We start from the raw sequence: 144,179 nt of genomic DNA, 5'->3' as shown, positions 1-144,179 counted from the left end.
TCTCGACCTCTTTCTACTCTTTACAAATGTAGCCTTGATCGCTCTCAGAGTTTTGGAGCTGAAAGAGAACCCGACGTGTAAGAGTGGGAATGAGGGGGTTCAGGGTCCACTCACAACACATACAGAACCTCCCCTGTAAAAGGGTCCACACACCTACCTCGTGCAGAAGTCACAAAAGTCACACAAGACGCAAAAGTCACTTCTGCTGAGCACTGCCACTCAAGAACAAGCCAAGAGCTGCCGCAGAAAACAGCAACTGGGCCTGTGTTTTTCAAAGAGTGCAGTTATTGTGATGTCACCTGGGACCCTCGAGCCACTTGCCCTCTGTTCTGGAACCTTCTCGTGCTTAGAATCGGGCTTGGTTGCTAGAGATAGATCACAGAGATTGTGACATTGGCTTTGCTCTCTCCATGGAAATAGAGACAGATTTGCAAACATTGTTAGAAAGTTTCAATGTAAACAAGAATTGCAAAACCGACCTTGTTTTAGTTTGGGCTGTGTAGTGTCCAACACCTATAAGCTGAAAACTATTACTAGAGAGGAATGGCATATGAGGAGGGACACACAGCCTGTGGGTATTGTTTGGTTATGTGCCCACCCAATGACTGCCCATGGGCATACTAATCCCTATGGCCATTCCCACCTAGTGCCTGCCCCTCCCAACCAAAACACCTCTTCACAGGAACTCCTTGAGTCCGCTTTAACCAAGCCTTACCATCCAACTTTGCACTAGATGTGCCCGCCAGTGTTTTTCAAAGAATGAATCTCACAGTTAATGACTTAATTGTAGCTGTAAACCAGCTATTGGTGTAATAAAAATGTCTTATTAAGTCTGCCTTCAGCCACTCGATTTATAAGCACTCTGCATGAGCTTCACTGAAGTCCTGTTACAAACAACAATTGGCAAAGCCAACAGTTTTCACTTGTGTGTAAGTATTAGGCATTTGCCAGGCACTGCTATTAGATACCCAGGTACTTGCACCATTTTGCACCTGCTACCATCAGTGGGCAGTTAGCACCACTACGCCTGTGCCTGGCAAGTGCTTTCCCGTGCCTACACAAAACTGTTGGCATTGCCAGTGCTTGTTTTTTCATGAACTGGATAGGCATTTTCCAGATGGCACTGCTAAAACTGTACTACCTGACCATAATCTGGCAACAGTGGACACATGGTGTTAGTGCCTGTGCATATTAGGGCAGTAACCCCATTTAAGAGCCAAATGCTTGTCTACAGAGCTCTCAAGTTTCATGTGGCCATGTGTGAGAAGGCCACCCTGTCCTGTTTGTTTCCCCCTTTGGATTATGGGACTGGTATTTTTCTTCCCCATTCAAAATTTAGGAAAACTACAATTCCTGGAATTCAAAGCAAAAACAGGAATGGGAGGTCTTCTCACACATGGGCGTGAGAAACCTGAGAACTTATTATTTATTTATTTATTCGGATTTATTTAAAGCGCACGTCAGCCCGGGGGCATCTTGGCGCTGTTACATGAATGCATACATAGTCTGGTTACAATGGAAGGAAGATGGTTACAAAGCAATTTTCATTACAGGAAGCATTTCGTGTAGAACTCTTTGTCTATAACCTGAATTCAGTGGCAGGAACAGATGCAAGGATACACATATGGTTTATACATCAAGTGCCTCAAGGCACTCTTGGTTAGGACATTTGTATTACACATGAGCTGATTCTTAGCTGTAATTAAGCCATTACCTTTCCGAAGACTTCTTAGGGCCTGATTTATAAAATAAGCACCTAGACACCACAAAATACTCAGCATGTACAATAACTTTGCATGCAACTGCACGCAAAAGTCTTCTTCCATGACCCACGTATTTATGGAATCAAAAGTGCAAAGTAACCCGACTCGCAAAGCAAACTGAGCTGCGCTAGGAATGCCCACAACACGCCCCCATGCAAACCAAAACCATTGACAAAGACCAACCTATGCGCAAACCTTTGTGTCCACCTCTGGCCTACAATCCAGCACCCCAGCGAAACTGCACAGAGTCCCCTGATGAAACGGTGAGCGAACCCCCATAAATTACGACTTCATCCCTGCAAAACTGCACACTGTTCTCCGTAAGCAAGACTGCACCCCTGCGAAAGGACTTGCAGCACCCCGAAAGGGAAGGCTGCACCCCGTCGAAACCGTGGAAGGTCCCCCATAAGGAACGGATGCACCACTGCAAAACATAAGCAACGGCTACACCCCAGCGAAAGTACGCACAGCACCCCGTAAGTAACGGTTTGCACCCCTGCAAAACTGCATGCCATCCCATGTAAGTCACGGCTGCACCCCTGCGAAAGCACGCATGGTCCCCTGTAAGTAATGGCCCCCCAGCGAAACTGCCAACCGTCTCCCCTACACCCAACGCACACAAAATACTGTCATAAACCCCTAAGTCATAGCAGCCCTCTCAAGTCCTGACACCACCCACAAGCCCCCCTCACCCTGCCAATACATCAGGCAGCCCCCTCAAGTCCTGACACCACCCACCAGCCCCCCTCACCTCTGCCAATACCCCAGGCAGTCCCCTCAAGTCCTGAAACTAGCCTCCATCACCTCCACCGATACCCCAGGCAGCCCCCTCAAGTCCCAACACCACCAATCAGCACCCTCACCTCTGCCAATACCCCAGGCAGCCCCCTCAAGTCCCGACACCACCCATCAACCTCCCTCACCTCCGCCAATACCCCAGGCAGCCCCTTCAAGTCCTGACACCACCCGCCAGCCTCCCTCACCTCCACCAATACCCCAGCCAGCCCCTTCAAGTCCCAACACCACCCACCAGCCCCCCTCACCTCTGCCAATACCCCAGCCAGCCCCAAGTCCTGACACCACACACCAGCCCTTTCACCTCCAACAATACCCCAAGCATTCTCCTTGGGTCCCGACACCACCCACCAGCCCCCTCACCTCCGCCAATACCCCAGGCAGTCCCGTCATGTCGCGACACCACCCACCAGCCCCCTCACCTCCACCAATACCCCAAGCAGCCTCCTCAAGTCCTGACACCACGCACCAGCCCCCCTACCCTCCCCAATACCCCAGGCAGCCCCCTAAAGTCCAAACACCACCCACCAGACCTCCTCACCTCCGCCAATATCCCAGGCAGTCCCCTCATGTCCTGTCACCACTCACCAGCCCCCTGCCCCCACCTCTGCCAATACCCCAAGCAGCCCTCTCAAGTCCTGACACCACCCACTAGCCCTCTCACGTCTGCCAATAGCCGAGGCAGCCCCCTAACAGTCTGCCACCCTACCAATCCAATGTGTAGCTGCAACTTACCTTATCGCCATTGGTCTGCCGCCACCATGATGCAAACCTGCCACATGACCACCATCAACACAATCAACTGGTAGCACTGGTGTTGAACCCAAGACCAGAGCATCTCCTGTCACTCCCTGGCAGACCTGAATCTGCAGCACCACAAACTGGACAGCACACTATTGCACCACCTACACTGTGACCACCCCATTTACGTGTGACGTGTGACATGTGAATACAATGCAAAGTGGCATGTGCATATTGGTCATGTGTCATTGCAAAGGCCTCAAAGCACAGTAAGTGAATCCCTGTTGAGGACAGAAGCACAAAGAATCATAGATTGGGCATATCCATGAAGAATTATTGGGTGCATTACAGCCTGTGCATAAGTATCCTGGGTGGTAGGGGTGGCAAAACCCCTATCAGGGACGAACACATGACAGGCCTGTGCATGGGTGATGGGAAGCCAGTCAGAGAGTTTGTGACTCAGTGAGACAGGAAATGTGTGCTGCCACACAGAAACAGCAAACATGGGGCACAACTGCATTTTAGTGGAAGCGGTGATGCATGACATGAGAGCAGGCAGTGCATGACTGCAGGTGTCGGTGGGTGTGTAAGTGTCATGATCCCGGGGAGAACACAAGCACATACATTAGGACACAAGGCACACCCTCCTATGTCGGTGTAGGAAGAGGCTGGACGTGCAGGGCAGCTGGCGGGCGCAGGCGTTTATTAAGAGCTGCTTTGACCCACACCAACATGGCCGCAAAGACAGAACCTGTTGTGTAACTCAAGATGACCCCTGGCAGATCCAAAGATCTGACATCTCTGGTGGTCTAGTGTTAACAGGGCATGGCCTGGAGCTATAATCCACGCCCCGGGCCACACCCTGTGCTTAGCGTTTCTTCTGCTACCTGCCAGAACAGTGTAATGCTTACCGCTCCTGTCTTCACGTGCAGGGAGATTGTAGCTTACCGGTGCATACCTGAACTCACTTGCAGCCATACTTACCCGAAGACTTCATTGTTCGAGCCCTGCTTCAGCCTCTGTGTCGATACTCACTTGGAATTGGTGCCGGTCGGGATCCACAGCAACCACAGCTCCTGAAAAGGAGAAAACTACAGTAATAGGCTGAAGTTTACTGACAATTCCCACCCAAGTTTCCCATTTAGAACAAACTTAACCAAACAAGCGGTCAACCGCTTCACTCTTTCTTCGTGCTGCGGCCAATCCAGAACAGCATTTAGCTAGGCACCGCATCTGTGGAAAGGAAGAGAAAAGAGACTTGTTAAAGTGCACCGTGTCTCAAGAAGAGAGCGAACAATACGAAATAAGCTGCACTCTGCACCGCAAGCTGCTAAAGCCCCAGGAAGACAAAGCAGCGCTATACAAAGACTTACCTTCAGCATCCAGTGTGTCGCAGCTGGCCTGGACCACTACTCATAGTGAAGCATTCGGAGTCGGATGCTTACCTGACATCTCCAGCCCACCTTCTTCATCTAAACACGGTGAGCACAAGCGCCTGCGCGCCAACCAGCATACCTAAAGGAGACATAAAGGGGAGGTGGGGGGAAAGCTGGGAGACACATATTGAATACCTGCACATCCTACCAGAGGCTTCGAGTTTTACCGGGCTCCTCTCAACCTCACTGCTCACTGGGGCTTTAGTTCTTCAGCGAATCAGTGGGGGAAGGAGTGGCTTTGATATCCACCATAGCAAGGTCTTCCAGTGGGGGCAACGCTGCGAAACAGTCCGGACCAGGCACTCCTGCAGGGCGCCAGAGGTAAGCGTTACAGTAATCATGACATGGGAGTGACACAGCAATGAAATGTCAAATGCACAAGTGATGTGTCCAGGTCACCCATCCTCAGTGTACCCACTTCCCACCACATCACAGACAATGCTAAATACACACTACTGTGAACAGAGTGTGGGCACATAAACAATCCCAAGCAGGTGCAAATGGGACACACGAACAACAGTGGACCTGAAATGAAAACAATGCAAAAGAAACACCACCTGCAGTAGCAAATGTGCAGAGGCACTGCAGATGACACCAGATACTACACACAACGTAAACATGTGGAACGTGTGGAAATACACATTAACAAGTTGCAATACATCCCCAATGAGAGTCAACAAAAATAATCATAAGACATTCACACATCGCCACAACCATACCCGTATGTACATCATCACACACAAAACTGAAGCCTCCATGCCAACCACACTGACATACTGAGGCCAAACATGCAGTGACCCTGCACACGGAATGGAAAATGAAAATGATCCAGCGCACCCTCAAGCCGTCTGATATCCTCACCCCCACATGTTAAGCACATGGGCACCCCTCCAACCGCAAACATCACAGCATCAACATGACACACAGAGTCTGCCCACAATACATATGACCTGCAATGAACAGATGCACTGGGAGAATTATAAAAAATCAAATTCTTAACCAGACAAATGAACTGCAAAAAGCGCAGAGTTAAGTCATGGAAAACCTGTATCGAACATAACTATTTACATGAAAAACAGGGAAGGAATGTCTTTGAAGTTCGAGGAAAAAGAAAAAAAAGCAGAAATGAAACCTATCCCTAAATAACTATATACAAAGGCAGCGGGCTAGTCCTCACCAATCTCCGACAAGCGTTCCACCAGGGCTGAGTCACAGGCCACATCCTCCTCCCTCAGATGGGCCTCCGTTGTTGCCTGGAGGGCTTGCAGGGTGTCCACCATCTGTAGTTCTGCCTCCTCTGTTGACCTGCAATTTGCCTCCAGGATTGCAGCCTGCCTCTGTGCCCGAAGTCACGGCACCTCAGCCCTGGCCACCATCACTTGTGCCTCCCCTGCCCGCTGCCTCTCTGCTATCAGCTGCCTCTGGTATTGCCGGAACACCGAAGACAAAGCCTGCAAGGCCCCCCTATCTTCCTCCTGCCTCATAGGTGCCACCTACCTCCTCTCGGTGGTATGATCTGTCAGAGTCTGCCTCCTCATAGTTGTACTCTGGTGCTGCTGTGCCAAGTGCACGCTGTGTAGGTACTCCCTCCGACGTGATGACAGTTGTCGGGGGCGTAGGGCACCTGCACTGCTCCGAGATGCCTGCTGACCCTCCACTACCTGTGACTATGTCGGTGCCTGGGTAGGCACAGTGACCACCTCATCAGTCGTTGATTGGACTCCCACTTCGGGCAGGGAGGTTAGCTCCACCAGATGGGGTGTCGGTGGTGGGACCGGTTCACAGGGGGCTGTGCTCGAATGTGGCCCAAAAGGCACCCTGGAGGATGACTGGTGCACAGAGGAAGAAGCAGAGGAGGGGGTCGCAACAGAGAACAGCCCATAGAGCCCTCCCGAGAACATTGCTGTTGCCAGCAAGGCCACGAGGTGGCACAGCTCATTGTGATGATGCACAAGCATACCACGAGTAACCTGTGCATCATCATGGATGATCGCAGTCCGCCTCGTGAGGCCAGCCAGCAGGGGCAGCACATGATCCCGGATGGACACATCAGCTGGCATGGGGATTCTGGTCTGGGTGGAGGCATCCCGGAATGTGGGCACTGCTTCATCTGATGGCTAAGGGACAGGATTTTGAGCAGGCACCTCCACAGTGGCCTGCACAGCCTCATGCCCTTGGGGCATGGTTGCAACATGAACTCCCTCCTCAACACCCCACCTGACCCCATGGGCTGGGCTGCAATGGCCACTTCCTCCACCTCTGTCAACCTGAATGACTCCAGGGTGTCTTCCCTCATGGATGGCCCCTGTGTGGCATCACCATAGCCCACTGCTGCTGAGGAGTCCCCTGCTTCCTTCACCTCCTGCCCGATGGTCCTGGCGCTCCCTCAGCCTCATCGATCCCAGAAGATCAGCTGTCACAGGGGAGTGGCTGGGGTCTGTGCCTTGGTCTGGTGGCTTGGAACCCACTTTCACGCTCCACAGCACCGCTTCCACCCTCTTCTCCAGCTGCAGCAACTCTGGGAAAGGAGACATAGAACATTGACATCAGTCTACAATGTCAAACACAATATTCACAGTAACATAAAGTCGCCATGGGTCAATCAGCAACAGTAACACACACACACGCCCATGCAATTTCCATGAAAACAGACACACCAATCCAGTGTCAATGATGAGCACAGTCACCACACATTCACATGTAACCACAGCACAAGGACGGTGGTCCACAGACACATAGCAAGCAATATCACATGGCGCAATGCCAAAGCCAAGGTGACCCAACTGCAGCCTGCTGTGTTGCTATGGGAGTTATGGCACAGGGCACATGGGTGTGCAGGGGGTCAACTTGTAGGTTGGGCAAGCATGGAATGCATGGAAGCACAGATGGGCCCGAGGTACTGCTGGGTACACATTGGTGGCAAGACATACAGTGGAATGTTGGCTCTCACTAGACACTCATGCATGCACTACACACAGCATGGCCATGCAAACACCTGCTTGGGCATCTTTGCACACAATTACATCAAACAACATGCATCCCTGACAGCCTGGCCTATGAGCATGCAACACATACATGCACAAATTGCAGAGGCAAACGTGAGTATGCCGTAGCCCCAAGCCCATACACTTGGCATGATCACACATGAACTCAGACTACACATGCAGCAGCATGACAGATCACATCAAAGTCCCCAAAATCTCAATTCCACAACATGACACCACCAAACATCCATATGCATGTATCACCTGCAGACGTTGAGAGTGGATTTCCACACATTGCAATGGTCCACAGAGCATTATGACCATCATGCATGCCCTTCTTATGGGCACAACAGAATCATCTGGCACCCTTGCTTTCCAAGCGCGTCTAACCATCAAGTGACATTGTATGTGCACAGTTGGCGCAACTGCACAACCAAAAACACTGCAAATACCAGCGCATGTCCAATCAACAGATATCAGACTTCACACATGGTGAGCATTGTCTGGGGGCTGCATGTTGCTGTGGATCACTGAAACACACATGCCGCATACATAAGGGAGTAACTACAAACATGCAATGCAGGCCCATGCACAGCACACATCCATTGTAGAGCAGTTCACCACATGGCTACTCACCAGCCGCATCCAGACGCTGTTTCCACTGGCAGAACTGGGGATAAAGCTCCAGGTAGAACCTCATCAGGACCTGCATGTTAGTGGTGGAAAACATGCACCTGCCTGCATGGTGCACCTCCATGGTGGCACTGACCTTCAGGGCTCACAATGTCTTGTTGTGGGTCCTGGACTCGAGGTCCTCCCGTCGCTTGTGCATGCTCTTGGGGCACTGGACTGCCACCCCCTCCACGTTGATGGCAGCCATGATGTTCAACCAGATCTGCTTGCCTCCTTCAGTCCCCTGTTGCTTTGCTGGATCGAAGAGGTCATCATAATTCTCCAGGACTTGCTCCACCAGGATGCCAGCTTCTCTGGCGGTGAAGTTGCCAGCCCTCTGCCTCAATGCCATGGAGGTGCCGCTTGGTGAAGAGGATGATGGTGCAGACATGGCGACCCCGAGGCAGGTGTGGGTGGGCACACTGATCCTGGAAATGGGCTGTGCAGCAGTGGTGGTGGAATGGAGAGGTGGGAGTCTGACAATGCAGATGAGGTGGTCATAGGGCAAGACACAGGAGAAAGGCAATGGCAGGTCAACAGGCACTCCCAAGGCATTGCAAGTGGGCAGCAGGAACTCAATCTGGGCAAGCAGCAGGAGATGGCCAGGTGGGATGCATATAAACACATTGGAGAACTAGGAGTGGGTGTCAGTGCCCTGTACAGAATACCAAACACATTGTCACACAACATCTGCAAAGGTTAAGTCAACTGCTAATTTTGCATCATCTATATTTAATTTAATCTAATTGGCCCTCCAACCATACTACCTTAGCCCTCAAAGTGATTGCTGTCCCTAGGTGCCGGTGGTGTGCCACCTATCTAGGGTGAGGGGACAGAGAGAGGCTGACCTTATTGCTCAACTACGTTTAAAAAGAACAAAAGACACTCTGTGATGTGTCCATGTACCGAGTTCTAGCCCGACCCTCAATTACTCAAATCTAACCTGCTTTTTTTTTTAACTACAACTGTTTTAAAAACAAAATTCGTTTATAAAAATGTGGACCAAAATAGTAAACATATTTTTTAACATGGGGGTATGCCATTATTGCTAGGAAATTCCTAAATGGTGTTGGGCGAACGGTTTCAGTGGCTCATGTTGGTATGACCACTTTCTTCAGGACCTCAGATGCTTCTTTTCATATCAAGCATAAGTACATCTACTTCTGGATTGTTTAAATGTAATGGCAAGGGCTGCCCTTTGTGGCTCTGCATCTGTAGGGGAACAGGAGGGGAAACATCAAGTATGTATTTACTAATGGCATCCAGCCTCAGCTGTCTGGTAATTGTAATTCCCAAAATAACTGTGCTTACCCAAATTGCTGGACAATTCAGCGCTCAATCCAGGAGGAGGGTGGCCTATATGTTCAAGGTGCTAATGATTCCTGGACATAATCAAAAGAGTACTAAATGAGGTCTGGTACTGGGAGTGTTATGTATACTTATTTCTTTCATATAGCGTCCTTAGTCGCCAAATTCACATTTTGTCCACAGGGCAAGGTTCCACAGCGAAGCAGCGTTGTCTTCTGCATGCTGTGGACCAAGCCCTGCTGGTCTCTCTTAATTCTATGTCAAGACAGGAGGCTTCATATTATGCAAAACAATTTTTACTACTGACACATAGCAGCAAAGAATTTTTATTTGTAAAACAAAATAACTTTAACAAGGAAAACACGGAAAACCAGAGTATTCCATTAGAACCACAGGTGAGAAATTCCAGTCCAAGGTGGGGCTCAGGTCAAGCCCCTCAGTAACCAATCAGCAGAGACTCACCCCCATATAAGTCCGTTCCTCTAAAAGCACCTCCTCTTTCTTTGCTGCTGACGCATGAGCTAAGTACATTTGTTGTCATGCTTGTACTTCTTGCTAGTCAGTGTTTAGGCTGATACTTTGTTTCATTATACTTGTTTATTGTTGCGACTGCTGAGTTTAGTTTCCTTTCCTCTCAGCGTTCGTGTATTCTCAAACGCTGTTTCAGCATTCCATCTCAGTCAAGGCCTTCTGGCCTTCCCGCTCGCTGGCAGAAAGGTGTGAGGAGGCAGCTCTGCCTCCAGTCTGCCCAGCATGCAACACTGAACCTTTTCCCTCACACTCCCACCCCTTTCCCTCGTTAGCGCTCACCGGCTCAGCGAAGGCTTTGTTCTTTTTATGCGCCCACTGTTCATTTAGAGCACGCCTGCTCAGCGTTGACTCGGGCACATTCGCTGGTTTCTTTCTATCCCTCAACCTACGAATTTGCTCTCGCCTGGTCAGCAGAGCTAAGCTCTTAGAGTGACATTCCCTGCGCATTAAACAGTCACCTGATCGGCGAGTAAAAAACGTGTCAGTTTGTTGTGTTTTCCTCAGAGCAACAGTCTCTGCACATGAGAGTGTGTGGGGGGGGGAAGTAGCCCTCCCTTCACAATTTCACAGACATGCGTTGTCTTTTGCATTCCTGCTCGGTTTCCAGGCACAGACTGGTATTATTAAATTGTTTTATTGTGAAGTGTTTTGCTGTCTGCTTGGCCTGCAGGCTAAGCCTGCTTGTGTCCACATTTCAGTAATTGGTGGAAAGTTCTGTGCAAACACATTCTTTACCCATTAGTTAATTAATACATTTATTTATTTTGCTTATTCCCTCAGCCTGTCTGACTTCCAGGTGCTCCCTGGCATTGTGGGACACGCATCACTTTGGGGTTTGTTTTTTCCTTTTTCCTTTTACCCTTTATTTTGTAGAATATACGATTATGGTTGCATCCAAAGGGTCAGAGGGGGCCCCTTCGGCTGATGCTAGTACCCACGTTAGGCCTTCGAAGAAAACTGAGATGTCTGGGGAAGATTCTGGGATGAGGGATGCAGGTGAAAGTTCCCTAGCGAGCCCCCTGCAGTCACGAGGGCTATTCAGGATTCCCTTGACTGTGCCCTATCTAGTTTGAATTCAACACCAGCCTCGGCTTTTGATAGGTTGATTACTAAAATTGCTGGTTTACATCCCAGCTCTGCCCTAGGTCCCTCTTTCGCCCCTAGGAAGTGTACAGTGAAGTCTAAGCATTTAAGAGGACAACTCAGTCCTGTGTATAGTTCTCCCTCTCCTGCTAATTCCCCTGGTAGGGTCCTGAAACATAAACTCGGGGGGGGGGGGGGATCTCTCTCAGCCAATTGCTCCGGCTCATGCCACTTCCACTCCTTTATCCTCTCCAGATACTTCAGATGATTCTGATTCCCCGCCTGAGCGGCGTAAGAAGAAGGGGGCCCTGTTGGATTTGTCCCAAGGAGTTAAGGGGCCGTTGTTGGATGATAGCAGGTTTTTTGACCCCTCTCTCATCCTACATCCAAGATCTGCGGAATGGCATCCTTCGAAGGCAGTTTCTTCTTTCATACATCATTGGGTCAGGCGACCACTTCCCAAGGAAGACAGGAACAAATTATGTTCCGAATGCCGAAAGCCGGTTATTCTGGATAAAGTGTCCTGTGCCCCTGATATCGATCAATGCATGGTGTCCTTTTTGTCTCAAATGGGAAAGGATCCTAAAAAAGGGGTAGACAAGGCCCTTCGTAGTTGTCAGGATAAATTACTAGACATGTTGGGGCCCTTGACTAAAATATTTGAATTGGCGGAAGAGGCCGCACTCATCAATTCCCTAGTGGATGTTCAGGTACTCAGAGGTTGGGTACAGAGGATAGTGTGCCTGCTCAGCAACACCAATGCTAGCATTTCCAGGGAAAGGCGCAAATCCCTGTTAGGCAGAAACCTGTGCAGTTCCCTCTGGGACCACAGCAAAAAGTTTAAGTGTACAGGAGTTAGCAGTAAACCCAATTGGTAGCAGTCTGTACCACCCAGATTTACCTGGTAGCTGTGGCTGAGCAGTCAGACTTCTCTCAAGACGAGTTAGGCCGTATTTGGAGTATACAAGATAGGGCAATTTACACAGTAAAACAAGAAGACACGGATCAGAGCTTGGGTGTAAAGATATATAATTATTTATTTAAAAACACATCTATGGAAAACACACTGGCACTAATCTGGCAAACAACTTCAATCACAGTTACTATAAGTATATATCAATCCCATAACAATATTTCAACAAGTCTAGGTTCAACGGCACCACTTATTTGCAGACAGAGGTGAATGCTTTAACCTAGATGGCACTCTAGTATTCGTTAGAAAGGGAGAGAAAAAGGCAGGGTATGAAACCAATACCAACACTTTTACGAAACAAATGCAAGGCGAGCAAGGCAGGGTCTACTGTAAATCACAAAGTTCAGAGGCCAGGCCCACTCGGAAAGAGAGGCAAGGCTGTATGTCTCAAAAGTATCACAGTGGAAATGCACTTCAAGTCTTTGTAGCAAAATGTCACAGAAAGGTTGGACCAGTTTTAGAACAAAAAGTTAAGAAGGTCTGGAGGCGACCCAATGGAAAGGTAAGGATTTAAGACACCTCACGCTAACCGTCACAAGGGAAGCCAGGCAGACAGAGTACCTTGAGAGTGAAGAGACAGCTCCGGCAGGGGCAGTTGTTCCTGGTGGTGGATGCAAGTCGGGGCTTTGCCAGAAGATGAGAGGATCCCGTTGTCGAGGAAAAGTTGAAGATCGTTGCACCACCAGGGAAGAGACCGGCCGCGGAGTGCTCCGTCACAAGGCACCACCTTTTGGTCGCGGTACAGTGGTTAGTGGCTATCCGGTTGCCGGGGTGCTAAGCACGGGCAATTCGACCACTAGACGTCCTGGAAGCGAAGAAAAAGCAAGGGACTGGTTGTTCCCACCAGTCAGGGGAAGAAGACTCTCCAGCAGGGAGATCTCCTCTGTCGTTGGTAAGTGGTGAGTCGGTTCAGCAGGGCTCCACCGGAGGTGTCGTCGTTGCAGGTCAGCTCAGCTTTACCCTCGTCGGATTCTTAGGCCCTGTGGCGACTTCTGAAGTTCCAGTCCAAAAAGCCCTGCTTTTATGCAGAAAACCCCCATTCATTCAGCCTAGCTGTCAATCAAACATGCTAAATGGTGAGCGGGGCGGCTCACCACTCGGGCCAATCACACAAGATTGCGACCTGAGTTGGCAAGGCAACTCAGTCCAGGGTGCCTAAACCTCCTCCTACACCCCCTGTGGTACCCAGACAGAATGGCACCACTCTGGAGAGCTTCTGTGCAGAAGCCCGCCAAAAGTAGAACAAAGGGCTCAACCTTTGGTTCGGAGTTACAGAGGCGAACACATACGCCATTTTAAAAACCGAGTTCTGGCAGAAAATACCAACCGGTGGATTTATTTAAGACAAATAAACCGGCGGTATGTTAGAGACTAATGTGAAAAAAGTATTAGCCGCCAACAATGGGAAGAATCCCATAGGAATATATTTGCAGTCGAATATAAAAAGTAGTATCCACTGCCACCTGCCAAAACTCGACGAGGGGGATGTGACAGTGCCCCCTCGAACAACGGACCCAGGGGTAATCGAATTACCCCTACCATTACGTCCACAATAGGATGGTTTATACTAGTTCTGTTAGTACATTTAGGTCTAGTAAAGCCAATGGTGACTTTACATGCCCTGGGAGACAGTAGTCAGTCCCAGGGTATGGAGTCTATGGTGGGGATCCTCTAGGACACCCCAGTGTTACGGCACAGAGGGTGCGGTGTAACACACATAGCAAAACACATGAGGCCCTATGGAGTAAAAGACCCCATAGCCCATAGAACACATTGACATTCAAAGAAATCAACCACATTCATGTCCAAGAGTGGGAGGAAAAGAGGCTCACTCTTGGCAGGATGAAAAAAACAAACTCCAGAAATCCAGCAAAGCTGCTGGGGACTCACTAGGTTAGGAAATTCAGCCTAACAGAGAATTCTCCCTAACAATCCCTTCTCATGCGCATTGACTCTAAGCTGCAAGATATGTTAGAGGGTGAGGTAGGACCCAAGGTAACCTGTTTGGCGACAGGTTTATTAAAGATCTCTCTAGATATGTGCACACCTTCACAGCCCTTGATAAGGCCCAAACTAACATCAGGAAGGTTTTTGCCCCTAAGATTTTTGATAAGGCCGGACGAAGTAGAGCCCGCTCTTCCGGCCGTTTCTTCTGGGGTTCTACCCGCCCGCAACAATATGCCGCCAGAGGAGCACATCATTCTTCCTCAGCTAGAGGATCCCAAGCACCAGGTATTACCACATATTTTAAATGTTTCTTCCCACAGAGGTTTGGGGGCAGGCTGGCCAGGTTCTTCCATCGGTGGGAGGAGCTCACCTCAGACCCATCGGTGTTACAAACGGTTCAGGGATTTCAAATATAATTTTACTCCCCTCCCTGTCAACTCTCTCCTCCTCCTCCCCTCTTGTTCGACAAAGTCAAACAGAAGCTAGTGGATGCGGAAGTCCAGGATCTCATCTTCAAAGGTGCAGTGGTCCCTGTCACCTTCAGAGCCTCCCAATTCCTCAGCATGATTTTCCTGGTTCCAAAACCCGAGAAGGGTTTTCGTCCTGTCATAAAGAGCCCTCAACTCTTTTGTAGTCTACCAACATTTCAAGATGGAGGGCATTCACCATCTCAAGGATACCCTTCTCCAGGGGGATTGGATGGTCAAGATAGACCTCAAGGATGCATACCTTGTAGTTCCAGTTTTTCCACTTCATCAGGAATTTCTCCAGTTCCACTGGGGGGTCACCTATGGCAGTTTGCCTCTCTACCGTTCGGTCTCTGGTTGACCCTGTGGTGCTTCACCAAGTTAATGAAGCCAGTGATGGCCTGTCTCAGGGCAAAGGGGATTTGAATTATCATTTATCTGGGCGACATGCTCCTTCTGGCGCAGGATTTCCAGGTTCTCCTAGGACACCTACATTTGACAATATCCCTATTTCAAGACCTAGGCTTTGTAATAAATGTGAAAAAGTCAATTTTCCAGCCTACTCAATGCATCCAGCTTCTGGGCTTCAATATAGATTCCAGGCAATGCATCCTCCTTTTAACGGACAGCAGACTCTCAAGGATTTGGAAGGAAATCCGCCTCCTTCTAAAGAAAGGGATGGTGTCCCTCAGGCAGTTATCGAGGGTGGTGGGGATGCTATCCGCCTCCATTCAAGCCATCTTCCCAGCTCCCTTACAGTACAGAGCGCTACAGCGCCTGAATGGGAAACATCTTCGCAAGAATCTGTCATTTTCTCAAATGGTGGTGTTGTCCCCAGATGCCAGGTTAGAGCTCCTATGGTGGCTCAAGCATATGACCGCCTGGAATGGCAAGGCGATCTTTCGTCCATCTCCAGATGTAGTTTTAGAATCCAATGCCAGAAGGGCAGGTTGGGGAGCCAGGATAGGACAGGTTTCCACTGGAGGTAAATGGTCAGCTCAACAGAAGTTTCTTCATATAAATTGTCTGGAGTTACTGGCGGGTTCCTTTGCAGTCAAGAGTCTCCTCAAGAACCAAGGGAATTGCTGTGTCCTTCTTCAGATAGACAATGTGCCAGCAGTCCGGTATATAAACCACCTGGGGGGAACCCGCTCCAATGCCCTAGCAGATCTAGCAAGGGAGTGTTGGCCCTTTTGTCTAGACAGGAACATCCTCCTGAAGGCAGAATATCTTCCAGGGACCAGCAATGCTGTGACAGACTGGAAATCCAGTTACCTCCAAGACAGGAGCGATTGGATGCTGGCCAGGGCAGTCTTTGCCAAGATCTGGTCTCTCTGGGGTCCAATTCAAGTAGACCTGTTTGCCTCTCGTCTCAACTATCAAGTTCCTCTCTTTTACAGTTGGAGACCCGACCTCGTAGCTTTGGCGACCAACGCCTTTCTCCAAGATTGGATAGGGCCTCTGCCCTATGCCTTTCCTCCGTTCACCATGATTGCCAGAGTCCTGGTGCAAGAGTGCACGCTCTCCTGGAGTTATCAGTAGATATCCTGCGTCTTCTCCCACTCCACCCTCGGACCCTAACTGACCCGACGGGTCTACCTCACAACCTGGTCCTTCGAGTGCATCTCTCCCTTATGGCTTGGAAGATTTCAGCTCTTCCTGGTGCTTCCGAGGACTTTCGCAGGATTCTATCGGTGTCATCAAGGATTCCTGGGCAGCCTCCGCTAAGTCAGGCTATTCCTCAGCATGGAGCCGCTGGGTGCGCTGGTGTTTGGCTTGACACCTCGATCCCATTTCTGCTCCTCTTGTAGAGGTAGTTAATTTTTTTGTTGAACTGTTCAAGGAGGGCAAGGCTTACAGAACTGTTAATGGGTTCAGATCGGCCATTTCAGCTGGCCACGTACTAGTTAAAGGAGAACCAGTGGGCAGGCACTTCTTGGTGAGGAAGCCCCTTAAGTTGATCTGCATTAAAGTTCCCCCTAAAGCCAGGTATTCAGTTCTTTGGGATGTCAATAGGGTCCTGGATTTCTTTCACTCTTGGCCCCTTAATGACGATCTATCCTTGCAGCTGCTTTCTCAAAGTTAGCCATGCTGAAAAGAGTGTCGGATATTAGAGCTTTGGATGTTGACAATAAGGTTTTCTTCCCACAAGGGATGACTTTCTTTGTGTCTCGAAGAACTAAATGTATGATTTCTTCCATTTCGTATCCAGCATTTCCAGAAAACAGTAAACTGTGTGTTGCACAATGTTTAAAATGTTTCTAATTAAAGACGGAGGGGCTTAGACCCTCAGGTATCTCTCAGCTGCTCAGAACCTATAAACCAGTTTCTCCCGCCAATCTGGCAAGATGGATTTGTTGGGTAATGAAGGAAGCTGGGATTGATACTGCTTCCTTTGGCGCACATTCAGTCAGGGGGGCCATGGCTTCTAAAGCAGCCTTCCTGGGGGGAGGTCTTCAACACATTTTGAAAGCAGCTGACTCGTCGAGAGAGTCCACATTCAAGACATTTTTATCATAAGCGTATTGACCATGTGGCTCTTAATGGAATGCAAGGGCTTTAAACTTGCATAATATGAAGCCTCCTGTCTTGAGATAGAATGATTAATCCTCCTCACTAACGTGAGAGGGGGTTTAGATTCTATTAAAGACAAGGAGGTGGGTATTATCCCACCCACCTACCCTATTCTGTTTTGATTTATCTACAGCCACGGATTGAGGAGATCCAATTAAGGCAGTATCTCCAGAGCCCCTGGAGGGTAGGGCATGTAAAGATCCCGAAGCTGGTCATCCATTGAACTGTTCATGTTACTGTTTCTCTTAAGGATGGCATCAGAGTGCAGCTTCAGAAAAGGAGTTGTTTTTATAGGAAGGGACTTATATGGAGGTGGCTCTCTGTTGATTGGTTACTGGGGGGTTTAACCTGAGCCCCGTCTTGGACTGGGATTTCTCTCCTGTGGTTGTAATGGAATACTCTGGTTTTCCTTGTTAAAGTTATTTTGTTTTACAAAAAAAATGTATTTGCTTCTGTGTGGCAGTACTGGTAAAGACTGTTTTGCATAATACTCCCCTCCTTGTCTTTAATAGATTCTAAACCCCCTCTCACGTTAGTGAGGGACATTCATAATTGTTACATTCTTGATCCGACTAAGTGAGATAACAGGTTTGCACTGAGAGGCTGTCCAGACGCACGTTGTGTCCCCTGATCTCTCTAAATGGGTCGACAAAGCCTTGCTCCGTAGTGCGCACCTCCGTGCTTGTTCCAGTGCTCCCTTGCTCTAATTGGGAAGCCACATTGGATTGCAGTCTGTACCATGGTTTCTATGTGTGCTATCTACCTCTGCTTGTTCTAACCTCATGTTTAGATCTAAGACAGTCCTTATATGCTGAATTTTAAGTATTGTGGGGTCAGATTACGTGCCGACTCTAACTTGATAAAAATATGTTCGAAATATACCATTGCATCTACATTATGCCAGTCAAGAGGGGTATTTCGTTGCCAATGGGCTGTGTGGCATTATAAATGCCTTTATTTGTGTGCTTAAAGGGCTGTGGTGTGCTTGCACGGACAGTGATTGCCGTTCCCATGGCAACCGCTCTCTTTCTGAAGTAAACACTCATGTAAATGGCCGACTAGCAGGACGCACGTCCCCAATGTAGTTGTGTCTCACTTATGTGATCATCGCCATCGGATGCTGCCCACGGGCAAGTGGCAAATTCAGCCCTGCATTCTCATGTGTGTATTTGTATTTATTGTGTTTATGTAGCCTGTGTGAGGTGTCTGTAACTCACAGCAGTGCCCCACAAAAAAACGAGCCCTCAAACATATGCGTGTACTATCCAGCAGTGGTGGTCACTGCTCTCTAGTGCCCACGGATACACGCACAGTTTATGTATATAGTTGCAGTACATAGAAGGTTAGGTGAAGTAATGCCCTAGGTTTATAGATAGTCAAAACAAAAATAGTTTTATAAAATTAGATTTATTCAGCGTCCATCTAGAGTCATTAGTTATTGTTGTACAGTAACATTTAGGCCTATTAGAACTCAATATCTGAGCCAATATTAACCTGATGTTTCTCCCTTTATCAGGCTTTATCAAGGCGTTTACACAATAAAAAAAAATGTTATAAACGTAAGAATCTGTTGTCTTAGTTACAGTTTTATTTGTTACAGATGTCCTATCTAAGAATGTTGTAAAATGGTTACAGTACATCGACAAATTAACTACTTGGATCTATGTATCTATATTGAAGAAGGTGCAATACAAAAAAAAAGCAGACCGGAACAAGACGGAGGCCAATGCAACATTGCACACAGTGAGTTCACACCTAGAAAGCACCAGAGACAACATACCTATTGGAGAATTTACTAGAGCCCGGAGAAATTGTTGCACTGACTTGGCATACCAAGAGGAATGCGAGACTATCAAAAACAGATTCCTGAACAGAGGTTACTCAAAGCAATGAGTTACAAGAGCAAAAGAAAAGATCACAGCACGTAACAGATTGGAACTCCTGACACCTAAGAACAAAGCGCGTGAACCCAAAAAAGATATTGCTAGATTGATTACTAAATATTCTAATGATAACAACATAATTAGAAGCATTTGCTGAAAAAACTGCACATACTTGTGTTGTACCCTGATCTTAAACATCACATTACAGAGAAACCTAACATTGTGTATACTAGAGCTCTTACAATCGGAATGAAACTAAGTCCCAGTTATAGGGCAAATGAGAAGCAGGGAATGAAATCTAGCATCACAACAGGCAAGCCTAGGGATTCTACACATCCTCAAGCTGTAGCATGTGCAGACATGTAATCAACAATGTACAATCACACTCTATCAAACATGGCCAAGTGATAGATATCAATGACTTCATAAATTGTAGGACTACTAATGTGATATATAACATTGTATCTATTTGTGACAAACTGCACATGGGGAGCACCATAAGGGAACTAAGAATAAAGACAAGGGAACACCTGCATAGCCTGGCCTCACCTGAAAAGAAGACAGCACTGGTGGAACATTGGAACTCAGAACACTCTGGTGGAAAGAAGGACAAAGGACATTCTTCAGCATTAGACATGTCACAATAGACTCAAGACTGGGAGACCAAGAAAAAATCCTTCACCATGAACAAGCTAAGATGGTCTGTAATTTGAGGACCACTACCGAAGGCCTTAACACAGATAATGAAATGCATTACTTTCTATGGAATATCCAATGTAACATAGGACAAACCTACTGATTTGTATAGCACGGGAAATATGAATGAGAACCATATGGATACTAACCGAATGCATTAAATGTGTACATTTTGTTTTATGACACTATAAATACTATACCATGCAAATGTAAATACAAGTAACAGACTAGTTCTGTCAATCTACCACCAAACTATGCACAAGTTAGCACCTTCTAATGAGTTCAACCCTTGATTGATGTTTAAACTAAGCTCTTTATACACATCATGAACTTCTGCACCCTAACCAGATGCTCAGATTTTTTCTGGGAACTCAGTTACCCTCTCATCAAATATGGTACCTTCAAGGATAACAATCCCGACTTGGGGGCCTGCTTGCTCATTATCAGAGACAGTGCTTGTCAGCACCCAGATTCATCTACTGATCAATTCTTGGCAGCTGATTGCTGGTTTATTGACTCTGCCCATATTAGTTCAACAGGAACCACTAAGTACAGTTAATTAGGCAACATTAGCACTGGATCTAACCCACATGCACAAGACTGCATAGCCCATATTCTTAATCAACATCTAACTCCTAACTTTATTTTGTACCTTAATGTTAGACAACTGGGACCTCCTAGCTAATTCCTTTAATTTGTATCAAATTTTGTATCCGATTCATATTTTTAAACACTAAACTCATCCAGACCAGGTGATGACGCAGGCACATATGATTCCATTTTGGAACTCATGAGGGTATTTGAATACTTAACAGTAGTAGCGCGTCAACCTAATGGGAACATCCCCATTCCATGTTTCTAACTACGCAGCATACGCCACCGGTGTAATGTCATTTTTTGCTATCTGTCAGAAAATCCTATCGGTAGGAAAATCTGACAGCAATTGTAATGTCATTTTTTGCTACCCATCGGAAAACCCTACCGATAGCACTTTCTGACGATGTAGAAGGAAAGTGTGGCTACATTTCAATGGGTAGGCACTAGGCACAATTGACAGGCTATGCAGGCTATGCAGAGGTAGTAAAACTTGACAGAGTAGGAAAATCTGACAGCATGTAATGTCATTATTTGCTACCCGTCAGAAAATCCTACTGATAGCACATTTTGACCATGTAGAAGAAAAGTGTGGGTACAATTCAATGGGTAGGCAGCAGGCACATTTGACAGGCTACACAGAGGTAGGAAAATGTGACATGGTAGGAAAATCTGACAACATGTACTGTCATTTTTTGCTACCCATCAGAAAATCCTACCAATAGCCCTTTTTGACAGTTTAGAAGGAAAGTGTAGGTGCATTTCAAACTAGGCACATTTGACAATCTATGCAGAGGTAGGAAAATTTGACAGGGTAGGAAAATCTGACAGCATGTAATGTCATTTTTTACTAACCATCAGAAAATCCTACCAATAGCACATTTTGACTGTGTAGAAGGAAAGTTTGGGTACATTTCAATCGGTAGGCACTAGGTACCTTTGACAGCGTGTGCAGGGGTAGGGAAATGTCACAGGGTAGGAAAATCTGACAGCATGTAATGTCATTTCTGCTACCCGTCAGAAAATGCTACCGACAGCAGATTTTGACATTACATAGGTTAGAAATGATTGTAGCTGGTTGGTGCGACCCTATACATAGGGGCCTGCTCCACTGGGGATGCTAGGCCATTGGTCCCAGCTTCGTCTGCTCCTCTTCTTCCACATGGGGGTTTTCTTCATACATCATCAAGCGCAAAGCTCCTAATTCACAATTACTATAACAATTAAGCAGATCTCCTATATGTGGCCTAATGTGCACCTGGTACTGCAGACATGGGAGCAGAGGCTACTTTTGAGGTCACGATAATTCTAAACCCCTGCTTGATCCCAGACATGTCAGCGCTGTTCCAGTTCTTCCGATCCTGAACTTAAATGTCTTACTTTCCTCGCAGCACAAATCACAGGGACTTCAGGTGAGGTGAACTCTCCTTTCTGCTGTGATCCTTGTGGTGGATTAGCACGGTTTTATGGCCAGTGGTCTGAGGTTGACCGGTACACTGGAATGCTGGGGTCTTGGGATGAGGGCATCTGGGCACTATAACTTAGGGTTTGGACTGGTGAAGGTCGGAGGCTTGTGCCCTCTTTCTCGTGGAATAACTTCTCACAGGGAGCTCTGTGCCCCCATTTGGCCTTGCAGGGTGCATTTCTTCTGGGATATGAGTGCAGGTTTGGTCTTTCTCACTGCTGCCTAAGCTACACCAAATGCAATTAAAAGTTGTGTCTTGTAGCCCTGAAGGCTTTTGTGCAGTTGAGGTAATACTTTAAGGCCCTCTTAAGACTCTGCCGGAGAAGTAGCATTTTGGAGAAAGGAGGGAAATGTGATTGTTGCGTTCTTGTTATACTCAGTTGGTACTTTAGTTAATTTCTAGCCAATTGTTGCTGAAATAATGGGCCTCATTACGAGTTTGCCGGTAAAAAAAGTAAATTACTGGCATGCTGGTGCTACCATGTCCGTGTAGCACTGCTGCCGGAATCAAAAAGTAGATTCTGAGTCAGTGTGCACGCGCATTCCGGCATGCCGGAAACGGTGGTACCGGCATGCCGGTAACAGCTCCAAAACCCTGATAGCAGCATAGTCGATGCCGCAGACACTGGCCCTCATTACGACCCTGGCGGTAAGGGGTTTGCGCCAGCGTTAGCTGCGCCGACCCCTTACCGCCAACTACGAGTTCCCATAGCGCCATGGTCACTTTTCCGCCCGCTTTTTGCGGGCGTAAAAATCCATGGCGCTATGGGACCTTGGTGTTAATTACGCCACCGTAATGTACGGTGGCGTAATTAACGCCTTCCCCACTCCCATTGAGCCCTATGGGGCCGAAATGGGAATGGGGAAGGGTAAATGGGTCAATGGGGACTTACCGCCCCGCCGACCTCGGAATGGGGCGGTAAGTCCGCCATCCGCCATGGCGTAAACGGACTTTACGCCATGGCGGAAAAGTCCGCCGATGGCGGAAAAAATCCGCCAGGGTCGTAATGAGGGCCACTGACTCCGGCACCGACTGTACCGCAATCACCTTTGCCGGTATTACCGGCACCGGAAACAATGTCATCGCACCGGAACGGGAAATGCACCGATGTTAGGCCAAGTTTGTATGCAGTACCCTCTGGGACCACTACACACAACTCTGACTACGGTATAGGAAACCCAATCTTTGGCATAAGCTTGTGCTACACAGTTTTGGTAGCGTGTTGAGCAGCCAGGTTTACCTCAAGAGGGGTCAATGTAAGCTTTAGTGGAGTTACACAGAGGTTCACAGTTACAAGTATTCAAATAAACTCTTACACCCAAGTTCTCTTGCATAAACAATTACTAATTTATTTATCAGTCAGTTAGAATAAGGCTTCTTCAGACGGAAGCAATATAATAGTAACACACAAATACACTGCAATACTGTACACTCTTAGTTTCTAAATCAGTAAAGACCCTTTTGGGATGGCCCAGAGACACAACCTACACCCACAGGTGACTTCAATATCTAGGGTGCTGGGGACATTAATATCTTACTGTTGGCATTTAGAATACTCTTAGAAGTTGATAAAAGGCAAAGGTTATTAGAACAATAAGAGACCACAAATATTCTTAAGCAGGCAAATACTTTTGGATCCCTCAAGAAGAGTCATACAATTCAATAGGCTAAGCCAAAGTCAATGGGCAAAAGTCTGTACAGGATGAAGCACTTCTGGTAAGTAAATGGAAAAGTCTTTGCACAAGTTCTTAGGAGTCTATGATGAAAAGAAGAATCAAATGTAGGGCCACAAGCTGATTAGACTTGTGAGTTGTAGAAGTTACAAGCACTCTACAGTAAGAGGTAAGTTCTCTCCGACCTTTTACAGTACCTTAGAAATGAAGAAAAAGATGCAGCTGATGACTTCTGTTCCTGTGCAGCTCTGCAGATCTCGCTTTCAGTGGCTGTTCAGTGTTTCAGCTCTTCGCGTCTACCGCAAATAGCAACTCTGCGTTCCTGGCTGTCGAGATGGACTTTCCTTGCTTCTGGGGTCCCGCACTCTGTTGAGGGTGCTCAGGCTTGGTCAGTCCTGCTTCCTGGGAGTCCGGAGGATCTTCCTGAAGCTCTAGGCCAGCTTAAAAGCAACGCACACAATCTGGTGTTCCTCTCCCTGGCTTTACGGTTTCCAGTAGCAACTGTGTGGAAATTCAACCAGCTCCGAGATGGATGTTCAGGTGGCTTAATTTGGAGTTGATTGGTCCCACCAACTCAAGGGGAGAAGTCGTCCGTGCAGGGGCTTCTCTGTCGATGCAAACTTGGCGTTTTAACACTGCAGCAGGGCTTCACCGGGCAAACCAATGCTCCAGGAGTTGCAGCTGGCGTCCTCTTCAAGTTCTTCTTCGGTTGCTTCGTCCAGTGGTCGACTCTGCCTTCCAAGCCAAAAGACTTGCCTTTTATTCAGTTCTCTCCCATTCATTCCAGCCTAGCTGTCAGTCACCCAGCAGGGTGGCTGTCCTTGCCGGACAGTCAGCCGGCCAATCATTACAGAGTGCATTTGGGTCTCCTAGGAGACTAAGCACAGGGAGTTTCGGGCACCTCCCTCACTTCCAGCCTACCCCAGACACCCTGGAGCCAGAGGCGGGCTTCACTCGTGAATCCCGCCAAAGGCAAAATGAACAAAGAGACCAAACCTGGTTTGGCACGCAGAGTAAATCTCAAGAAGGACCTTTCCACAAATAAATGGAGAAAAAAAAAGACCAGGGCCATTTTGACAAAAATGGCACCCTTGGGTGCTTTACTGTAGCTGCGAATGCAGCCCGCGGTAAATGCACACCGTAGTAGTTGAAACGAAACCACTGCCACCAGCCTTTCAGTGAGAAAAGGGTAACCTAGAAAATGTTACATGAGAAGCTAGACAAAGGGGATACTAAGTAACCCCTCTAGCACTCTATTATAAGATAGTGGGAGCTGTGTCTAGAAAGTTACAATGGTAAGTAAAGTCAATTTCACTTTACTGCTCTTGGAAACAGGAGTTTATCCAAGATAAGGTATTTAAACCTTTGGCAAATCTGAAAGACTTCCCTGTGCCACTGCACTGAAGGTGCTGTGTGACACAATGTAAAAGATTATGCCTATGGAGTGTGTCCGACTCCACAACCAAAAGAAACACAGTGTTCAAAATCACAATAAAATACATGAGAGAGTGGGAAAAAGGGTCACACTCACTCCATGTTAAAAAAATCAAGTCCTCAAAATCCATCAAAGTTGCTGGGGGTCTCTAAGGTGGAGGGAATTCGCACATTTCTGAGAGTTCTCCCTAACAACCGGCGGGCCATCTTTAAAATCACAATCCATTGCAATCCTCATCCTACAGGAGTGCAGCTGCTAAACCAAGTGCACACGGACACTGAGGAGAATGACATCTACAAAAGGCATCGTCCGCCGAAGCAAACCTGATTCAGCGAGCAGGAGCTTAATATGCTGGCTGACACACTAGTGGAGCATGCCGATGTGGTGTTTGGAGCAGATCTGCAGCGCCCAGCACAGTTAAGGAAAAAGGCAATGTGGGAGGAAGTGGCCACCAAAGTGTTAGCTGTGGGTACAACACCCCGGACTGCCAGACACTGTCATAAGAGGTGGGACAACTTACGTCTCCCGGTCCGTAAACTCCTCGCCGCAGATCGCATCCAGGGGCTGGCCACAGGAGGTGGTGCGCCATCCCCCATAAAAGTCCAGCCATGGGGGGAGACCTGCAGCACCGTCCTCCACATGGAGACTATCGAGGGAGTAGGAAATGCGGAGATGGGAGCAGCGTCATTTGATGATGCCGGGGAGTGCCCGTAACTTAAATCCCAAAGTCACATCACACACATTACATCCCCAATGCCAATGGTGAAGTCCAAATGACAAGTCAGTGGCACCAGATCCTGCTTCCTTGTCACCCACCGACAGCCTCATTGCACACAAGTATGTACCTGACAGGAAGACAGGCAACAAACCCCCTGACACATCCCACATGTCCCCTGTAATGCACACACAAGTACCATCTGCATGCACAGACACACATCACTGTCCAACAGCTGCCATCACCGCCATGCCACCACATGGCCCAATCCACCTCATGGCAAGATGCACACATCAATGATACCAGTCGCACACCTGTCACTCACACCATGTCCCTTCCCGCAGACTCAACATCAATGCAGCAATGTCCACAAGTGGAACACCTCCATATTACAATCAAACTGTAAATGTCAAAGAGCCCCTGTTGCATGGTCACAACACCCAAGCCACTATACACCAGTACCCCAGCCAACAGACACTGTGCCCTCCATGGCCGCACTACAAATATGGCCCCACACTGCTTCTCCCACACAATCACGTGTGCACCATTCCATGGCCTACATCGTGACCATGACAATGCACATGACTATGAATGTACTAGCACTGATGTATGTCAGATGGATTCACACATATTACTAATGCCCTGCCTCACTGTCTCCCACAGGCACATCATCTGACAGCGAGGGTGAACTTGCCACCACTCCCAAGTCCAATGCAGCATGTCGCCAGCACACACAATCAACACCCACTAGCCAGGCACCACAGCGGCAAGACCTGAGCATGCCACTACATCTACTGCTCATCCCCCCGCCACCAGGAAACACCTGCTGGCCAGCAGCCTGTAAGTCCACAACACCTGTGGGCAAGGATCCCCGCAAGTCTACACCACCTGTCCCCAAGCTGGCTGAGCAGCCAAAAACACCTGTGGCCAAGCCGGCACATCAGCCGAAAACACTTCTGACAAAGGCAGCACATCACCAGGAAGAGCCGGATTTCCCAGTCCGGAGCCTTCTGGAAGATCCAGAATCCCCATTGCGGAGCCTGCCGGAAGATCTGGAATCCCCAGTGCGGAGCCTGCCCGAAGATCCGGATTCCCCCCCACACAGCCAGGCACACCACCCTGCAAGTCCAACGGATGGCACAGGAGCACACAGCACTGTTGAGGCCACTGTGCCAGACACACAGAGCGATGTGGCACATGATGAAGAACCTGTGTTCACTTCCCAAGGCCCTCGGAGCCCACCCCCTTTGCCACTACCAGGACTGCGCCACATTAGAGACATTGAGGGCCTCCTCAGTAGAATGGAGGAGTGTCAACAGGCTATGAATGCCCTGGTCAGCCAATACCTCACAGAGGCACAGCTGACACGCAGACAATGCAGGACACCACCCGCAACACTGCATGTATGCCCAGCAGGGCAACCGAGGGCGTGTACCAACTGGCAAGGCATGTGCGTGAAGGGAATGAAGTCATGTCATCTATGGCAGAGTCCATAAACATGCTGGGACTGCAATTGCCAAACAAAGGCACATCACCACCCCACTTGGGCCATCCACGAGCGCTACACCGGGCAGCTCCACCCAAATTAGTCCTGTGCATCGGTCTCAGCGACTGAATCGCCTGCAGGGGGCTCACCCTCATCCTCAAAAAAGGGGCGGAAAATAAGCCATGTAACCAGTGCATGTGTGGAAGGAGTAGTTGGGAAGGGGATGTGGGGGTTATGGGGGAGGGGGCAACGGGCGTGGGGGTGGTGGTTGTGGGTGTGTTGGGTGTGGGGGTGGTGGGGTACGGGGTAGTGGGGGAGGAGGGTGTGGGGGAGGGGGTGTTGGGGCATTGGGTGTTGGGGCATTGGGTATGGGGGTAGAGGGGGAGGGGGAGCGGGGTAAATTTAGGGGGATAGAAGTCTAAGGTTTAAAAAAGATAAAATGTACATAGTTCTTCACCATTCAATACACTGGGTGTGGCAAAACAAGAAAATTGGCTGGACATTGCTTCTTGAGTGTGTGTCAATTTAATCATGTACAGTGTCCAGCACCCAGTGTGACACATGCCCAGTGCCATGTCTTTGACATTCCATCAGAAGTAATTGTCAATTAATGCTTGCTGTGTATCATGTCCATCATGGCCGCGGTGGTGCTGAGGAATCCCAGCATCTTCTTCATCCTCATCCTCAGGTGGCATCATGTCCATGTCAGGGGGCAGGGGGACGTTGCGCTGGATGCACATGTTGTGCAGCATCGCGCATACTAGCACCATTTAGCCCACCTTCTCTGGACTGTATATGAGGGCTCCCCCGATCTGCTGAGGCAGCGGAACCGGGCCTTCAACAGGCCAAATGTCTGGTCGATGGTTACGCGAATGCGTGCATGTGCACGGTTGTAGGCCTCTTCGTGTCTGTTGTGTGGTTGCCTGATGGGGGTCAAGAGCCAGGCCATCAGGGGATACCCGGCATCACCTGCATGGGAGCAAAAGAAAGGGTACTCGTGATTAATTTGGTAATTCCATGTTACCACTGGCTGTACAGTGTTGTACACAAAAAGCACAGAAACACAGGATGACATGACAGCACATGGTAATTGACATTCTCTGTTGCCCGGTAACTGAATGTAGCACTAATCCTTGTGGGGGGTGGGGTAGGTGCAGTTGCTGCCATATGGCTCATTAAATGAGAACCTGCACATGCACAATTCATGTCCTACAGACCACTATGCACCCAGTTTTCATGATTGTGTTGCCAATGCTAAAGGAGTGTGCATATACAATAGCAAGTCACACATTAGCCTGCTATCATCAATGTGATACATGGGTATCCCCAGTATGCATACTACACACACAGGTCTCCATGTGCATATGCATTGACACATACCCCCATATGGCTAGGTCAGATGTGCATAGGTAGTATGTAGCACAGGTGAAGGGCGACGGTACTGTAATACGTCTGGGTGGGTGCTAGCATGGTGGTATGGCGCTACATTGGATGTGTCCCGCACCTCACTGCCATATCGTGGGTGTAGTGAATAATTGTGCATTTCTGTTTTCATATTAGAACCATTGTACTTGTAGGTATCCCTTAAGGTGACACGACAGGCATACTAATCTGCGGTATACCAATGGACTGAGTGCAGCGACAGAATTTGTAGGTGTGACTGATGGTTTTCTCTCTGGCGGAGCATCCAGACTCGTGATTTGCTTTGCACAGATCAGATTTCATGCATTGTCAGTACAGAGTGGTGCGTTGTGGTACAAGTGGTTCAGGTTTTCAGATGTTCCTAATACATGTGCTGGTGTGAGCTCTGCATCTGTTATTTGCATGTAGACACAGCTGTGAAGGCCTGCATATCTGCATGCAATAGCTGTGCTGCAAATTCTGGTACATTTACAAAACACATACTTCAGGGAACCTATTACACTGTGTGTGGTCTTTTTTTAATCAATGTGTGAGGCTTCATAGTGTGTATGTTGCTAATGCTGGGGTTGCTTGGTCTATTTCCACATCTGACTGAGCTTTCTATTGGCCTACCCACTCTCTCTGCACTTCATTGCATGCCTGGTTATGTTTACAGGTTTTGGCAGGAGTGATGATGCATTCATGCATGCAGTGTGCACTTGTGCTCCTAAGGAATGCAATCCTATGCTATGTTCCCACACCCCTCATGACCCACCCAGCATACAGGTTTCCTATGCTGTTAACTGCCCCCGCCCCTGCCCCATTCAACACCCCTCATGCCCCTGTGGTTAGACTCACCCAACAGCCATGTATGAGGTCCAGCATGTTGTGCCATGTAGCGGGTCAGCGTGGAGTTCCGCAGCACCATGGAGTCATGTGTGGAGCCAGGGAATCTTGCACAGCAATGCGTGATTATTTTGCGTGCCTCGCACACCATCTGTTCATTCAGGGAATGGTACAGCTTCCGGTACACTACCTCCACAGCATGCCAGACAACCAGTTCAACATGTGGACAATCGAGCGCACCTATGACGTTGTGCATGCCTGCAAGTGCATGGAATGCTACTTTGGTGGCGTTCACCTCCACTGCAATCCGTGGCAGGCTTATGGGGTTGTGTTCATGGGACAGGAGTGCATCTAGCACCTGGGTGAACACACGGGAGAAGCAGGGTTGGGAAATTCCATGTAGCTGCCCCACTGTGTGCTGATAAGTGCCTGTGGCCAGGAAGGGTAGCACACACACTACCTTCAGCAAGGGGGAGGGGGGTGGTTGTCCGGATATTGATTACGTTCACCAGGTCATCATGTATGAGGTCCACTACTGTGGTGATGGTGTCCCTGTCCAGCCGGTAAAGGGTGTGGGTCTGGGCAGGGGTTAGATTGAATGGGCTGGCCCTTAGGCGAGGGATTGGTGGCTGCCTGCGGGGTACAACTGCCTGCACATTGGGTATGTTCTGGGCCATTCTCGCCCTCCTTCTCCTCCTGAGCATACGCTGAATGCTCTGGCTCACTGGCTCCTCAAAGAGTATCTGTGGAGGCATGTCCTCCAGCTCCAGTACTGCTATTGCTAATGGTAGCATTGTGGCTTTGTGAGGGGTGTGGTGTGAGAGAGTGCTCCTTTTCTGCTGTGCCAGACTCCATTGCCTGGACCTGTGCTGATTGTGGGCACCTATGCCAGTGTTTTTCTTTTAAACATTTATTTTATTGAGAGAGCAGGTTTACAACAAGACCATCTGCATAAGCATTATAACACAGTATAGATGTAATTGCATTATTGGTACATACACGCTGGGCAAGAAACATCACATATCAGGGTGAGGAGATAGGTGTTACATCCGCATCTGGCATCAGGTTGCACAAGTAAAGGCGCAGCAGTGTCCAAATGTATTTGGGCCGACAAGGTGTTGGGACCGAAAGAACAGAGTTCCTCATCATTGTTTACCATCTTTTAGGAAATTGGCTCTGGTTGGTTCAGTTGCGGATTTCCATGATTTAAGGCTACAGCGCTTGGCGACAATGCATGAAATGTTAAATAGACGCCTCGTGGTTTCCCTTACTTTACCGATGTCGCCAAGCAAGTACTTCAGATCGCTGGGATCGATGTTATGTCCTCAAGGAGTTCCGCCACCTCCCGCCAAAATTCCAAAATCAGATGGCATGAGTCGCATGACCAGTACATGTGATATGGCCCACCATTCGGAGCATTGCATTTGGGGCAGGCTCCTGTGCATTTTTCCACAAATTTAGCTAACTTGGTGGGGGCATAGTGCAGTTGGTTCAAAACTTTGAATTGAATCAGTCGGAGCCCTGCGTTCATAGAGACAGATCTGATGAGCTGACAGTAGCGGGCCCACCTGACTTCATCGATCTGGGTGCCCGTATCCCTTTCCCAGGTCCCTTTTATCATATTACGTGACGGGGAGTGGGTCTGCACTAACGAGTATACCATCGAAGACCCCCTTGCTGTGGCTATTTGTGGATACTATCGCCCTAATGCATTCGTGCACCTGGGGCTCTGTTGGGAAAGTTGGCCATCTAGCAGCAAAAGCAGTTCTCATGCGATGGTACTGAAAGCGTTTAAGCTGGCCTCCTCCCACCACCCCAATGAAATCTGTGAGTTCACAAAATGTGCCGTCTGGGAACATGTCCCGCAATGTAAAGAGCTTATTAGGATCCCAGAATTGTTGAAGGGCTTTATCAAATGTTGGGGAGATACTTGAGAAGTTCCACAAGGGGACCTCTGGGTCATAAGGGGTCTCTAGGCCGATTCTTCTGTATATCTTGGCCCAAGCATGTGTGGTTGTATACACCGGGTCAAACGGGCAGATATCTCCATAGACAGGGTTAAGGAGAACTGATCGTATGTCACTGGGACAGACCGCATGTTTTTCAATGGGGATGTGAGGAGCTGTGTCCTCAGGATCGAACCAATGTTTAGCAAATTGAGCCTGTGTAGACAAGTAATACAGTTTGAAATCTGGTACAGCAATACCGCCCTGTGAGAATGGTTCCACCATCTTGTCCCACCCCAGCCTGGCCGTCTTCCCGTTCCAAATGAAAGTGGAGGCGAGTGAAGAAGGGCTTGCCAGGCCAGATCGGGATGTTGTTGAAATAATATAGGAGTTTGGGGAGGCCTACCATTTTAAGCATTGCCACTCGGCCATACAGGGACAGTGGAAGGTTTGCCCACATCTGGAACTTGGTTGTCAAGTTTAGTAACAGTTCCCCGTGGTTATGTGTGTACAGCAGTTGTTTATCCCTAGCAACCATGATTCCCAGGTAGAGTACACGAGTGGGAGCGGGCCTAAACCCTGCAATCTCGGAGAGGTCACCCGCACTATCGGTCAAAGGAAATATTTCGGACTTAGAGACATTGATTCTGTATCCCGAGTGCTCTGAGAACTCGTGTATGTCTGACATAATATGTTGCACATTCTACTCTGGGTCCCGGACATACAACAGGGTGTCATCTGCATACAGTGATATAATCTGCGGGGGACCAGTCATTCTAAGACCTCTTTGTGAGTGGTTCTGGCGTATATATTCCGCCATTGGCTCGATGGTAAGGGCAAAAAGTATAGGTGAGAAGGGGCAGCCTTGCCTGGTCCCTCTGTGTAATTGAAACGTAGGGGATAGAGTGGTGTTAGTTAAAACTTTAGCAGATGGGTGAGTATACAGTAGTCGTACGCATTTGATAAAGTATTGGCCGAGGCAGAACCGTTCGAGCACCAGGAAGAGATATGTCCAAGACACAGAGTCAAAAGCCTTTTCGGCATCCAGGGCCACCACGGCCGCCTTCGCTTCTGGATCTATCTGCACCATTACATTGAATAGGCGCCTCAGGTTGAGCGCCGTAGATCTGGTTGGTATAAAGCCAGCCTGGTCTGGGTGGACCAGGATCGATATATACAGCAGGAGTCTAGTGACTAGTACCTTAGCGAAAATCTTCGCATCAGTGTTTATCAATGAAAGGGGTCTGTAAGATGCCATATCCTGTGCCGGTCTGCAGGGTTTCAGGAGGACAGTGATGATAGCTTTGCGCATTGATTCCGGAAGGACACCCCGATCCATCGCTTCCTCCCACACTTTCAATAGCAGCGGGGCTAACTCACTCTGGAATTCTTTGTATAATTCCGCACTCAGGCCGTCCGAGCCAGGGGTGCAGCTGCCTAAAAGGGATTTATTGGTTTCTGTAATTTCTTCGACTATGATAGGCTGATCTAGTATGTTGCGGGTCTCAGTGGTCAATGTAGGAAGGTCTAGACTATCTAGGTACCGGAACGTGTCTTCTTTAGTCTTTGTATCATGATTAGAGTATAGGGAGGAGTAGAACTCAGCAAAGGTGGAATTAATGTCCTGCTCTTTGTTAACCATTACCCCCGCTGGTGTCAGAATGCTGGGAATCGGGTTATGGTGCCTGTCGGTTTTAAGCATATTGGCTAGGAATTTCCCAGCCTTGTTGCTTTCCCCGTATCTACGGGCTTTGGCTGGCGCAGCCATATATAGGACTTCCCTGTTGGCCAACTCATTGAATTCCTTTAGCGTGACATGAATTTTTGATAACGTTCCCTTGTCCTGCGTGACACCATATTCAGTTTGTAACAAGTCTATTTTGGCTTCGGCTATACCCAGTTCCCTACGCGCGGCTTTCAACATACCTGTAGACTTGCCCAGGATAGTTCCCCGAATCCAGACCTTGAATGCCTCCCACAGGGTAGCGTAGGTGGTCACCGAACCCTCATTTACTTCCATAAATTCTGCGATCTCTATATGTAGAGCTTCGCAGATATTGGAGTCCCTCAGGATGGCGGGGGGCATTCTCCTTCTTCTAGCTGGAGGTGGAATGTCACCTAGTCTAATATCTAGTGTTACTGGTGAGTGAGCTGAAAGGGTGCGGGGGTGTATTTCACAGCCAGAGACTATGCCGGCTAGGGACGAGCTAATAAGCCAGTAGTCTATGCGCGAGTGGGAATCGTGGACAGACGAATAAAAGGTGAATTTCTTCTCGTGTGGGTGTAGTATACGCCATGCATCTATCATGCCCACCTGTTCCATCAACTGCGTCACCACCAATGCAGCCCTGGTAGGGGACATAGGGGTGGCTGAGGATCGATCAATGGATTGATCCAATATCGTATTGAGATCACCGGCCCAGATTATTTGTGCCTCCCCTGACATGGTCAACATGTTGAGTATTGTACAGTAGAATGGTGATCGTCCACATTTGGTCCATATGTATTGACAAGAATTATTTGGTGCCCCGCTAGCTCCCCCCAAACCAGTGCATATCTGCCTTGCAGGTCTATTTTACTAGAGTGGTATTTAAAGCACAGCTTGGGGTGTATGAGAGTCAACACTCCTCTGGATTGCGTTGAGTATTCCGTGTAGTATCTATGGGGGCCCCATCGTGGTAGGAATTTGGCATTACATTTCCTAGTGCATGTTTGTGGCGTGCGATGTATGCTGCGATCTTCCTAGCTTTAACCGGGTTATTAAGCCTGCGAATGTTCCGGGAAAGTAGCTTAATATTTAAGCCCCTATTAGCCTGTGTCATAACCGTATCTTGGAATAATCGTCTGTCTGTAGCCTTGCCCTTGTCGCAAGTGGTACGGGCGTCTTGCTAAACAACCGCTCTCTGATTTTAACATTATATCTAGTCCAAACAGTAACTCCTCAAACAGACCCGGCATGCAACCAGGTAAAGCCCATACTCGATTCCCCCCCCACCCGCATCATCAACCCCAACCCGATGATGTATCGCTTGAATCATAACTTGGGAACACTCCTGGGGTGTAAGCAGTACTCACATGGCTGTTATCCCAGGGGGGCCTCACGGCCCTACTTTAAACAAGTAGTAATAATCAGGGCTACCTCGCCGCCCTTGGTTTTAGGCAGTATAACAGTGTGGCAAGGACTGGAGTGCATCAGCTGGCGGGTTCATCCGGCTCTTCAACAGGCCGGGGTGGTACATTCTGATGCAGTGCCCGGTCTCGGGCAGGTAGGGGGATAGAGGCTTCAACATATAACATGGCCTCTGTAGTATTTTCAAAGAAATGCGCCCGTCCTCCGTGTTGAATACTCATTTTCGCTGGGAAAACAAGAGAGTAGGGAACTTGGCGCAGTCTCAATTGTTTCTTAACTGGTTCATAAGACCTTCTCAGTGTTTGTATATTTGTTGAAAAGTCCGGGTATATGTGTATCCTGTTGTTTTCGTAGAATAGAGTACCTTTTTCTCTGGACTTCCACAGGATAGCGTCTCTGTCCCTGTAATTGAGGAGACGGGCGATTATCGTACGAGGTGGTGCTCCAGGCCTAGGAGGAGGTGCCGAAGTACGGTGGGCACGTTCCACAAGAAAATGGTCTGAGAAAGAGTCTGGGCCCAGAAGGTCTTTCAAGGGGGATTCCACTTGGCGTTCTATGGACCCCCTGCCGAAGGTCTCAGCCACCCCGACCAGACGAATGTTGTTCCTCCTGCACCGGGATTCAAGGTCTTCGCATTTATTTAGGGTTTTTTGGAGGTCCTCCTTCAGTTGGGCGATGTCACGGCTGTGCTGTAGTATAGTGTCCTCATTGGTACTGATCCTATTTTCGGCCTCAGTGATACGTGTGCTCTCCTTATCGACCCTTGCCTTCAAGAAGCTGATTGTCGCCCAATGTCATCTAGTTTGCTGTTAACCGCTAGGAAGCCATTTTGGACCATTAGCACTAATCAGTCCACTCTCTCATCCGTTGGGGGTTCCACTTGGCTATCCATTTGTTTTGGCGGTGGTGTGGTGGACCCACCGGGCTGGGAGCTGGCAAAGGAGTCCATTGGACCTGTTTTCTTGGAGTGCACCCCTTTCTGCTCGTGGCGGCCCATATGATGAGCCGAGTGGCTTGTGTTCTCCCACGTCTCTCTGTTCACTACAACGGTTTACTTGTGGTTTTATATAGGGCCTGTACTGACCGTGCACCCAGCTAGCGGTCACTCCTATCGTCCAGAACAAGCTTGCAAAGTTCAGCTAGAAGGTGGTTAAGGACTTAGGGTTATGTCGAAGTACAGGATCGAAGGGGGAGCTACCAGATAAGCTCTAGATGTTCATTCAGGCATTGCCACCATTACAGAGGTGTCACGGCACCAGTCTTCCTTGTAGTTGCCCCACTACGGTCTTTCGCCAAGGGTGGAGGTTATAACGCCACCCTAATCTCGGAGTCAATGAATGGTGCCAGTGGCCCGAGCGGTGCCTACCCAACCAGCACTGCAGAGCCCCCGCAGCTTGGTATGAGCGTCTTCTGATGTGCAGTGGCCTCAGCAAGGGGTGATCCTAAATCCAAGGCACATGAACGGGGAACCCTCCTCTCAGACGAAACCTGGCATTATGTATAGTGCTGCTTCCTGCGGATCCCGTGGGTACACCCCAGATTCCAGCACGGTGTGCTTCAAAGGGGTATTGCTGCAGCCCCAGGGTTGTACTCAGGGTTCCCTGTTAGCAACAAGGGTATGCCGCCGCTGCAGCATTCCAACGGCACGTGGCCGTGAGTAGTTACCGGCAGGGCCCCTCACCGATCGGGCACGCTAGGCCAGGGATCAAGTAGGCCCATTGAGTGTGTGACTTGTGCTGGGAGTCAGCCAGCAACACGGGCATCCCCACCACAGTATCGTACAGGAGTACACAGTCACACGAAGGAGTATCTGTTTTTTCTGTTTCCTCGCCCACGTATGTATGGTCAGGCGGGGATACACTGCACTGCCGAGCACTTACTTGTTCTTATGCCTAGAGGATGGTGTGAACCTGAATGTTGTGTGGGGGGGGCTCCGTTACCTTCCCTGGCCGTCGCCACCGGGGACGGGAGTGATCTCCAGCCCGTCAGCTCCCCCGAGGCAACAGGATCTGCAGCGTTCAGGCGTGTGGTCCTTCGCCACCTCCACGACCCCGACGGGCCGCCTCCTCTCGGTGTACTCGCCAGGCAGGGGATCCCAGTCCGCAGCTCACGAGTGGCTCGCAGCCGTAGACAGACACCAGCAGGGCTCCCCTACGCTCGAGCCGATCAGCCAAGGGATCGCGCCGCCAGCCGTCTGTGGTACGTGGATGCCAGTGTTTTGTTTCTGCCGTGCAGCGAAGCGAGGGAGCAGTCCTCGCAGTGCATTGCTGCCCGTCCACCAGCAGCTCCGCAGGGGGAATCTCCTGGTGCTCGTGGGCGGCCCACGCTGCCGCCAGGTTACGCAGGAATTTCGGGACGATGTAACTCCCGAATGGCCAGCTGTAGGGGCACCAGATTTTCACAGCCTGTGCCTCAGGATGTACGCAACTTGCCGGTGTGTTTCTTTCGCTTCGTAGGCAGCCCTGATGCAGGATGATTACGGGTCAGGATTCATACGGGCCGGAGCTCTGGGACTAGGCGGCCATTTTAGATGTGCGCAACAGCGCCCCCCTTTGACCCCGATGCCAGTGTTAACAGCATCATTGTGCCTCATTATGAGGTTGGCGATCCAGAAACAACGGTACCGGTAAGCTTGCCGAGTCTGCGAGTGGGTGCCTTTCTGACCGCCAGGCACTCAAATGGGAATGGGGAGTCATGTTTTTCCGGCACCAGGGGAGTGGGCAATTACCGGGTCCGCCGGGGATGTAATGCCCCAGTAATTGCCCATTCCCTGGTCAGTGGTTCTGACTCTGCACAGCATTATGCTTGCAGAGTTATATGGAATAGCTGCTGTGAATAAAAATATGGTTGCAGTCGTGGGAGAGGAGAAACAGGCTGCCGTTAACACTATCACTGTGCATTGGAGTACAGAGCGAAGATGCCGGCGAATGGAACTTCGTACTTGGATTCCGACACTGACCTCCTCGCTGTGACGCCCGTGCACACAGCTATGCATGGTCAGGAAACTGGATGAGGAGGAAAAAGAATGTCTTCACTGGCACAGCCAGGATGCTACTGCAGATCAGTATCTAGTCACTGTACACGGAGCACATGTTAGTTAACTCTTGCCATATAAAGCACAATGCAGTTGTTTGTCTCCCACACACCCCTTGTTTTGTGTGCTTTTGTCTGGGTATAGTGTTGGGGGTTTGGGGAGGGGTTGTCGGGTGTCGTTTTTCAGGTTTGGGGACAATGGGGGAGGGGTACCTGTAGCAGGGTATGGGATTACATATTTCCTACAGCTTCTTGCAGAGGGCCAGTTGTGGGTTCTCTGCACCTGTGCCTGGGGACTGAATGGACCCCATTACCAAGTGCTGCTAACTATGAAACAGATGGGTAGAAGTGCTGCTTCCCTTCCATGCAAGCATCACACCCTTGATGTAAAGTCCTGCCCCGCCTACCCCCACCGAAAGAATTTCACTTATGCTGAAACTAACACTACAACTGACAGCACGCTACACATCCCTTCTTACGAAACCACAGCTTAAGACCTCAATGCATTCCTTGCATCGCTCAAGGCTACATTGTATGTATCTGACTCCCTCCTGAATAGAGGGTCCCAAGAATGCCCCTACTCACCCCCAGAAACATGACAGGACGACGAGCCAGGAACGCTTGCAGCCACCTATCTTATTTCAGACAAAATCCAAGTGCTCCGTTTGCTGACACGTACATGGAAAGATATCCCCTCAATCAGCCATACAGACCCAATCCAGTGCACCTTCTTACAGGTATAGGAGATACAGCAGAGATCGTGAATGGGAATACCCTAATGGACAGTCTCGATTAAGCATCAAAAAGCCATGGTGCTGATGTCATTAGCATAGCTCTCAACCATTTGTGTTACAAAGGCGGCTGAAATCACCCGATGTTGTTTTTGGCGGGTGAGACGCCCATTGGAATGAATGGGCGTGCAGGAGTCTTGGCGGGTGAGTCAGCCCTTTACAAGGCGGGTGACACCCGCCAAAAGCGTGTGAGTTGAGAGCTATGCATTAGTGACAGCATGACATAGCAGCGTTAGTCATGAAGCACACTTGCACTCTTGCACCACTTCACACGAACACACATCCACATACACGAAGAACAAGCATACACAGAGGATGGATAAATATACATACTGTTAAACCTTTTATTATTTTTCTCATTAGACAAATGCAGTAAGTCAGAAATGCAAGGCAACAAGAGATCCTGAGCAAGCTTGCAGCTGCTTAAAGCAATTAACTCTATGGGACTACAGGAATATATATGGAGCCTGGTAGAACCATGTGTGACTAACTTATAGGTTACCTAGCATAACACGAGCATGTAGAAATCATATTATAAGTCTAAGGAAAATTACAGAAGGCCTGAAGTCACAGAGCATGCAAAGAGCTGATTCAGACTGCACAAAGTGCAAGGCAGGCTCACAGCCAAGGTCAGAGATACACGACCGCATCCCAAACTTTAGAGGACAAGGGACCAGCTACAGAGAATCTGAATAAATCCTCATAAATGCAAGTTCAAGAGCTCGATTTTGTGGTCTCCAAGCATGTGGTGCAGCCGAGCCAGACAATGGACATTCACCCGTGGTGGGAAAGCAGACCCAATCCCAGCAAACCCAGACAAGAAAAGCAACACGTGTTGCAATGTAAGAGCACACTCTCATAGGCAAAGGTTGTACACCACAAGCAACAATACAGACACATAATCGTTCACATTACCTTGAAGAGGTGCACAGAGGGCTGAGAACCGATTGAGTCCCAGGCCTGGGGAGATCAGCTCTAACCAATCACAGAATAGAAAATCAGGGGTGGATGGCACAGGGCAAGAACCAATGGTAAGCCCATTACTCTGCAACAATGTAATAGATAGTTTCTTGAGGATGGGCCAGGCCAGCCACCTAACATGCAAGGACCAGTAGAATAACCTCTATAGGGTGCACCCATAGGTATTACCACTCTCAATACCCAATCATTTATGGTGATAGGTTTTTTGGGGAAGGGCCCAGGGATGACATAAGATTGCTGCAAAACTGGAACGCACACCATGGAATACTGAGAAGTACTTAAGAATCTTGATTGTTTTGTATGATCCCTGTTGGTTTTTGCAATAAACCGCAGTTCTAACTTGCCATTGGCTGAGTCCTCCGTTTACTCTGGGGAAAGGAGTTGCGCCCTTGAGAGTCAGGAGGACACCCAGGCGACTTCCGGTATACCTGGGAAAACTACCCCAACACTCCGTACTCAAGACCCTTTCCGACTGAAGGACTCCTCCCTTACCAGACAATAATGAACAGCTCCCAGCAGGACACAACTGTTCCTCGGGCAAGTAGCCGTCATAGAATCATAGTTGGCTAGCTAAACCCAGATTGGGTTTATAGCTCTTTGGTGACTTGTAGCCAATTACGAAAGACGTTCCGTTTGGGCTACGAGTGGAACAGAGGCCCAAGAGTGTTAGGTTGTTTGCCTACAAATACAACCCAGTCAAAATTGTTAAGTGTAATACCAAGCATTCAAAATATATTTACTGTAAACCGTATGAATTATATTACACAGCCCGCGGTAGCGGGCATGTAGTTATGGTTAAGTTGCTAAACTCATAGGAAGAGCACTTTTTCGCGGGCTTATAACTTCGCTCCCCCTGGAGGAATCCTCAGCAAACTTTGCAAAAAAGCATATGGCAGGCTCTGAATTATTTTGCCAAGTTACGTGAGGTTTCGTGCAGGGGGGGGCAAAGTTATAGGGGGTCCCCAATTTTCTTTTTTTACCATAGACTGAATGGGGAAAAACTTTGTGCACGTCTACAGCCTGAACGGCTGGATGGATTTTAACCTAATTTGCGCCAGGAGCAGGGGCTTGGGCCAGGAGGCGTGCTTTTGTGTGTTTGGCGGAAATCCAACCAGTTTTTTTGTTGCAAATTACTGAAATGTACGTCCCAAATCATTATTGATATCTGGATCTGCTCTGCAGACCCATTTCCCTGTTTGCTCCACGGACCGAAGTGTCATTGGCCTGCGATATGCCGTGATGTCGGCAAACTTTGGACGTTGCTGGTGGTTGGCTGGAGGGAAGCGTGCTGTGTGTCAAAGGGTTTGGGAAACGCTGCCATGGTGGACAGTGCGGTGGCGAAAGGGTATGGAAAATGTACAGAACGCAATGTGTTGGTGGCAAGAAGGGAGGGAATGGGTGGGAGAGTGAGAAGTGGGTCATGTGACATATGTAGGTAGGTGGAAGAAGATGGAGGAGTCAAGTCACGGGTAGCGAGACAGGCGAGTAGTTTGTGTGGTGATTGGAGGCAGGTGACGTAACTGACCGATAGCTCCTGCCGCGACCTATTTGTGGTGACCTCTTTCCATGGTGAGTTGTGGCACAGCGAGTAGAGCGCTCGCTTTGACATCCGTGCAGAGCCTGCTAACGCAGGTTCGAATCCTGGCAGGGCCAAACTCAGCCTTTCATCCTTCCGAGGTCGATAAATGAGCACCACACACCGTGGGTAATAATAAGCAGCGCTCAGATACCTGAGGGTTCGTAGCGCTATATAAATGCCAAATTATTATTATTATTATTATTATTATTATTATTATTATTATTATTATTATTATTATTATTATTATTATCAATTTTAGAAGGGGAATGAATTGCATATGACATAGGTTGGATGATATGATATGATAAGGCATTTATAACGCGCATATACACAAGTGTTTTAAGGTACAATGGGAGCGCGGGTAGCTGTGCTATACGGATGGAATGTGGTAGTTGGGCACATGCTGGCATGCATTGGTTTAGGAAGTTGTGTTGGATCAGTGTGGAAGGATTAGACTATCGGGTGCATGGGCGAAGGCCATACACTGTAGGGCATGCACTGAAGAGCGTAGTGCAGTGCGTGCACATTGGTTGCAGTAGGCCAGTGTTGCGAACCGAATGTGGGTAGTTTGGCAGTGACACAATACTTTGGAATGGAAGTGGGGACGGACATAGTATGTGCATGAAAGTGGACAGGGGTGCAGGAGAGAGTGCTTTCTTTCTACATTATCGTAACTGGTGCAATTTGTTGCTGCATAGTTCCATGGCAGCGCGTAGGTTGGGTAGGATTGCTGGTGGTAGTGCTGTGTATGTGGATAGTCGAAGTTGGTGACATGGTGAAATGGATGGTGCCATTATGTATCAGTGAGAGTGTTGAAGGCCTAGACTGTTGGGTGCATGGCCAAAGGCCATAGGCCGTAGGCTATGCACTGAAGAGGCTAGGACTTTAGGGCACACACGGCAGTAATGCATTTTGGATTCTGCAGCCGTTAGAGGGTGGTGACCTGTAAAGAATGGGTGTGGAGCACATTTCAGACGCAATAGAGCAAGAGAAGTGAGGTGCCATGCGTGCATGTTTTGTTTCGCAGGTGAGGACACAGTTACAAGATGGTAAAGTTTTTTATGTGTACTTCACAATGGTGAGGTGAAAAGTTATGTAGTGTGGGCACTGGGTGCTGGGTTTACATACTGTCAGTATGGAAGAGGATATGGTAGAAGTGCACCTTAAATGTGCTTGGTTAGTATGCTGTGTGCTGATTTGTTGAAGTAGGGCCAATGTTGTGAAAAGGTTGTGGGTGTGTTGGTAGTGACACAATACTATGTGAATGGGTGTGGGTAGGTGGTGGTGGAGGCTCTGGTATGTTAGTGGAATCTACTGATAACCTTTTTTCGTGAATGAGTGCAATGCAGAGGTTCAGTATGTGATTGGTGGATGTGTGTGCAGGTTGGGTCGGAGTGTTGGTGGCAGTGGTGTGTACGTGGATTGGCGTAGTTGGTGATATGGTCACATGCATGGTGGCAATACGTTGCAGTGCCTGTTTTCAAGGTCTAGCCTATTGGGTGCATGGCCGAAAGCCGTAGGCTGTAGGCTATGCATTGAAGAGCATAGGACTTGAAGAAATTCACGCCACTAAAGCAATTTTGACTGTGCATCTGGTAGTGGGTGGTGACCTTTTTTTTTTTATTGTGCATATTAGCCAAAACAAATTTCGAGTACAAAATCTTAAAAAGAACAAATATACCTAAATTACATCATTTAAAACAGATCAAATCATTACTTAAAACTTTAAAGGCAAGGTCAAACATATAATTCTGAATATAGACATACAAACAGAAAAACAAAAGAAAAGGAAATTTAGAGAACAAAACACGTATAACCTTCTCCTTCAGGCTAAGCAATTGCTCACCACACCAATCTATATAAGAACATGGTCAACCAATTTTAGGTCATTAAGAAATTTGACCACTTCCATTGTCAAAAAGACTACATTGCCTGAGATAATTCTCTCCCACATATCATCAGGATCTAGCCATCTCTCCCTATCAAAGAACCTCTGCAGTCTCCTCCGTGTGAGTTCCCTTATCCCTGAACAGGATAGCAAGAGTTGTTTAGTTGTATGTTTAGAGTTCGTATCACAGTCCTGACATATGTCGGACGGAAAGCCAGTCTTATCCCAAATATGAAGGATTTCCAGGGTCGGCAAAGTATTTAGTTTAAATCGCAAGAAATTCAACCTGGCCTTAGGATCTGGGAATTTTTGTAGGTAGATCAGTAGAAGAGGTCTGGGTTTATCATAGGCTGAAAAGTTTGCAGAGAGCTTTGCTGATCGTAGCCTATCGATTTTCCTAATCCAGTCTCTTCTCTTGATAAATTCCTTAGATCTTAAGAGATTGGAATTCAAGGTGTCTATATCTGAGTCCGCTGAAGCAAGGATATCAGAACATTTGAATTTAAGTTTTTTCAAAAATATGTTGTCCCACTTTAACAGTTGAATATGAACATCCTCATAAAGTGAGTCCGCTTGAGGGACATTAACCAGTCTAAATAGCGAAACCCATTTCAATTCCACTGATAATAAAAGAGAAAGCAGGCCCATCTCATAGCGAATAAAGGCCATAGGAATAGAGTTGGGAAGATTCAGGACTCTTTTCCATATCCTTGCTTCAACACATGTCCAGTCAATTTAGAAACCCTGAATATTGCACTCCAATCCAAACAGCAAAGTCGGTATGACCTTCCCCACATAATACTTTATCAACGAAGTAAGGGAACATTTACAGTATTTTAAGTAAATCTTAATCATGTGAGATCCCAACTTTGTTGCTTCTAAATCCAAAGCGTTCTTCAAGTCCAATTTGGTTGGACAAGGAGTGATCTTAGAACAAAGATATACAAGTTCCCCTACCAAAGGGACGGCACAGCCATCAATTTCCCCAAGAGAAAGCCTTTGTTTTAGTCAGAGGATCCTTAAAAATCATCCCTTTGGATTTATCTGGATAGATTTTTAGGCCATTCTCTGAAGCATAATCTCCCAGCGCCATCATTAGCCTTTGAAGGCCACTTTGCATATAGTCCAGAACGATGATATCGTCCGCATAGACTAACAATGACAGCCTGGTCTCTCCAATCTTAGGACTGGCCAGCAGGAAGGACGAAAAACAGTGGAGTACAACTGATAGATAAAGATTAAAAAGAAAGGGTCCGAAAGGAGGCCAGCAGGGGGCACAGGCAAGATGGCCGCCTGAGCCGATAGCTCCGTACCCAGCTCCGGGGAATCAGTGGAGTCGAGACGGAGGAAGGGACCCATCCCGCATATGGTCAAATAATGCTGTGGGAATCCGTGGCCCCCCGCATGGTCCAACCCAGGAGTTTCTCCGACACTCCTGTGCCGAGTTCTGCCGCCTGAAGTTTTTGCATCTCCTCTGCTGGTGCCGGGGAGCGCCTCGGCAGGCCGCGGTGGGCGCCCACCCCGAGAAAGGAGGAGGCGGGGGCTTCGGAACATGGAGGGACAGCCAGCGGCAGCGAGGATGCTGAGGCCACATGAAGAGGCGGCCCGGGCCCCATGAGCCGGAACTCTGGGCGAGCCCCCCCGGGGGCACATCAACACGGCCCCACGAGCGCAAAGCCTCCCCCCGACTCGCGAACCTACGAGCCACGCAGCCGGGGGCTGACATTGAACGTGGACTGCCAATCTATCTCTTCTACGCATAAGGGAGCAGCACAGGGCCGACGCGGGGGCGTGCCCGCCCCCCGCTGCCATATGTACTGAAAGGGGGCGCCTGGAGCGCCAGACACAGGCCCCCACCACCTCTGGAAGACCTGAGGCACCCCACCACACCAGTCACCCACAGGTGGAGCCAGATCAGGCCCCCGGTGCTACGAAGACACCATAGCACAAGAAGCCACAGGGGCCTCACTTGCCTCCACATCGGGGTTCCCCCCAGTCTGGGCCGTTGCTTGAGCGTGCCCTCAACTCAACAGACTGGGGGGCATACAAGGACCCACGTTTCAGGTGAGGGGCCCCCCGGGCCAAGACCTTTAAAACCAACCCTCATGAGCTAGGCCCCCGGGGGAGCGCCACCCAGAGAGAGGCCTTGCTTCGAGGCACACAATAGAGGACATTTTTTCCTGTGTCACGGTCGACCCACGGACAGCTGCCTAGTGGTCCCCTCACACCCTGGGAGGGTTAATTCACGCCACTACTACCACCTCAAACCCAGAGCGACCCCGCCTGAGCACCTAAAGACTACCACCCCAAGGGTACCTGCCTGCCCTAAGCGAATTTGGCTCCTCCTTGGAGCCAACGCTTACGAACATTGCATCCCCCCCCATGAGCTCCAGCACGGCTATAGGTTATATTGTGGACAGTAATTGCATTCGTCTGGAACAGGCACCCTATGAGTTGGAAGGAGGCCCTCTCTAAATTCCAATTTATGGCTGACGAAGGCAATATGGTGATCTGGGCGCCATCCAAAACAATATCCAGATGATCCTGGCGGAGCATCGTGGGATACGGACCGACATGGGCGCCAAGCTGGCTGACCTCCCAACTAAAGTCACCACCTTGGAGGACCGTATTAAGGGAGTTGAAAACAACCAGCTTTCCACAGCACTCCTGGTAACTCAAATGGAAGCTCGGTTCCAAGAGATGCAACGCCATGAAGAAGAACGAAGGCTCAAGGTGGATGACATGGAAAACAGGGAGAGGAGAAACAACCTGCACATTTTTGACCTATCAGAATCCGAGGGTGAAAGCCCACAAGGCCTAGAGGGCAAAGTACACAACATCATGAGGATTATCATGTGGGCGGACGCCGGATGCGAGATCAAATTTGACAGGGTTCATCGTGCTGGTGGGGGCGGGGGGCAGTGGCCCACGCTCGGTGTTGGCTCAGCTGCACTACTACAAGGACAAAGCCAAGATCCTGGAAAAAGCGAGGAACCTCTGAAATATACAATATGGAGACTCCAAGGTGGCTATCTTTCAGGACCTCTCGGCCCTCACCCTGTTGATGAGGAAAAAGTGCGGTAACCTCACCAGTTGGCTTCAGGGAAAGGGGGTCAGATATCACTGGGGCCACCCCTTTTACCTGGCATTCGAATGGCTGGGGGCGAGAGACTACTTGGTGTCTGAGGAGGACATCCAACGCGTCACGGATGACCTTGTGGGCGACCGAGCTGGCTACTCCGGTGGCCGAGAAGGAGAAGTTCGGGACCTGCCACGGGGCCCTGACAGACTGGAAAAGCTCAGTGGTAAAGCTAAGGTTAAGCGAGCCCGCAAGTTTAAAAAAACCAGGCACCCATCAACGATCTCTGAGGGCCACCTGAAGTGACAATGACACCACTTCTCTAGACGCGGGCGAGGTCCTTTCTTAGACGACGACATCGGGTCGGGGTACCTGTGGTGTCAAGGGCCGGAGCCCTGAGGCATTATGGCCACGCGCTACGTTGGCGAAATGTTCGGCCCGCAAGGTTACAGGGCTAGTTGAGGTTTTCTAAATGGTAACCAAATTGTTAATGGATCCACATATGGGGTCTGAGTTCAATGACACAGGCAGAAGCGGGGGGGTCATGGTTGAAGGATCCCACCTCAGACATTCAAGCCGAGGCTAGCATGGATCATCCCACACAGACAGACGAAAACGGGAACCCCAAGAATTTGATCTGGGGTAGAGTCCTTGGTGGTTCGTTGACCAACCCCGACGAGTGTTGGGGGACGTAGACGAACGCCTTAAAATGGGGGAGAATGAGGGTTGGGGAGGGGTCGGGACAGGGGGGGAGGGTGGGGAGTGACCACCGAAAGGGGCAGGATGGAGACACCAAGTGGGCTCAGGGGGGGGGGGGGGTCAGCCTGATCGAGCCGGAGTTTTGTGCTTTACAACGGGCTCCATATCAGAACCATACCAAGGTGCAGAAAGAGAAAGAAACCAAGGACGACAATGGTTGAAGGCAGGATAGGCACACTCAATGTCAAGGGCCTAAACTCCCAAAACAAAAGATCACTGACTAGCAATATGTTCCGCAAACAAGAGTTTCTACAGGAAACTCACTATAAACAGGGGAAAGAATCACCCATCAGAGGAAAGGAAATCGGGTCCAAGTTCTGGGCATCCCTGTATGGGAGTGAGGGGTCTCCAGGCCCCCTCGCGCCGTACACTCCTCAGTGCAAGGCTTGGACCACGTGCCTCCGGTAGTGGGATTGCCCCTTGCCCTTATGTAAAGTTAACCACGGTTGACTGCTACATAGATGGGACTACTGAGCAGGACACGGGGCATCCATCTTTTGTGCCCCCTTTCGACTCCATCTTGGGTAAACAGGCCTCACTGCGATAGTACAGCAATGCTCAGCGCCCCTTCCACCGCAGCAGCCAAGGACAGAGACACACACACACAAGGCACGCAGGCAGCTGGCTGGCCCCCACCCTTGCACTCCCACTGCGAAGGAAAGCTCTGCACTCCCATTCTCACGCAGAAGCCGGAGAAAGTTGCAATAACCAATATGATACAGTTTTCTTCCTCTGAGATCACTGCTAGCATGAGAACCAGCATGTGAACCAGGATGAGCTAAGCACTTTCTGCTCGTTCGCCCCCATAAACGTGCAAGCCACCCACCCCCATTTAGAACAATGTATTGCCATTTTGACCCTGCGCTCCCTGTAAGGTATTTCTTTCAAGTGCCAGACTCTCGACTGTGCTGCAAAACCCACCCAACACACCCACTACTAACCTTAAGCATTTTACTACAATATATGTTTTTTTCTCATACTAATAGGTTTGAAGTTTAGGAGATACGTGAAACACAGCTTGATTCTTTTTACATGCACAATAAAGGTCAAGGCCTCTAATTAAAGCCACAAATTACCCAATTGTACTGACAATAATTATTATGTGTAACTTGTGTACAAATATGAAAAGTAGCATAAAATGTTTTAGATAATTTGTTATTTAGTGTTTTTCGAATGCAACATATCAGCTTAGGTAGTGACCACAGTGACCGGACCCTGACCTGCGTGGAGCACAAGATATTTGACGTCCGTCATCTCGTCAGCCACTCAGCCAACCAGAAGGAAGAGATGCCACCCACACCTACAGCACCACACCGCCTGGCCAATCGGGTCCATTTAGCACTTTTTGTTAGAGTTACTTTAATTGATATATATAAGAGTATGATGTAAATGTTGGGGAGGGTTTTTTTGGGTTATTTCCTAGCTGGAAAAATAAACCATCCTTTGAACTCTTGTAGCTGGGTCTCAGTACCTCCTTCCCCGACAGGGGTGGTTATTTTATTTTCTCTCACACATAGTAAGCCGGGGAAAGGCACCTACATCCCATAGAAGCTCAAAAAAAGATTCTCCTGAATAAGAAATTGCATCTCACAAACATAGAAACCAAGAGAGGCTTTGGGGGGTGATTCCTGGGGATCAAGGGCACCTGCGAAGGCAAACGTGTCACTCTGGCCACCCTATAAGCACCCAACTCAGGCCAGATACATTTTTTGACTCAGATCTTCGGGGTGTTGGACGAATGGGCAGAGGGAGCCGTGATATTGGGCAGTGATTTTAACCTTATAATGGACCCCAAACTAGACTGGTGGACAGCGAGAGGGGTGGAGTCAAAAGGGGTCACCAAAGATAACCTAGCGCTGCAGACCCTCCTAAAAGACCATTACTGGGTAGACGTTTGGCGCTCGGCGTATCCGGGCCTGGGGGCTACACCTTCTTCTCTCCCTGACACTACACATACACGAGAATTGACCTGCTCTTGACCTCAGAGGAGGGGTGGCTACACTCCCAGAGGTGGAAGCAATAACATGGTCCGATCACGAGCTGTTGGTGGCAACTTGGTTGCTGCCCTTGCCCCCGAGATCATCACGCTGGCGCTGTACTGACACACTCTTGAGGGACCCAGTATTCAGGGACTTCTTAAGAAACGAAATGGAAGCATACTTCGAGACAAATGACAACGGAGAAACAGACATGGTGACAGTGTGGGAGGCAGCAAAGGCCACCTTCCGGGGACTCCTCATAGCTGAGGGCTCCAGGCATAAACGGGAGAGAGGGCTCATTGAAAACAAGATACAAGCAGAGTTGAAGGCTCTGCGTGCTAGGCTCAACCGGGATGGGGAGGATAGGGAGTCCCTCCTGGCGGAAATGCGAGAGAAGAGACAAGCATTGCATACAGTCCTCGTAGGGGAGGTGGTCAAGAAATTAAGATACAGGATGCAGAGATACTACGAAAGGGGGGACAGGGTGGGGACGCTATTGGCGCGCAGAGCCAGGAGATGTAGAATGGAGAGGAGGGTGGGACCTACCAGGGATGGGGGGGCAACGTGCGCAACAAAAAGGAAGACATAGTAGACTCCTTCGCTGACTTTTATAGGGAACTCTACACAAAGCAGGGGGGGAATCAGTGGAGGAGATCCGGGGATACTTGGAGGAACACCCGCTACCCCGGCTGACTGAGTTAGAACGTTAGGAGTTGGAGGGGGATATAGCGGTGGAGGAGGTTGAGGCAGCCATTAAGAGATTAAAAGTGGGGAAGGCCCCAGGGGAGATGGGTACACGGCGGACTTCTATAAACAATTCCAGCCCACACTAATGGAGCCCCTAGCCAAATTGTTTAACCAAATCAGAAATCAAGACAAAATCCCGCCCACTTTCCTGCAGGCCCTCATCAGGGTAATCCCAAAGCCAGGTAGAGACTTTGCAGATTGTGGATCATATAGACCCATTTCCCTCCTGAACCTCCATTCCAAGATCTTCACCAGAATTCTGGCAACCCGCTTAGAGAAATGCCTACCCCGCCTGATCCACCCGGATCAGGCAGGCTTCATCCTCAACAGGCAAGCCTCTGACAGCATGCGTAAAACTCTCCACGTGTTAAACTCAAGGGTGGCCCGAGACGAGGGGGCTCTACTGTTGGCTCTTGACGCAGAGAAGGCCTTCAATTGGGTTAGTTGGGCATTCATGGGGGTGGTCTTCTCTGCGGTAGGGATGGGTCAGAGATGGTTGGGATGGATGTTGGCATTGTACTCCACCCCTGTGGCCAGGGTAGTTGACAATGGGACGGAATTGGAGGCCTTCCCACTATAGAGAGGTACGAGACGGGTATGCCCGCTATCCCCCCTGATATACGTCCTGGTTATGGAGCCCTGGGCGATCTCTGTTCAAAACGACGAAGCAATTAACGGAGTGCGGATAGGCGACTCCCACTGCAAAATCAGCCTATTCGCCGATGACGCTCTCCTCTATGTCACTAAACCTTCACAAACGGTCCCTCATGTGTTGTGGGGTATGTCGTGCTACGGGGATCTCTCAGGGTTCAGGGTAAATCGGTGGCATTCGTAGGGGGTCACCTGTTGGAAACCGAGACAAAATATGTGGAGGAGCTCCCCTTCCGGCTCAAAGAGATGGGTTCCGATACCTGGGAGTTCAGATCACAGCCAACTCGATCGACCACTTCCCCAATAACTTCACCCCACTATGGACAGAAGGCAAGAGGGACACAGAGAGGTGGGCGGGCTCAGGGTTTTCTTGGATGGCATGCCTAAATCTGATTAAAATGGTAGTCCTCCCCAAATTCCTATTCCTCTTTCAGATGCTCCCCGTTCAGGTGCCCAAGACCTTTTTAATGGCAATAAAACGCACCTTGCTCAGGTTCCTCTGGGCGGGCAAGAAACATAGGATCTCATATGACGTACTAACGAGACCCAAGGAAGACGGAAGGGTGGGGTTCCCAGACCTTGAAAGATACCACAAGGCGGCCCAGTTGAGGATCGTTATAGATCACTTCAACCCCGGGACAGAAAACCAGTGGGTGGCATTGGACAATAGGGTACTCTCCCCGGTCACGCTGGATGAGTGGTTATGGGTCTCAAGATCACGGGTCCCTAGACGGTCCTAAACCATCCGGTGCTGGGGGTTTTGTGGTCTATCTGGAAAGAAGGGGGTTACTATAGATGGCTCACCACCTGGCCATCCCCGTTGAGCTGCATTTGGGCCCACCCGTTCATAGACAAAGTGGCCGAACCGACCGCCTTTCAGTAGTGGTATGAGGCGGGTCTCACCAGGGCGGGTCATCTGTGGGTGGATGGATCCTTCATGCCCTTATTAGACCTTGAGTAGGCCCTGGGGTTGGGTAAACTATCACTGTTCCGTTACCTCCGACTTAAGGGAGTCCTCACTGAGCCCGCATGGGGTGACACCCTCAGGAGGGACCTAATGGACTTCGAGAAAATGATCATCTCCACCCGGGGCTCCAGGGGGGTTATATCCCGCCTATAAAAACTCCTCCTGTTCTAAACCCATGGGGAAACCCCACCAGCACGGACACAATGGGAAAAAGACCTGGGAGAGGTAATAGACGATAAAATGTGGACAAAGATGTGCATCCGAGCCCATCGCTCAACGACCTCGTCTCAATATCGACACCAAGCCTTAAAAGTATTACACAGGTGGCACTATCCCCCACAGAGGATCGCCAGAATGAGCCCTGGCTACGACCCACATTGTTGGAAATGTCGCGAAATGAAAGGGGACTATATAAACATGTGGTGGACATTCCCCAGGGTACAGACATATTGGGAGAGGTCCTATCCTGGATCAAGGGGGTTGATGGAGTGTGCAGGCCCCTGTGCCCCTGGCTGCTCCTCTTTGGGATTGATGTAGGTGATGACCACGAGGGTACCCAGGGCCACATGTTACAGATCATGTGGGTGGTGGCCAGCTGTTGCTTAGCCCAAAGATGGAACAACCCATATATGCCAGAGGAGAAGGAATGGGTCTCCAAGGTTCGGGCCATTTATGACATGGCGTTCCTAACACATGTCCTCGATGAATCCAGGTCCAATATCGAAGAACTTTGGCTCCCCTTTTTTGAAAAGTATGAGCGCCCGACCTGAAGTGAGAAAACCAAACCTGAGGACCTACCCAGTCACCAATGAACAATGGGAATGATGTCCCATAGACATGAGACAATGAACAGATGATCTTTCCAATGGGGCATCAACAAGCCGAGCCCATGACACGTGTGCACAAGACCATTTGACAGACTGAATCTAGGAACGTTCTCTGAGGCGCCTATTGGACAAACGAGATATCAATGCTCGATCATTGGCTGCGGGAGGGGGTGGGGGGAACGGAGATAAGGGTTATTGTTAAAATGTTTTTGGGAAATTCACATTGCTGAAACGTTATGCATGATGTAATAACCTAAAAATTCCAATAAAACTTTATTTAAAAAAAATAAATAAAGGGGCCCACTAAGCAGCCCTGTCGGACTCCTCTCTGAATACGATTCTCCTGCGACAAGTTGCCTGCACTAGATAATCTTACTCTTAGGGTGGAGTTATGGTGCAATTCTATGAGGATAGCCAATAAGGACTCGGGAATCCCCCAGGTCTTCAGTTTCCACCACAACCGCTCTCTGTTTACAGTGTCAAAGGCCTGGGATAGATCCACCCAGGCCCCATAGAGAGGTCTCCCCCTTGACTGTGCTTCCAGAGCTCAAGCAAGTAAGGATGAGGTTGTTGAGTGTGGTAGATAGACCTCTGTGGAATCCCATCTGGAATTTGGAAAGAATTCCCTTAGACGTGGCCCAATTTTCAGGATCTCTCAGGACCAGGGCAGCAAATATTTTGCTGTCCGCGTCCAGAAGAGATATCGGACGATAGTTAGCCGCCGCTAGGTGATCTCCATACTTACGGATGGGGCATCTCCAGGAATCAGGAATGGTAGCTGTTCTGATGATGTTATCAAATAATGCCTTTAGGGCCCTGGTCCAAATATTTGGATTCGATTTTAAGATTGCTTTAGAGAGTCCATTAGGCCCTGCGGCCCGTGACACCGATGATTTGATTATTAGTGATTTGACCTCTTACACAGAGCAGGCCAGGATCCAATTCCCACAAAGTGTATTAAACAACACGTTATTCTCTGGTGAGCCGTAGATCTTAGGGAAATGCTCAACCCAGTATTGCGCCCGTATAATAGTTTCTTGTCCTTGTATATATTTTTTGTTAATCAGGGACCAGAAATTACGAGAGTTTTTGAGACAACCCGTTTTTAACATTTTCTCTCTGTCTCTCTGTGCTCTGATTGACTGGTGCGATCTCATCTAGTTCCTAAATGTATTATTTATCTGCCTGGCCTATAGGGAATATTGAGTTTTAGCCTTATTAGATGTTTTTAGGAGATAGAGCTCTCTTCTTCTTCTTTCTCTCTTTTTATTAGGATCTCGATGTTAAAGCAATGGGTATGAGATGTTTTCTTTTTAGCAGACCCAATTTGAGGAGGCGCCAGATTCCATAACAGTTTTACAAAATAGTTTGGCTCCAAATGAAGCAGATACTCCTGCTCATTGCAAGCAGAGGTCATTCTATCTAGCCTGTCATTCAGATTTTGGACCCCCTTATCAAATTTAACCAGCCTATTACCGGTTACATTGCAAGAGAGCTTTGGGTGGTGACCTGTAAAGAGTGGTTGTAGAGTACATTTCAGACGCGATAGAGCAGCAGAAGTGAGCTGGCAGGTGTGTATGTTTGGTTCTGCAGGTGAGGTCGCTGGTAGAACATGGTAAAGTTTTGGATGTGTGATTGGAGATTGTGCAATAAAAAGTACTGGGTGCTGTGTGTGCATACTGGCAGTATGGCAGAGGGTATGGTTGAAGTGTAGCTTGTATGGGTTCTTTACTATGCTGTGTGCAGATTTGTTGAAGTAGGGCCAATATTGTGAAAATGTTGTGGTTAGGTTGGTAGTGACACAATACATTGTGAATGGCAGTGGGTAGGAGTGCTGGAGGCTGTGGTATGTTTGTGGATGCTGCTAATTGCGACCTGTTTTTGTGAATGGAGGTTTTATGGTGTGAGGGAGTTGGGTTGAAGTACCGCTACGTATGTTATGTTTGTGCACAATGTTAGCTGCCCACATGGTCTCATGCATGGATTCATAGTGTTGTGCTGGGTGTGGGCAAGGGTGGACTCTTGTGTGCATGGCGAAAGGTGTGCTGGGTGTGCCGCAGGATCATTGTGGATGCTGAAATAGGGCAACCTGTAGGAAAAGGTTGTGGTGGAGGGGCTTTGGAAGCAAAGGGAATGTGCTCTCAGAGTGTTTAACGGGAAATATGGAGTTGTGCACAGAAATGATAGTGTGCAATGCCGAGGTGCAGTTATGTGATTGGCGCAGGCGTTTTTGAAATCTTATGCTTGCCAATACGCGCCACTAAGGGAGTGTTGGAAAATTCAAGTGCAAAGGGAAGAAGTATTGTGTCTGCTTTACTGGGGCATGGCCCCAGCTGTAGCTGGGAAAGCGCACGTGCCACATGTTGGCCTTCTGCGCATGGAGCCTTAGCAAATGAAACTGTGGGGATTCTCCATTGAGGATTCGAGGATGTGGTTAACCGGATGGGGCAGTGACATATTTACCCAAGGTTCGATGCAGTGAGGTTGGCTTTTTGGGGCACAGTTTATGAGTGGGGTTTCAGATGCATGGATCTCCTTTGCAAATGTGTGGCCTCTGTTGGTACTGTAGATGTGGTAGTCGTGCATTTAGGAGGACTACATTTGTGGCACATGTCGTGCTCATGTTTGCTCGCTTACTTAAAGAAGTTGATGACAGCTGTGATGCAGATATTTCCTACTGCAAAGGTGATTTTCTCATCGATGACATCAAGAGGACAATGGGAGCATGCCGGTGTAATTTGTCCACAACCAGAGGTGGGGAGATGTTGGATAAACAGAAGCATGTGCGACTTTATGTGCAGTGCTGGGATGTTCTGCACCGACTATGAAAGCATTAATAGCCAGCAAGATTTCCAGTGGTTTCAAGGAAATGGCATTTTTTTTTACCTCCATTGGCAATGCTGTTGTGTTTGCCACTCTGCACGAAGCATTGCACAGAATTCTGTAGAAATGTAAGATAAGCGTTCATCTTCAGTCGAGAAAAATGTCAGGAGGAGAAGCAAAGAGACAGTGAGCAAAAGTGAGAAAAACAAGAAAAAAACAGTGCATGAATGCACATAAATACATAACAAAAACACGACAAAAAGAAAAAAATATATAACTGTTTTTAGAGACAATCCTAAAGACACAATCCCCACCCCTATTTCACATCCCCCCACCCCCAAACACTCCCTCAACCACCTCCCCATCCAGTTTATAGCACAGGAATGCTGCAGATTCCGCAGGACTTTGAGGATTAGACGTGGCACATCTGTCTCTTTTTAGGATGGCAGCTATGGTATGATATGATAGTTTATTTATATAGCGCCTATACACAATGTGTTAGCCATTGGGCAATGTGGTTGCTGGTTGTGGTGTGTACACAAACACTGTGACAGAAGGTCTGTTTGTACCGATAAATGTAGGAGGCTATGGTGAAAGTGTGCAAGATAAGGGGCATGCATCCTTTTTGTATGCATGCATTGCACGCACTTGCATAAGGTTGCTAATATTCATTCCCTGCTGCTTTTGTGGGATCACTTTTCCGACATTTGTAGTACATGAATTACAGTGGGAGGACAGAGCATATTGTGAAGTGTACAAGGTACCTGGCAGGCATTATGTTGTCATGAATGCAATGTGTACATCATATGATATGATGTGCTATGGTATTTTCTGCCATTTGTATCACGCCTACATACGAGTGTGTGAAGGCACGCCGAGGAAAGGGAGCTGGAGCAGAGGCCATACAGAGACATTGATTCCTCTAGGCCAGCTGACATTGAGAGTGTGGAAGTGAATAGAAAGAGGGAGGGCAAAGTGCAGTACATGGGAACAATACAAAATAGAATACCATGCGCAGAGTTTTGTGGGAGTGTTCTGTTTGTTGGTCGTGCTGTTGCTGGTGCCGGAGACGACACGTGCAGTGTTTCTTTCATTGCAATTATTCGAGGAGGAGATTTCCATTAAAACACCCACCCCAAAGCGGAGCGTTGCAGAGTGTCGTGCAAGTGTTCTTTGTGCAGGTTGTGCTGTTGTTGGTGCCGGAGACTGACACGTGCAGTGTTTCTTTCATTGCAATTATTCGAGGAGGAGATTTCCATTAAAACTCCCACCCCGACGCGGAGCTTCGCCGAGTGTCGTGGTAGTGTTCTGTGTGTTGGTCGTGCTGTTGCTGGTGCCGGAGACCTACACGGCAGTGTTTCATTCATTGCAATTATTCGAGGAGGAGATTTCCATTAAAACTTCCACCCCGACGCAGAGAGTTACGCAGTGTCGTGGGAGTGTTTGTGTGTTGGTCGTGCTGTTGCTGGTGCCGGAAACCAACATGTGCAGTGTTTCTTTCATTACAATTATTCTATGAGGAATTTTCCATTAAAACTCCCACCCCAACGTGGAGTGTTGCGGAGTGTCGTGGGAGTGTTGTGTGTGTTGGTCGTGCAGTTGCTGGTGCCAGAGACCGACACGTGCAGTGTTTCTTTCATTGCAACTATTCGAGGAGGAGATTTCCATTAAAACTCCCACCCCGATGTGGAGCGTCGCAGAGTGTCATGGGAGTGTTCTTTGTGTTCTGTGGGGGCCTAGCGGGGCAAAGAGGACCAAGTGGAACAGTCAGAGGCCATGGCTGATATGATGAAAATGGACTTAAAGAGAGTGAGTGGGCAGCCCCTGACACGCTCGCAGCTTAAGCGCTGGGACTCTGCAACCGCTCAGAACGCTGATAACACATGTGCCTCAGTCAGCCCAAAAGACACCGGGAGCCTAACAAGTAAGTAAGGCTATGCAGTGCGCAGATGAAAGCGAGAGTGAGATGGTCATACAGAGTGGAGAGAATGGACATTTATTACAGCCGACTCGAGTTGCCTCTGCGCCGCCCTCCGCGTGATTCACAGGTGCCTACAGTACTCCATATAACTAACAAAGAAAACGAAACGAAAGAAGATGATAGCAAACAAATGCTAAGTCATCAGGTAGGAGTGGAAAGAAAGAAAGCAGGGCTAAGTAACAAAATGGAAATCATGAAAATTCCTCCACTAAGGGTGCTAGCATGAAGGGTACATGAAACTGATGACTCTATAAAGAGCCGAGAACGGCCCCTTTTAAATGAGTGCACCAAATAAGAATGGAGCGATAAAGGTAGCGGTACAGTATCCGCCTAGTTCTGAATTATGTAGAGAGCAGCTAAATACAAGTGCACCCTTCGGTCAGAATGAAAAGTGGCACTGGATAGCAAACGAAGGAGTTCATGCAGAAAGTAGTGGACTCGTTAGACAGCTAAATAAAAACAACATAACTGATCTAGAGGACAACGTCTTTAGTGACAAGGAGTGGATGGACAATAACGATTTAGAGAATGGCGAACACAGATATTTGAGTAAAGAAGAAGGCGGGGTTACGTTTTCACCCACGACAAATACAAACTCCCAAAAATATGCCTCGTAAGAAGAGTCTGAGAGTCACAATGAGAAAAGAATCCTGACTGAGAGAAATCTGAGAAGTGACTCCATTGCAGTGGCGGATAAACTGATTAAAGATCTAATAGCCTTGAACGCTCAAATAGGGTGCAGCAATTTAGAAACCATGACGCAAAAAGAGGCTCTTTTAATAGAAACATCTAGTGGAAACCATGTAACACAAAAAAAGGCCTGGAATAGAAACTGAAGTGGAAACAATGGAAAGAGTCTATCAAGGCCAAAGACGACCAGCTAAAAGAAGATGCACTGATTCGAGCCCGATCCCGGCAATTTGATGCTTGCAAAAAAGACATACTCAAGAAATGAAGAAGATCGACCATAACGAAGGGAATTCATGTAAAAAGGCTGGTGTCAGAGCCAGAATGCCAAAATTGAGTAATGAAAGTGAGAGCTCATTGTTTGATGAAGTAGCTACTGGCTCATCTATGGATGATAGAGAGTATACCAAATCCAGACGATATGAGTTACAAAGACAAGAATGCGCCAAGCGGGCACTGGAGAAAAGCAAATTTATGCAGGATGTGATAGAAAATCTCAAACCAAATATAATGTCTGCCATGTCCATCGCTATCACTCCTTTGTCTAAGATGTATGAACAGTTCATTGAAAATTATAGAGATCAAAATACCTTAATAGCCTTGGTCAACTCCAAAATTACAAAGCTTGAGATGGATTTATAAGAGGTGAAATATCAGATCCAGAATGATAAAAACAAATATGCTACAGGAGTCATTAAGAAATAATGGAGAGGACAAAAGACTATTAGCAGAGGTTGCTAAAGAAGCCATAATGATATTGAAAAGAAATCAGTCAACTAGAGACTTGGTGAGTCCCCCAATTGTGGAAACAGTACACATCAGAGACGACGGATGTATCACAGATGACGTAAACCAGTAATGCGGGAGGGCTTCACCCACTCCTACACTAGATGTAGGAAACCTTTCACAGGAACTGGCTGTGAGATTGCAATCCCTGAAAAAAGGCCGCTGAACAGGCCAATCATGTGCCAAAGAAAGAGTGATGCTAACCTTGTGGAGGTGATGAGAAGGGATGTCGAGAACAGGTAAAAAAATAAAGATAAGTCAGATGGCAATCATGACAATGAGACAGAAGATATTGAGGGGGATGTGCGTACCTCGACATCAGCAAATGCATCCGCAAATGCAGAAGGCACGAGTGTGAAACCTGCTAATTGGCCAGCAGTGACCGTAGAAGGTATCGAGAAAACAAGTGAAAACTATGCAATTTTTCTAAGATCAAAAAAGGAACCAGCACGAAAGCAGAAAAGCGATCCTGTGACACATATGAAAATGAAAAAAATACATATATGACACAAAAAAAAAAAAAAATGCTAGAAATTCCTCTAAATTTCTAAGAAATATTAAAGCAGTAAATGTAACAATACAAACAAACAATGAAGTCAAACAAAAAGATAAAGATAAAGAAGCAACATCGAATAAACAAACAATTAAAAAACCTACTGAAAAACAGGAGAAAATGAAAAACATTTCTGAGCAAGAAAAAGAAGAGGCGATACTCTTGGAAGAAATTTTAAATATGTCAACATACAAAACCACTGAAGATGAGGGCGAAGAGTTGCCAAAAGTGGCAGAGAAAATGAGAAACATAATATGCCAGAAGTGGTTCAAGAGACGGAGGGAGAGTCTAATCAGGAGTTGGTAGTACAGCTTGACGAACAAAGCAAAAAACAAGAGTGGTCTTTATGTCTCCGCCACCAAAAGAATCAATGATTCGGATATTGAGAAGTTAGAGAACTGACGCCAGTAAGAGATGAGTTCATTACAATTGAAGAAAGAAGAAAAATCCTCATACATAAATTATTACTAAAGAATCAAAGAAATCTAGCAATCAGGACGTGTAAAACTACAGAAAAGATAAAGGTAGTGTCTAAAAACAGTCACATATGCTCTCTGCAAATCAGAGTAACAAAAGAAAAATGATAAATAAAAGTGAAGAGGATGAGTCGTGGAGGAAGGATACACATCTCAAAATTGCATTGGAGGAAGTGGAAAGAATGGAGAACACACAAAAGAAAGACAATAGCTTCTGTTTGTTGCTGGATAGAAACATACCAAAATGCGATGGCTTTATCCTGAATAGATACACGGCCTCATTTCGAGTCCGGCGGTAACCGAGGCGGTAAAACCGCCTGGTTACCGCCGGACTCGTATTACTATTCCGCCTCCGTTATTCCCGGAATTACCGGGGCATTACAACCCTGGTTTTCTGGGAATCACGGAGTCGGAATGGTGTTAATCCCCATTCCCATTGAGTCCTATTTGACTCAATGGGAATGGGGATCATGGAAATACCGGCAGCATCTCGTAATGCTGCCGGTGTTTCCTCGTCCGCCTGGCGGGAACATCACCTCCCACCTGCAGGAGTCGGGATCAGGTGGTCCGGAAACAACATTGGCGGCGGGTTTACCGCCACCGTTATTCCCGGACCGCCTGATTTGAAATGAGGCCCACAATGTTTTACAATTATTACACCATCTGCCAGCGCTTAGCTCGATCAGTTCGAAAGATCTAAAGACAGTGGAATTCATATCAGAGTCCACGTTTGATCGAGTACTAATACATATATACTCGAGAGAGGTTCGGGACATCATTCTAGACTGTGCATGTGATCTATGGAATTTTGGATTCACAATTAAGGAATTAGAGCCAAAACCTGTGACATCTAAAAGCTACAAAAAAACAAAGATCACCCAAAAAAAGATAAAGAGTGCATATTTAAGGAAACTAAACTAAACACAGGAAAAAGGAAAAATAAAAATTACCAAGAAGAAACAAGTGAGTCTGAGGTCGAGATAACGGACTCAGAGTCCGAAGACAACGTATTGGCAGATATGGCAGAGTAAAAAAAAAACAATAAAAATTATGATTGTTAGCAATAATCAATTGACTATTGCAAATAGTAACACTGACGTAAAAACAATGCACAACAACAAAGATGAAAATTGGAGAAGGCTGGCGGAAGTGCTAAATTAAAAAATGAAAGCTAATGTCCGGAAAAACAAACAGAGGCAGTAAAACAGATGGAATCATGGAACACAAGAGGTGTCGCCCATCTAATTGAAAAGTCATATAATATCTTGAAACCATTAGATATTATTTGTTTGCAAGAAATGTGGTTAGTAAATCCACCATGTGTAGAGGGATATGAGATGGCCTTTAATCCTGCAATCACAGAAAGAAAAGGACAGCCGATGTCCAGATTAATGACTTTGGTAAAAGGGAAAAGTGGTTTGCGTATAACAAGCGCAAGTAATCCATCGTCATATATTCAGATGACGACAGTGGAGGCGAAAAGTAGTGTGAGTGGAACCAACATGTAGATACATATCCTCAATGTCTATTGGCATCGCGCAGCCACAGGAAAGATGGCATTTATCGATGAAATATGTGATATCTTGTACAATGTCGCCATTGGTCAGTTAAATGCACATATCATCTTATGTGGTGATCTTAATATAGCTTAGTGTCCTTAGATGCAACAAACAAGGGGTGTAGCCCAAATAAGAACTTGAAAAATATGCTAAAAACAACCTGGTTAGAAGAATTAGATGTGAGAAGTATGGTTATATTGAACGGAAATATACAAGGTGACATCCTGGCTAAAGCAACATGGGAAAGGGAACCCCTGAAATCAATCCTGGACTACATTGTCGTTTCAACTAACATGATAAAAAATATAAAAGAGCTAAACATAGTTAGAACGCAACAAAGTAGTGATCATAACCTAGTCAAAATCCTTCTCAACGTTGAAACATCCAAAGAAACATCTTTGTGGAATCCTCCCATAAATATAGAACCAGGGTGCAATAGACTGAGACTGAATTCTTCACAAATCAGGATGATGACAGAGAAGCTATATGATAAGGATAGCAAGCAAGGAGAGAATACCATTGAATATGCAACCCTACTGAAAATGTATAACGTAAACAAGAAAACAAATACAAATGCAATAGTAAGAAAACCCGCTTTTGATCCAAAAAGGGTCCCAAAAAAACAGGAACTACGTAGAAATCTGAGAAACATCACCAAAAATCAAGAGCCAAATTGGGAGAAAGAAAAAAAGAAACTGAAAATGCAATATAAAAATGGTATAAAGTGGCATAAAAGCATAATGGAGCAAAATGATGCAGAAACCATGATAGAAAGCCTTTGACAGAGAAAGTCCAGGGATTTCTGGGACATCTTAAATGAATTGGAAAAACCACAGACCATGAGCCTTAGTAATAGTGTAACTGAAGAACAATGGATTCGACATTATGCAAATCTCTTTCAGAAGCAATGTATAGACACTGAACCGGTACTAATATCACGGGACAAGTGGAACATTGTAATCATGAGAGATGATATATATGACAACATTAAGAAGCTAAATACATCCAGGGCACGCCATGGCAGCCTGACAAATCAAATCTTAAAACAGAATCCAGAAGAATGGGCCGACTTTTGCAATAAATAGTTTCAGAATATAATAAAGAAGAGCCAAATACCAAGCACATGGAAACGCACAATAATTGTGCCTATTTTCAAAAAAGGATCAAGGATGGAGCCACACAATTATCACCCCATAGCGCTACTGGATGTAGTAGGAAAAATCTTTGCCACCCAGCTGTTAGGCCAGTTAACATTGTGGATCAAACAGACTGGTGTGGCTGATCGGCGTCAGTGTACTCTGAATCTCTTCATGCTAAATATACTAATAATTGAGGCAATTAGAAAAAAAGGACCTTTATATCTAGCCTTCATAGACTTGGCTACGCATTTGATGGTGTCGATAGAGAGATGCTCTGGAGGAAAATGGAGAAAAGGGGTTGTCCAAAAAGTCTTATCAGTGCAATAAAAGAGCTGTACTCGGAAACCAAAATACAAATGTGTCCAGAGAAAAATGATGAATTGACATCGGCCATAAAGACATTTCAGGCGTAGCAGGGGTGCCCCTTAGGATCAACCATCTTCAATCTGTTCATATCAGACGTAAGCCCTGTACTGGAAGAAGTACAATGATTTCCACCAAAGATCAATGGAAATTGCATCAACTAGATGCTATATGCCGATGATATTGTGCTTCTAGATTTAACCCCTATTGGCCTCCAAAGAAAGATAACGGCACTAAAGGCATACATAGATATTAATGGCCTGGAAATCAACCTGCTAAAACAGAGATCCTGACAATTAAGAACTTGTAAGGATCAAATAGAAGATCGAAAAAAATACGGCTTTAGATGGGAGCTGGGAAAAAATATCTTGAAATGTTTGCCTGAAGCGCAATATCTAGGAACGATATTGAACTCGTCCATCAATGATATGCATATGACCAGAAAAATTGTATAAAAAAGTAGACACCTCGCTGCACAGGCTGCCATGATACATAAAAAATCTGGGAAATACTCACTGATGCCTGTCAAACGCTTCTACAGAAATAAAGTAATTCCCATGCTCACACATGGAGCTGAATCAATGCTGGGTTGCTCTTATAAGCTGTGGTCACAATGTGAGCACATCATTTGGAAGTAAATTCTCAATTGCCAAGGGGCTTTCCAACTATCTGCATGAGATATGTGATGACCCTGACTTCTATTAATGCAATAGTGACATGGAAGATCTTAGCATTATATAGAAAAGTGACTGGTGCAGACAACTTACCCCAATTTGAGATCTTAAATAACTCGGAAGAAAATGATCTCAATTCGCTTCTGAATCAGTGGAGAAAAAAACAGAGAGAATTTTGGAACAGCTAAACCCTGACAGAGAGACACTACAAAAAAATCTGGATGCAGTTCAAAAGAAACTGTTCGGACAAGAATGGATAGAAACTTATGACACAAGAATGCAATACAAACATATGAAGAATGCACCTGTGAAGGCAAAAGAACTAAACGTAATACCGAAATACATGGTAACATTTCTGTGTGATAAACGCAGAACGACATTCTTAAAGTTTAGATTAAACTTATTTAAATCCAAAGACACGGATTATGAAAATAAAAAAGACAGAGAGGCGGATCGATCATGTAGACTGAGTAAAGGCACGGAGGAAACCTTGAAGCATCTTGTGTTATAGTGTCCGAAATTGGACATAGAAAGATCTAAGTAAATGGGATCTGAAATTGAGAAGTATCCATTGCGAACAGTTTAGCACTGGTGGTCAATACTGCATGAAGGGGAGAATAATAAAATGATCTTCTCTCTAGCCTTCTTTCTTGATGATTTAAGAAAGAAACTGTCAAGCACAGATGTGAGTGAAGAATAAGAACAATAATCGAAAGTATATCATCTATCATACACACATGAAGAAAACCTAGAGAAAGATATTGCGTCCCTCCATGTGCATGTCTTGAATCCAAGTAATTGCAATATGCAGTATATGATATGAAAATATGAGTATATGAAAGTATGTTTTTTTAAAGTAATTAATGTAAAAAAAAAAAAAAGAATACCATGCAACTACGGCCGGTGCTGGCAAGTGCAAGGATAAGTGTAAACATGAAGTGGTGGCTGGACTGTTATGGTTATAGAAAACAGTCCCCAAGTGTGGGGATTGGTAGAAAGCCAGTGCAGGGTTGCAACTGTAGGGATGGAGGTGGCCTGGAGCACAGATTATAGGGTAGGTAGGAAACCAGTGTGCAATACCTTTTAGCCAGCAAGTGAGTAGGGGAGAGTAGGGGAAAAAGAAGAAGCACATAGAAAGGTTTTCAGGTGCTTTCAGACCCTACGATACTTCTCCTCAAGGTCCAGGGAGAAAGAGAGCGTGTTACACAGGGAGGCCTCAGCAGAAGAAACACACCTACCACCATCTGATTGCATGTAGAAAGAACTGACCCTGAAGGAGTACAAGGCAGATGAGGGAAGAGCTGGAGCAAGCAGATATTTAGGAAGTGTGAGTGCAAGGTAATGAGGTCCCAGGGACTAGAAGGCCTTCTGCATTATGCACAGGGCTTTTATTTTATTGTTCGCAGCCACTTTGAGCTATTGCAGATATTTTAGTCCAGCAGAGATACAATCCCTGCTGTTCAGGCAAAGGACAAGTGCCGCACTCGTCTCATGGATGAGTTGCAGGCGCAGAGTGGAAGCTAGCAGATTTAAAAAGAGCCTGTGGCAACAGTGCAGTGTAGAAAGCGCGACAATCGTGCAGCCACTGACCTTTTGGAAAGTGACTGTAGGTTGCTAAGATACATTTAGTGGTGGCTTTAGTTTCCTTCTTTTTACGAGTTATGTAGTAGGTGGGTTAGTGGGGAACAATTTTCGTAGCATTGTCAGAAGGAAAGAACAGAGTTCCTGTTTCGCTAATATAGTGTATGATATGGGTAAATGAAAACGTTGCAAGCACATATCAACAAATTGTCAGTTTATGGTAGGAGATGGGAGGAACATCAGTATGGTTTTTTAATCACGCAGTGGATGCTTAGAGGCAGGTATCGTGCGCAGAGGCACTTATAACAGAGTTGTGCAAAAAAAATGTGCATGGATAATTGCTGCAATGTTTCACGGAACTTTACACTGGATGTGCTTTCCAATAACAGCACACGTGCAGGCTGATTTTGTAACGGTACATATGAAGTCTTGTGGAGAACTGACATTGTAAGATGCTGAAGTCTTGGAGGGCATTGGTGGATGCGTGTGTGCGTACTTAGCAATACCTAATAAGGTCGTGGTGGGAAGAGGATAGTGGAAAGAGAAGAAGAACTGTTCATGATTTACTGGGGCGCGGTCTTTACAATACTTTCCAAGGCGCACGTGCTACATTCTGCGCTTTTGAACATGTTGGCCAATGGAAATGCGATTGTTGCAATTGTCCAATCAGATGGTTAGAGTGTGCGTCACAGGAAAGGGCGGCCATATTTTGTTACATTACTCTGTGTAGTGGGGCTGGCAGAGATGGCGAGATGCACAGTTTTCATAGTGGGTGATCGCTTTGTGCTATATCTGCTCCAGTATGCTGTTGAAAGAGGCCTTAATGGCAATTTCAATTTGGACGACGTGGAGACTTTGTGGTGCGGTGTCGCTGTCTGTACTTTCGACCATTTGCTTGCAGAATGTCGACGAGTGGCCAATTTAGGTACTGTACACGTTGTGGTACTGCACTATGGAGCATTGCTTTTGGGTTCCATAGCTTGTGCAAGTGTGTACCGTCCACTCAAAAAGATGATGAAAGAAGTGCAGCACATGTTTGCCACTGCAAAGGTGCTTTTCTCATATATACCACCAAGTCCAGTATATAACTATCCCATTGAATGTTGTCGTCAGCCAGAGGTGGGAAGGTGTCTTATCAACAGAAGCATCTTTAACTTTTTGCGTGCTGCTGGGATGTACTCCTGTGACAATGACAACATTGATTATCGATATGTGCACCATCTCAATGGAAGTGGCATTTCATTGTCGCCCAGTGGCAATGACATTTGGTTTTCCAATCTACAGGCTGCACTGACGAGGCTATTGTAAGAATGTGAGGTGCAGTGCAACAAATAAAAACAATTATAAAAGTCCAAACAAAGAGTTATTACTGTGGAAGCTGGTTTAAACTTTTTTCTTTAAAACAGCTTTTTTAAGAGCCACCACTACAAAGATGCCATCACAAATCTCATTCATGACATCAGTGATGACATCACATGTGCATTTAGTTTTAATAGGAAGCCTCCACAAGCGATTGGTATAGTAATGGTGGCAGAAAATGATCAAAGATTATTGGAAGAACTATCATGAGAGAAGTAGGTCATGGAGGAATGCATTGCTAAACACACCATTGTATTACACACTTCTTCTACACACTTCTTCATTGTACATGAAGGAACTCATGTGCAAACGTGGCCATTGTCTGCACCCACCATGCCTCATGGAAGTGTAACCTTCAACATCTTTTCATGTTACATAGTGAAATCATGAATGCATTTATTTTAGAGTGTCGGTACTGTGAAACATGTAAGAAGTAGCTACCATTGCCTTTATAACTAAATAATTGCACTACTCCACAGAAACCATAAAGACACCACAATGCATACAAACATGACCATATACAAGGGAATTGAAGTAAGCTGAAAATGAGCAGTACTATCAGAAACTTTATATAACATAACTGATTCTCTTCATGCACAGAAACCAGTGCTGTGTTTTACGCTTTCCTCTTCCCCTATATGTATACGTATCATATGATGTGAGTGACCCATAAGGAAAGTAGTTTAAGAACATATGAGAAAGGTGCCGTACACCAATATAGAACCTTTTGAATTGTTTGTTCCTGACTGTTAGTGAAGAAAAGCACCTGCCCTACTTATGGTAGTGAACAAAACAGAGGGAGCCACACATGTGGTGTCATCAGTGATGCCATGAATGAGATTTGTGAGGGCATCTTTGATGTCATGGGTGTTAGTCCTTGCAGTGCACGGTGGTGGCGCGAGTGATGGTTGCTTAGCTTACCATAGCTGTCAAATTTCGTTTTTTTTCGGTTTTACCTGTAACCATAACGTCCCTGTAACAACATTTTTCCATTGAATTTCATAGGTTTTTGCTAGTGCAACTTAACCATAACATCCCTTTAACAACGTTTTTTGTTAGGTCTTCTTTATGACTGCTAAGTAGTTCCCCTGGCTGACTTTGCAAGGTACAGCAATATACTTTATACTTAACAGTATGCGATGTTCCTTCCCACTCTGTTATTACTGTCAGCATGCATAAATGAGTAGCCCCATTTGCTTAATTGTGCCACATTCAGTATAGCTGAAGGCCATTTGTAGCAGGAGAAGTGATGCTGATTTGATCAATGTTAGCAGAAAGAAACAAACTGGTAGAGAAGAAATCAAGCTTTATGCTTTTTTTTATTTTTTTTAATGAAAGATGTATTAACAGAAAAACAATTGCAAACGTAGCCAACAGCATTTTTCTTTTGTGACAACAACTCTAAAACAATGGCACTTCTGAGCAGGTTGGTTGCGAAAACCATGTCACCCACACACGTCAACACTGAATGCTCCACTGAGGATGACTTCTCCTCTCTATCTGTAAAGAGAAGAAAAATGTAAGGCTCAACAAAGGGTGGGATGCATAAATAACCAGCACAAGATAACATATGACAGCATGAACATATTAATCAATGATTGGGTATTTATTTCAAATGCGCCTATACAGCAAATGGTGTTTCAAGGCGCATTTATAATAGTGTGAAATTCAAAACTACACCGTGCATTTCATCATAGTAAGCAAAACGGTATGCAGGTTCAGGGCCAGATGTCCCCTGGCAAAGGATGCAGTAAATTGTGAGCATTTTGTCACAGTTGTTGGGGTCTGTTCTCCTGAGGTGTTCCAGCATCCTGTTTCCCACATTTCCTAGCTTCTTACCTACTTTGTTCTCTCTCCCAGGTGGTAGTACAATATTTGGAGTCTTGGAGTGGATTCTATGTACCCATTTAGCATCCATGGGAGAGGCAATGGCCAATCAGGTAACCAGGAGTGGTATATGTCTGTCACTATATATCTATGTGTGTTTTTATCGGCTATGTGAGAAACCGGAGGACGTTCTCACATTTAGTTCACAGGGATCCTTTGCTCAGGTGGCCAGGGAAAGGCCATTGCTTGTGGATCCCAACTCAGGGGCGGGCAAGCGAGGGAGGATCACCCGAGTACAGGGTCTTTGGAAGTAGAAGGGGAAAAGTCCTCGGTGAGACTCAATATGAAATGATATGATATGGCATTTGTAATGCGCCTATACACAAGTGTTTCAAGGCGTGACGAGCAAAGGAAGGGGGATCAGAGGGAAGACAGAGACAGCGATCTTACTAGGCCAAGTGACATTGAGATTGCGTAAGTGCAGGGGAGGGGAAAAGTGCCAGGGGAAAAGGCAAGGGGCACTGCTGTGCACGGGATCAAAACAATAACAAGAAGTGCGGCCAGCAGGTTGCAGGTGCCAGGGTAAGTGCACATAGTAGGTGTCTAAAAGTGCAGGGAGAATATAATATACCTGAGATGTTTTTGTGATATTGGTATTCCTGTCCCATTAACCTGGGAAACATCTGGTAACCACCCCAACATAGAAAAGAGAGGTACCAACCGAAAACATGATACCTTCCATTTGCTACTATTGACTCACCCTACTTAGGTAATAAGTCCAGAGCCGGGGGGGCCATTACTGTGTCAGGTAATGCCCCGGGGCCCATAGTTGCAGGCCACAGCAAAGAAAAACAGGAGACCGGCGCGAGGGACATGCTGCAATGTGTGAGGGCTTACCATAAGGTAAGGCTCGGAAATGCACCAATCGGCGCATTGTTTTCATTATGTTTTACGCGCACTGGGTAGTAATGTCCCTTAGTGTTTCGGGGATATTATCAGCCTTATCCTACACTGCCTGCCAAAGTTCGACTAATTACTGAAAAGAGGAAAAAGCCATCAAAAGCAAGGCAAACTTTGTATAGAGAACACCACAATAGGATTGAGGTGAGGAAGAGAGGATTAGACACATCACACATTTATCCTCAACAATGCATTGACCTACCCATGCCCCTTCAGCCTTCATGGGATACTGCAAGTCCCAGAAAACCTATTCCCCACCGTACCGCTCAAGGACTGAAACGAGAAAGAGGGAGAGAAGTCCCCTTAACAAGGTCAGATACTTTAAATTGACCATGCCCACCTGCAGCATGTTACTACTCCACAGGAGTATAAAAGGAGTGATCAGAGAAAGCAAGTTGAACGAGTAGAAGAGTGAGTCAGAGTCACAGTTGAGCCGGAGCAGCCCAGAAGGTAGAGAATGGGACGCTGAGACGCTTATCGACTGCAGAGTGAGGCTGCGAGAGGAATGTGGCAAGGGAACTGTGTCTCAAGGGAGCCAGAGTACAGAGAAGCGGCCCCAGAGGCGTTGTTATCCTTTTGTGAGCCTACTAAATTGCTTGTTCGCCTGGGTAGAGAGGTAAGAGCTCAGAAGTGTCTAAGGGGCAGGAGGTGAGATGCTGACCTCAGCCGTTAGAGCAGAAGCCAACTGAAGCAACAGCAAGACCAGTGAGTTTCAATCAGAAGAAGAATCCTGGTATGCAAGTTAAAGTTGCTGAATTACATTGTGTCAATGCAAACGCATGCAGGTGGCATATTAATAGAAAGCTCCAAGTTAAAGCAAACAAATGAGATACAGACAATGAGATAGTAAAACCTTGTATCAGAGCGGTCGCGCTTAAGAAAAAGCGTTCTCGAAAGTCACTGATATTGAAGGACAATTGAAAAGTATCCATTTTATTAGTTTAGACGAATGAAAGGAATTGAGAATGGCTGTTAGTGTGAAACAGCACAAGGAGAGCTACGCAAAGATGTGAAGTGTGAGAAAAATCCCACCAAAGCCAGATAACGAGGGAAATGGCTAAAGAAAATAAAATGTGAAGAAGGCAATAATGTTTAAAGATGATGAGAATTCTTAAAGATAAAGAAAGAAATATATAAAAAGGGGATATATTTTGTGAAATAGAATTACATGAGGAAAGCACATCAAAAGTCCTGGACACATGGTTGCGCAACCTGTAATGGGTGGTCCGTGCGGTCTGACAACAGCGTCAAGACCAGCGGCGAGCCAGTTGAACAAGTGAACTGTGCGACAAGCTAAAAGTGTACAAGTCAAGAGGACTTGGAGTTCGGGAAAGGGAACCCAGAGAGGCCCACAGAAGTTGTGAGAAATAAGGTACTTGACAAGTGAATCCGGAGTGTCTTGAACTTGGGGAAGGGAATTAGAGGAGCTCCAGTGCCAAACTACTTTTACTTTATACACTATTGAGTTTATCAAGTCCCCTACACGTTGTTATTTTATAGAAGTGAGGGCAAGCATAGGTTTTGACACAGATAGTATTTTATTTTGGACTGCTAGGCTCAGACTTCCCTTAGTTTACTTTCATGTAGGGAACATTCCCACCTTAGAGCTAGGGAAAGGTAGGCATTACACCATCCTGACCATTAAAAGAAAGGTTTTTGGACTTCATTTCACTTTTCTGTGTCATGTCTTGATACCAAGCCTGTCTCACATCTACTTTAGTGCCTTCCATGGATATCCATTTTCTGTGTCGGTCATTAACCTGGCACGGCTTTCCCCCTTTACGCCTCTGCTATTCCCATCCCCCGGAATTCTACACCCAACTTCAACATCATACCTCCACTTCTCTCTGTCTCTGACTTCTGCTCTGGAGCGGCTCTGTGCACATGTTGCTAATCGAATTCTCTTCATGAAAATAGTAAAGGCACATTGTCACTTTACTATTTCCAGGTACCCATCCCTCCCTGGAGGGAAAACCTGTAATGGAGGGCAGCCAGAACTCCAGGATGGTCGGGGTGATGTCCCTGGAATTTGGTGCCTGTCTCCCGTGTTGGATGACCCTCCCCAAGTCCAGCGGCGATCCCAGTGAGACCCGGCAGGGTCCCTATCCGTTCTCATAGGGAAACGATGTAACGCATGCAAGCCAGAGCTCCGGGACAGCCGGGGGGTTCTGCCTCTGGGTTTGGGCGCCTGTCTCCCTTGTTGGTCAACCATTCACAAGTTTAGCAGTGGTCCTAGGTAGCCCCGGCAGGGTCCCAACCCCTCCCCGGATGGAAAAGCTGTAACACAGCCCAGCCAGAGCTCAGGCTCTGTCTCTGGGCTTGGGTGCCTTTGTCCCTTGTTGGTTGATGATCCCCAAGTTCAACGGCGGTCCCAGGGAGCCCCAGCAAGGTCCCCATTCCTCCCTGGAGAGAACACCTGTAATGCAGGACGGCCAGAACTCCTGGACGGTCTTGGGTGATGTTGGCAGCCTTGGGCGCCTGTCTCCCATGTGGGACAACCGTCCACCAGGTCCAGCGGTGGTCCTGGGGAGCCCTGGCAGCGTCCCTGTCCTTTTACAGTTTTTCCCTCCATGAAGGACACGGATTCCGGCGGGGCTCCCTGGGACAGCCGTTGAGCTTGGGGGACATCCACCCAAATGGGACCCAGTCACCCAAGGTTGGGGACATCACCCCAGACTGTCCTGAACCTCTGGCTGGGCTGCATTACAGGTTTTCCCTCTGGGTAGGGATGAGGACCCTGCTGGGGCTCCCTGGGACTGCTGCTGGACTTTGGGACAATCGACCCACATGAGACACAGGCTCCCAAGGCCAGGGACAGCACCCCCGGCTGTCCTGGGTTCCATGTGATTTCATCGCCTGCTCTTTCATCGTGGGGTTTTTAAAAAAATCTGCGGCAAAAAACCCCGCGAAAAAACATCAAGCGATGAAATGACATCGTACCCTGTCCTGGACCTCTGGGTGGGCTGCGTTTGAGCTTTTCCCTCCAGGGCGAAAGGATGGGGATACTGCCGGGGCTTCCTGGGACCCGCTGCTGGCCTTGGGCTCAGTCAACCTACATGGGTTCCATGTGATTTCATCACCTGCTGTTTCATCGTGATTTTTTACTGCAGATTTCTTTTAGAAAAAAATCATTGCATTTTTTTTGGGGGGGATTACTCCCCCAAACCCTCCATCCCCTTTAATTATTTGTATATCCCCGTACACCCACACCCAATTTATATAATTTTTTTAACCCCCCCCAAAAAATTCAATGAGTTTTTCAGAAAAAAAATATGCGGCAAAAAACCCCACGAAAAAACATCCGGCAATGAAATGATGTCGTACCCTGTCCTGGACCTCTGGCTGGGCTGCGTTTGAGCTTTTCCCTCCGGAAAGGATGGGGACACTGCCGGGGCTTCCTGGGACCACTGCTGGGCTTGGGCACAGTCAACCTACATGGGTTCCATGTGATTTCATTGCCTGCTGTTTCATCGCAGGGTTTTTTACTGCTGATTTTTTTTTTGAAAAAATCATCACATTTTTTTTTTGGGGGGTGGTTACCCCCTAGTCCCCCATCCCCTTTAATTATTTTTATATCCCCGTACACCCACACCAAATTAATATAATTTTTTTAACCCCCCACAAAAAATTTGATGATTTAAAAAAAAAAAATACACGGCAAAAAACCCAGCGAAAAAACATCCGGCAATGAAATGACGTTGTACCCCTACATGGGAGACAGGAGTCCAAGGCAACTGGTAATCCTGGAGCTCTGGCCATGCCGTGTTGCAGCTTTTCCCTCCGGGAAAGGATGGGGACCCCGCCAGGGCTCCCTGCGACCACCGCTGGGCTTGCAGATGGTTGACCCACATGGGAGACAGGTGCCCATGGCCGGGAACATCACCCCCTGCCCACCCTCCTGGATCTCTGCCTGCACTGCGCTAGAGCTTATCCCTCTGGGTAGGGATGGGGACCCTGCTGGGGCTCCCTGGGACTGCAGCTGGGCTTGCCGACGGTCGACCCACAGGGGAGACAGGTGCCCATGGCCAGGGACATCACCCCCGACTGTCGTGAAGCTCTGTGCTGTGCAGATTTAGATTTAGAGAGATTTGGTGTACCCGTGGTTTAGCCTTTTCCCTTTGTGCCCAGGTAAGTGCACCCACACATATGAGGTACCGTTTTTATTGGGACACCTGTGGGAACGTGGCAAAGTAGGACATGTGTTGTTGCCGGGATGTTTCGGTCGTATCCTGGTGGCAAATGTCTTCCCAGGCCCTTTGGTGTACCAGTGGTTTAGCCTTTTGCCTTTGCCCCAGGTTAGTGCACCCACACATGTGAGGAACTGCTTTTGTCGGGACACCTGTGGGAACACAGGAAGGTAGGACATGTGTTGTTGCCCACGTGTTTCAGTGGTTTCCTGGTGACAAATGTCTGAAAATTGAGTTTTTCTCCCTACATTTACTTAAAGAAATACAGGCCAGCCAGTGTACACTTAGATCAACCAAATTCGGTGTAACACATCAAGGCTTTAAATTTACATCAATAGTGGAGCAAAAGTTAGTAGTACATCCATCTATTCAATAAGTTATGTTTGAACTGAACAAGTACAAGCACTGTGTTGTAATAATGCACTAACCAGTGACATATGCTATTTAGTATGTTAATGTTATGATAAAGGATATTTGTACCATGCACTATCACTACTGGAGTGGTCCCCTGGCGCTCTGGCGGCTCTGAAAGAAAAGGGTTGGTGGGGGGGGGTTAGTAGGGATGAGCTGGAGAAGTGCAAGAGAGCAGTGATGTGCTGTTGGCGGCCTCAGCCCGGAATTCCGTCAGCTGGGTTTAGGGTGGTATACTGTCGGAAGACGTTGTGTGCTGTTGTGCAGGTCTATGTGTGTTTTGTTTGTTGTTGCAGTGTGATGAAGTTTGTGCGGATTGCTTTGTCTTAAGTTTGTGGTTGTGTTTGTTTAGAATTTGAGAGGTGTATGGAGAGGGTGAAGTTGGTAGTGGGATGGTTAGTTGGCATGTCTTGAAGTGAGGCACTAAATTACCATATTCTAATCAGGTGGTTGTGTGGGCGTCTCCGTGTCTATGTCCAGCTCAGGGTCTGTACGACACTCAAGGTCCATTTCCAATATGTCATCCGTTCATATGCATAACGCTGCCCAAGTTGGGCAACCAGCTGCCTGTGTGGCCCCTGTTTGTATGCAGGGTGGGCAGGCGTATGTGCGTTCCTTGTGGTCTAGCCCAGGAAGCATTCCTATTTTAGTATGAGGGCGGCATCGGTAAATTTGCGTTTCCTCCCTCCATGTGTTGAGGCCTGCTTGGTCTTTATCATCTTATTCAGTTGCTCATTCATGTTACCGCTCCTACCCCCTTTGATATGTCTCAGTGCTAGCGCTTACACTTATGTCCAGGGGCAGCATCTGCCTACAATCACAACTCTCTTTGGTCCATGCCCCTGTTGATATCCACAGCTTAATTAGTGTGGCAAGTGCTAATGTTAACCCAACTATATACAGGTATGATCTATAGTAGCATTTGCCGAGTGGGTGAAGGTTGTTCACTGGGAGATGGCTAAGGACGCTGGATTCTGCCCTTATGGGTGTTACCTCTCTTGTTGTAGTAAGAGTTTCTTTATAGTAGATAACCATGAGGTGCCACATTTGTATAATTATTTGAATATTTTGTTTTCAGTTAAAATTCAAACTTGTCATAAAGTACTCCTCCTGATGAACCATTATGAAGAGATGGGAAATCACGTGTCGAGGGAAACTGTTTGAAAGAAGGAAACTGTTTGAATTTGAAATAAAGCAAGCATATGAAAACACAAACAAGGAAAAGTTTTTATGACTTGATGAAAAGTGTGGAAACAAAAATGACAAAGGGAAATTGTTTGAAACTGAAATACAATCAGTACATGACAACACCAATGAAGAAAATAATCTATAATTTGATGAAATCCCAGGCTTTTTAACTGAATCGGCTGGCAACAGACAAGGCCCAGGAGAAGGCGGCCAATATTCCACCTTCAACAAAAGAGAAGACCGACGCTAGTATAGGTTATAGACACATGGTTCACTGGGTACTGATGGGATTCTCACATCTGTAAGAACAGTGCAAATCTGAAAAGCGGAAGTTCTAGGGAAATACAACCTGACTTCATTGGTAATTCTGTTAAAAACAACAATTTTTAATATAAATAGTAATTGTAAAAAAGCATATAAAAACTAACATAAAGAACTGGCAAAAGTGACAAGTGCTTCATAGAAAGTGCTTAGTGTTCAACAAAAAAGACTGGTTTTGTGCAAAATTCGCAATTGCTCAATGTCTCTTTTCTGAGATACTCTAATAACATCAAGCATACAGGTATACATGTAAACAGTTTTAGATACTTGTAACATTGGTTCTTCACTGAACATTAAACCACACAATGTGTACATACAGAGACTGTCATTATCTAATGTCTCTGGTTATGATGCCTAAATCAACAAATACCTAGAGTGCATCGAGGTTGGTTGATACACATTTAGATACTGCTCAGTTGTAACTGTGTAAACCCAACATGTTTCGTTCCTTTCAAAATTCAAACTAGTCATAGGAACTTCTTCAGGGGAATAGTTGAGCCAGGGCGATAAGACACCTTTAGCCTAACTAATGGTGGTAACGAATGGACACTTGACGAATTGATGTTGACATAACAGTGAGAATTATTGGTGGCTTATCCCTTTCGGCACTTCATTGAAATGCTGTTCCCACTCCGTTGGAGTTAGATACAAAGAAGTGGATCCAGTGTCAACCGTTTCTCAGTGTCGGTTAAGCATCCTTAGGATACTGCACTGGGGTTCCAAGTCGCAGTTTTAAAGAGAGGACCTTCACTCTTGTCTCTAATAAAATTTGTAGGTTGTCGTAGTAGCAGGAATAGTGGTGGTTCATGAGAGACATCGGTTAGTCAGGGAGGTGGATCAATCTGATAATGGTTGATCTCGGCATGCGCTCGAGCATAGAGGCTGCATGTGGTCCTCGCTCCGTGACGGTTCCACAATATTCCACACCCCAAGAGAGACAATCACTAAAACCTGCGTTTTTTTCTCCAGTTAGTTTCAACAAATTGGAAGTCATCCAATGGAAGACAAGCAATTCCGAAGTTTGGAAGCAGAGTCTAACACCAGAGAATTAAGGCGGAAGAACACCTGTGTCTCGTCTGCAAATATATACAATTGCACCCTTTGACTAGCAACAAGATCTGCTAGCTGACACAGGTATAAATTGAACGGAAGAGGAGAAAGAGCGTAGCCTTGCGGGACACCACATTTCAATGCCACTGGGGGAGATTTGAAAGGAGGGAGAAACACTGTTTGAAAACGGTCAGGCAGAAAGGAAGAGAACCAAAGAAGTGGATAGCCTGAAATGCCTGCCCCCTTCAGCCTCTGTAGCAGAATTACATGATCAACAGTGTCAAAGGCTGCAGAGAGGTCCAGGAGAATCAAAACTGTGACCTTCTTGCGGTCCTGAAGTAGGGCAAAATCGTTAAGGATGGAAATTAGCACTGACTCAGTGCCCAAAAGAGGTCTAAAGCCAGACTGAAATGGGTGCAGAATACAGTGATATTCAAGAAATGGTGACAGTTGCAGGGTAACAATGGCCTCCATCAACTTCATGAGAACTGGTAAAAGAGAGATGGGGCAGTAGTTCTCTCTCATACAGGGTTCAAGATGGGCCTTCTTTAACAGCGGAGAGACCAATGCATGCTTTAAAGGCTAAGGGATTGTCCCGGACAAAAAAAGAATGGTGCAAAGCCGTCACAAACAGAGTGACGGTCTTCAAAGGGAGCGTGTGGAGGACCCGCAAATGGAATCGAGTCAGCAGGAGATGCAGGCCTAAGTTTAAGTAGAGCAGTCTGGGTCACCTCAATGGTAACTGGCTCAAATTGAAACAAACTTATAGTGTTTCCCTTGGGCAAAGATTGAATTAGTTCATGGACGTCATTTGGGGGTCGCCAGGGGTTGCAGCTGCGACGCCCGGGTCACAGTTTTCAACCCCTGGGGACAGCCTTGCGACCTCAATTATTTAAAACAATAAAAATATGTTTGTTTTTTTAAATGGAAGCTCCTGGTGTAGTGTGGGCCCCTGCAGCCCCTGTGGTGTGGGGGCCCCTGCCACACTAGGTTGGGGGGGGGCGGCCCAGTCCACAACCATCAGGGTGAAGACTGGGCTGGAGAGGTGCTCAGTAGAGGTTGGCGTTAGAGCCGACCATGACATGTGGCACATGTCACATGCCACGTTCAGATTCAATCCCTTCTCCCTCGACTTCCTGGCAGCTCACATACATGAACTTCCTGGTTCCTGTTTTTGAGCAGCACAGAGGAGCTGATGGTGGCCTGGAAGGATAGACCGAAGCTGCAAGAAAACAGTGAGAAGGCTTTAAAAATAAATATGATGTATATTTTGCAATGCATGTGTGAAGTGCTTGTTAGATGTATGTATGTGAATGGTGGGTGAATGAGAAGTAATATGATGTGATGTGTGATTTTGAATGTTCTGGGTGGGTGGGTGTGTGCCTGTGTAGAGAATGCAATGAGTGGATGTAAGAGAAGATGTGAGTGAATGACTGGTGGGTGAATGAGTATGAATGTGATGGTGTGGTTTTGAATGTTCTAGGTGGGTGGGTGGGTGTGGGCATGTGTAGAGAATGCAATGGGTGGTGGTAAGTAAACTTGTATGAGTGAGTGACTGGCTAGAATGGCATTTTGGTGCAGTCAGTCTAGCCATTGCTTACTGTGGCATGACATTTACTACTCTGCATCTTTAAAAAAGCAAACGTGATAAGTAGCATTTTCTCACTAGACTGATGTTTTGGTGTAGCGGCCTGTATATCTTTTACTGTAGCATAACCTTTTATTAACTGAGCATCTATGATGAATTAAGCAAGATAAGTGTTCTTATGGGTCTGGACTGGCTTACATTGGAACGAGTTTGGAGAGGTTTCCATATTGTGACATGTCACTTTTAATAGCCAAACCAACGGGATTATGTACTTACATAGGAGTGCTGGCATATGTTGGCAGAGCCAGTTTTGTGCCCAGTGCCAGTAATGATATTATAACAAATAAATATTAAAGCAAACATAAGTATGGTCTGATATGGGAATACTAGCATATGTTGGTGGAGCCAGCATGGAGATGTATGGGCACAGCAAGCAAGAAACCGTTTTTTATGCTGGCATATATTGCAGGGACTGACATGATAATGCATTTGGAAATGCCCTGTGCACTTTTGGTGACTTGCATCTATTGTACTTTTTTTATGATTTACCCTACACTCTACAAAACCGATTGTTGGCCTTTTACCCAAATTGTTGGCCTTTTACCCAAAATTTCACTGAAAGTGTGATGTGTAATGCACCATTTTAACCCATTATTCAAAAAATGTTCTCAGGGGAGGGGGTAGAATCCCCCCTAACGCCCCCAAACCCATTTCCGTTGGTTCGAGCGCCCTCGCTACGATCGGTGGCAATTGCATACTTGTGGCAAATATTTACACCCTCCAAAATAATGACTCACCAGCACCGACCCCTTCTTTCTACGCTACGTAAAACATTTAAGCTTTGATTAAACAACATATTTACTTACTTCACTTTCAGCAGTGCATGCTCCTGCAGCGGCATAATCATCATGGACATTGCGCACACGTGGTGGTCCGGGCCAGGCCGGGGTGTGGCATGCCATCCGTGCCAAGAAAAGGGCCCACGTCCAGGCACGGTTGTCAGGTGCATCTAATACGGCAGAACTTTTCAAAATCTGCAGGAAACTAGCCAACCCTTTTGCAGTCTCGTCCTCCCATCTTCCTTCCCAAGCCCTCTGCAATGCACTGGCCACATACTTTGCCACCAAAACTCAGGACATCCTGAACACCCTTGTTACTCACCCAACAAACCCATGCCACACCCCCTTCCTCCCTTGGCCACTCCCCCTCCTCCTTCTGCCTTCTCCTTGTTAGGCAGAAACCTGTGCAGTTCCCTTAGGGACCACTGCAAAAAAGTTTAAGACCACAGGTGTTAGCAGTAAACCCAATTGGTAGCAGTCTGTACCACCCAGATTTACCTGGTAGCTGTGGCTGAGCAGTCAGACTTCTCTCAAGAAGAGTTAGGCAGTATATAGAGTATACACATTAGGTACAAAAAGACAGTAGCACAAGCAAACACTGACCAGAGCTTTGGTATAAAAGTATATAATTATTTATTTAAAAACACACTTGTAAAAATACACTGGCACTAATATGTCAAGCAAGTTCAAACACAGTCACTAGAAATATATACACCTCTCTAATTAATTATTTGACAAGTCTAGGTTAGTACACCACTTATTTAGCAAAACAGAGGTGAGCGCACAACCATATATGGCTCTCCAATAATGATTTAAAAAGGGAGTGAAAAGGCAGAAATAGGAAAACACACAATACCAACACTTTTAAAGAACCACAGCAAGTCAAGAAAGGAAGAGTCTACTGTAGAGCAAAAAGTTCATAGGCCAGGCCCACTCTTGGAGAGAGCAAGGCGGAATGTGCCCAAGATCACACAGTTGAAGTACACTTTAAAAGTCTTTGCAGATAGTTTAAAAAGGAGTTAGATCAGTTCAGAAAGGTAATGTTAACGGGTCCGAGGTCACCCCAGGATAGAGAGTCAAGGATTTACGGGACACCTTGAACAGTCTGTTTCAAGGGAGACCAGGCGGGACACAGTACCTGAAATGGTGAGAAAGCTCCAGCGGGGGCAGTTGTTCCTTGCAGCGGGTGCAAGTCAGTGCTTCGTCCAGGGGAAGAGAGGATCTCGACGTGGAGGAAAGCTGGAGGTCGCTGCACTGCCAGGAAGGAAACCAGCCGCAGAGTTTATCGGTTAAAAGGCACTACCCTTTTATTCGCGATAGTGGTGAAGTGCGGCTATCCAGCCACCGGGGTGCTTGGCACGGGCGATACAACCACGAGACGATCCAGGAAGGCGAAAAAAGGTGAACTGGTTAACCCCACCAGCTCAAAGGAAGAAGACTCTCCTGGAAGAAGATCTTCTCTGTTGTTGGGAAGCGGTGAGTTCGGTTCAGCAGGGCTCCACCGGTGGTGTCGTCGTTGCAGGTCGGCTCAGCTTCTCCCTCTTCGGATTCTTTAGGTCCTGTGGCGACTTCTGAAGTTCCAGTCCCCAAAGCCCTGCTTTTATGCAGAAAACCCCAATTCATCAGTCCTAGCTGTCACTCAAACATGCTAAGTGGTGAGCTGGGCGGCTCAATACTGGGCCAATCACACAAGAGTGCGACTTGAGTTGCCGAGGCAACTCAGTCCAGGGTGCCTATTCCCCCCTCCCACACATCCTGTAGACCCAGACAGAGTGGCACCACTTTTGGAGGCTTCTGTGCAGAAGCCCGCCAAAAGTGGAACAAAGGGCTCGACTTGGGTTGGAATTACAGAGGCGAACACAAACGCCATTTTGAAACCGAGTCCTGGTAAAAAGTCCCAACCGGGGAATAAATATTAAATAAATAACCCAGCGGTATCTTTAACATTGCACCAAAAAAGTGGTGCGTTTAAAACGAATGGGAAAATGCCATAGGAAATATTCCGGTGGAATATTTCGCTTGGTAACCACTGCCACCAGCCAGAAACTCAACAAGGGGGGATTGGACAGTGCCCCCTTGAAAAATAGACCCTGGGGCAATCGAATTACCCCTACCAGTATTTCCACAATATGATGGTCTGTACTGGTTCTCTTCACAATTTAAGACTAGTAAAGTCAATGGTGACTTTACATGCCCTGGGAGACATTAGTCAGTCCCAGGGTATGGAGTCTATGTTTGGGGGCCACTATGACACCCCTGTGTTACTGCACTGAGGGTGCTTACCAAAAACACATGAAGCCCTATGGATTAAAAGACCCCATAGCCCATAAAACACATTACAAAGTCAAAGGACATTCTCAAATCATGTCTAAGAGTGGGAGAAAAAGAGTCTCACTTTTAGCAGGAGAAAAAATTAAACCCCAAAATCCAGCAAAGCTGCTGGGGGACTCACTAGGTTTGGGAAATTAGCCTATACAGAGAATTCTCCCTAACACTCCTCCTTCACATCTGTCACACCTGAAAAAGTTACCAGAGTTGTCTGCTCTATGAAGGCTTCTTCTAAACAGGTTCCCCCCTGCTCGTCCAGAACCTTCAAGGACAACATTGGCTCACTTGTCCCCGCAATCACTGATTTCTGCAATGACTCTTTCACCACTGGCTCTTCCCCTCCTCTCTCAAGCATTTCCTTGTGCGCTCACTATTAAAAAAGCCTTCGGCAGACCCTATCTGTCCATCCAACTACCGCCCTATTTCAATCACCCCCCTTCCTGCGGAAACTGCTGGAGAAGCTGGCCTTGCCCCTACTCAACTCGCACACTGAATTTGTCAGTGGTCACCACGATCATCAATCTGGATTCCGAGCATCCAGAGGCACGGAAACTGCTCTTCTGAACACCTTTGAAGAACTGCTTGCATCCCTGGACTCCAACTGCCCAGCTGTCCTCATTCTACTTGATCTCTCTTCTCCCTTTGACACTGTCAGTCAACCATTCCATCCTTATACAAAGGCTCCATGATACCCTTGGTATCTTGGAACGGGCACTGGAATGGCTGACCTCTTTCCTAACTGACCGCTCTTCCCATGTCATCTTGGGCACCTTCTCCTCTCCTACTTCCTTCTCCACCTGTGGTGTCCCTCAATGATCTATCCTCTCCCGATGGCTCTTTAACATCTACCACTTCTCCCCCAACTTCCAGTGTTATGCAGACGACACTCAACTCTTTTTCAGACTTCCTGCTGACTCACTGTCATGATGCCTACCCCCAGGCATCCGGATTTATGATCACTTATCGACCAGGTTGTAAAAATGGCAAGGCAGATGCCTTATCGCGAATAGGGATGGGAGAAGCATATGCGAACCCGGAACCGGTGACTATAATTTCAGAACAAAGAATTCTTGGCATAACCACTCTACAGACACTAGACGATATTCAAGTAAAGATCCAACAACTCTTCGATCCAACAGCCCTGCAGGACTGGGTGAAGAAAGGCCCGGACTACTCAGTCATCAATGACCTACCTTATTATCAAGGGCGACTATTTCTACCACACAAGGAACTACAAGAACTAGTCATCTCCAATTATCATGACACCCTGATGGAAAGACACCCAGGTATCGCAAAAACTGAAGCTAAAATTAAGAGACAATTCTGGTGGCCCACCTGGCGAAAAGACGTAAAGTCATTTGTAATGTCTTGTGGCATTTGCGCCCAAAACAAAAGTCAGAAGAAAAAACCAGCTGGCCTCTTACAACCTTTGGATATTCCACCTACACCATGGCACACCTTATCGTTAGACTTTATTACAGATCTTGAGGAGAACCATCTCCGGTTCCGGAAGCACCTCAAAACCTTCCTCTTCGCTTCTGCCTTCTCTCTCCCTCTCCCCTGCTAAACCTGCTTAACTCCCCACTGAATTCAGCACTAAACCTGCATCTGGGCCACTCTCAGCAACCTCGGTCCAGGGCCCAGCCACTCTCTACTTGCACTGCCTCCCTGGCTCCCCCTGCACTGTGGGACTGTCACTGTACCCTACAGCCCCCTTCCCAGCACTTGCTCTGCACTTACCTCGCACTTGCCACCAGCTGGCCCTTTTTATTTATTAATTATTATTTTTTACACTACTTACCTTGTACTGCACTTTCCCCCCCACCTCCTCCCCCTGCACTTCCTCCTTTTCCCCTTACCTCTGCACTTGCGCGATCTGAATGACACCTGGCCTAGTAGGATCGTTTGTCTGTCTTCCCCTTGTTTCCCTCCCTCCCTGCCTCGTCGCGCCTTGAAGCACTTGTGTATAGGCGCGTTACAAATACCATATCATATCATATCATATCTACCTCCATGTAATGGATTTAACACCATTCTAGTTATTGTGGATCTTTTTTCCAAGGTGGCCCACTTTATTCCTCTAAAGGGATTACCTTCTGCTTCAATTCTGGCCAAGGAGTTCCTCGAAAACATTGTTCGAATACACGGATTTCCTTCCGTATTGGTCTCTGACCGAGGTAGTCAATTCATTTCACATTTTTGGAAGAAATGTTGTCAACTGGCGCAAATCGACGTGAGGTTATCAACCAGTCACCCTCCCCAGACCGATGGTCAGACGGAGAGGACCAACCAGACCCTTGAACAGTACCTACGTTGCATGCTACACCAGACCGAAAGTAATTGGAAAGATATTTTATGGATTTCCGAGTATGCATACAATAACTCTGTACATTCAGGAACCGGACAAAGCCCCTTTTATACCATATATGGACATCACCCTCGAACCTCAGAACTAGATTCGCCTCAGCATTTAGAAATGCCTGCAGTTAGTCATTTGCATTCTACTATTACACAAGCCTTTAAAGAGGCAACAGAACATTTGAAACAAACAATAGAAAAATATAAGAAAAATGCTGATCAACATAGAAGTGAAACTCCACAATACCAGATTGGGGATCAAGTTTAGCTGGCTACAAAACACATACCTCTGAAGGGAATTCGATATTTGGGACCTTACACTATTAAGGCCATTATCAACCTGGTAGCCGTCAAATTGGAATTACCCTCTAATATGCGCATTCATCCTGTCTTTCATGTTTCACTTTTAAAACCAGTTCAACCAGGAACAAGATTGACCAAACCACCCGACCCCATCTTGATAGATGGAGAACCTAAATTTGAGGTAAAAAATATCCTGGACTCCAAGTTGGTTAAATCAAAACTTTTTTATTTAATCGATTGGAAGGGCTACGGACCACAAGAAAGGTCATGGGAACCTAGTGACCACGTCCAGGCACCTCGGTTGGTGAAAGGATTCCATCGGAACTTCCCAGACAAACCAGGGCCCAGGGGAAGAACAACTTTAGGAGGGGCTTTGGGGGGGAGTGCTGTCATGATGCCTACCCCCAGGCATCCGGACCAAGCCCATCAGCCCCGGGAGCAGGCATCTAGACATTTAATAAAAGCTCAGCAGCCCCGGCTAGGGGCTATCTGGGTTCAGTCCTGGCACCTTAGGCGCCAGACTCATAGTAGGAATCAGTCCTGGCGCCTAAGGCGCCAGGCTCATAGTCATTACTTACCTCAGGCAGACCATGCTGCAAATGACTCCAATCCAACATGAAGCCTGAAGGGGACTATTTTTCTACAGGGACTATTTTTTACTCGGGTGTGGTTCTAGGGACTTCTTACCTGGGACTACTTTTGAGGCTATTTAAACCACACCCGACCAGCAACACACGCTTCGCGTTATTCTGCATCCAGCAGCGTAACACTCACCGTGCCTGCAGCCTGCATCCAGTCTTCTGCCACGCCCGCCTCGAATCCGGAGCTCCTAAAACAAAGAGGAAAGAAAGGGACAAGGTTAGAAAACAAACTTATTTCTATTCCACACCTGATTCTGGATCCATCTTGTCTCCGGACCTGTAAAGAACATAATTTCGGCACGCGCCGCACCTCCAGCTGCAGCGCCGCGCCATACTCACCAGTCTTCACAGCATCCTTCGGGTCGGCGCTGCCTCCATCATTTCTTCGCCGAACTTCGGCAGCTAGGAGACAAAAGAAAACCACAAGGTGAGCAGAGGGAACCAACAAATATAATTCTTACCACCATAGACTTACCTGATTTACCACCGGAGGCATCCTTTTGTGACTCTCCATATTTTCAATTGCCGCATCTGTAAAGAGAGACAAAACAACACGTTTTCCTCGTGCAACATTTACCGGACAGCGCAGGGTAATACAGACTCTTACCTGAGCGCCACCAGCTGCCACAAGAGCATCTTTTCACGAGCCAGCTGCAAGACAAGAAAGGAAGGGGGGAACAAGAGTGAACATCGGACATATTGAACTCTATGAACTTAATACTTACTGGTCCTCACCAGGAACCGCAGAGTCAATACTCTCCGGAACTCTCCCGAGCCTTCAAACCAGTGTAGTAACTGGAATCGACGCACCCCTGCAAATCCACGCAGGATGGAGTGCTCATCTTTCAAGAATATAAGGTGAGATTGCTGTGAGGGCATTTCAGAGGTGATTAGTTGGGGAGGACTGTGGGGGTGCCATCACTTGAATCCACAAGTGGCTAAATCCATCTCTCCACTTGCAGGAGAATATTTCTACGGGTTAAGCAGACAAGATTAGGAGGGCAGATCCAGTCAGTCATCGCTGCACTACGCCTCATGTGGGTGGAGACCGCAGCTGTCCAGGTCCGACCGACTCCCCTGTGGGAGCCAGGTGAGCGTAACACTCACTCGCACCTTCCTTCATCCCTGGCTGCCTTTCTGCCATGCAGGCTTGGTGCTCTTCCAATGATCTCTGCCTCAATGCCAGAAAAACTGAGATCCTTCCAATTGGGACCCCTGCTCCCTCCTTCTTCCTGGCCTCCCACCTTGGGCTCTCCCCCTGCTCCTTCTTCTGAAAGCCAGAAACCTTGGAGTCATCTTTGACTCCACTTTATCCTTCCTCCCTCACACGCAGGACATTGCCAAGAAGTCCCACTTCCAACTCTTCCTTCTCAAAGGAATTCTCCAATTTCTCACTTTCACCCAGAAGCTCAATGTTTCCTGAGCCCTAGTTCTCTCTAGGCTTGACTAGTGCAACAGCCTACACCTCAATCTACCTTCTTCCATTCTGCGACCCCTTCAGATAATCCAGAATAGGGCAGTGAGACTTATCCTTGGCCTTAAACCAGGGACCGCATCTCTCCTGCCCTAAAAACCCTCCACTGACTCCCGGTTGCTGCACTGATCAAATTGAAATCCCTCTGCATCATCCACAAGGCTTTCTGGGGCTGAGGACCACACTATCTGCAAATCTCTCTTACCAAATTCTCTCCCCCTAGACCTCTACGCTTCTCTGGCACCAACTCTCTGTGTGTAAAGCGTTTCGTTAAACAGAGAGCAGGAGCCCGCTCACTTTCCTCACCTGGATCCCTCCTTTGGAACAGCCCCCCCTCCCTCTGCATCTTAAGCAGGACCTTCTTAAATTCTGAAAGCAACTCAAGACTCTCCTCCTTTCCTGCTCCTTCACTTCTTCCTTCCTCTACTAATTTCACAGTTGCTGTGATTGGTGTCTTGGACCTTTTTGCATCCTAAGTGCCTCTAACCATTCACACCCAATTTCTCCAGCTTCTGTCATCCTTCGGCACTTGCCTCGGCACACCCTTTCCACTCAAAGCGGCTCCTGGCCGCATTGCACTTACCATATCTTGCACTTCATCTGTGGCTCAACTTTGAGCACGGACTCCACAGCACCTACCCGACTGCCCTCTTCCTTGCTGCACTTGCACGTTCTGAATATTCACAAGGCATAGTATGTTCGGGCGTCCCTTCCCCCACTGAATTGTTTTGTATTTAATTGTACTGCTATCCCATGTTCCCTCCGTGGTGCCCTGAGGGTGCTTTGAAACAGAATATATTTCCTGTATAAGCACCTAACAAGCAAACAATGAATAAATAACTAAATGTTGTTGACATGTCTGCAGCATTTGATCTGGTTGATCACACATTGTTGGTCACAAGATTAAAAGAAGTTGCTTATTTTTCTGACAAGGCCGCACTCTGGATTGGTTCATTCTTGAGCAAGCAATGGTGTAGAGTATGCAGCAAGGAGGTAGTGGCCAAACCAGCACACCTTGATTACGGCGTGCCTCAGGGAGCATGTTTATCCACTTCACTATTTAAGATTTTTACGGTACCCTTTTTTAATCTTTTAGAAGAGAATAATGTTGGCTTCACTAATTATGCTGATGACACGCAATGTGTCGTTCCACTATCTGGGAATCATGCTGAGGATGAAAAAATTGTTAATAAAGTTTACGAACATATTCAAACATGGATATTGGGTAATTATTTGGTGCTCAACAAAGGAATAACAGCTGATGGTGGTCGGCACTGAAAATAAAATACAGCGATTGAGCACAGATTATAAGCTATTTTTAGTGGCCAACTGTAGTATCGAGACACAAAAGAAAGTCAAAATGCTTGAGGTCCATTTGGACCAAAATCTTAACATGCGGGCCCAAGTCAGTAGTTTAGTCTCCTCTACTGCCTATTATATTAAATTGCTGGTGCAACTACGTCCTTACATCTCGCAAGCAAATTGTGAGACGGTGGGTAGGGCCATTGTGGGTTCTAAAATTGATTATTGCAGTAGCCTACAGGTGGGCATAGCCAAATCAGATTGCACAACACTGCAAATCATGCAAAATAGTGTGGCTAGGGTTATCACTGGCCTTAAAGGAGAGATCATGTCTCCGATGCTAGGCATAGTTTACATAGGTTGCCTATTGAAGCAAGGCTACAATTTCACTTATTATTGATGACCCACAAGTGCTTGATTAGTTCTAGACCTTTGTACCTGAGTGAAGTAGTGCTTCCTAAACCATGTGTCAGGACCCTTAGGTCCAATAATACCAACCAGCTTGAAATACCGGCCTGTAATCTGACCCAGGTCATGAAAGGTGCTTTTTTCTAGGCTGTACCAAAAGCATGGAATGCGCTGCCCCCTGACTTGAGAGCCCAGACATTGACTGCAATGTTGAGAAATAAACTGAAGACCCTACTGTTTAGATAATGCTTTTGGTTATATTGTTTGAGGACTGTGATATCTCTTGTACCTATTGTACTGGTTCTGACTATTGCATTGTTTTGTCGTCTGTTCTATTATGTTTTGTCCCTGTTAATTGTTTTTTGTCTGCACCCTTAAGCCTCTGGGTCACTGTTGTGCAATACAAATCTATTCAAGTAAAGTAAAGAACTTGTTTCCAAAATTCAATGTTTCTAGGGGTCATACAATGTCCATGGCAATTATAGAAAATGGAACTTCAATGATTGGGAGTGGTTATAAGGGCACTGGTGGTGGCATATGGGTTCTAGGCTTTTGGCAGATTGCACAGGACTGTACAAAAGTCTTGATGTCTGTGTGAATTCCAGGCCAGTAGAATTTGTTGAGGATTTGTGCCTTGGTTTTAGTCTGCCCTAAATGACCCCCTGACAGACAACCTGTTTATGACTCTTAGGTATGACTGTGTTCTCACCATGCCTTCTGAAGTGGTGTCTCCCCTATACACCAACCCATGATTTATAAAGAAAAAAAGGTCCTCCTTTCTCATGGCCCTCTCGTTCTGGTATGATTTGCAGGAAGGCTTCAGCTAACCGTGGGTCATTTCTTTGTGCAAAGGCTAGGTCTGGAAGAGTTTCTGGTTCTTCTTCCATATCCCTTCTGGGCTCAGGTTTTTGTGGGGTGCCAGGTACTTTGTCACCCGCCCCAACACCTTGGGTGACTCAGTCTGTTATTTCTTTCACAGCCTCTTCCTTTACCCTAGCAAACCTTACAATTTTATCTCCCTGATGGATCTGGAAGGGATCTTTCCCATGGCACTGCAGTAACACCTTTATGTCTCCCCTAAAGCCTGGGTCTATAACCCCTGCTAACACATCAATTCCAAATGTCCATGGTAACCACAAATTGGGAGCCACTCTGATGTATGAATGTGGGGGTGGAATCAAGACCAGATCAGTGGGTACTAGTCTTCTTTCACCTGGGGGAATGGTTTCTTCCCTACTGCTGCAGATATGAAACCCAGTAGAGCCTTCTTTGGCTACTGAGGGGTCTGATGCTTTGGGACTTCTCAAACTTTAGGGTTCCCCAACTCGCATCGGTTGAGCCGCATCCCACAGCTGACACCATTTGTTAAGGCATCATGAAGTAGACACAGACAACTGAATTAAAGTTTGGATTACAAACTTTTATTAATAGAAAAAGGTTGGAAAAGGGCCTTTTGGATGGATTGTGTCCTCCCATGTATTTCTCATCTTTAGATATTTTCCCTTCCAGCTTTAGCTGCTTTCCAAAAATAATTCATCTGAGGGTGCTGTGCACCTATGCGGTCCACTCGATGTCCCTCAAAGGCCTGTCGCAAGGTCGATGTCCTCACAGATAAATATAACACATGCAGCACTCGTTAGCTTCAGTTCAGTTTTTCTGCAATAGCTAGCGCTTCAAGCTTTATGGCACGCTTCAGTTTCCTCAGGAAACATTTGGCGCTGAGGTCAATCAGACTCGCACAGAAGGCCTTTTTGCCCGCTGTATGTGGAAAGAATGTCCTGATAATGGCAGACCACACAGTGGCCATGTACTACCTCAACAAGAGAGGAAGTGTAGGGTCGCTACCACTGTGCAGAGAGGCACTGCACCTCTGGTTCTGGGCAATACAAGAAGGAATCTCCCTATTGGCAGATAACCTACCCAGAGAGGAGGATACAGCGGTGGACGCTCTGAGCCGGCAGAGCACAATCTCCCATGACTGGGAACTAGCTCAGGAAGTAATTCAAGAGATCTTCACCCTTTAGGGAACCCCTCAAGTGGATCTGTTTGTGACCAGTGTCAACAGGAAGTGCAAACTGTTCTGCTCCAGGGAATTTCCCCCAAGAGGATTTTTGGTGGATGCATTCGTAGTGGACTGGGAGCTTCAACTCCTGTATGTGTTTTCTCCAGTCTCCGTCATTCCCCAAGTCATCAGGAGGTTGAGAAAGTTTGGGAAATCCATGATCCTAATTGCTCCAGATTGGGGCAGGAGGATGTGGTACCCAGACCTTCTGGACATGTCCATCTGCCCTCCAATGTGTCTTCCGCAAATAGAGAACCGTCTCTCGCGAGAGGAGGGTCAGATTCTTCATCCAGAGGTCAAGACACTCAACATTCATGCATGGTTTCTGAGAGGTTGAGTTATAAGGATTGGGACCTTCCAGATGACGTAATGGAGATTGTCCTTTCAGCCAGAAGGCCAGCAACAACATCCTTGAAACCGCTGCCCTTGGAACAAATTCTGCAGCTGGTGCAGGGAAAAGAATGTGAACCCTTTTCAGTGCGCTAAACCTATTGTGTTGTCTTTCTTATTACATCTGGCAAATCTGGGGCTCCAGATTGGAACCATCAAAGGGTACTTGACGGCGCTTTCAATCGTCAAGCACATGTCTGAAAAAGTTTCATATTTCAAAATGCCATTGATTATACAATTTCTAAATGGGCTCACAAATGTGTTCCCTCCTACACCAGTTCAAGTCATTTGAATCTTGTACAAGCATTTCTTATGTGCGCTCCATTTGAGCCGCTCCACTTATGCCCATTGAGACTGCTGACTTTTAAGACCATCTTATTTGTCGCTTTAACATCAGCCTGCAGAGTGAGTGTTAAGACTTGATGGTCGTGTAGATGATGAAACCTCCGTCCCCAAGTACCACAAAGGCAAATAATAAAATCACTGCCCATGCAATCTTTGAGGCCACAGATGTAGAGTACCATCAGCCTGGAAACAGGAACGCCGGAAGGACCCCCCTGACCACTGCAAGGCAAGCAAGGAGGTTAGGCAATGGAAAACGATTCTAATGAGACCAGTGAAAAAAGGCACACAAGAAAGCTTACCCGGATGAAGGTGACAGGATGCCCTGGGTGTAGCAAATGGGTAGGGGTTTGTAGTGGTCGACGGCAGCAGGCGACAGATGGTAATCAGAATGGCACTCTAGGTAGATGGTGCACACCTGAAACAGCAGAGGAGCATGAGCATGGTACAATGGCAGGAAAATCAGTAAGCAGTCCAGTACACAATCCGAGGTCAGAAACCAGGAGGTAGCGTCTATTGCAGGGGAAATCCAAGAAACAATCCATAAGACAAACCAAGGTCAAGAGTTCCAGGTGAGGCAAAAAATGCAGAAGTACCAAGGAGAGACAAGGAGAGGTCCATGCAAGCAGTCCGTGATTGATTGAGCCAAAGGAACGATAACAATGAAGATGCCAAACAGTACCTGCCGAGAGCAGCTGTGAATCGTTGTCTGGAGTCCGCTCAATTCATTTGAAATGGTAGTGTGGTCACATGATCAGATCACGTGACGCGAGCACCGTGTCACGTGCTATTTCCACTGGGATGCCTTCCTGATCATATGGATCACGTGATGTGTGATCAGCGTCCCTCCTTCCTCTCCTAAGTTACTTCCTGGTCACGTGCTGATGCAAGCGACAAGCCCCCAAGCACTGCCGAAAACCATGGTGCAGCGTGGATAGATGCCACGGCAATCGCCACCGGAGGAAAGGAGTCCGCACCGGGCACAGGATCCTCCCATGCCTGCGCCAGGACCTGTCGCGCAACTGCCATCGCCGGGTGTGTGGAGGCAAGTGGGAAGCCGGGGGGGTTGGTTTGTGACTGAGGATGTGACAGGGGATGTGACAGAGCCCCCCCCAAAGGTCCACAACCCTGTGGGCTGGAAGGGTGATCCCTATGAAAACGGGCGACCAACAGCAGGCCATGGACATCCGAAGAGGAAACCCAGAAGCGGTCCTCAGGACCGTAACCCACCCAATCCACCACGTACTGCAACCGCCCCCGGTAGAGACGAGAACCCAAAATGGCACTGACCTTGAACGCAGCAAGGGACCCTACAGAAACAGGAGCAGGAGGAGAGACAAGGCGGGTTGGGGCCAGGCAGGGTTTGAGCAATGAGGTATGCAACACCGGATGTAGCCGCCAGGCAGAGGAGACAGCGAGACGGTAAGCAACCGGATTCAGAACCTTGGAAACCCGATAGGGCCCAACAAAACGCAGAGGTAGTTTTCGGCAACCAGGGATATGCAGATGGCGAGAGGACAACCATACCCGTTCACCCACACAGTAAGTAGGAGCATCCACCCGCCTTTTATCAGGAGCTGCCTTCATGGATGACTGGGCCTCACGGAGTTGGACTAGGGTCTGGGCATGAACCGTGGCCAGATCACGGGCACAGGCATTAGCTGCAGAGGTACTGGTGGGGGCGAAATCAGGAAAAGGAAGAGTGCGAGGGTGTTGGCCATAAAGGGAATAGAATGGGGAAAAACCAGTGGAGGAATGTAAGGCATTGTTGTATGCGAATTCCGCAAGGTGAAGCGAACTAAGCCAGGTGTATTGAAACTGGAGGGACAAGCAATGTAGGCACTGCTCGAAAGCCTGATTCACCCTCTCAGTCTGTCCGTCACTCTCAGGATGGTAGGCGGAAGAGAAACGCGCATCGATGCCAAGATTGGTAAGGGCCTGCCAAAAGCGGGACGTGAATTGGAAGCCACGGTCTAACACGATAACCTGCAGCAAACCGAACAGACAAAAGACAGACCTGAAAAACATCCGGGCTAGAGAGGGAGCAGAAGGGATACCTTTAGAGGGGACAAAGCGAGCCATCTTGGTATATGAGTCCACCACTACCCAAACCGTGTCGAAACCCTGTGTGCGAGGTAAATCAGTGATCAGGTCCATCGAGACCGTATGCCAGGGCCTCGGAGGTATTGGCAGAGGTTGTAGCAGTCCCAGTGTGCGGCCTCTTCGTGATTTGCATTGAGCACATATCGAGCAGGAGTTCACGTAGTTCTCCACATCGCATCTCATCGATGGCCACCAACACCATCATTTCAGCAGATCTAAGGTGTGCCTTTGTCCCGGATGGCCATTGATGAGAGCGTTGTGGGACCAATCCAGGGCTTGATTACGTGTGTCACTGGTCGGCAAAAATAGCTTCCCTTGTATGAACGGCAAGCCATCCTGAAATATCGGGTACCACTCAGTCAATGCTTGGGGATGTTGCAACACCCATTGGCGTATGGCGGACAACATGGGTTGTGAGGGAGAGCACGCACATACTACGTGTCCCTGTTCTAACAACGTGTCCGGAAAGGACGGGAGAGACAACCCCCCCTGGTGAACGGGACAAAGCATCTCTCTTACCGTGACCCACCCCCGGCCTGTGTTTCACCACAAAGTCGTAGGCAGCAAAGAACAGATGCCAATGGACTTGTCGGCTGTTAACACATTTGAGTGATGCCAGGTCCTGTAGATTCTTGTGATCGGTGTACACGACAGTCTGGTTTTTAGCCCCTAGAAGATGGTGTCTCCAAACCTGAAAAGCGTCCTTGATGGCAAGGAGCTCTTTCTCCGTGACCGTATAATGTATTTCGGTTGACTTGAATTTTCGTGAGTGATATGCCACCGGATGCAGATGACCAGTCGTTGGACAGGGCTGAGAAAGGACAGCAACCAATGTGAACAAAGACGCATCTGCTTCCACAATGAAGGGGAGTTCTGGGTTCGGGTTTTGTAGGACCGGAGCTGTAGTGAACGTAGTCTTAAGGGTATCAAAGGCAGCTTGGTGGTCAATAGACCAGGAGAAAGGTACAAGAGGACTGGTCAAGGCAGTTAAGGGGGCCATAATAGAAGAAAAGCTAGCGATGAAACGTCGGTAAAAATTAGCAAACCCTAAGAAAGATTGGAGTTACTTAAGGTTTTCTGGAACCGGCCAGTCTGTGATTGCACGGATCTTAGACTGATTCATCGCTAACCCTCCTGGAGAGATATGGAACCCCAGGAATTCGACTTCCCTAGTATGAAACAGACACTTTTCAGGTTTCGCGAATAACGCGTTCTTCCTGAGTTGGGATAACACTTCTCTGACGTGGATGATATGTTCCTCTCTGACATGGATGATATGTTCCTCAAGTGTAGAGGAGAACACAAGTATGTCATCCAAATATACCACGACATAGATGTCTAGGATGTCGCTACATACATCATTAATAAAGCTCTGAAAGGTGGCCGGAGCGTTACACAAGCCGAAGGGCATCACAGTATACTCAAACAGAACTTGGCGAGTGCAGAACGCTGTCTTCCACTCATCCCCTCTGCACATACGGATCAGATTGTAGGCCCACGGAGATCCAGTTTGGTGTATATAGATGCATGGGTTCGTTTATCTAAGAGCGTAGAGATGAGAGGGATTGGGTAGCTATTTTTTATGGTGACAGAATTCAAACGCCTGTAATCCACACAAGGGCGTATATCCCCCTCTTTCTTCAGGACGAAGAATATGGGGCTGGCTGCGGGCGAGGAAGAGGGTCTGATGTGGCCCAGAAGTAGGGCTTGTTGGACGTACTCTTTCAGGGCCTGTTCTTCAGAAGGCGACAGGGAATAGATACAGCCTTTTGGTATCGAGGCCTCGGGAGCCAAATCAATGGGGCAGTCATATGGCCTATGCAGTGGTAAACCCTCTGCCGATACCTTATCGAACACAACATGTAAATCGTGATAGACCGAGGGTGTGCCAGTTAGGGTCGCCCCTACCGTATGTGAAACACCAGCCGATACCACCTCCCCGAGTGTTAAAGAAGCCACCGCCCCAAGAGCCCTTGCAGGGTTGGACATGCCCTCTGGTTCCACCAAACAGTAGTGCTGACATACTTCGGACTCAAAAAGAACCTGGCCCATACCCCAGTTAATAAGCGGGTTATGCTATCTCAACCAGGGAATGCCGAGTATGATCCCAAACTGTGGTGTGGAAATGAGGTCAAAGGATAACGTTTCCTTATGGGTGCCTTGAATGACTACCTCCATAGGGGCGGTTTGTTGTTTGATCGGACCAGATGCAAGTGAGGTACCATCAACGGCCTGGATGGGTTCGGGATGCTTCTTGGTGATCAGTGGTAAATTCAATGTGTTGGCCAATGCGATATCAATGAAACAACCAATAGCCCCTGAGTCTATGACTATGTGTACAGAGTGTGAGCACTACCTGGTGGGGTATAGCAGAGCATGGACTATGACTGGTTTTATAGGACCAAAGGTCGGGATAACCTCGGAGGAGTTTTGCAACAAGCTCGCCTTGTCCCCTGATCTCAAGGGCGAGCTTTCTGAAAATCCGGATTCCTGTTTTTTGGGCGATGGGGACACTCCTTGACATAATGACCATTGAGACTGCAATAAAAACAGGCATTGTCTGTTCTTCTGCGTTCTCGCTGAGCACGGGTGATGGGGATGCGTATTCCCCCTATTTGCATAGGTTCACTGGTAGTATCTGACTGAGGGGGGGATTGGTTGCTAGAAAGGCCGGCTTCTGCCCGACGCTCGGTTCTCCGGGCGTCTACCTGCAGGGTCAGATCGACCAAGTCAGAATAAGAGGCTGGGAGGGATGGAACAACCGAGAGGGCATCTTTCAAAGCACTGCACAAACCTCTATAGAACACCACGGCTTTCTTGTTCTCGGGCCAGGATGTTTCTGCGGATAACTGGTTGAACCGTGTGATGTATTCTATTAGGGTTTGTCTGCCCTGAGCGAGGTCTAATAGCTCTAGGTCCCGGGATTGTGCCTTATGCCTGGTTTCAAAGACTTTGGACATCTCGCTTTTTAAGAGGTCAAAATCGTAAAGGGCCGAGTGGTCACTTTCCAACAGAGGGTTCGCCCAAGTAGCAGCTACAACCGTCAAGTGTGAGAGCAAAAAGGCCGCCTTGGTGGTTGAGTCATGGAAGGCTTGGGGCCGGCAGAGGAAATGGAGTTTGCATTGGTTGAGGAACGTCCGGTACTTCCTGGGATCGCCCTGATACCTTTCTGGGGCAGCTAGAGGGAATGGGGTAGGGATCACCACGAGGACCGGCGGTGTGGGGGGTGTGGAGGGGCCAGGGTTTTGGGGTGTGGAATCACCAAACTCAGAGTCCGCCAGTAGAAGGTGGCGGGCACCCTGCAAGGAATCCAGACCGTGATGGATAGCAGTAGTGGCTGCAGCCATGTCCGTCCTAAGGGCTGTGACGGCTTGCATTAAAGCGGCCACGGGGTCCCCAGCTGAGGCTTCCATAATCTAGACGACCTGTAGGCTTCTGTCAAGTTGGGAAGCACGAGAGGGCTGCATACCTGGTTTCTTGGTCTTTGATCTTGCCGTGGTCGCCAGTCTGTATCCAGTCGAAAGACGAGCTTGTGGCACGAGAGACCAGCCTCTCCGCCACCCAAAAACTGATACTGGGAGGAGGATGGGCCGATTCCCAATGTCACGGAAAGCACTCTCCTGATTAACGTGACGAAGGGACTGTGCAAGCACAGGCAGGAGAGGCTACGGTCTTGTTGCAGATCACGGGCAAGGATGGAGTCCGATGGAATAAAGTCCAAAGTACGTGAACTGAAGCGGAGGTCAAAGATTCCGGCGTGGCAGATATATTCTTGGTCCACAGGAACGGATGAAGAGGGTAAGGCCGGACAGGAAAGGAAGGAACCAAGGCTGAGCAGGAGATCTAACTGAAGGAGCATGAAAGGTTACTCTAGGGCAGCAATCGCTGGGGACCTTGGTTAGTGTATGCTGGCAGACCCAGGGAGGTCCAGGTAAAAGTATGCCGGCAGGTCCTGAGTTTTTTCTGGTAAGTTGCTGGCAGAACCAGGGGAACCCAAGTATGGTAAGCTGGCAGGCCCAGGGAGAACCCAGGTAGGGTAAGCTGGCAGGCCCAGAGAGAACCCAGGTAAGGTAAGCTGGCTGGCCCAGGGAGAACCCCGGTAAGAAATGCTGGCAGGCCCAGGGAGAACCCAGGTAAGAAATGCTGGCAGGCCCAGGGAGAACCCAGGTAAGGTAAGCTGGCAGGCCCAGGGAGAACCCAGGTAAGGTAAGCTGGCAGGCCCAGGGAGGAACTCGGGTAAGGAATACTGCAGGCCCAGGGAGGAATTCAGGTAAGGTATGCTGCAGGCCCAGGGAGGAACTCAGGTAAGATATGCTGCAGGCCCAGGGAGGAATTCAGGTAAGGTATGCTGCAGGCCCAGGGAGGAATTCAGGTAAGAAATGCTGCAGGCCCAGGAAGGAATTCAGGAGGTAGCAGGCAGCCCAGAGCGGGCTCAGGTGAGTGGCAGGCAGCCCAGGTTGGAAAGCTCGCAGAACGAAGCAAACCCCGTTGAGACGCGGCTTGCCTCGGTCTGCGACTCCTTTTATGGGTCGCCGGCGCCCGTGAGGCTTGGAACGCAAGCCGCTTCACCTCCGGGCGCCTGCGTACCCAAAGCGAGTCCTGGAAGGCAAGCCCTTCCTAGGGCTCGAGCCCAGTCCACGGCTCATGCGCGGAACCGAGACAGAGGTCTTCCGCGCATGCGCCGTAGCCCTCCGGCCCCGACACCCAACGCTCTCCCTCTGGCGAGCCCCCAGGCGCGGAAGTGCGGGTAGACTCGCCAGGAGGTGAGGGGAAGAGCGGGCGCGGCGGACCCCGGTCTCCAATGTGGCGTGACACTCTGCCCCCTCCCAGGAAGGCCTGGGGCCCCGGATTTCCAAGGAAACTGCCTATAGAACTCACGCACCAAGCGGGAAGCATGAACATGCCGATGTGGTTCCCAAGTACGATCACAAGCTGGGTACCCTTTCCAATCCACCAAATAGTGGAGCACCCCCCTGCGATAACGAGCATCGCAGATCTCCTGTACCTCAAATTCCGGGATGCCGTGCACAATGACTGAGGTTGGGCGAGGGCAGGAGCGGCCGTAGGTATCGACAACATAAGGCTTCAACAAGGAGACATGGAAAACTGGGTGTATATGCCAAGAGGGAGGTAACTGGAGACGGAACGCTACTGAGGACAGCCGCTTGGTAATAAGGAATGGACCAAAATAACGGGGAGCCAGTTTGGCAGGCAAATTGTGAAGCGGCAGGTTCCTAGAGGATAACCAAACCTTGTCCCCGACTTGAAAATCTGGTTCCACACTCCTCTTCCTGTCCGCCTGAGCCTTCATCCTATCCTTGGTTTCTCTCAGGATCTTGCGCGCCAACTCCTGTTGCTGTTGGATGCTTGAGACCAGGGCATCAGCGGATGGAACAGTACTGGCGGGTACGGGATGGCAGGGCATCACTTTGGGATGTTGGCCAGTTGAGCAGAAGAACGGACTGACCCCAATGGAGGCATGAACAGTATTGTTATAGGATACCTCAGCAAGGTCTAACTTAGCCTTCCAGTTGGACTGAGTAGCGTTAGCAAAACAGCGGAGGTACTCCTCCAACCTCTGATTAGTCCTTTCGGTGAGCCCATTGGTCTGTGGGTGATAACCCGAGCTTAGAGCTCTATGAATTCCTAGATGGCCACACTCCAAAAAGAAGAGATGAACTGGGAGCCACGATCTGAAATGATCTTTTCCGGAAGGCCATGTAACCGATACATGTCATGCAGAAACGCTGAAGCCATTTGGGTCACCGTAGAAATCCTGTTAAATGGAATGAAATGAGCTAATTTGGTGAAACCATCCACAACAACCATTATGCAGGTAAATCCTTCGGAAGGGGGCAGATCCACAATGAAGTCCGTGGCGATGGTATGCCACGGGTAGGGTGCCACTTCAGTAGGTACCAGCAATCTCAACGGCCGTCTTCTCGGAATCTTGTACTGGGCACAAACAGGACAGCTTTCGACGTATTTCTGAAATTTGGTAGCCCATCCAGGCCACCAAAACTGTCGGGATATCAATTCTCGTGTAGCTCTCATTCCTCGATGACCTCCGATAGGTGAATCATGAAATCCATGCAATATGCTATCTCGGATTGTTCCCTTAGGAATGTACAGCCGTTTCCGGAAAAACAAGAGCCCATCATGTTTGTACACTGACCGACGTCTGAGAAGGGCTGACCTTTCAGGATCCGTCCGGGTGGCGTCAGCGATTGACTCAAGGTGAGGTGACAAAGTCAGTAAAAAATGCTGAGGGGAAATCAGTGGCTGATCCAGACAGGCCGTCTCTACCTCTTTCTCCAGGGATCGGGAGAGAGCATCTGCTTTCAGGTTGGAGGTTCCAGGAACGTAAGTGACATGAAACACAAACGGAGAGAAAAAGAAGGCCCACCTGGCTTGACGAGGCGTTCGACATTGCAAGGAGTGTAGGTACTGCAAATTGCGATGATCAGTCCGAACTTCCACAGAAAAGCGAGCTCCGAGTAGATTATGTCTCCATTCCTCAAAAGCGGTCTTAATAGCCAACAGTTCCTTTTCAATAACCGCGCAGTTTCTCTCGCTGGGATTCAATTTGCGAGAGAAATAGGCTACTGGATGTTCTACTGACGCCGCTGGATCTTTCTGTAGGAGAACAGCTCCGACAGCCAAGTTGGAAGCGTCGGCCTCCACAATGTAGGGTAGATCATCCTGTGGATGGCGCAGAATCGGGGCTGCCATAAAAGCTGACTTCAAGGTGTCAAAAGCCTGAGAAGCAGAGGAATCCCACTTGAAAACCACTTTACTACTGGTCAGCCTGGTAAGGGGCGCTGAGATCTGAGAAAACTGTGGAATAAAGCGCCTGTAGAAAGATAGCGGGTGCATTGCATCCCACTTGAAAACCACTTTACTACTGGTCAGCCTGGTAAGGGGCGCTGAGATCTGAGAAAACTGTGGAATAAAGCGCCTGTAGAAATTGGCAAATCCCAGAAAGCGTTGAAGAGATTTCACGTCGTGGGGTGGTTTCCACTCTTGTATTGCTTGCACCTTCTTAGGATCCATCTCTATCCCATCTTGGTTAATCACAAATCCTAAAAACTCGATAAATAGGCTGATGAAAGCAGCATTTTTCCGCCTTTGCGAATAGATGATTACAGGACAACCGGCGAAGGACCTCTCGAACGTGTTCCACATGCTCTTCAAAGGATTTGGAAAAAACCAGGATATCATCCAAATACACCCAGACTGACAAACCAATTAGATCACCAAAGATGTTATCCATAAACCGTTGGAAGATAGCGGGTGCATTGCATAGACCGAATGGCATAACTCTATATTCATAATGCCCAAAAGGTGTCTTGAAAGCCGTTTTCCATTCATCTCCACTCTTAATGCAGACCAAGTGGTAGGCCCCGCGTAAGTCCAGTTTGGTGAAGATCCGAGCTGTGTGTAAAGTTTCTAGGATACTGCGAATCAATGGTAATGGATAACGGTCCTTTGCAGTTATGTCATTTAGTTGCCGTTAATCCACACAGGGTCTCAAGGTGCCTTCCTTCTTCTTCACAAAAAACATGGGAAATCCTGCGGGCGACTTGGACGGAACAATGTATCCTTTCTGCAAGCAATCTGACAAGTAATCCTGCAGTACTTGTCTTTCGTCCCGGGTTAAAGTATACAGTTTCCCATGGGGAATGACACAGTCCGGCAACAACTCGATGGGGCAGTCGAATGAACGATGTGGCGGAAGAGGTATGTCGCCTGGTTCAGAGAATACCTGTTCAAAGTCTGCGTACTCCTGCGGGATCAGAGAAGTGGCACAAAGACGGACCCCACTGCCATATGTTTCCAGAGCGGTTGAGAAAACCTGGGTAGGAGCTGATAATTTGCATTTCTGGGCCAAACTGCGGAGGAAAAGGTCAAGGTCTGTGTTCTCCAATCTATAACCGGGTTATGGTGTTGTAGCCAAGGTAACCCCAAGACCACCTTATAGGTAGAAGACTTGATAACATCCAAGGCGAGTTCCTCAGAATGACCAGCGATCTGGAGGATTAGACCTCTACTGGTAGGGCGGTGAGTCTAGACAAGAGGCAGGCCCAGGGAGAACCCAGGTAGGGTAAGCTGGCAGGCCCAGAGAGAACCCAGGTAAGGTAAGCTGGCTGGCCCAGGGAGAACCCCGGTAAGAAATGCTGGCAGGCCCACGGAGAACACAGGTAAGGTAAGCTGGCAGGCCCAGGGAGAACCCAGGTAAGGTAAGCTGGCAGGCCCAGGGAGAACCCAGGTAAGGTAAGCTGGCAGGCCCAGGGAGGAATTCAGGTAAGGTATGCTGCAGGCCCAGGGAGGAACTCAGGTAAGATATGCTGCAGGCCCAAGGAGGAAATCAGGTAAGAAATGCAGCAGGCCCAGGAAGGAATTCAGAAGGTAGCAGGCAGCCCAGAGCGGGCTCAGGTGAGTGGCAGGCAGCCCAGGTTGGAAAGCTCGCAGAACGAAGCAAACCGCGTTGAGATGCGGCTTGCCTCGATCTGCGGCTCCTTTTATGGGTCGCCGGCGCCCGTGAGGCTTGGAACGCAAGCCACTTCACCTCCGGGCGCCTGCGTACCCAAAGCGAGTCCTGGAAGGCAAGCCCTTCCTAGGGCTCGAGCCCAGTCCACGGCGCATGCGCGGAACCGAGACAGAGGTAGCCGTAGCCCTCCGGCCCCGACACCCAACGCTCTCCCTCTGGCAAGCCCCCAGGCGCGGAAGCGCGGGTAGACTCGCCAGGAGGTGAAGGGAAGAGCGGGCGCAGCGGACCCCGGTATCCAATGTGGCGTGACAGCTTCACAGTCTGTTAAGACTTGATGGTCGTGTAGATGATGAAACCTCCGTTCCCAAGTACCACACGGGCAAACAATAAAATCACTGCCCGTGCAATCTTTGAGGTCACAGATGTAGAGTACCGTCAGTCTGGAAACAGGAACGCCGGAAGGACCCCCCTGATCACTGCAAGGCAAGCAAGGAGATTAGGCAATGGAAAACAATTCTAATGAGACCAGTGAAAAAAGGCACACAAGAAAGCTTACCCAGATGAAGGTGGTAGGATCCCCTGGATGTAGCAAATGGGTAGGGGTTTGTAGTGGTCGATGGCAGCAGGTGACAGATGGTAATCAGAATGGCACTCTAGGTAGATGGTGCACACCTGAATCAGCAGAGGAGCATGAGCATGGTACAATGGCAGGAAAATCCGTAAGCAGTCCAGTACACAATCCGAGGTCAGAAAGCAGGAGGTAGCATCTATTGCAGGGGAAATCCAAGAAACAATCCAGAAGACAAGCCAAGGTCAAGAGTTCTAGGTGAGGCAAAAAATGCAGAAGTACCAAGGAGAGACAAGGAAAGGTCCGTGGAAGCAGTCTGTGATCGATTGAGCCAAAGGAACGATAACAATGAAGACGCCAAACAGTACCTGCCGAGAGCAGCTCTGAAGCGTTGTCTGGAGTCCGCTCGATTAATTTGAAACAGTAGAGTGGTCACATGATCGGATCATGTGACGCAAGCACCGTGTCACATGCTATTTCCACTGGGATGCCCTCCTGGTCATATGGATCACGTGATGTGTGATCAGCGTGCCTCCTTCCTCTCCTAAGTCACTTCCTGGTCACGTGCTGATGCACGCAACAAGCCCCCAAGCACTGCCGAAAACCATGGTGCAGCGTGGATAAACGCCACGGCAATCGCCACCGGAGGATAGGAGTCCGCACCGGGCACAGGATCCTCCCATGCCTACGCCAGGAACTGTCGCGCAACTGCCATCGTCGGGTGTGTGGAGGCAAGTGGGAAGCCAGGAGGGGGTTGGTTTGTGACTGAGGATGTGACAGGGGACGTGACAGTGAGCGAGTTACAGGCCTTATCTAGTAAACCACCGTTCCCAACCTCCTATAAGGACAAAATTGGTTAAGTCTACATTTCTTCCGAAAGTCGGATTTTCCCATCTCTCAGAATAATTGTTTTGCTGACATTTTATCTGCCTCCACATCCTGGCAAGGAGGAGGAAAGGCTACACAGACTAGATCCAAAAAGGGCACTTAGTTTTTACATTTAACATTTGGCTAAAATACGACAAAATGACCAACTCTTTGTGTGGTACACCGGACACAAATTGGGACTGGCAGTCACAAAGCAAACATTATCCAGATGGATAATACTAGGCATTACAGAATGCTACAGGCTTGCAGGAAAAGATCCCCCAGAAGGCCTGAGAACTCCCTCCACAAGCAGCACGGCTGCGTCTTCTGCTTTGCAAAGAGGGGTGCCGATAAATGAAATATGTGTGGCAGCCACCTGGTCTACTGTTCACACATTCACAAAACGCTACTGCCTGGATTCGTCTTTAGGCCAGGAAGGAGGATTTGGAAAAACGGTTTTACATTCTGTCAATGACAATATTTGGGAGTCTATCTAAAGATGAGAAATACGTGGGAGAACACAATCCATTCGAAGAACAAGTTACCTAGCCCTAGTAACGTTCTTTCGACTGGATGTTCCTCGCACGTATTCCTCACCACCCCTCCCAGCCTACCCTGCAGTATTCCATGCATTACACCTTGCGCTCCTTCATTGTCTGATACTGTCTTGGACACACTAATGCCGGTAATCTTATGAGAAGGAGGTGAAAAAACAGAACTGAAGCTAACGGGGTGTGTTATATATACCTGTGATGACATCGAACTCGAGACGGGGCCTTTGAGTCGACTGCATCGACACACAGCGCCCTCTGCCAAAAACAATTTCCAAAGCAGTTAAAGCTGAAAGGGAAGATATCTAAAGATTATGAATATGTGGGAGAACATTCAGTCGAAAAAGCTTTACCAGGGGTAAGTAACTTGTTCATCTTGCCCTCTGCTAAGGTGGAATTTCCCTACCTAAATAAACTAAGGATAGTCTACGTCAGGCAGTCCAAAGCAAAATTTTGTCTGTGTCCAAAACCTATGCTTACCCTCACATCTGTTTGTATACAATATGTAGGGATGTCAGCATCAAAATGAGAAGTGTTCAAATAAAAGTTCAGAGTTTCTTCCAGCTCTTGGTTTTTAAAGGGTTTCCCTTCTCCAAAGTTCAAATAGTTCACAATGCAAAGGGGTTCCCTTCCCCAAGCTTTCAAGTCTTTCAAGTCATTCACAATGCAGTTCTTTATACTACTTATCAGCTCTTCTGGTTTGGTTATCTCTCACCAAGTTCACAAAGTACAGTGCCTTAATTTCAGTTCTTACCAACCTTCCTTGATATTAAATCACAAGCTTCTTTGTAGGTATTTTAAGTGGCTTTCTCATATGTAGATGTCCTTGGTCTAGGTGCAGTTATCGGACCACACGGTCCACCCATTACAGGTGTGAGGAATTTGACTATCTGCACAGGGAGTATGTGCTCGCCTGGGCTTTTTTAAATTTGGTAATGAAATTGAATGATGGGAGATCAACCTCTGGAAAATGTTTGGGGCGAATCTGCACACATTTTCCTATGCTCGCCGCACTACAAACACATAGTCATGTGTTCTCTGGTTGGACACAGTCCTCCTGTGTTGTTCAGCTGGAATGTGACAGCCACAGGTACATCAAAGCATCTCAAGAAGGGAGAAGGCGAAATCTTCCTCCTGCCATGGCCAGCGTCATTAACTGACAAAGGCTCCATGGATCTGCCCTATCCTTTGTCCACCCTGCTGGTGGCAGCGCATAATGATGAGAAGTTAATTGAAGCAGTCCTGCGAGAGGCCTGGTCACACGACTGACAAAGGACACCTTTTTGATATGCATCTGTGTCAACCTGAAGTTAGCTCCTGCCTCTTAGTATCAAGGGTAGCAAAATGTCATGTCTGGGACAACTGTTTACAGTGGTCATCGCCACAAGGGGACCCCATTCAGGAAGGTACGAGTATGTGATTTGGCAGCGACCATAAGTCTGGTCTGAACGCCACTTAAAGGGAGACCTGGCGCTTTTAATCAACAACCACAGAGAGATCAATTAACCAGAGAGACACTTTGATCCACAACAGACAGGAAGATAGGTGGGACTTAGTAGTACCTGTTGTCACTTCTTTACCTTTCCTGTTGCAAAGCACCCCGGTTATGACCTCACGCATAACAGAAGATTGTTGGTTGGGACCGAGGATTGGTTCATTAAGGTAGGCTTAGCCTGCACCAATCACTGTGGCCCATTTGGCTTTAAAAGAGGGTTGTGCCCCTCTTTTAGCAGATCATCCGATGACTTCGAAAGGAGTAAGAAGAAGGACTTATTTGGACCCTCGCTGAAGGTACAGTCTGCCTTACAGATTCTGCCAATGATGCAATGCCATGATTTCCAAGAGGGAAGCATGATACCTCCCCTAAACATCTCACAGGAAACAGAGGGAGATTACGAACTTAAAAGACACATTCAGCAGCTCCAGAACCATTACCCAGCCAGCACATAGCGTGCCTTGCTAGGTTCTGCCAGCAAAGCTTCTTTGGTGGGAAGTGCCAGAGAGTCTCTAAACAAAGGACAAGGCCGTTGCCTGCAAACACTCTCCTCAGCTTTGGGCCGTACGCCTTAAAGGACGACACAAGCCCAGCGAAGAAGCTAGGAGGAGTGCCACCACAAGCATCAACCAGCATCCATCTTTTAAGGACATTTTCGGGCAGTCGAGCCCTTGAACCCCGACCTGCTGCACCACTGACTGTTGTCATGCTGCAGTCACTGAAGCTGTCTGAGGCGCCTCAACCAGCATTCCAGATCCACCAACCAGCACAGAGGCAAAGATTCTTGACCCAGAACTGCTGTGTAGGCCAGCCCGCAGTCGTCCCTCCATCCTCACTTGCCGAACTGCCTGCCACCTGATACCCACAGCTGTCTCCCATCTTGTACTCTGTCGTAGGAGCTCCAAGTGCCTTGGAATTGACTCAACCCTGTCGAGCATCAAGAACATCCCAAGCACCAGTTACATGGTGGTTCCGTCCCCCTGGTCCTTCTCCGAAGGCCCATAGTGACATTTACAACCCATTGCTCCCTTGGTGCTGAAACCAAATAGCATTGAACAGTTATGACTGATTGCTTTACCGACTACCCTTCTGTCAGTATCCAGAGTGCATCCCTTTTCCTTTGTGAAACTGTACGTCCTCTGTGTTCCTTTACAGGATGGGTTGTATTTGTAGTTTGCTAGAACTGCCTGTTATAATGATAATAAATGACATATTTGTATACAACCTTGACTGGACAGTCCCTTTTATCATTGGATAATAATTGTATTTTCACTGTGTTGCAACTATCCAACGATCATGCGGAGATAAGCCTGCCGTTCCGTCCACATTACCAAAATTGGACAAGGAGGTTTATAATTGACTTGTGATTGCAATCTGTTCGGATCTCTTTTGGTCCACTAGAGGTGTGGGCCTGATTGATGGTTTAGAAACCGGTATTCATCCCTGGACCACGGGTGCCCCGGTAGTTGATTCGTCACAACAGGTCACGCAGCCGAGACACCTGTCTTCTTCCTTGTATGCATGTTGCCACTGTTTCAGCTCTACAGTGATGCCTGATTGTTTCTTATTTCACATCCAAATAATGATTTTTCATTTGCTTGCTTTGCCACTATTCACTTGTTGTACTTTCACATCTTCTTGTGGCTCTTGCCAATGCTTGTTCTCTCAAATTATACAGATCCTTAGCAGCATATAATTCCACAAAACTGCTTTCATTCAGCTCAGAGTACTTGCTTTTCATTCGGTTTGGTATTCATAAGTACTTGCATTTGCATTTTTCTTTTATATAGCTCTACGAACCCTCAGGTATCTGAGCGCTGCTTATTATTACCCAGGGTGTGTGGTTCTCATTTATCGACCCCGGAAGGATGAAAGGCTGAGTTTGGCCCTGACGGGATTCGAAGCTGCGTTGGCAGGCTCTGCACGGATGTCAATGCGAGCCCTCCACTCGCTGTGCTATCTGACCGACATACTTTCTTGCTTTCATTCAAATTGATGTTCAAAAGTGTTTGCTTTCTTGTTTTCATTCAAATCGTTATTCAAAAGTACTTATTTTCCTTTGGATCGACATTCATTAAAGCTTGTACCAGTGTAACATTCTCACCTGCCACCCCAGTGTCCCCCTTCCTAGGTTGACTCACTGGTCGATGCTTACGGCACTCCAGCAAGGCTTCCGGCCGCCACAAGCTCGCTCCTTCTCTTGTACGGCGCCTCGCTCTGTCTCCACAGCAGCTCTCCGTGGCTTTGCTCCCGCCACTGATGCGTCTCTCCCAGCCTGGCCATTACAGTGAAACTTTGCTTGGTGATGCCAGTTCCCGTTCCATAGTTTGCTGCAGGCCTCCAGTTTCTTTCTGTCTTGCTTCCCGCTGCATACACTCTGCACCATGCTGGGGCTCTCGAGTACTCTTTCTGCCACACCGCCTTGCAGGAGTGGTCTGCACTTCTCCAGCAGTCCGTAGACCTGCTTCCACAGCTGACTCAATTTTCATTGTTTTTGCTGCTTTTAAACTTCCTGCCAGGTTGATTGGTCAAAAAAGGACTAGACCTCTCATTGCTGACTTCGAAGTTCTGCATTGCTCTTGCTTGTCTCCTCCTCATTCGGTCAACAACACCCTGTCCCTTCTCCAATGCAGCTCTCGCCACCTACCACAATAATTGGGCAGGGGTTGGGAGGAGGGATTATATTCAATTAAAGACACAGAAGTCAGGATTAGTATGCAGCATAATAATCTGTTAATGCGATGCATAGACATTTTTTTATTTTTAAATGTATCTTCTTTGCTGCTAGAACATACATTTTTTTTAAAAAACATCTTCCATGCATCGCATTAACAGTTTCCAAAGAGATATGAAATGGAGGGTAATTATGTCAAGCGTTTATTTTAAAATGATAAATGTTTTTCTACTGGCGCCTCACGAACTATGCCTTACAGTACAGAGCTTCTGCAGGCTGCAGTGATTGTCCTCATGCGAAATCTGGAGTTCTGTGCTTCATCGCACTTCCCTTTTCCTGAGACCTGTGCTCATGTTTCTGTCTCCCTGCCCAAACGCTTTGACCAGCGGCTATGAGCTAATTCATGAGGTTCTCTGCAGCGTCTCTCTGGTTACTTCAAGAGAGAAACTTGGGTGTCACCCCTATACCGTCCCCCGTGATCTGAAGCTGCCCTGTAGAATGCTGCAGGTGACCATGGCTGTGAAACTCCTGTAGACTGCCCCACTCCTACTTACATAGCAGTCCAGTATTTGTGCAAGATCGGTCTGAAACTCTGCTTAGTTCCGCTCTGATGAGGACAGTGTTGTGTGTGGCACATTTAATGGTGGGTGCCTTGCCCCTTTAAGAAAGTGTGTCATGACCTTGTCATGACTGTTCTCTATACAAGGGGTTCTGCTGGCACGTGAGAGGCACTGCAGCAGAGCCCCACGAAGTGGCAACTCTGAGTCTGTGTGATCTTTGGATTCAGACCTCTGTGTGAGCATGGCCCATTGTCGCAGCCCCAGCCTGGGTGTCCCCAGAGCCTAGGCTACCATCAGCTGGGTGCCCCCCAGCTCTGGTATCCACATCCGGTGATCCAGATGTCACAGGGTGTGAACGCAGCGTGACTGTAATTCCGGGAGACCCCGGTAATTGGTGAGACCTGCCCGGAAGCCAAGGGACAGGTTGCTACTTTGGGGAAGAGGAGGGTGGTCCAGGGCCCGTACTTTGTTATAGTGCGGGCTGCCTGGTGCCCACGAGGACAAAGAAGAAGTGTCAACCACGTGTGTGTGGGCATGGCCTGGTGTGTCCTGGGCCCATGGCGGTGAAGGTGTGGAGCACCGGGGCCAGGTGACGACTCCCTGCGGTCCGTGCTCTGTCTCGTCAGGTTTCCAGAGGGGAACAAGAAGCAGGCCAGGAAACACAACCCCAGATTCCTTCCGAATGTTTAGTTTTGGGTGGAGCATCGCATGAAGATGATTTGTAAGAAGAGGTCCAGGAAAGCATGAGCAGGTTGAAGATGAGGAATGGAAATGACTAGATCCAGCTTGAAAACTGAGAGATGGTCTGCCCTATTTAGATTCAAAACTCTTCCTTCCTACCAAAGCTTTGAGGGAGAGAATTCTGAAGGAGTGCCACGAGTCAGCTCAAACTGGTCACCCAGGTTTTTGTAAGACTCTAGAATTGGTTCAGAGACATTTCTGGTGGAGTACTATGTGAGAGGATACACTGAACCTTGTGAAGAAATGTGAAGTTTGTGCACAATCCAAGAGTCGAGTTGGAAGACCTTACATATTGCTGGAGACACTTCAAATTCCTCCTCAACCTTGGCATACATTAACTTTAGATTTTATTATTGACCTTCCGAAAGATCAAGGTTGTTCAACTGTTTTAGTGGTTGTTGATGTTCTTACAAAGGAAGGGCATTTCATTCCCATTAAAGGGGAGGTTACGGCTCAAAGATTGGCGCCCATTTTTTTTCAGTAGGTGGTGCGTTTGCACGGTTTACCCAGTCAGGTTATTTCAGACAGGGGTGCTCCTTTCTAAGTTTTGGAGGACGTTCTGTAAGGAACTGGGGGTAGAGGTGAAACTCACTTCAGGATATCATCCAGAAACTAATGGGCAGGTGGAACGAGTTAACCAAGAATTGGAAAAATACTTAAGGTGCTATCTGAAGGCAGGAGACAGCAGGGTGGATTTATTTTGGCTAGCTAGGTTTGCTTACAATCATTCTGCTAAAGATTCCATTTCTATGGGCCTCATTACGAGGTGGGTGGTAAGGGATTACTAGCACCGGTAAGGGCACAGGTGCCGTTAGTACCGTAACGCCCTACTATGAGTTCCCTTTGCGGGTCTTTCTCTAACGCCTGGTTTTTCCAGGCGTTAAGGACGGGACCCGCAAAGGGATACCGGGGTCAATAACGGTACCGCAATTTGCGGTACCGTTATTGCCGCCTTCCCCCTTCCCATTGAGCCCTAAGGGGTCTCAGATGGGAATGGGGAATCGCTCTGGTGAATGGGGAATCACCGATCCCTCTGTCCTCGAAATGGACTGGTAATTGCTCCATCCACCAGACCGGAGTCGGAACGATTTTGGAGGCAGCCATGGCACTAATAGCGCCATGGCTACCTCCAACCTCGTAATGAGGCCCTCTGTCCCCTTTCTATTGTAGTCAGGGGTTTCATCCATGCTTTTTGAGAGAGGAGATAGGGAGGGAGTCTGAAAGTCCTTTTGTGGAGAAGAGATTACGGGCTATGATATTGAATCTCGAAAGAGCAGTGGTTATTTAATGAAGAGTAAAGCCAGTTACAAGCAATTTGCTGATAGGAAGCATAAGATCTGTCCTGAATACAAGAGTGGAGATTGGGTATGGTTATCTACTAAGGATCTGAGAATCAAAGGGAGGAATACATGTAGTGCCCTTTTTGTTGGACCTTTTGAGGTGGAGAAGGTAGTAAATCCAGCTGCAGTTAGGCAAAGTTACCTTTACGATGAAGGTGCATCCAACATTTCATGTGAGTTTGTTGAAGCCACTTCAGGAAGGCACTACATTAAGTCCTATTCCCCCTCCAGTTCAAGTGGATATTGATTCAGAGGAATATGAGGTGAGAACTATTTTGCAGTCTAGGAAATCTAGAGGGAGACTTCAAAATTTGATTGACTGGAACATTCTTGGAAGTCAGCGGTAGATGTACATGCCCCCCAATTGGTGGCTAGATTTCATAGGAGGAATCCAAGTAAGCATGACCCTGGGACAGGGCCGCGGAGAGCAGTACTGTCAGGTCCAGGGGTAGAAAGGCTTGAGGCACTCCTGTGGCCTTGTGTTACGCTCACCTGGCTCCCACAGGGTTGTTGATCTGAACTGGACAGCTGCGGCTTCCACCACTGTGACGCGTAGTGCTGAGATGACGGACTGGACTGGCCCACCTAGCTTTGTTTGCTTGGCCCTTAGGAATATTCTTCTGCAAATGGAGAAAGGGAATTAACTACCCGTGGAGTTGAGTGATAACCCTCCCCCACTCCCGCTGTTCTCCCCACTGATCACCTTTGATGTCCCCTCTTATAGTCTCACCTGATCGTTTGGAAAGATGAGCTCTCCATCCTGCATTGAATGCAGGAGCGCGTTGATAACCAGTTGCTTCACTGGCTCGAAGGAATTGGTGAGTTCCAGAACAATATTGACTCTGAGATTCCCAGCAAGACGCCGTAAGTATGTAGTTCGTAAGTGTTCAAATGTCTGACTTTCACTCTTGTCCGATTCCTTGCAGGTTGCAGCTTGACCCTAGCGAAGAGTTCCTCGTGGCAACCGGAAATATTCAGGTAAGGATTTGTATTATCCAACACAGTTCGATAAAATAATGTCAATATGTAACCTGTTGCTTTCTCCCTTATTCAGGCGCTGAGAGAAAATATGAAGTCTCAGGGAATAATGCCTCCGGCGGTAAAATCAGGTAAGTCTATTGTGGTGAGGAGGTTTCCCCTTGTTTGTCCCTTTGTTTCACCTTGCTGTCCTTTTGTTTCCCCTTAGGGGCAGGGATTCGGCGAGGATGCAGTGGAAGCTGCGCCGACCCGTGAAGAGGAATAGTACCCCCGGTGGTAAATCAGGTAAGTCTATGGGGGGGTAACTAATATTGCCTCTGTGCATTCCCTTGGCTCACCTTGCTGTCCTTGTCTTCACCTTAGGTGCCGGAGTGCGGCGGGAGCATACAGAAGGATGCGTGGAATGTGAAGATGCTACGAAGGCCGGTGAGTTCAGCGCGACGCTCCTGCAGGCGAGGCGACACGCATAAAATAACTTCTTTCTTCCAGCTGGAAGGCGGGATGGATCGGGAATTCAGGTAAGGATCAAAGGTATTGCTCTTGTTCTAACCTTTTCTCCTTCTCTCCCCTTTTTCTAGGATCTCCGGACTCGAGGCGGGCGTGGCAGAAGACTGGATGCAGACTTGCAGGCACGGTGAGCGTTACGCTGCTGGATGCAGAATAACGCGAAGCGTGTGCTGCTCTTCGGGTGTGGTTTAAATAGCAAGTCATCAAGGTTATTTTAGTGAGTAAGATCAGGAGAAATCTGTGTATATCAGCTAAAGTCAGTAAAACAAAGGTTGTGGCAAGCACCAGTTGAAAGTAATCAAATTACTTCAAGACTTTGCGGCACACATGTATTTGGAAGCAGCGTGTTATGTTATTGTGAGACCATCTGTGAGAGAAAGCTTGAAGGTCTGCAGGCATAATAAGCTACGGCTGTGAGTTAGTAATGCACTTGTAGGAGCGAACAATAACAGGAAAGAAAGAATGACAGAGCGCGGCTTGCACAGAGACATCTTTGGAAGCTGAAGGCTGCTTGGTTTTCTTAACGTAGCAGGAACCCGTAGCGAGGCGAGCGCGGCGACGGAGATTCCATGGAAGCTTTTGGGTTTGGAGGACCTCTGGTGGGCATCCATGATATTGCATTCATGAGCAGTAACCTATAATTCTGAGCACTTTGGAGCGCGGTAGGAGCAGAACGTTTGATAAAATGTGTACCGTCCTTTCATCATCAGTCATTTTAACAACTGCATTCTTTACAAGTATAGAATTACAAAAAACCTAATCGAAATGTTGGGGGTGGGGGGAGAGGGCAGAAAAGGGAATAGTTAAAAATAGGCCCCAAAAAAACCCAATTCTGATGGCCCTTTTCGTTATTATGCACTCTTTAGAAAGGCAGTCGTGAGAATGCCTGGTGATGAAAGAACAGAGAACCAGATGAACTGCATTTGTTGAACAGATGGAGTGAGTCTCTGTTAAAAAAGTCCATCCTACAGACACTTTGTAAATTAGTCATTCCAGTTGTTAAGCTGTTCCCCAGTACTGGTGAAGACTTCTCAATGGTTGAAATCTGGCAATTGTCAAAGACTTTTTGAAGAAGACAAACAACCAAGAGATCTTGCAAGAAACTATCCCTCTGGCAGTCAGAGGGGGAAATGCAGGTACAGTGGGCACATTCCAGGGGAAGAAATAGGACAAGGGTAGTAGATGAAATAAGAATGTTAAACTAACGTGTAACCTTTCTCATCCCAATAGAGTTATGCACCAAGGGCAAGGCTGGGAATCCGTTTGTTATTTTATCCACTTGGGGGGTGTTTTCAGACTCAGCCATATTAGAATCTGGTTGATGGTGCAGTTGAGGGTGCAACACTTTTGAGGCACCGTGGGGTTCAGCAGCTCCTGAGGACATTACCGAGCTGACAACATTTATTGCATCTCTACTCACACCAGCCCTAGCCAGCATTGTCAATGGCAAGGCAACATAGGTGGAGTTGTCCAAATCATCAGGAGACGTTTAGGTTGCAGACCCATATACAAATGTCAAAACGTTAGTACAAGAGGCATAAAAATAATAATAATAATTTCAAAACGCTATTTGTCAATGCTCGTTTCTTTTGGTTTTGTAACATTGTAAAAGGAAACAGAAACTGACACGCTTGGAGAGGCACTGAGGGTTCAGTGCATTGTGACAAATGCAATGGGTTGATGCTTCATCACTACGACATTAGTTGTGAGGTTGTGAGTACGTTCCCGAGGCAGGAAGGCAATGAAGAAAATTTGACTCCCACCCTGCCAGCTCCTTTTTTAAATAACCTTGTTAAAGTAGATTTTGGTGCTTTTGTTTTGAGGTTCCCAAACAATTACAACAAAAAACAATAAAACCAAAACAGAATATAACTACTAGTGCCAACTTGCAATACTGTATTTACATTTAGATGCACTTAGAGCAGCATTAACCTTTGGGGCTCGGCAGGTGGGAGGGTTCTGTTCACTGCTTGCAAGCAGGCGTTAGTCTCCTCCTGTATTGAGGCTCCCAGTAATGGTTTGAAATAATCTCAACCTCTTTGGGAAAACTAAAAATAATGACAATGGTGTCTTTTGATTGTGATATCTTTATTGAAAATTGCACTCTCGTATGGCCTGCTTTTCTTAATTTCTTAGCTTGCTATATTATTTTTAAACTTGGGGGTTTTGGTGGCTGCTTTGGTGTAGATGTTGAAATCCTGCAGGTTGGTTAATACCACCTCTGTTCGCACCCTGCACCTTTTCACATGGGATCTAGTTGCGGTTATGTTATGTTACGGGAAGATAGCTCACGGGCAACGTGCTCACCTTGGAAGCAAGACGACATTGAGCACCACAGGTTTGATCCCCGGATCTGTGCTTAGAAACCTCTGGGTATTAAGCATGTTATAAATAACCTATCATATCATATGTGTGAACAGCTGAGGGAGGAGTGGTGGGCGACAGTAGGGCAGTGCAGAGGATTAAGGTTTTACTTTACAAAAGCAACAAAATAAAGCACCTTACTAAAATAAGAGGAGTGTTGGATGGCAAGTGGGGTTCAAAATGTGGCAATTTTTGTGGAGCAGGAATTGCTAGTTGACTTTTCTCCTTGGCCATCCAAGTCAAAAGATTAGTTGCCCACTGCATTGCCTAGGACACCCATCTGCTCATTTTAATTCTATTCTGTAGTTCTGTAATAAATAATAAAGGGGAATTCCAAAAAGCATTGATGGAGGTGGCATAGTAACCCAGCTCTCATGACTGCTCCTCATTCGGAAGACAATCTCAAAGCCAATAGCCAATCAGACTTCGTGTGAGTAAAGTCTAAAAGGCACAGATGTAGCTTAACATATCCCCACAATGCACTCAGCTCCGGCAAAACCTTGCACATGGGCAGCAGGGTCTCAGTCGAGCGCAACACCATGGAGAGAGTAGAGCGGTGTTACTTTCCCGTTCGGCATATCGGCAATGGGAATAAAAGGAATAAGTCAAGCCGATGAGACGACACGTCTTGCATTGGGACAAAGAAAGCATCACGTGTTAGCCGATATTACAACAGTCGAGGACAGGTCATGTATGTGCATACCAAACATGACGCAGCTTCTGAATGTAAGTGTTGCTGCCTCTCATTTATTGGAACCTTGTAGATGGAACTATTGATTCATTTAGGTGTGTCTCTATTATCACATTCAGGCAGCAAAAAGGAATGTGTCCACTTTTATAGTTTGGGCATTGTCTGTTCAGCTATGTTCCGGTGTCTGGGTCTGGCACAGAGTGATGTATTCTGCCTGCTTGAAGAAATGGGATTTCACAGCATGTGAACATGAGCACTTTCAAGTGGAGGATAGCTCAGGGGCAACGTGCTTGCCTTGGAAGCAAAACGACATGGAGCAACTTGGGTTCGATCCCTTCTAAGCGGGTCCGTGCTTAGACACCTCTGGGTATTAACCGCGTTATAAATAACCTATCATATATCATCTGCAGCCTTGCCTAACCTCTCAGTGAATAGGCATGTAACTTTCAGCAGCACATTTGAGCAACATGTAACTAGATCTGTTTTAGGGAATCAGAGGTAACACATTCAAAGCTCTGAGTGAACACTTGAATGTTCAGTAACTAGGCCTACTTTGGGAGATTGTAGTTAGCACACACATGAAGAGAGCACCCCTTTGGATTATGTTTCTGTTATTTACTGGAGAACAATACTGAGTCAAGGGTTTATGGTATTCTAGCTTTAAGAGAGTGTTGCGTCTTTCCCTCTCTTGGGATTTACGATCCATATACTAGTGACTCACTAGGCTCTGGTAGCATCCAGCATTAGTCCTCTGTGAATGCAAGGAGCCTGAATCCCGTCAGAGGCTCTGAGCTCAAAATAGGAATGAGCTCTCTCAGCTCTGCAAAGAAATGCATTCAGTTGCATGGCAAATGTAGGATTTAGGGGCCTTCACCATGACTGCACAGGAGGGGCCGCAGGGAGGACCCACAAAAGAGGACACAAGTCTGCCACACTTCAATCTGAATCTGAGATTCATCAGCAATTTCTTCATTGGCAGCACACAACCTTTTCTCTCTTCTGGGTGCTTCTAATTACTCACATTTACTGTCTCAGTCAGCATTTGTATTTACCATGCCATTGTAATATGTCTCCCAACATGTATGTCTTAAACTTGGCCTGCTCCCTATTTCTGCAGAATCTTCACCACACAAAGGCCTATTGGAGCATATTATCTGTCACAGTGACTCACTGTGACTCAGCAAAACCAACACATTTCAAAGGCACCTCTGACCCCCAGTCTCTGTGTTACAGTTAATACACTGGCCCTCATTACATGTCTGGAGTTATTCCAGCAGTAAATCCGCTGCAATACCAGAAAATGGAATTGCCATTACTGGCACTTGGTCTGCTGGAATTACCAGCAGATTACAAGTGCTGGTAAGGGCAGTAAATCCACATTCCATGGAGTTCCAAAGGACTCCATGTTGGGAGTTTGCCGCAATTACTGGCTGTGCAGTAATAAAGGCAGTTTCTTGCCGGTAGGGAGCAGATTTACCTCCAGCTGTAAGCTGGAGGTAAATCCTTAACCCCTACCAGCTAAATTGTAGTTGGCCGATCCGGTAAAAGTGCTGGTAAACGTTATTACTGGCACTTTTACTGTGTACCGGCAAACTCAGAATGAGGCTGTGTTTGGATGAGACTACAAAGATTAGTGACCCCAGATGCTGTCACCCTGTGGGCTCCAGTGGCCACTGTTTTCGATTTACAGTGATGCTGTTACATGAACCTGTTACATCAAATAATTAATTGTCTTTGTATTCAAACTAGTTGATTTGTGTTAAATTAATCCACATTTTTTCAATTTACTTACATTATTTTCTAATAGTTGACTAGTTATAACATCAAATGGAAACATTCAACTTGACCATTGACGTAAAATCTGTCTGGGTAGCGTTGTCCTACAATCAGAGCTCTTTGGATACACATCTGTATTCTGTTCATGTTCTCATTGTGATTTTAGTGTGTGGTATTAAATCAGTGAGTGTCAGAGACTCTATACCATTGCCTTCTTTGTGCATTACTCGCCTTCATGAGAAGGCCCCGCTGTGATCATCTCACAGTAATCTTTGTAGGAATGTAAACTCTCTTCTTTCAACTGTTCTTGCAATGGGTCACGTGATTAATCCTCTGGTGGAGAGGCCATTAGATAAGGCAGGTGGAGGGAGTGCTGCTACCAGGTAACGTCACATTTTGTAGTCCTTCATTTTAGACCTGACTCTTTCGCTTGATCACTTAAATAGCCTGCCTCCTTCTGTGGTTTTACAGTCATTGGCCCTCATTACAACACCGGCGCTAAACCATGGCGCTATTAGCACCATGGTTGGTGCCGGTGTTGTAACGAGTCCGCCATGAGGAAATGGGGAAATACCGCCCCATTCCAAGGTTGGCGGGGCGGTATTTCCCCATTTCCCCATTCCCATTTTTGCCCCATAGGGCTCAATCGGAATGGGGAAGACGGCAATTACGGTACCGCAAATTGCGGTACCGTAATTGCCTGCGAGGTCCCTGTGCGGGTCCCTACTTTAGCGGCTTGTCCAGACCAGCCGTTCAGGTCGGGTCCTGCAAAGGGACCTCGTAGTTAGGCGATAAGTGGTTAACGGCGCCGCAGCCTTTTACGGCGCCGTTAACCACTTAGCGCCAGGGTCGTAATGAGGCCCATTGTGTCCTTCCCATATGTCCACTCTTGAGCTTCCACCAAACCTGTTGCAGGCCCTGATTTACTGAACAAAAAAGGCTCAAGAGGGAGGGGCAGCATCCCTTGTAGCTTGTGATCTGGCTCTTCGTGCACTTCCGAGAGAGGGGGAGTTCTGAATCCTAACCTTTTAGTGTGGAGTGGCCATGTGAGGGAATATCCGGCCTATCTTCATGTTTAACACACCCCACTTGCCTTCATGCAGCCGTGGGAACACTTGTAGGTGACATTTCTAAATAGACATTTCTATGTTGTCATTGCTTGGCTGCAACACTGCACATACAGTCTTTATACTTTTATTTGTATGTTTCTTACCAACAACAACAGGAAAGCAGTGTATCTTTGGCTGCTTCCACATACATCTATTAACAGCACTCCACTCTCCCTCACCAGAACTGTAGAACTGTAGAGCTGTCATTCTGGCTAACAGCCTGCTCACAGGCCTTCATGTGCCCAGTCACCCTGTGATCCCTGCCACAGCCCGCCTGGTGCTTCTTCATTATTCCTCCGTGGAAGCTGCTGAACCCCACAGTTCCTCACTGACTGCTCTGTGTCCTACTGATTCTATAATTCCAGCAAGACCCAGGTCAGCCTGGGGGAAATGGGAATTGGATAAAATAACAAAAGTCACTGGAGCTATTCCTGGTTCACTGCTGGGCTCCCTGTACAAGAATCAGGCAAAGTTATTACAAGGCACGTTTAACTCCCAACCTTTCTCTCATCCCGCTCTGAATTACCTGTGTATCCTCTGCCTATGCCAAGAGAATTTAATTCAACTGTGGTTGCACTGGATGAACACAGTATGCCTGTTATTCCTGTTACTGAAAACATTCTTGCATACTTCTGCCCAATTTTTTAAATGGAAAGTGTTATTTATCTTAATCTTGCATTTGCGACCATCATAACCTTGCTTTTCTTCATGAAAAACTGTTTTCTTATCCCTTCAAACTTTTTGTGCAACCTTGTTTTCTTACTCCTTTAACCTCCACTTTCATTAATTGTGCTGCCTTTTTATAGTGGCTTTAAACGTTTGAAACTAGCAATGCTAAACTGTTATTTTCATTTCTTGAACTACAGACAAAAATATCTAAGCAAAAAACGACAACTCCCTAATGGCAAAGAAAAGGCATGCTGGAGTCTTCAAAAGAGCAACAAGCTCCAAAGTGACTAAAACGCTTCAATTTCATGGAGTTATCCACTTTGCCGGATCTCGCATTATTTTCTATCTAAGGTAAGTGTATAACTTTAGTATTAGTTACAGGGTAGTATTTGCCATGGGTCCCCTACGTAATAAGGCCCAGCCCCCCATACCTCAAGAGGCACTCGGACAAAGGTCTGCTTACTACGGGCTTCCGGAGGCTACTGCCGAACACGGGTGTTCCCCTTTATTCAACTGCGCATGTGCAACGGCTCCCCAGCCGTCACGCATGCGTCTACATGCACGTGACTCTGTAACATCCCTCCTTTTTCATAACAAACAATAAGGGCATTACTTACATCAACTTGTTGTCAACATGACACTTGCAACGGAACAGAACACACTAATCTCACTCCAATCCCAACGTGGGCAATGTCTGTCCCATTCGGGCCCACCTTAACTTGGGTCCAGAATGTAGTCATTGAACCGGGTCGGACACCTCCGGCCTTCTCGACGGGGGTAGCGTCCTTCATCCCGGCTGGCATCCTAGCTGGGCACTCCGGGTTCAAGGTCTTCAGGATCCTCTTCAGGCCCCGGCCCACTCATCAATGCTCTGGCCGGGGACCCGCCTCCAGCATGTTCCTCCCGTGGAACACGGGCGTCAACCTTCTTGAAGAAGGAGGAGTTTCTCGTAACCATTCCCCGATAGTCAGGCGCCGTCACCATGGATCCGATGACATGAGTTAGCCCCATGGGGGTCGGCTCGTAGTTTAGGGACAGTTTACCCTGTGGGTGCCGGTTCCTCACCAGTACTGTATCCCCTACTTCAATGTACACCGACTCCAACCATCTCCTTGCATTCTCACGCTCATTTCTAACCCGCCGGTCCTCCAGTGTCTTTCGTTCATCAATAACCCTGAGAGGCCGGCCCTTAGTCTCGGGTAGCAACCCCCTTGGGCATTGGTTGAACAGGGCCTCTGCGGGGGCCACCCCGGTGGGCTGATGGTGTGTAGACCTATACTCACGCAGGAACTAGTATAGATTCCTTTGCAGTTCCCCTCCTTGGCCCTGAGTGATCCAAAATATCTTGTTGAGGGTCCGCATGAACCGCTCCACCTCCCAATTTACTTGCGGCCAGCTGGGAGTCACTTTCCTCTGTGTGACCCCACAGTTGTCCATGAAGGTCGCAAACTGGCCGCCATGAAATGGGGGTCCGTTGTCCGAACACAAACCTGGGGAAAACCATGAGTCGCGAAGATCTTTTCCAGTGCTTGTATGGTCTAATCATTGGACGTGGATTCCACCAGCTCCACCTCTGGGTATCGGGACCACTGGCCAATGAGCAATAAGAAATACATGCCCCTCCCCGTGGACCCAAAGTCAGCATGTACTGTGCTCCATGGGGTCCTACTCCTTTCCATCGATTCAATACATGGTTCTTTGGTCACGGGCGCAGCAGCTTGACACCAGAGACATAGGTGAACATGTTCATCAACCCTTCTCTCAAGGTCAGGGAACCATACCTTGGCTCTCAGCCTTGCTTTAGTCTTGGCAGTGCCCTGATGGCCACTTTGTGCCAGCTCCAGTACCCTTTCCACCAACCTTCCTGGGACCACAATCTTTCTCCCTCGCAGCAGCAGGCCGTCCTCTGACTTGGACAACTCGCGTCGTGCTCGACACAGTGACTGTACATCACGCTGGATGTCTTTTTCCTTCCGGGACATGTCCTCCATCCCCAACTTCCAGTCCCCACTGTCAATGGTGTTTCGGACCAGTTGAAAACATCCATTCACCTGCGAAGCCTCGGCCAGTTCCGTCAGTGTCAGAGCTATCGGCATGGCCACCTCAACCACCTGCCTGACAAACTCTTTGCAGTCCCCCACTGACTGCCATATCTGCCTGCACCCAACACTGGGATGGCGAGATAGGGAGTCCGCCGGGTTGTGTGTGCCTGCCCTGTACTGCAACTTGACACCATACTTCAAGAGGGCGAGCATCCACCTATCAATCCTTGGTGGCAGTTTAGATGACGACCCCGTCATGATGGGGATCAGAGGTTTGTGGTCCGTAATGACAGATACAGGCTTGCCCCAGATATAGATCCGAAAGTGTCTGCAGCCCCACAGAATGGCGAGGGCTTCCCTTTCAATTTGGGAATATCTTTGCTCCGTGACCGTTAATGCCTTGCTGGCATATACAATGGGCTCATTTGTCCTTGCATATTGGGTTGAAGCAGCACAGCCCCAAACCCCATCGGCTGGCATCCACAACCAGCTCGGACTCCTTATTCGGGTCGAAAAAGGCCATGGTCTCGTCACCCATAAGTGCAGCTTTGATGGTGTCAAAAAGCTCCTTACATCACAGCCGACCATATCCAGGTGGTATCCTTCTTAGTGAGGGCCCTGAGGGGTTCCGAAAGAGATGCTAGGTTCTTGATGAACCTCCCGCAATAATTCACCATCCCTAGGAAGCTCTGCACCACAGGTCCGGTGATCTCGCATCCTGTATGCCCTTCAACTTCTGCGGGTCAGGTGAGATCCCTCACATCGTGGAAGATGAACCCGAAGAACTCAATGCTCCCCTTCAGGAACTCACATTTTTCACAGTGTAATGTCAGACCCAGATCCTGGATTCTTTCCAGCGTCTTCTCCAGCCTCATCATGTGCTCTGACTCAGACGTTGCTTATACCAGGATATCATCACTCAGGTTGATTACCCCCTCCAATGCCGCAAGGGCACCCTGATGACGTTCTGGAAGACCTTGGAGGCTGAGGAGACCCCAAACCTCAACCGTTTATATCGATACAGGGCGTTGTTGGTGGGGACCGTGGTAATATATCGGGAGTCTGGGTGCAACTCAAGCTGGTGATAGCCCGAGTGCAAATCCAGCTCGGAGAACACTTTGGTCCCCTGCAGCTCGCCTACGACATCATCGAGCGTTAGAGTCAGGTGGCGTTCCCTCTTGATGGCCAGGTTGGGCAGCATCATGTCCACGCAAATGCGTACTGCCTCCAGCTGCTTTGGCTTGGCCACCCTGACAATGGGGGACACCCAGGGTGTTGGGCCCTCAACCTTCTCGATGATATCTAGGTCCACAAGATTTTGCAGCTCCTGCTCCACCTGCGATCGGAGGTGGAATGGTATGCGTCTGTGCTTCAATGCCGTAGGGCAAACTGACTTGTCTATATGGAGTTTGACCAGTTCCCCTTTTAGCTTCCCAACTCCTTGAAAAAGGTCTGCAAACCTGGTGGTAATGTCTTGGATATCCGCTGTGCACACAGAGAGTGCAAATTGCATGATGTCAAGTGCGTTGGACGCGGCACAACTCAGGAGCGAATGTGGGCTGATGTCTGTCACAAAGAATTTCGCCTTCATAGAACGGTCGGCGTGAGTGACAGCCACCATAAACACCCCCTGGAGTGGTAGAGGCTGATCCCCACCGAAGGAATAGATTTTTGCTTTTTCCGCTGGTGGTCCTGGTAGCGCCTCATAATGCTGTGTCACCATCACACAGACTGACGCACCCGTGTCGATTAACACCAGGGTAGGAGTCTCGCAGATGTTCACCACACACGTGGGCTGCCTTCATTTCTTGGACTTGGAATCAATGTTCGATATAAAGAGCACTTCTTCATCTTCTTCTTCTTCCGCAATCTCTAGCTTCTGAAGCTCCTGGCCCACTGCAACCATTGGCTAATATTGCTCGACCTGCTCGGACCTCTCGGGATGGCCACTGGATTCGGCACCCGGCACATACTAGCAAAATGTCCTGTGGTCCCACACTGCCCACACACCCTCCCTTTACCAGGGAAATAATGGGATTGTGGAAGGTCGTACCCACATTTTGGGCATTTTTGTGGCACGTCGGTCTTCTTCTGGGACCACCTTGGGCGAGGCAGTCCAATGTTCAGAGTCTGACCCACAGCATAGGCCTCTTCCCCCTTCCCTGATTTGACTGCACCGTCCAACCTGGTGGCGCGACTATCTGCCAGTTCATAGGACCTGCCCATGTCGAGCATCTGCACCAACGTGAGCCCAGGTTCTCGAAGCACCTGTCGCCGTAGCTTCCCCGAACTACAGCCTTAGATGAGCAGGTTCCGGACCATCCCTTCTTCATTCTCCCACTGGCATATGCTAGCCAGGTGTCACAGTCTCCCGCAGAAATGATCAAGTGACTCGTCCTCGTGTTGCCTCTCACTGCACATCACAAAGCGATCGAAGTCTTGGTTGGCCAGGGGTAGGAAATATTCCTTGAGGACGTCCTTCACCGCCTGATAGGTGACAGCAGGAGAGTTCAGTGACTCGAAGACCCGATGGACATCAGAACCAGCAGCATACAGAAGCGTCGCCACCTTCGCGTCATCTTCCGTCTCCCCAGTGGCCCTGAAGTACATTTCCAGCTTCTTGACCCATAAGAGCCACTTTGGGCCCAGTTTTGATGGAAGGCCCGACATATCAAATTCTGGCATGGGAGCCAGTGTGCCCTGTTGTCTGGGTATTGGCCTGACAGGAGGCTGGGCACCAACTGGAGGTGGGCCCCCTGCCCCTTGGGTGCCACCAGCATTGTCAACCATGGCTGCGGACCGCACAGGCACCTCTCACACCACTGGAGGCCGCAAGTCCACAGCGGCGAAGGTGTCCAGAAGCAGCAGCAAGTCCTGGCGTCGCTGTGTCCCACTAGGCACTGTGCAAGGTGTGCCCCACCCTTGGCATGATGTGCGAGGATGATGGCGCAGAACAATATCCCTGTACTAGGGAAAGGAAGATGCCTCCTTCATATACAAGAGTTCACACAAAGGCCTCCCCACCTGCCAATCCAGCAGATGGCCCAACTTGTAAAGTAAGACGATGAAAGGACATTAGACAAGGATAACAGTGAAGAGAAAAAAAAGATGTTTTTTTCTGTTGTCGAATAAAGTTCACAAAATGTCACTGAAATTGCTGAAAATCTCCTGCAAAGGCTCACAAAATTGCCATGGACGGCGCACAAGCAACTCGTGAGGGTCTGCAACCGTCAGGCACACAAGATGGCGGGCACACATGCACCGCGCGAGTGATGCATCTAGTGGGCGTCAAGAAAATGCTCCAAATCGAGTCATTGAACTCTGAGTGTCTCTCCCCCCTCAGCGGCGTCCTCGTCGCAAATGTTACAGGGTAGTATTTGCCCCGGGTCCCCTCCGTAATAAGGCTCAGCACCCCGTACCTCAAGAGGCACTCGGACACAGGTCTGCTTACTACAGGTTCCCGGCGGCCTCTGCAACACAAGCATTCACCTTTATTCAACTGCGCATGCACGATGGCTCCCCGGCCATCACGCATGCGTCTACATGCACGTGACTCTGTAACAGTATTTACAAACTATTCTAAATTTAGGCCTTGTTTGTGCGAACCCTGGCATCCTACGTCATCTAGTGGCGAACGTGCATAATTGCAGTTCACTTTAATTTCATTTAAAAATACAAGTATTTCACCGGCAAGCTGTCTAGGATTTCCCTGCGCATTTCTGAATGTGTCTTTTCCTTTCAAAGCAAGAGCAAGTGCAGATTTAAATTATTTAGCTTTCCGAATCATGAAAACTGTCTTGCTCCTTTCATACTGGACTCTTCTCTCTCTCTCACAGACTTTGCTTACTTTATACTGTTCAATAAAATGTTCAAAGGTAAAGGAATATCAGAACAGTAATCGCTTGCCAGTAGTGCGGTCACAGAAGCAAATTAGAAATACAAACTAATAAACATTTAGCAATCGCTCTAATTGCAGCGCTCCCGCCTGTTCTTCTATTTTCTTCAACTTCTGTCCTGATCTCTTTTCCAAGGTAGGAGTCATAGGAACAAACTTAACACAGGACTGCTTCTTGTGGTCATTTTGATGAAAGGCAGTTGGAAAAAAGAGTTCACCTCCAGCCTGTCCTTAACATTCCATTATGGAATGTTACTGAGGGGAAACTCCATTTTACCCTGGGTTAATGCTCAATCCTCCATCTTGAGAACAGACTACTGCAGATCTCTGGATTAAAAGGTTAAGGAACTTGGTATGCAGTTTCTTTTGCTCCCAACACCCCTGAAACTGTCTGTGCACAATTAATCCTGCGTGTCCTCACTCCCAACCTAAATCTTGTACCACACCAACCTAGAACCCTGACAGTACCCCCACCGCAAGGACCTGTCCCAGGGCCTTACTTCAAAGGAAACCTCTTATGAAATCTAGTCATTAAAAATGGGGTGTGGACATCCTCTACAGATTCCCATGATCTCTCTTCAGGACCAAATCCCTTCCAGTCAATCAAATACTGCAACTTCCTCCTACTGTGATGAGAATCTAGAAGGTTTTGAACTTCATACTCCTCTCCTTCTGAATCAATTATCTCAGGAGCAGGTTGCACAGTCAAGTGTGTGTCTGTCACTACTGGTTTAATGAGACTTACATGAAAGGTGTTATGTATTTTTGTTTGTTTGTTTATTATATTATAACGCGCGCCAGACCCGAAGGTATCAGGGCGCAAGGACAAGTATATTTTAAGCTTACATAGTTGCATAATGTAGTACATGGAATTTACATAGTTACATATTACAGAGCAGAGTGGCATTACAAGTTATAATACAGAGCATAGCAGAGTTGGCAGATTACATTTACAAAATATGGATATATAGGGACGTTATATCATACAAGTTACAATACAAAGGATGGCAGTGTTGGCAAATTACAAAATAAAATACAATGATGTATACAGATGGCATATCGTGGAGTTCTATTAGTTACAAAAAAGGGAAGTCCTAAGGCGGCTAGTGGGGAGACAGGGAAAGAGGTGGGAGAGGTTGGGAGAACCTTCTCTCTCTGGTATGGCTTTAGAGATCATTGGATTTAAGCCAGTTGATAATGTTAAGTCTGAAATGTGAGTACGATTGGTTCTCCCTGAGGTGAGGAGGGAGGGAGTTCCAAAGTTGGGTGGCTTTTACAGGGAAGCTGTTTCTGCCAATGGTAGCTCTTTTCAATAGAGGGACTGTCAGACAGTTGGTGTAGGTCATTCTAGTAGGTCGGAGTGTCGATCTTTTGCTAAACCTCTCAGTTAGGTACAAAGGTGCTGCATTGTTGAGGGATTTGAATGGTAGGGAGGTGGTTTTGAGTCTGATTTTATCAAGAGAAGATAGCCAGTTAGCCTTTCTCCTAGCTGTGGAGATATGATCTCTTTTGGTCATTCCTAGCGCTGCTCTCAGGGCGTTATTTTGGAGTATTTGCATTTTCTTAGTGATGTATTTGTTAGCTCCAATGTAGAGGGCATTACAGTAGTTCAATTTAGATAGCACAAGTGCTCTTGCCAGTGTGGTACATCTGCTCGTTGAGAGGAAAGGTTTAGCAGATATAATCAGTTTACATGGGGAAGCCATAGCGGATGCCATAGCATTCACTTGTTTTGTCAAGGTAAGACCGGAATCAAGGTAGAAACCTAATGTTTTTACGTCCTTCATTACCTTAATTGTGTTGCCATCTATGTCGAAGGAAGTATATTTATGGCCAATTTTGTTAATATTAAGTGTGCTGCCCAGGATGATGAGTTCCGTTATATCATTATTCAGGCATAGACCATGGAGTGCCATCCATGCCTGGATGATGAGGTATATCCTATTCACCAAGGCCAAATCCTCGTCGTAATCCCCTGTAAGTGGGAAGAGAATCTGAGTGTGATCTGCATAGTTAGTGTAGGTGACACCAAGACAATCTAGATCATCAAAGAGGGTCTTGGTAAAAATGTTATACAAAGTAGGGGAGACGCAGGAGCCCTGTGGAACACCACATGAGATAGGGATGGGATCAGCTGCTTCTGAGGTGGAGAAGACTCTCATAGTTCATTCACTTAAGAAAGATTGGATCCGGGGGCGCTGTTGAGCAGCCAAGGAAAATGGCCGCTTAGCCTGTGAGCTCCGTCGTGGCCCACCAGAATCCTTCCAACATCGGTGCTAATCCTGACTGCTTGCTACAGCCACTACCACGTTCTTGTTGCTGGCATCGCCCTCTACGCGTACCTGTAATTTGGGGCTGAATTGGTGCCCAGGGCCCGCACATCTGACATCTGTGTGCGGCCTCCGTGCGGGGCCTCGTCGCGGCCTTTCGCAGCTGCTCGCGGCCGCCGGCTCCGCTGCCGTCTGGAAGTACGGTGGCACCTGATCCTGCTACGCTGCTGTCTGTGGCCACCTGTGGTGCTTCCTCGCTGCGAGGACTGGCTTCCTCTTTGGTGCCCGGGGGGACTGGACCCCGAGGCTTTTTGCCGTCTTGATCACTAACTTGCAGCGGGCGCCCCGGCGCTGCTGGCTCCTGGCTGACGTGGCGGTGCGGCGCTCTGGTCGGCCCCACGTGCCACGGGCCGGGCTGTAGCCCACTGCCTCTGCATACGGGCGCGCACCTCCCGTCCGGCTTTTGGGGCTGTGCGGGCCGTGCCGGCTGGGTGTGCTTGCGGCTGCTTGGGTGCCGGGTACCCGGACCGTCCGGCGGACGGGCGGTTGCTCCCCCGCGGCGGGGGGGTGCCTGCGACACCATCCGAGAGGCACCTGTGCAGAGACTCCTACCACCTTTCCTCGTCCGCGAGGATCACGCCGCTGAACTGCTGCCGACTGCGGACCTGTGCCCATTAGCCTCCAGATGACACGCGGGTCTAGCCACCCTTAAGGCTGCAAGGTGAGTGCTGGGGGCTGCGCTGTATCCCCCCTGTTCTCTCCTGGTGAGGGCCCCCAGCTGCTAGTATCACGTCCTGTGTGCCAGTGGAGGAAGTGTACAAAAAGAAGTAGTGGAACTATGTTCCCTGCTGGCCTGGACCCACTCCCTACTAACCTCATCACCACGTCCCCTCCCACACACAATACACACCCCCAAACACTTGCACCTGCTTTTTAAGGCAACGTTCAGTGCAGTGCACTGAAAGTGAAAATTTCAACTTCTTCCTACACTTTTATTTTAAAACGAAACCATTCAGGAACGGTTGCTTTTTAAAATAAAAGTATAGGAGCTGTAAAAGGTCATTAAAAAAAGTATAGGAGCATCGCTCCTGATCGCTCCCGCTCACTTCGACCACTGCTGTGTGCCCTCATCGCCCACTGTGGGGCTGCCTGCACAGGAGCTCGGCTCCCGGCTGACTTTTATGCCTGCGGAACGTGGCTCCTGCGTCTTACCTTGCCACCGGTGCTGCGGCCTACCTGGCAGTGGTGGTCGCGCGCCCACCTCCTCGCCCCCGCCACATCTTGCTCCACAAATCATTGTGCCGGGGCTCCTACAGCGAACTGACATACCTCGGGGTGCCATTGTAAGGGGAGGCGCCCCACTCACCCTATTGTGCGATTGATTGCGGTGTCATTCCCTTGGTTGTGTGTGGTTCCACGGGTCGACTGGCCGTCGGCTCGGTGCCTGGGCCTAAGCCTACCCCAGAGAGTCAATACTCACACAGAATATGCTGGGGCCCCTCAGTTCCTTCTATCAGCGAGGCCTGCGCTCCCCACGAGACCCGCGCTGTTCTGGACCCACGTATACCCCCTGTCTGGCTTTGGCTCACGGCTATATCACCTCTGCTGCCTCGCCGAAATCTGCTTTCCCCACCCAGTCGGCATAATAGCAGCATCTCTGAACCTTCAATACCAACAGACCGCAGCTGCTGCTCTGCCACCATCTTCCCCGCTGTCAGGATCCTCTACCGAACCTCCTGGTTTGAAGACTCTCCCCTCCCCCTCCTCCTCACCTGATGTCCCAGTGTCCGATGTTTGGATCTGTCTCTTCTGCCACAGAGCCTTTTTTTTTGTGAGTGGATAGGGTCTACCTCAGAAGGAAGCCACCCTGACCGAGGATTTGGAGGTCTAAGGGGGGGGGGCCCTCTTCTGAAGCAAACGGAGAGGGGAAAAAAGCCAGTCGGCATAAAAAAAACCTGCTCTGGGCAATGCTGGTCGAGGTCGAGGTGTCCAGAGGGTTGCAAACAACTGTTCCAGATGACGGACCACAGGCTGAAGGCACTGGATGAAGGTGGGTAGCACTAGAATAACAGAGAAAAGAGAAAAAGAGGAAGCCAGTCGGTACGGAGGAAAAAAGGGAGGAAAAAATGGTAACAACTAAGATAGAAGAAGAGGAGATAAGATAACACCTGGCGGGGGGGAAGGAAGAGCAGGCAAAGGCGCCGGCCGGTAACCAGAGAGGAGAGGGCAGAGAGAATGAAGCAAAGGCACAGCGAAGCGGAGAGAAAACTCGAGCAGCGTCTCACCCGAAGCCTGACGCGATAGGGTTGCAACGCGCAGGCTTCCGGGTGAGACGCACAGAAAAGGCTGGCTACGGCAGAGTGTCCTCAGAGACTAGACCGTCACTGGGGGAAATGCGGAAGGTGTGACGGAACAATCAATGGCCGCTCAAGCGCCACCTGTTCCATAAACGCCAAAGACTACGGCGTGTGACAGTATGCCCCCTTCCATGCTGACCACCCCCGGGTCTATCAGGATGGGCCCTGTGAAACTTCCTGGTCAAAAGAGGAGCGTGCACATGTGATCTTGCTTCCCAAGAGTCCTCAGACCGGGGATAGCCCTTCCAGGCTATTAAGTATTCTAGGCAACCTCTTCTAACCCGAGAATCTAGTATTCGGGATACTTCGTATTCTTCTGAAGTGGGAGTGGGACAGTTGGGTAGGCCATGTCCTTTGTTGGAAGGCATGTTGGGATCGACAGAACGAAGTAAGGAAGAGTGGAATACAGGATGTATCCTGCTTAAGGATTTGGGAAGCTTAATGCGCAAAGCAACAGGATTGATTCTTTGTGAGATTCTGAAAGGCCCAATGAAGCGAGGAGACAATTTAGTGGGGTGGAGCCAGCGAGGCAAATACTTGGTGGATAGCCAAACCTGGTCTCCCTCCTTCCACGGAGGACAGGGTAAACAATGTCGATTAGCTTGAACTCTATTTCTTTCCTCGGTGGCAGATAAACAAAGTTGAGCAGTCTTGTGGGCAGTGGCGATTTCTGTCAAAGTATGTTCAATGGAGGGTATATTGGAGGGGGCACGAAACACTGGTAAGATGCCCCTAGGATGAATCCCATATGTGCAGTAAAATGGACTGAGGTTCGTAGCTGAGTGTACAGTGTTGTTATAAGAGAACTCCGCAGTAGGCAACAGTGACACCCAGTTGACTTGATGACAGTTAATGTAACATCTAAGATACTGTTCAAGAGTTGCATTTAGTCGCTCAGTTTGACCATTAGTTTGGGGATGGAACCCAGAAGAAAGAGCTCTCTCTATGTTCAATCGCTGGCATAAAGCCTTCCAGAACCGAGATGTAAACTGACTACCCCTGTCGGAAATGATCTTGTCAGGAAGGCCGTGAAGACGAAAAATGTCTTTAAGGAAGAAGTCAGCCATCTCAGACGCTGAAGGAACACCCGGCAATGGAGTAAAATGTGCCAACTTGGAAAAAGAGTCCACTGTAACCATCAGGCAGGTAAAACCTTGGGATACTGGGAGATCCACAATAAAGTCAGTTGAAATCTGGGACCAAGGTCTGTTGGGAGGTTCAGATTGATGCAACAAACCTAATGGTTTGCTTGTAGGAGTCTTATTCTTGGCACATACCGGGCAGGATCTGCAGTACTTCTTCACATCTGAGTGCAAGGTAGGCCAAAAGAAGGAACGGGACGCCAATTCCCAGGTACCTCTTTGACCTCGATGCCCAGCCGTGGCATGGTCGTGACACCACCTTAACACCTTCCGCTGCAAAGATCGAGTGGGTACAAAGTGTCAAGCTCTGATGTAACTCCCTTCCCCTTCTCCTCACCTGAGAGATCTGAGGAATCGTCTTGGTACTTCTTCTTCAGTCTCTCTTGCCTCTCTGTGTTTATCTTCTTCCTGGTCTTTTTATCGTGCAAAAAGGGACGAGCTCCCTGGGATGCCACACTGTCGGTATATGATATAACCGGACAGGGGGGTCTCCCGGGAGCCGGTTCCGGAGCAGGGAAAAAGCCAAATGGCAGAAAAAACCCTGCTAGTTGGTTCCACGGTGTGTAGGCCGGTTGGAGGCGTATGCGGTTGAGTAGAGTCCGGATGAAAAGATACTTGGCATGCAGGAGATTCTGGAGCTGATAATGGAGCAGATCCACGAGAGATTCCAACAAGAGAACTGAGAGGTAAGTTTGCCCAGAGAGGAGGAAACCCAGACCGGACAGCAAGAAGAGACGGGTAAGTAGCTGGGAAACACAGGAGGGGAAATACAAGATATCCGAAGCGGGTAACAGGGCTGAAAGGAAGGGACGCAAGCAGCGTCAGGAGCAAGAGACAGAGAGACTCGGGGGAGAAGCAATAGCAGAAGGGAAGCGAAAATGAAGGATGAACAAACACAGAAGCGTTACCTTCGCGGAGCGTAGAAGGTGCAACGCGAGGAGGAAAGGATCGAACCTGCATAAATAGATGCGGCGGCCATCTTGGAGAACAACTAGAACGTTGAATCCGAACGGCCGCTGACGTAACGGAACCGCTAATGGCGCTTCCAGATGTCCCACAAACGCTGCCATGCGGAATGCATGACAGTATGCCTCCTCCACACCGGGGGGCCTCCCGGTTTGCCGGGATGTAACATATGGAATCTCCTGATTAATAAAGGTGCGTGTATGTGTCGCACAGGTTCCCAAGATCGTTCTGCCACTGGATACCCCTTCCAATGTACCAGGTATTGTAGTACACCATGATGGTAGCGTGAATCCACTAGATGAGAGACTTCATATTCTGCAGGCTCTACCGGAACAGTTCTGGTCGTTCTGCTAGATCTTCTCTTATAAGTATCTGGTAGATAAGGCTTCAGAAGTGAGGCATGGAACACAGGATGAACATGCTTCAAGTAGGTGGGTAGTTGGAGCTTAAAGGCTACCGGATTGATCTTCTTAATGATCTGGAAAGGACCGATATATCTCGGCGCAAACTTCCCTGTATGTGTCCATCGTGGTAGATACCTAGTAGCCAATCAAACCTTGCTGCCCTCAGCCCAGGGGGGGGAGCCTTCCTCTTTTTGTCGGCCCAAGTCTTGTACGAAAGGCAACTAGCATCTGTTATATCCGCCCTACGTCCCGCAGCGCGGTGACGTAGGGCCGCTAAATAAAAGCCCCGCCCCCTGGAGTGGGAGGCAGTTCCGGGCGAAAGCAGACCAGCGTGTGCGTGTGTTTTATTTAGCGCTCATGCCCAGGCTGCGATCAAGGCCGCGCGGCCTACTGGACCGGAGCCCGCCCCTCGTGCTGGGCCTCCGGGAGAACAGCATTTAACAATGGCGACGAGGAAGTGAGCGAACACCCACGCGCTCCACCACCATTTCACACGCGGATGCCACACGGACGCTCCGTGTAAATTTTTGGACACCCGGTGGGGGCCCCCACGATCACATGACCCCCACCCCCAAAAAAAAAAAAAAAAAAAAAAAATGTTCTCTTCATTCCCCTTCCACACCTCATCCTCAGGGGGTGAAAGTTTTTTTTTCTCATCTTATCCCAGTCATCACCTGCACAACGCCTCCTGCATGGCACACAGGCCACGAAGCGCAAATCAATCGGAGCACAAGTGCCGGAAGGAGCTATCAACACGTGGGACACTGCCTCACCACAGGGTGCGCACGAACCCAGAGGGCGGAGAATTGTTGACCAGGCGAACGAAACACCATGGCGACTGGGTCATCTACCCCTGGACCCTCAACACCGTACAGGATGGCGGCAAACCTATCAATGGCGTCACCACCGCCTCGCACGCAGGGGAGTTCGTCGACGTTAATCCAACCATTCGACCCATTCACAGACCCATCATCCAGTGGGCCCAGATGGCAGCTATGGCTACAAAAGTTCGAGATGGCCATGGAATGTAAGGACATCACGTCATCCAGAAAGATGAAAGCTCATCTACTCCTCAGTGTGGGCGACGAGGTGCTGCGCATTTTCAACTCCCTGGATGTGGATGACGGCCAAGACGCATACCTGAGTGCAAAGGACGCTTTAACAGCACATTTTCTCCCGCAACTCAATCCAGACTATGAAACTTTTATCTTTTGCACGACCATCCAGGCCACCGATGAGACTCTCAACGCCTACCACACGAAGCTGAGGAAGCTGGCCATGTTGTGTGAGTTTACGAACGCTGAAAGGGAGATTAGGAGGCAAATCATAAATGGAATTCACTCGGAGAAGCTGAGGCGTCTCGTGCTCAGTGAAAAGGGCATCCCTCTACAACGCATCCTGGAACTGGGTCGACAGAGGGAGCTTGCCCACTCCAGGGCCGCCAACATGGAAGCAACCCTACAAAAACTCCAGCCGTCACTCTCCACAGCGATGGTCGCTCAAATCTCGGACAATCAACGAGAAGCGAAAGTGGCAGCGGTTACACCCAGAACAGGTGGCAGCCTCGAGCACCAGGACCAACAGAATGTGGATGGTGTGGTGGTCAAAGGCACGGAAGGCGAAACTGCCCGGCGCAAGGCACCACGTGCGGAGCATGTGGCAGGAAGGATCACTACGCGAAAGTGTGCAGATCAGCGAACACGCCATTACAGCCTCCGCAAGGCTCCCAGGAAAAAGGGTCATCGAAAAAAAAGAAACAAGCCAGCGCGAGGAGGGTAGCGGTAGTCAACTCCTCGACGGAAGAAGAAGGCGATGACCTCTCAGCCCTACGACAAACAGCAGGCATGGAGAACGAAGGAAAGGGCCGAAAAGTATACTTAGTATCGACACTAAACCAAGGGCCAGCAGCGTCGAAAAGAACCGCCAGGCGACGAAAATGCATGGTCAACATACAGGGCCAGGACATACAGATGACCATTGACACGGGGGCCTCGGTAAACGTCATGCCAACCACCGTCTTCCAAACCCTCGCACCACGACCCGAGCTAAAATCCACAGACACTCGGTTGTTTGCCTACGGCAGTCGGAGACCCTTACCAGTCATCGGGAGGTTCCGCACCACTCTTGAGCATGGCGAACAGAAGTTGTGGTCGAAGATCTATGTTGTCAAGGCGGGAATTGAAAGCCTGCTGAGCGGAGATGCGGCTGAAGACCTGGGCGTGGTCAAATTCATATGCCACATTGATGACACGTCCGAGGTCGAGAACTTCCTCAGGCAACACCCCAAACTACAGAAGGGGATAGGCTGTCTCAAAGGAAAGACCATCAAACTACATATTGATCAATCAGTGCAACCACGTGCGGTAAGACACCGAAGGACACCGTTCCACATGAGGGAACAGGTTGAGAAGGAGTTAAGGTCACTCGAAGCCGCTGGCATTATTGAAGAAGTCACGGGACCAACACCGTGGGTCTCCCCGATGGTGGTCACCAGGAAGCCTAAACAGCCAGGAAAAGTTCGGATCTGCATTGACATGCGCCTGCCCAATGCAGCCATAAAAAGAGAGCGACACATAACACCTACAATTGATGAAATCATCACCGACCTCACTGGATCTTGTGTGTTCTCGAAGGTAGACCTAAAGGCGGGGTACCACCAGATCAAGCTCCACAGAGAGTTGCGCTATATCACCACGTTCTCAACCCACCTAGGTCTGAGGAGGTACAAGCGCCTGAGTTTCGGAATATCATCGGCCGCAGAGGTTTTTCAACAGACCATCCAGGAGGTCATCAGAGGCATACCAGGGGTATTGAACGTGAGCGATGACATCCTAATACATGCACCAGACACCAAGGAACACATCACGAGACTCAAGACACTACTGGGCAGGTTGGAAGACGCCGGACTCACAATTCATCGAGAGAAGTGCGAATTCCTAAAACCAGAAATAACTTTTTTTGGATACAGGTTCTACCGCACCGGCATATCATCTGATCCCCAGAAGGTGGCGGACATCCAAGCTGCCAGTCCCCCAACGACTCCCACCGAGGTGCGCAGTTTTCTGGGAATGGCCACCTACTGTGGCAGATTCATTCGGAACCTAGCAACCCTATCCGAACCGCTGCGGGAGCTAACAAAGGCCAGCACCAAGTGGGACTGGGGGCCCGAATGCCAGGAAGCATTTGAGAGCATAAAAGACTCCCTATCAATGGATACCAAGATGGCCTACTATGACACGGACCTCCCGACAGAACTATTTGTGGATGCCAGCCCAGTCGGACTTGGAGCAATCCTGATGCAGGTCACAAAAGAGGGCACAAAAAGGTCGATTGCATATGCATCCAGGGCGCTCACAGCAACGGAACAAAGGTACTCCCATATAGAAAAGGAGGCAATCGCCGTTCTATGGGGGTGTTGACACTTCCACATGTACCTATATGGGCGCAAGTTCACGGCGATCACCGACCACAAGCCCCTAATACCAATCTTCATTGGGTCATCGGCACACCCACCAGCCAGAATCACCAAGTGGCTGCTACACCTCCAGCAATATGATTTCGAACTTGTCTACCAACCGGGCAGTGGCAACCCCGCGGACTTCCTGTCGAGACACCCACGACCAGCCACCCAGCAGGAAGTGCTAGTCGCCGAAGAAACGGAGGAGCACATTTGTCAAGTAGTCCACACCATGAGGCCCAAAGCGATAAACATTGAGGACATTGCAACAGAAACCCAGAATGACCCCTGTTGCGATCTGGTAAAAGATGCCATCATGTCAGGCAACTGGAAAGAATTCATGTCGCACACACGTAACAGAACCGAGGGGGCCAAGGAGTTCCTAGCAGGCATGTTCACGGTTCGACAAGACCTCTCAATCACTGAGGGAGGGCTCCTGTTAAGGGGTGACCGCATCATCATACCCCCAAGGCTGCAAGACAGGATAGTTGCCCTAGCGCATGAAGGACACCAAGGGCTCGCAAGAACAAAGGCCCGGGTCAGACACAGGGTATGGTTCCCTCACATCGACGATCGTGTCGAGGACCTAGTGAACACATGTCTACCCTGCCAAATAACGAGTGGGCCACCAGACCCAGAACCAATCCTATCGGCCGAGCGTGGCCGGGCACGATGGGAAGCGATCAGCATTGACTTTTGCAAAATCAGAGAGGGTCTACATCTACTGGTGGCAATCGATGATCACTCACGCTATCCAGAGGTCGAGATACTGGAATCCACCACCGCGGAAGTGGTCATCCCGGTGATAGAAAAGATGTTTGCCACCCATGGTCTGCCCACGACCATTAAGAGTGACAATGGACCCCCGTTCACAGGGGAGGAATTCAGGTCATACCTACAGGAACTGGGCATTAAATACCACCACATCATGCCAAGGTGGCCACAAGCTAATGGGGACGTCGAGCGATTCATGAGGACCATCAACAAGGTACTCAGAGTATCAAAGGCAAACGCCAGCCCGTGGAGGATCGACCTATTCCGGTTCCTAAGGAACTATCGGGTCACCCCCCACAGCACCACGGGCATACCACCTGCTGACCTTATGTTTGGAACTATCATCAACTCGTCGATTCCCCATCATCCAAGCAGGACCCCTGACGACGTCGACCATGCACGCGTGGAAACCATGAGAACACATGCCAATGCTCACATGAGCGCCAAGAGAAGAGCAAGGCCCTCAAACCACAGAGTGGGTGACCAAGTCATCATGTTGCGAAACCCCACGAAATCCAAGCTAGACACCAGGTACGAAGAACTGCCATGGACTATTAGCAACCGGCGCGGGACCATGATAACTGTCACCCGGGGAGGTCGGAAAGTAACCAGGAACGCCTCCTGGTTCAAGCCCGTGCCCCAGCATCTCTGGACGGATTGCGAGGGGCATCACGACGACAACGAGCAACAAAGCAGCGACGTGCCGGCGCAAGACCCTGAGGAAGAATCCGCAGGGGATCGCAGCTGGCAAACACCGAGACTGCCCAGCCGTGATGACACATGCAGCGAAGGTGAGCAAACTTACGAACCGAGCGGGGACAGCCCCCAAGCGAAGCAGTACAGTCTAAGGAAGACCACGAGACCGCCTGCGAGGCTGAATGACTATGTATGCTAGGCCAAGAACAGCGGCAGGAGGTTATAGTTGAGCATGTTGTTTATGTTGTTTGTTAGGTTAATTTGAAATAAAGGAGGAATGTTATATCCGCCCTACGTCCCGCAGCGCGGTGACGTAGGGCAGCTAAATAAAAGCCCCGCCCCCTGGAGTGGGAGGCAGTTCCGGGCGAAAGCAGACCAGCGTGTGCGTGTGTTTTATTTAGCGCTCATGCCCAGGCTGCGATCAAGGCCGCGCGGCCTACTGGACCGGAGCCCGCCCCTCGTGCTGGGCCTCCGGGAGAACAGCATTTAACAGCATCCAGAGTCTCCCTGGCTATTCTATGAGAATTCTTGAGCTCCTGCAAGAGGTGTTCAATGGCAGGCAGTTTAGACGGTCTCCTCTGGGCAAAAGGAAGATGGGTTGGGTGGTAACCATAAGTGCAAAAAAAAGGAGACATTTGGATGGCGGTATGTCTGGTGTTATTATAGGCGAATTCGGCCATGGGGAGGAAGGTACACCAGTCTTCTTGCTTCTTGCTGCAAAAACAACGGAGGTATTGTTCTAAGGTGTGATTTAGTCTCTCGGTCTGCCCATTGCTTTGGGGATGAAACCCAGATGAAAGAGCCCGCTGGACACCCAGTTGCTTGCAAAGGGATCCCCAAAACAAAGAGGTGAACTGTGGTCCACGATCCGAAACGATAGTGTCGGGAAGGCCATGTAACCGTACAATTTCCTTGAGGAACACTCTGGCCATTTCAGGAGCTGTTGGTACTGCTCTTAGTGGAGTAAAATGGGCCAACTTACTTAAGGAATCTATAGTCACCATAATGGCAGTATTGCCTTCTGATCGGGGTAGATCAACAATAAAATCCGTAGAGACATGAGTCCAGGGTTGCTTGGGCGCTGGTTCCTGTTGTAGTAAACCAAGAGGTTTAGAAGTAGAGTATTTGTTAGAAGCGCAGATGGGACAGGATTCAACATATGACTGGACATCTTGGCTCCAAGTAGGCCACCAGAACAGTCTCGAGATGAGATCCTTGGTAGCGCGAATGCCCTTGTGGCCTGCTAACGGTGCATCATGACACCAGGAGAGGGCCATTCTTTGATGTCTACTATCGGGTAGATACAAGGCTCGCCCCTTGAATAGATAGCCTTCTCTGTCTTCTAACCGAGGATCCACAGATTCCTTCATGAGTTTCCCTTGTTGTCTGAGTTGTACATCCCGTAGGAAAGCATTAGCTATGGTCTTGAAATTCTTGCCTGCTAATATCAAGTCCTGGACTAGGTTCTTTTCAGCATCTCCTTGATAGCCACGGGATAAAGCGTCGGCCAGGATGTTCTCTTTACCAGGAAGATAGGTGACTTCAAAGTCGAACTGGGAAAAAAAATAGGCCCATCGAGCAGGACGGGCGTTATGACACTCCATCTGCTGAAGAACTCGAAGATTGCTATGGTCTGTGCGGACAGTAAACCGGTGTCGGGCCCCTTGAAGGAGGTGTCGCCATTCCTCACAGGCATGCTTGATGGCTAATAGTTCTCTTTCAATAACGGAGTAATTTCTTTCGCTGGTAGAGAGAGTCTTGGAGTAATAGGCCACTGGATGTTCCAGACCATCTAAGCTCTTTTGGAGCAGAGCAGCCCCAATAGCACCTCCTGAGGCGTCTGTTTGTACGATGAAGGGCAATGCTTGATCAGGCTGGATTAGAATGGGTGCGGAAGTAAAAGCCTTCTTAAGAGTTTGAAATGCGACGTCTGCTTCTGGTGCCCAGTTGAATTGTATCCCTTTCTTGAGCAAAGAGGTGATTGGAAGGACCAAATTGGAGAAACCAGAAATAAATTGTCTGTAGAAATTCGCGAGTCCTAGAAAACGTTGGGTCTCCTTGACGTTCCTGGGTACAGGCCACTGAATTATAGCTTGTATCTTCCTCGGATCCATGCGGATACCTTCTTGTGAGAGAATGAAACCCAGATAGGATACAGAAGGGGAATCAAAAACGCATTTTTCTGGTTTAACATAGAGTTGATTCTTCATTAGACGGTCCAAGACCACGCGAACATGTTTACGGTGTTCAGTAGGAGAAGAAGAATAAATCAAAATGTCATCTAGATAAACCACTACGGAAGAAAACAGGAGGTCTGCTAGAAGTTTGTCCATAAAGCGTTGGAACACCGCTGGGGCATTCACAAGACCGAAGGGCATGACCCGATACTCAAAATGACCCAGGGGTGTCCTAAAGGCTGTCTTCCACTCATCCCCTTGCCTAATGCGGAGCAGATGGTAAGCCCCTCTTAAATCCAGTTTACTGAAAATTGAAGCACCTTGAACAGCCTCCAATATCTCTTTGATCAGAGGCATCGCATAACGGTCCTTTATGGTGAGTTGATTAAGACCTCGGTAATCAATGCAGGGGCGAAGTTCACAGGAGTCTTTCTTAGGTATGAAAATCAATGAAGCTCCTGCAGGTGACTTGGATTCCTGAATGAGACCGTTTTGCAGGTTACAATCGAGGTATTCCTTAAGGGCCTTGCGCTCGGGTAGAGACAGAGGGTACATCCTTCCAAATGGAACGGAAGCATTGGGAATGGTGTCAATGGCACAATCTTCGTTCCTGTGGGGAGGAAGGGAGTGTGGCTGCTTTTCCATAAAAACCTCGAGGAAGTCTTGGTAATGCTCTGGAACCAGATGTAAAGAGGCTGCCAGTAACGAACTCTTGCTGTTGGATAGCCTGGTTAAAGAAGTCTGATGAAGGCAGTACTCTTGACAATAGGAGGACTGGAATTGTATGGTATTAGCTGACCAGTCTACGAGAGGGTTGTGGCGACGCAGCCATGGAATCCCCAGAATCACCGGAAAATGGGCTGCCTTTATAAGGTCAAACACAATCTCTTCCTTATGTTGGAACAATTGCACCTGTATTGGAAGAGTCTCTTGAGTAATGGGTCCGGAAGACAAAGGTGTGCCATCCACCCCTTCAACCGGGATGGACCTGTCCTTAGAGTGAATGGGTATCTTCATCTTCCTTGCCCACGAAGCATCAATGAAATTCCCCGCTGCCCCACAGTCTAACATGGCAATAACATCCCAGACTGCTGAAGATCCACTGGACAACTTAATCTGAAAAACCATCAGCCGATGATCTTCTTGAGAGGAGAGAGGCAAAGAGCTGTTACAGGGATCCTTGCAAACTTCCCCCGACCTGACCCTGTTCAGGTTCGGGGGAGACCATTTCCCTGACGGCGAGGAGGAACCTCTGGACAATTTTGCAATAAATGTTTATTGGAGCCACAATACATACACAATCCCAGATCTCTTCTTCGCTTCCTTTCTTCAGCTGTTAGGGGACCTCTGGCTGTGCCAATTTGCATAGGTTCTTCCCCTAACTGGAATGCAGAATGATTACTAGCCGCAGGTGAAGACAATGGCGGGAGAGGGAGTCTTGGTCTCCTTCGTTCTTGTCTCCTCTCCCCTAATCTGAATTCAATTTGTAAGGCCAGAGAGACAAGTTCCTCAAAAGACTGTGGTCTAGCTACGCGGGCCAACTCATCCTTAATGTCTTCATGTAGGCCTCGGCGAAACAATGTTTGTTGGGCAGAGTCCGGCCACCCTGCCTCAGTTGCTAGGCGCATGAACGTCGATACATAAGTCTGGACATCATGAGATCCTTGTCTGATGTCTACAATGGCCTCATAGGTGGTGTATAAAACTTCGGGTCTTTCAAAAAGTGTCTTAAATCGTTGGATAAACTGGTCGTACTCATGAGTAGAGCGGTCTGACTGAAGGATTAGCGGTGTTGCCCAAGCAAGGGCATTCCCATCTAGATTAGAGGCTAGGAACCCCACCTTGGCTTTAGCTGTCTCATAAGCCCGAGGACGAAAGGTGAAGTACAGTTGACAGGCGTCTAGAAACTTTATTAAAGTCTTGGGGTCCCCATCATATTTCCCAAATGGGAAAGGAAGCGGGGGTAATTCTCCTCTGGATTCATCTCGAGCAGTAACCTGTTGCTTCAAGGTTTGGTTTTCAGCGCGAAGGGATTGAACTTCTACAGTGAGACCTTGAATAGCAGCTACCAATTCCTGGTACTGTTCCAACGAAGCCATTGTCTTTCTTAGGCGTTGCACTCTGTCAAGCTCTGATGTAACTCCCTTCCCCTTCTCCTCACCTGAGAGATCTGAGGAATCGTCTTGGTACTTCTTCTTCAGTCTCTCTTGCCTCTCTGTGTTTATCTTCTTCCTGGTCTTTTTATCGTGCAAAAAGGGACGAGCTCCCTGGGATGCCACACTGTCGGTATATGATATAACCGGACAGGGGGGTCTCCCGGAAGCCGGTTCCGGAGCAGGGAAAAAGCCAAATGGCAGAAAAAACCCTGCTAGTTGGTTCCACGGTGTGTAGGCCGGTTGGAGGCGTATGCGGTTGAGTAGAGTCCGGATGAAAAGATACTTGGCATGCAAGAGATTCTGGAGCTGATAATGGAGCAGATCCACGAGAGATTCCAACAAGAGAACTGAGAGGCAAGTTTGCCCAGAGAGGAGGAAACCCAGACCGGACAGCAAGAAGAGACAGGTAAGTAGCTGGGAAACACAGGAGGGGAAATACAAGATATCCGAAGCGGGTAACAGGGCTGAAAGGAAGGGACGCGAGCAGCGTCAGGAGCAAGAGACTGAGAGACTCGGGGGAGAAGCAATAGCAGAAGGGAAGCGAAAACGAAGGATGAACAAACACAGAAGCGTTACCTTCGCGGAGCGTAGAAGGTGCAACGCGAGGAGGAAAGGATCGAACCTGCATAAATAGATGCGGCGGCCATCTTGGAGAACAACTAGAACGTTGAATCCGAACGGCCGCTGACGTAACGGAACCGCTAATGGCGCTTCCAGATGTCCCACAAACGCCGCCATGCGGAATGCATGACACAAAGAGCCTCTGGTCGACCCACAACAAGCCCTCTTTCCATAGCAGATCATGATGCTTGTTACGGGGCACTTCAGATCTTAGGTCAGGAGTCGTAACGGATCTGACCTCCTGCAGAAAGGTGGAAACTGTGCCCACAATTCTGTTCCGCGGAAAGAAGTATTCTACAGATGGAACATAAGGTACGCCGGGAGAGTCTCGACGTGATAAAGCAACGGCCAGGTAATTCTGCATGCCGGGAATGTAAGTGATGGTGAAGTCATACTGACTGAAGAAGTGTGCCCATCGGACTTGACGGGAATTGAAGCATTCCATATTTCTGAGGATCCGAAGATTCTTGTGATCAGTGCGTAGAGTGAACGGTTGAAAGCAGCCTTGTAATAAGTGTCTCCATTCCTCACAGGCAACTTTTAGAGCAAGTAATTCCTTTTCTATCACTGAATAGTTCTTCTGGCTTGCAGACAATGTTTGAGAAAGATAAGCTATAGGATGTTCTTTACCTTCATGTTCTTGAAGCAAAACCGCCCCAAGAGCATCTGCAGAGGCATCCGCTTCAACCACAAATGGTTTGCCTTGGTCTGGTTGGCATAGTATAGGGGCAGAACAAAACATCCTTTTCAAGAGAATGAAGGCTTGATTAGCCTGATCAGACCATAGAAAAGGTTTGGACTCCTTTTTAAGCAGAGCAGTAATGGGTAACACTATCTGTGAAAAACGGTTAATAAACTTCCGATAGAAGTTTGCTAGACCTAAGAATCTCTGTGCTTCCTTCAAGGTGGTGGGAGCGGGCCATTCTAAGATGGCGGATACCTTCTTGGGATCCATAGTGATACCCTCCTTGGAAAGAATGTATCCAAGGTATTGAACTGAAGAGGCATTGAAGATACACTTCTCCTGTTTGACTAGGAGGTTATTCTTCTGTAGTGGACGTAACACCTCCTTAAGATGTTGAATATGTTCTTGCTGTGACTGTGAGAATACCAAAATGTCATCTAAGTAAACAATGGTATTCAGAAATAGGATATCCGAGAATAGCCAATACATAAATCTTTGGAAAATTGCAGGGGCATTGCCGAGGCCGAAAGGCATCACCTTGTATTCATATAGACCGAAGGGTGCCCGAAAAGCAGTCTTCCATTCATCCCCTTCGTGTATACGAAGGAGATGATAGGCACTCCTAAGATCCAACTTAGAAAAGACAGTAGCCCCCTGGACCGCCTCAAGGATGTCAGAGATGAGGGGCATCGGATATCGGTCTCTGACAGTCACCTTATTGAGACCTCTATAATCTATACAGGGTCTCAATTCAGAGGAGTCACGTTTGGGTATGAAAAACAATGACGCACCAGCGGGAGATCTGGAATGTTGGATCAGTCCATTAACCAAGTGGGAATCCAAGTACTTCCGTAAGGCGTCTTTCTCCGTAAGAGACAGAGGGAACATACGCCCAAAGGGAACCAAAGCGTCAGGTGTCAATTCTATGGCGCAATCCTCTGGACGATGCGGAGGTAAATCCAAGATGGTTTTATTATCAAATACTTCTTTAAAGTCTTGATATTCTGAGGGGATACAACACACGCCACAAGCAGTGGAAGCCTCCGAAGGGAGAATTCTCACCGTTTCTTGACGAAGATGGGGTAAGCAAAACTTCCTGCAGTATCCGGATTGAAAAGCCATAGTGTTTAGAGTCCTGTCCAGTCGATCACTGGGTTATGTTTCCTTAACCAAGGAATACCCAAAATCACAGGGAAGTAAGCAGCTCGTATGAGATCGAAACTCAAAAGTTCTGCATGCTGCAAGACCTTTACCGATAATATTTCTGTGGTATGTGTAATGGGCCCGGAGGATAAGGGGGAGCCATCAACACCCTCAACCTTTTGAGAGTCTTCCCGTGGCACTAGAGTGAGGCCTTGTTCATCTGCCCAGACGGTGTCCATGAAGACCCCAGCTGCACCACAGTCGATAAGGGCCAAAGTGGTTAATTGTTTGAGTTGTGTTTGTATCTGAATGGAAACTACCATGAGACGAGAGTCCATAGCTTCTGAGTGAGGGGCGATAGTCATGGTAACATAGGGACTAGAAAAGGTACCTCGGGAACTTGTCCCCATTAGTTCCGAGGTCTGTCGTTTCCCGCACGACGAGGAGGGACTTCGGGGCAGTTACAAAGCAGGTGAGTATTGGCTCCACAGTACATACATAGTCCAGTATCTCGCCGTCTCTTCCTTTCATCGGGAGTCAGCGGAGCCCGTGCAGATCCAACCTGCATGGGTTCTTCCTTTTTTGCATTTGAAGGTTGTGGTGGGAGGGGAGGAGATGTGGGGGTCTGAGAGTTTGGGATACGGACCTTCCGTCTTTCGGCGCGACGTTCACTCAGTCGGTACTCTATCTGTAGAACACTGGACATCAGGTCCGAAAGGGTGGTAGGTCGAGTTATTCAAGCCAATTCGTCCTTTAGCTCGTCTTTCAGGCCACGACGGAATATAGTATATTGTGCTTGCTCGGGCCAACCAGCGTCTGCTGCAAGACGTTTAAAGTTGGAGATATAGGTGCGCAAATCACTAGTCCCCTGCTGAACGTCGAGTAGTTCTTCTGCTGCCACAAGTGTAATTTCAGGTTGCTCAAACGTTTGTTTCAGCAAGGTCAGAAACGCCCCATGATCCTGAAGAAAGGGACTATTTTCTGTAACTAGCGGGGTGGCCCAAGCCAGAGCGTCTCCCATCAGGTTTGAGATCATAAATCCCACCTTAGCGTGTCCACTAGCAAAGGTGTTAGGTCGAAAGGCAAAATATATGGCACATGCTTCCAAATACTCTTTCAACCTCTTGGGGTTTCCGTCGTATTTGCCCGACGACAATGACATGGGAGGGAGATCTATCCCTCTGGTTTCTCTAGATGATACCAATTGTCTGAGTGCCGCATTCTCGGCTTTAACATTCTATAGTTCCAGGTTCATGCTTTGTACAGCAGATACCAGCTCGTGGAACTGTTCTGGGGTAGCCATAGATCTGTTTTGGTGTTGCAAACTGTCAGGATCCTCTACCGAACCTCCTGGTTTGAAGACTCTCCCCTCCCCCTCCTCCTCACCTGATGTCCCAGTGTCCGATGTTTGGATCTGTCTCTTCTGCCACAGAGCCTTTTTTTTTTGTGAGTGGATAGGGTCTACCTCGGAAGGAAGCCACCCTGACCAAGGATTTGGAGGTCTAAGAGGGGGGCCCCTCTTCCGAAGCAAACGGAAAGGGGAAAAAAGCCAGTCGGCATAAAAAAACCCCGCTCTGGGCAATGTTGGTCGAGGTCGAGGTGTCCAGAGGGTTGCAAACAACTGTTCCAGATGACAGACCACAGGCTGAAGGCACTGGATGAAGGTGGTAGCACTAGAATAACAGAGAAAAGAGAAAAAGAGGAAGCCAGCGGGTACGGAGGAAAAAAGGGAGGAAAAAACGGTAACAACTAAGATAGAAGAAGAGAGAAAGGATAACACCTGGCGGGGGGGGGGGGACGAGCAGGCAAAGGCGCCGGCCGGTAACCAGAGAGGAGAGGGCAGAAAGAACGAAGCGAAGGCACAGCGAAGCAGAGAGAAAACTCGAGCAGCGTCTCACCCGAAGCCTGACACGATAGTGTTGCAACGCTCAGGCTTCTGGGTGAGACGCACAGAAAAGGCTGGCTACGGCAGAGTGTCCTGAGAGACTAGACCGTCACTGGGGGAAATGCAGAAGGTGTGACAGAACAATCAATGGCCGCTCAAGCGCCACCTGTTCCATAAACGCCAAAGACTACGGCGTGTGACACCCGCGACGCCTCAGCCGCCGTCCACCTCCAACTCTC

The sequence above is a fragment of the Ambystoma mexicanum genome, chromosome 6p (assembly GCF_040938575.1).
Source record: "Ambystoma mexicanum isolate Mex_15411 chromosome 6p, UKY_AmexF1_1, whole genome shotgun sequence".
Classification (NCBI taxonomy): Eukaryota; Metazoa; Chordata; class Amphibia; order Caudata; family Ambystomatidae; genus Ambystoma; species Ambystoma mexicanum.
The sequence above is the reverse complement of the archived record's forward strand: the minus strand, read 5'-3'. Positions refer to the sequence as shown.